General features: G+C 41.8%; 4 protein-coding genes across 8 annotated transcripts in view; 1 reads left to right on the top strand and 3 right to left on the bottom strand.

Annotated features, from left to right (window-relative positions):
• Nucleotides 1-26,195: 26,195 nt before the first annotated feature.
• LOC115150547 (actin-related protein 2/3 complex subunit 4) lies at nt 26,196-33,118 on the top strand. The gene is made up of 6 exons (XM_029693965.1): nt 26,196-26,294; nt 29,551-29,669; nt 29,741-29,852; nt 31,807-31,902; nt 32,085-32,255; nt 32,335-33,118. The coding sequence occupies exons 1-6, from the start codon at nt 26,292-26,294 to the stop codon at nt 32,338-32,340; spliced, it is 507 nt and encodes a 168-aa protein (XP_029549825.1). The 5' UTR covers nt 26,196-26,291; the 3' UTR covers nt 32,341-33,118.
• Nucleotides 33,119-41,302: 8,184 nt separating this feature from the next.
• pfkfb4b (6-phosphofructo-2-kinase/fructose-2,6-biphosphatase 4b) lies at nt 41,303-100,501 on the bottom strand. 3 transcript variants are annotated; one of them, XM_029693960.1, is made up of 14 exons: nt 100,378-100,501; nt 51,283-51,399; nt 51,006-51,102; nt 50,642-50,708; nt 48,145-48,219; nt 47,955-48,011; nt 47,400-47,521; nt 47,026-47,233; nt 46,789-46,935; nt 46,503-46,607; nt 46,296-46,425; nt 43,714-43,776; nt 41,880-41,944; nt 41,303-41,757 (listed from the first exon to the last, which is right to left on the bottom strand). In XM_029693960.1, exons 1-14 carry the CDS (start codon nt 100,418-100,420, stop codon nt 41,698-41,700), a joined length of 1,356 nt encoding a protein of 451 aa, XP_029549820.1. In that variant the 5' UTR covers nt 100,421-100,501; the 3' UTR covers nt 41,303-41,697. The 3 variants fall into 3 exon arrangements, with proteins under 3 accessions (XP_029549820.1, XP_029549821.1, XP_029549818.1); XM_029693961.1 differs by lacking the exon at nt 100,378-100,501 and adding an exon at nt 87,952-88,373; XM_029693958.1 differs by lacking the exon at nt 100,378-100,501 and adding an exon at nt 57,993-58,580.
• Nucleotides 100,502-100,812: 311 nt separating this feature from the next.
• On the bottom strand, nt 100,813-113,732 carry si:dkey-197j19.6 (neural Wiskott-Aldrich syndrome protein). Of its 3 annotated transcripts, XM_029693964.1 has the most exons (10): nt 113,453-113,732; nt 111,536-111,673; nt 103,587-103,673; nt 102,785-102,872; nt 102,456-102,570; nt 102,279-102,321; nt 101,797-101,950; nt 101,396-101,628; nt 101,199-101,289; nt 100,912-101,076 (listed from the first exon to the last, which is right to left on the bottom strand). In XM_029693964.1, the coding sequence occupies exons 1-10, from the start codon at nt 113,549-113,551 to the stop codon at nt 101,024-101,026; spliced, it is 1,101 nt and encodes a 366-aa protein (XP_029549824.1). In that variant the 5' UTR covers nt 113,552-113,732; the 3' UTR covers nt 100,912-101,023. The 3 variants fall into 3 exon arrangements, with proteins under 3 accessions (XP_029549822.1, XP_029549823.1, XP_029549824.1); XM_029693962.1 differs by having other exon boundaries at nt 100,813-101,289; XM_029693963.1 differs by having other exon boundaries at nt 100,820-101,289; nt 102,309-102,321.
• A 26,800-nt stretch (nt 113,733-140,532) lies between these two features.
• uroc1 (urocanate hydratase 1) overlaps nt 140,533-144,179 on the bottom strand; it is a 10,822-nt gene continuing 7,175 nt past the window's right edge. The window contains exons 8-19 of the mRNA XM_029693957.1: nt 144,041-144,179; nt 143,795-143,883; nt 143,610-143,672; nt 143,309-143,488; nt 142,958-143,055; nt 142,628-142,700; nt 142,359-142,548; nt 142,141-142,239; nt 141,707-141,806; nt 141,388-141,469; nt 141,000-141,099; nt 140,533-140,796 (exon numbers count right to left, since the gene is read on the bottom strand). The exon at nt 144,041-144,179 is cut by the window's right edge and continues 5 nt beyond it. Of these exons, the coding sequence (XP_029549817.1) occupies nt 140,656-140,796; nt 141,000-141,099; nt 141,388-141,469; nt 141,707-141,806; nt 142,141-142,239; nt 142,359-142,548; nt 142,628-142,700; nt 142,958-143,055; nt 143,309-143,488; nt 143,610-143,672; nt 143,795-143,883; nt 144,041-144,179 (1,354 nt within the window). The 3' untranslated portion in view covers nt 140,533-140,655. The remainder of the gene's footprint in view (nt 140,797-140,999; nt 141,100-141,387; nt 141,470-141,706; nt 141,807-142,140; nt 142,240-142,358; nt 142,549-142,627; nt 142,701-142,957; nt 143,056-143,308; nt 143,489-143,609; nt 143,673-143,794; nt 143,884-144,040) is intronic.

The following is a 144,179-nucleotide window of genomic DNA, read 5'->3' as shown; positions in this document are numbered from 1 at the left end:
GCAGACCAGAAATGAAAATAAAGATTTGCTTAGGATGTGATTTGATTGGTGTGAAGCCAAATCCAAACCTGCCTCCCTTGGGGGCATTTTGCTGCACCAGGACAACCGACAGTTGAGCTCAGCTCAACGCTCATTGGCTAATTATTTTTTTAAATGATACTTGCTGACAATCAAATGCTACAATGTCATACTTTTTTGGTCCAGACAGCATCAGATACATGGGCTACACATTCTGAGACAGAGGGACGCTGTTTCTCTCACTCTGATTATTTCTCCTGGGAGATTCAGCCACTTGCGAATTGACAGAAAATTATGAAAACGCAGAAAGACTAAATAAAAAATATTTTACATTTTTTATTGGTCAAATATTTGGGGAAGCCTGTCTTCCCCTGGCATCCATGAGTACATGCCACTGGAGTTAATGGGATAGATTTATTTAGAATATGTCATCAGCAGGTAGCCTAGTGGTTAGAGCATTGGGCCGGTTGCTGGATTGAATCCTCGAGCTGACAAGGGAAAAATCTGTTGTTCTGCCCCTGAACAAGACAGTTAACCCACTGTTCCCCGGTAGGCCATCATTTTAAATAAGAATTTGTTCTTAACTGGCTTGCCTAGTTAAATAAAGGTTCAATTAAAAAAAAAAAATGGTGTTGTTTTATTTACCTTTATTTAACTAGGCAAGTCAGAACAAATTCTTATTTTCAATGACAGCCTAGGAACAGTGGGTTAACTGCCTTGTTCAGGGACAGAATGAAAGATGTTTACCTTGTCAGCTCAGGGATTCGATCTTGCAACCTTTCAGTTACTAGTCCAACACTAACCACTAGGCTACCTTCCGCCCAATGAAGACTGAATTTATGAAGACTGAATTTAGCCATTTCCATTTTGCTACTCAAATAAAGTTGAATAGGCGAAAGCATGTTTACCTGATAGCATGTTTTAGACACTCTTAAAAGTACTTTTTTAAACCCCTAGTCAACATATAGGCCTACAATCATTTTTTAATGACTACTTTCTTGCCAACTCCCTAATGCTACAAGTTGTATGATTGGAAGTTGGAATCACATATTTTTCTTAAACTATTTTGCTTAATTGTGTGCATTAACTAAGTTTGTAAGGAATGTCTGAGAATTCTTATCTAATAGTATCAGGGCCTCACGTGATGAGGCACAATATGGTCTGACTTGTTAATAGGCTGCCATGCAGGGCATTTGCTGTGTTAGTTTACATGAATTAAACATTTTGTATTGCAGTGGTAGTTCACTTAAAAGGAAAAGCATTGGTCAATTTCGATTGGCCATACTCTACACTGTTGGTTTGCAAGAAGGTATTTTGTCAAATAATTAGCAGTTTTCAAGTATGTTGCTCCTGAAGTGAGCGCCCCCACTTCTATTTGGTGCTACGGTTTTTACATATTGAATACCCCAGTATGAGCTACAATACCCATAAAACCTGGCGGTAAAACCCAGAAATAGTTCCAATTGTTTTTCCATCCTTCATTTTCCCGTACTTCATATAAGGTCTGCGTTTCGTGTAGTCTTACCCTTAACCTTAACCTTTTTCCGTGACGTTTTGATTACCGCGTAAATATCTCCCGGACAAAGTCATTTTTTTTAGCTTGTAATTACCCCCCAAAAAGGAAATGCTAATTACCACTAATGTGGCCATCACACAGAACTATACATCCTGTCGCAAGCTTTGACATCATCACTCAAGGCAGTGTTGCAGGTTGGGAAAAACCTCAACATTTATCCATGCAAACTCTCAGGAACAAGTATTTACATTTTTACATTTAAGTCATTTAGCAGACGCTCTTATCCAGAGCGACTTACAAATTGGTGCATTCACCTTATGATATCCAGTGGAACAACCACTTTACAATAGTGCATCTAAATCTTTTAGGGGGGGGGTTAGAAGGATTACTTTATCCTATCCCAGGTATTCCTTAAAGAGGTGGGGTTTCAGGTGTCTCCGGAAGGTGGTGATTGACTCCGCTGTCCTGGCGTCGTGAGGGAGCTTGTTTCACCATTGGGGTGCCAGAGCAGCGAACAGTTTTGACTGGGCTGAGCGGGAACTGTGCTTCCTCAGAGGTAGGGAGGCCAGCAGGCCAGAGGTGGATGAACGCAGTGCCCTTGTTTGGGTGTAGGGCCTGATCAGAGCCTGAAGGTACGGAGGTGCCGTTCCCCTCACAGCTCCGTAGGCAAGCACCATGGACTTGTAGCGGATGCGAGCTTCAACTGGAAGCCAGTGGAGAGAGCGGAGGAGCGGGGTGACATGAGAGAACTTGGGAAGGTTGAACACCAGACGGGCTGCGGCGTTCTGGATGAGTTGTAGGGGTTTAATGGCACAGGCAGGGAGCCCAGCCAACAGCGAGTTGCAGTAATCCAGACGGGAGATGACAAGTGCCTGGACTAGGACCTGCGTCGCTTCCTGTGTGAGGCAGGGTCGTACTCTGCGAATGTTGTAGAGCATGAACCTACAGGATCGGGTCACCGCCTTGATGTTAGTGGAGAACGACAGGGTGTTGTCCAGGGTCACGCCAAGGTTCTTAGCACTCTGGGAGGAGGACACAAGGGAATTGTCAACCGTAATGGTGAGATCATGGAACGGGCAGTCCTTCCCCGGGAGGAAGAGCAGCTCCGTCTTGCCGAGGTTCAGCTTGAGGTGGTGATCCGTCATCCACACTGATATGTCTGCCAGACATGCAGAGATGCGATTCCCCACATGGTTATCAGAAGGGGGAAAGGAGAAGATTAATTGTGTGTCGTCTGCGTAGCTGTGACCATCGTTATATTTGGAGGAAAAAGGGGGAGGCCTGCAAGCCAAAGAACACCATCCCAACCGTGAAGCACGAGGGTGGCAGCGTCATGTTGTGGGGGTGCTTTGCTGCAGGAGGGACTGGTGCACTTCACAAAATAGATGGCATCATGAGGTAGGAAAAGTATGTGGATATATTGAAGCAACATCTCAAGACATCAGTCAGGAAGTTAAAACTTGGTCACAAATGGGTCTTCCAAATGGACAATGACCCCAAGCATACTTCCAAAGTTGTGGCAAAATGGCTTAAGGATAACAAAGTCAAGGTATTGGAGTGGCCATCACAAAGCCCTGACCCCAACTCATAGAAAATTTGTGGGCAGAACTGAAAAAGTGTGTGCGAGCGAGGAGGCCTACAAACCTGACTCAATTACACCAGGTCTGTCAGGAGGAATGGGCCAAAATTCACCCAACTTATTGTGGGATGCTTGTGGAAGGCTACCCGAAATGTTTGACCCAAGTTTAACAATTTAAAAGCAATGCTACCAAATACTAATTGAGTGTATGTAAACTTCTGACCCACTGGGAATGTGATGAAAGAAATAAAAGCTGAAATAAATCATTCTCTCTTCTATTATTCTGACATTTCACATTCTTAAAATAAAGTGGTGATCCTAACTGACCTAAGACAGGGAATTTTTATTAGGATTAAATGTCAGGAATTGTGAAATACTGAGTTTAAATGTATTTAGCTAAGGTGTATGTAAACTTCCGACTTCAACTGTATATTGGTAGTAGAAAGGAAAAACAGAATCTTTGTTTAAGTATTAAAATTCTCCTTTAGTAATTCAGTTGTAGGCAGAAGTTGGTACAGAGTACAGTATATGATAGCTCTCCCCAGTTTCTGCAAAGTGTCTAAGACATCCTGTAACTCACATAGCCTCCCCAGTCCCACTGGTGTGACTTTCCCTGGCAACACCATTTTAATAAATCTAACCTCCCCTAGACAGCAGCAACCATCTTGACAGCAATTAAAAGCTCAGAAGTGGGTTTGACCGAAACTTGACCTTTCATCACAAGTATAGGGTCATAACAAGGTGAACGAGTCTAAGCATCTTCTGACAGGTGGCTGTTTTCATCAGGCCTGCGGCAGCCTTGTGTTCTCAGAGAACCAGTCGTATTCTCAGAACCTCAGACAGCCACGGTGGGACCCAGACAGGAAGAGTATGAGCGTAGGTGGATTCCGCCTTCTGATAGTGTCTGAAGGGCACAACACTCAAAACAGGTTTTAACACACACACACACACACACAGAGGTCTCCTGGGAGGAGACCTGACAGTTTATCGTAACACAATTTATTAACCCTTTAAAAGGTATGAGGCCTTGGTTTAACCCCTTCAGTTACAGCAAGGTTGGTGTACTTAGAAAGCAGGTTATTTTTCTCGCAGCAGAGCTACCAGCCGGAGGATCTCTTCCCTAAGCTGCTTGGTGCATTTAGGGCAGACAAATCCCTGTCCATATTCCAGTTCCACCTTATCTTTGTCTTCTGATTGTGTTGAAATCATCTCACACCTGAACTGAAGCATTTGTGCCCAGCCCCTGATAAAAACACCGGTGGGCTAGCACTGCCAGCGTTAGCCTACTCCGTTTTCATGATGTCTAGCTGCTAACTCAAATCAAATCAAACTTTATTTGTCACATGCACCGAATACAACAAATGTGGACCTTACTGTGAAGTGCTTACTTACAAGCCCTTAACCAATAATGCAGTTCAAGAAAAGTTAAGAAAATTGTTACCAAATAAACTAAAGTAAAAAATAATAAAAATAAATACAATAAAATAACAATAAAGAGGCTATATACAGGTGTACCGGTACTGAGTCAGTGTCCGGTGGTACAGGTTAGTTGAGGTAGTTTGTACATGTATGTAGGGGTGAAGTGACTATGCATAGATAATAAAAGACAAGTAGCAGCAGTGTACAATACAAATTAAGAGGGGGGTTCACTGTAAATAGTCCGGTGGCCAATTCATTAATTGTTCAGCAGTTGGCTTGGGGGTAGAAGCTGTTAAGGAGCCTTTTGGTCCTAGACTTGGCACTCTGGTACCGCTTGCCGTACGGTAGCAGAGAAAGCAGTCTATGACTTTGGTGACTGGAGTCTCTGACAACTTTATGGGCTTTCCTCTGACACCGCTTATTATATAGGTCAGCCCGACCTGCGCCCCCTTTTCCTCCGCATTTTCTTCACGCAAATGATGGGGATTTGGGCCTGTTCCTGGGAAAGCAGTATATCCTTCTCGTCGGACTCTTTAAAAGGAAAAAGCTTTCTCCAGTTCGCGTTGAGTTGTCGCTGTTCTGATGCCCAGAAGTTATTTTCGGTCATAAGAGACAGTAGCAGCAACATTATGTACAAAATGTGTTACAAAATAAGTTACAAACAACTCAAAAAAACTAACAAAATAGCACAGCCATCCTCTTCGGGGCCATCTTACAGCTACATAACAGCAATCCGGGACACAAACTTGCGGTCCTAACCATAAAGGCTGACCGTGTTGCGGTATCCGTAGCAATTCCAACTTTAGCTATGATTAAAAACGACTTCATGAAAACTATTTCATGAAAAATAACAAGCCGAGTGTAAACAGTACACTGTTCTGTTGCACGCTTTGATGACATCTGTTGCGTGAATCGAGAGAGACGCCAGATGGCATTATAGGGTGAGAGAGACTCCAGACAGCATTATAGGGTGAGAGAGACTCCAGACAGCATTATAGGGTGAGAGAGACTCCAGACAGCATTATAGGGTGAGAGAGACTCCAGACAGCATTATAGGGTGAGAGAGACTCCAGACGATATTATAGGGTGAGAGAGACTCCAGACAGCATTATAGGGTGAGAGAGACTCCAGACAGCATTATAGGGTGAGAGAGACTCCAGACAACATTATAGGGTGAGACTCCAGACAGCATTATAGGGTGAGAGAGACTCCAGACGATATTATAGGGTGAGAGAGACTCCAGACAGCATTATAGGGTGAGAGAGACTCCAGACAACATTATAGGGTGAGACTCCAGACGGCATTATAGGGTGTGTTCGTAAATTCAATCTGGAGTGCCAGAGTGCGTTCTGAGTGTTCATAAATTCCAGTGGTGGAAAAATTCCCAACTATCATACTTTAGTAAAAGTAAATAGAAAATGACTCAAGTAAAAGTAAAAGTCACCCAGTAAAATGATACTTGAGTAAAAGTATAAATGTATTTGGTTTAAAATATACACTGCTCAAAAAAATAAAGGGAACACTTAAACAACACAATGTAACTCCAAGTCAATCACACTTCTGTGAAATCAAACTGTCCACTTAGCAAGCAACACTGATTGACAATAAATTTCACATGCTGTTGTGCAAATGGAATAGACAACAGGTGGAAATTATAGGCAATTAGCAAGACATCCCCAATAAAGGAGTGGTTCTACAGGTGGTGACCACAGACCACTTCTCAGTTCCTATGCTTCCTGGCTGATGTTTTGGTCACTTTTGAATGCTGGCGGTGCTTTTACTCTAGTGGTAGCATGAGACGGAGTCTACAACCCACACAAGTGGCTCAGGTAGTGCAGCTCATCCAGGATGGCACATCAATGCGAGCTGTGGCATGAAGGTTTGCTGTGTCTGTCAGCGTAGCGTCCAGAGCATGGAGGCGCTACCAGGAGACAGAACAGTACATCAGGAGACGTGGAGGAGGCCGTAGGAGGGCAACAAACCAGCAGCAGGACCGCTACCTCCGCCTTTGTGCAAGGAGGAGCACTGCCAGAGCCCTGCAAAATGACCTCCAGCAGGCCAGAAATGTGCATGTGTCTGCTCAAACGGTCAGAAACAGACTCCATGAGGGTGGTATGAGGGCCCGACGTCCACAGGTGGGGGTTGTGCTTACAGCCCAACACCGTGCAGGACGTTTGGCATTTGCCAGAGAACACCAAGATTGGCAAATTCGCCATTGGCGCCCTGTGCTCTTCACAGATGAAAGCAGGTTCACACTGAGCACATGTGACAGACGTGACAGAGTCGGGAGACTCCGTGGAGAACGCTCTGCTGCCTGCAACATCCTCCAGCATGACCGGTTTCGCGGTGGGTCAGTCATGGTGTGGGGTGGCATTTCTTTGGGGGGCCGCACAGCACTCCATGTGCTCGCCAGAGGTAGCCTGACTGCCATTAGGTACTGAGATGAGATCCTCAGACCCCTTGTGAGACCATATGCTGGTGCGGTTGGCCCTGGGTTCCTCCTAATGCAAGACAATGCTAGACCTTGTGTGGCTGGAGTGTGTCAGCAGTTCCTGCAAGAGGAAGGCATTGATGCTATGGACTGGCCCGCCCGTTCCCCAGACCTGAATCCAATTGAGCACATCTGGGACATCATGTCTCGCTCCATCCACCAACGCCACGTTGCACCACAGACTGTCCAGGAGTTGGCGGATGCTTTAGTCCAGGTCTGGGAGGAGATCCCTCAGGAGACCATCCGCCACCTCAACAGGAGCATGCCCAGGCGTTGTAGGGAGGTCATACAGGCACGTGGAGGCCACACACACTACTGAGCCTCATTTTGACTTGTTTTAAGGACATTACATCAAAGTTGGATCAGCCTGTATTGTGGTTTTCCACTTTAATTTTGAGTGTGACTCCAAATCCAGACCTCCATGGGTTGATAAATTGGATTATCATTGATTATTTTTGTGTGATTTTGTTGTCAGCACATTCAACTATGTAAAGAAAAAAGTATTTAATAAGATTATTTCATTCATTCAGATCTAGGATGTGTTATTTTAGTGTTCCCTTTATTTTTTTGAGCAGTATACTTAAGTATCAAAAGTAAAAGTATAAATCATTTCAAATTCCTTATATTAAGCAAACCAAATTGCACCATTTTCTTGTTTTTTTTCATTTACAAAAAGCCATGGGCACACTAATTTACAAACGAACCATGTGTGTTTAGTGAGTCCGCAAGATCAGAGGCAGTAGGGATGACCAGGGATGTTTGGTTGATAAGTGCGTGAATTTGACTATTTTCCTGTCCTGCTAAGCTATCAAAATGTAACGAGTATTTTAAAGGTGTCAAGGAAAATATATGAAGTAAAAAGTACAATATTTTCTTAAGGAATGTAGTGAAGTAAAAGTAAAAGTAGTCAAAAATATAAATAGTAAAGTACAGATACCCCAAAAAACTACTTAAGTAGTAGTTTAAATTATTTTTACTTAAGTATTTTACACCACTGGTAAATTCAGAGCCTTGTCAGATTATCCATTCGTAAATTCAGACCAGTTCGCTCTAAGAGCATTCAGAGCGCATACTGGACGCTCTGGCCGAGGAGTGGTGTAGGGTTGATATGAGCGTTCTGACCTCATAACGGCAGTCATGCATCAAAGCTAACTGGCTAACGTCGCCTAGCTTGCTAGCTTCTTCCAGACACAAATGAGAGAACACCTCACTCTGACCATTTTACTCGCCCTAGCAGAGCTGATTACACAGTTTTCATGTTATACAGGGTGTTGGTGACTATAGCTGTGCTGCTAGCAACAATTTGCTGATGTTTACTGACACCGGCCATAATCGTGTTGAGCAGCACACTCAGCCGAGAGTACTCTGAAGTCGGAGTAGATAGCCAGAGTGAATTTACGAACGCACTCTATATAGACGACAGCGCTGCTGGAAATAAAGTGTCTAGTGATCAACTCACTTTTCCAATCCCTACAGGAGAGAAGAGGAGATGTCACTGTGAGAGAGAGAATTTGTGATGCAGCCCAGTGGGCCAAGGGGGTACTACTTACAAATTCAGTTGGGGATGTACTGCACCAAAACCACCTCCTCCAAGTTTGTCATGTGGGTCCCCATCAGAAGAGATAATACTGGACATACCATTTGACAACAAATTCCCACAGCAGCAAGTAGAACAACTCTGAAAGTGCTACTTTGGACATATGCTACTTTCTTTGGCAGGTGGGTTTCCACAGGGCACACTGCAGCAATGCCAGAAATATCTGGACATTCTCATGAGCTAGACGCCATAGATGTGGGATGGGGTAAAATGACACAATCTGCTTTAAAAGTTGTTAATTCACGGAAATCTCCTTCCATTGTTTGATTTAATTCCAGTCTTCAATCCACCCTGATAATACACCACAGTATTTTATAATGTGTATGTCTGTCACGCCCTGGCCATAGAGAGGCTTTTATTCTCTATTTTGGTTAGGCCAGGGTGTGACTAGGGTGGGCATTCTATGTTCCTTTTTCTATGTTTTGGTATTTCTTTGTTTTGGCCGGGTATGGTTCTCAATCAGGGACAGCTGTCTATCGTTGGCTCTGATTGGGAACCATACTTAGGTAGCCTTTTCCTACAGGGTTGGTGTGGGTAGTTGTTTTCTGTTTGGTTTGTGCACCTGACAGAGCTGTTGCGTTTTGTTCCACTTAGTTTTTTTGTTTCAGTGTTCAAGTTATAATAAACATCATGAACACGTACCACGCTGCACTTTGGTCTACTCCTTCTTCCACAGACGACCGTTACAGAACTACCCACCACCAACGGACCAACCAGCGTGGTAAAAGGGAGTCATGGACCTGGGAGGAGATTCTGGATGGTGCAGGACCGTGGACAAGGCCGGGAGAGTACCGCCGCCCGCTGGAGGAGATAGAGGCAGCGAAGGCGGAACGGCGTTTCTGGGAGGATCGGCTGAGACGGCAGGAGGCTGAGAGGCAGCCCCAAAAAATGTTTGGGGGGGGGGGCACACGGGGATATTGGCAGAGTCAGGCGATAGTCCTGAGCCAACTCCCCGTGCTTACCGGAAGCAGCGTGGTACTGGTCAGGCACCGTGTTATGCGGTGAAGCACACGGTGTCTCCAGTACGCGCTCATAGCCCGATGCGCTATAGGCCAGCCCCCCGCAAGTGCCATGCGAGAGTGGGCATCCAGCCAGGTCGGATTGTGCCAGCTCAACGCGTCTGGTCTCCAGTGCGCCGTTTCGGCTCAGGGTATCCTACGCCGGCTCTGCGTACTGTGTCTCCGTGGCGCTGGGAGGGCTCAGTTCGTCCTATGCCTGCGCTCCGCCCGTGCCGGGCGAAAGTGGGCATTCAGCCTGAAAGAGTGATGTCAAGCCTACGCACCAGATCTCCAGTGCTCCCCCACAGCCCGGTCTATCCCGTGCCTCCTCCACGGACCAGGCCTCCAGTAGGTCTCCCCAGCCTGGGGAGTCATGTGCCTGCTCCCAGAGCCAGGCCTCCTGCATGTCTCCCCAGCCTGGTGAGTCCTGTGCCTGCTCCCAGAGCCAGGCCTCCTGCATGTCTCCTCAGCTTGGTGAATCCTGTGCCTGCGCCCAGAGCCAGGCCTCCCGCAAGTCTCCACAGCCTGGTGAGTCCTGTGCCTGACTCCTGTCCGGAGCTGCCAGTCGCCCTCCAGTCCGGAGCTGCCAGAGTCGGTGCCCAGTCCGGGGTCGGCGGCAAGGGTCCCTGCTCCAGAGGCGCCACCGAAGTGGGCCGTGCCAGAGGTGGAGCGGGGTCTGCGTCACTCACCGGAGCCACCACCATGGAGAAAAGCCCACCCACACCCTCCCCTATAGGTTCAGGTTATGCGACCGGAGTCCGCACCTTTGGGGGGGTACTGTCACGCCCTGGCCATAGAGAGGCTTTTATTCTCTATTTTGGTTAGGCCAGGGTGTGACTAGGGTGGGCATTCTATGTTCCTTTTTCTATGTTTTGGTATTTCTTTGTTTTGGCCGGGTATGGTTCTCAATCAGGGACAGCTGTCTATCGTTGTCTCTGATTGGGAACCATACTTAGGTAGCCTTTTCCCACAGGGTTGGTATGGGTAGTTGTTTTCTGTTTGGTTTGTGCACCTGACAGAGCTGTTGCGTTTTGTTCCACTTAGTTTTTTTGTTTCAGTGTTCAAGTTATAATAAACATCATGAACACGTACCACGCTGCGCTTTGGTCTACTCCTTCTTCCACAGACGACCGTTACAATGTCATAATATAATATGCATGTTCACATTAAACTTATTGAAGAACAATTAAGAAACTGTTTAATCATTTTCACATCGTAGTGCTTATTACTATGTTACATTGTCTAAGTGGATGTAGAAAGTAACATTTTCACATTTCTCACATTCAATAAATAACATTTAAATACTTGTAAAAAAAAAAGTACATTTTCAATTGAGGAAATATTAAGACCCACAGGATCAGAAAAAGATGTACATTTTCAATTGAGGAAACAAACGTATTTACAGTAGTAGTACCCAGACTCTCACCACCTTTTTGTATCACCATCTTTTGTAGCTTCAGAGCACAGCCAGTGGGGTACAGTATACTACTAGGCCTTAAGGGATTAGTTGCTTACCAGTTTCCCTCTCAGGTTCACCATCCCAGCAAAGATTTTCAGGATTTTGTTGAATTTTGGTGTCAGACTGATGGGGATAATTTGTGACAGGATCTTGAACACCTTCAAGTACCTGATTGTGCGCTTGACATGTATCCTGACATTCGCCACTCGTCTCGGGCCAGTCACTCTTTTGCCTGTGAGTTGATCTCCCTTGTTTGTGAATGCAGGAATGTTCAGTTTCACTCCGCACTCATGCAGTAAGGTGCTGTTCTCAAGACCATTCTTTCCATAAGAGTGGTCTCCCAAGGTTGGATCCTTCCACTGGTTCTGAGCATAGGTATGTTGGTTGCCACCAGTGCTATCTTCATCTGGTAATTCTAGTCATTATCATCATTATGAGCTGGAATACAGACACATCACATACGTTAATGTTCAAAGAACTTAAATGATGCAATGTCTCTTTTAGTCTCTCTCTCTCACTCACACACTTTACAATTTCATATTGATTTACATTTTGTTTATTTGTTTTTTTTGTGACACAAGGGGTCTCTTCACAGTCCGCAAGTCCACAACAGAGTCTGGGAAACGAACAGTACTATATAAAGCCATGACTACATGGAACTCTTCCACCTTAGGTAACTCAAGTTAGCAATAAAATCTGATCACAGATAAAACAACTCCTTACGGCAGAACACAGACTGTGAAGAGACACACTCTATATTGTGTTATTGGAATATTGTAAAATGTGCAAATATGGAGAAATGTACATTATGATGTATTATTTTATTTATGATGTATTGTTTTATTCCTGTTTCGACCCCAGGCACCAGCTAATTGGGGATCCTTATAAATACTAATACTAAAGGGCATGCAGACACACATGCATTCAGGAATCTGTAACAACACATCTTGTTTATGCATGAACTATAAAATGTAGCTATAACATTACTACAATTAACTGTTGATCCAGATTCCGCTGGACAGACTATCAAGTTTCTTCCTCTTCTTCATAACGGGTCGGTCGTTCCAGATAGAGGTGTTCCATGGTGGGTTGCTTGTTGAGGAAGTGGAATGAGCTAACAAACAAATTGTTTGGTGGCTTATTCTGATTTAAAGCCTCCAGCCATTGCATCTTGTCGACTTCAGTCACGGGCATCTTGTGAAAAGAAAACCAAAGAGGGCATGAACATTTTGCCTTGGTCTGTGGCTTGTGGTCGAAACATTCCTGTTTTGACCACTCCTGTAGTTTCTTCCAGGAATTGTGGCACCCACGAACAGCACAGGTAGTAAAAAACAAACAGTGTTTCTAGTTAGTAGCGGCTAACTCTGACTCTAGTGAATCAAATCAAATTTTATTGGTCACATACCAGGGGCGTAGCCAGATTCTTTTGGGGAGACAGGCCTAGAAAATTTGCTGGCACACCCCGTCCTGGCTGGATGGTCACTGTAGCCCAGCAAGGGCGGGGCGCTGGTACAGGACGAACTGTGCTGCGCTGGTGAAAGGGGGGGTACCGTGCGTAGAGCGGGCGCAGGATAACCTGGGCCATAGAGACGCACTGGAGACCAGATACGCTGAGCCGGCGCACTTCTTCCTGGCCGACGGCCAACTCTAGCACGGCAATGGTGAGGAGCTTGTACCGAGCGCACCGGGCTGTGCTGTGAGTGCGCATGGGCGACACTGCGCATCACCGCATACCACGGTGCTTGTTCAGTCACTCGCTCCCCACGGTAAGCACTGGGGAGTTGGCTCAGGTCTTAAAACCGCCTTAGCCAATCTACCTGTGTTTTGCCGCTGCCTCTCGGGCCTCCGTTGTTGCCTTGCCTGTCGATCTCGTCGCTGTACCTCCCTCGCTGCTTCCACCTGTTCCCATGGGAGGCGATCCCTTCCGGCCTGGATCTCCTCCCACGTCCAGGATCCTTTGCCATCCAGGATGTCCTCCCATGTCCAGTCCATCGGCCCACACTGCTTGGTCCTTTGGTGGTGGGATCTTCTGTCATGATCGTAAAGAGGAGTAGACCAAGGTGCAGCGTGATAAGTGTTCATCGTTGTATTTATTTTAAATCAGAACACTAAAAACAAAATAATAAACAATGATACCGACCGTAACATCTTGCAGGCTTAACAAGCAGTACAAAAATAAGATCCCACAACTACAGGTGGGGAAAGGCTGCCTAAGTATGATTCCTAATCAGAGACAACGATAGACAGCTTCCTCTGATTAGGAACCATACTCGACTCAAAACAAAGAAATAGACATCATAGAATGCCCACCCCACACCCTGACCTAACCACATAGAGAAACAAACCCTCTCTCTCAGGTCAGGGAGTGACAGAATGTGCCTACAAAACTTACAATAAATCGCATCTTTTGCTTTACTATACTCAATCCAAATGAACTGGTCACACCACCTTGAAGAGAAGCACCGGGATTTGCCATTTATCATACTTGAAGGGAACTTTGCTAGCTTTGGTTGACAGGCTGGTTCATCAACGGCAGAGAAATCTGTCGGTGGACCTACTGCAGGTTCACCCCACCCGCAGCATCAAGAACAAGAGGAGACAGTAGGGTACAGTAGGCAAGCATGCCTGGCTCAACGTGGCATTGGCGGTTGTGATGGCGATTGCGGTTGTTTCTATCCTGGTGCCACCTGTTAATGTCTCATTCTGGAAACTATCGGTAGATTAATCCAAATTATTTTCTGCCACATCCTCCTTTTCCTCCAGATGTCGTTTTTTGAAAAACCTAGCGATTGACATTTGGTTTGCCATTGCTAGAACTACTAAATTACCTTAGCTGGTGAGTCAATTTGAGTAAGCTAGCGTGGTAGAGCTTGCTAGCTTATGCGCTACAAAACTTAGCCACGAGCCAGGTTGTTGAGGTAAACCACGGTATGACATTTTTTTAAATGTAAACAATAGTAGGAAGCCAACTTGATTGTCGCGGACTATTTCTTTGTTACATTATAATCAAATTACCCATAGAAAATAAATATCATATGCATTTATTTGAAAAAATGTAATAAAATAAAGCAATTTATATTGAATCATTTCTGGGACATTTTTGGGGTATGCCGCTGTCACAAACAAACACATGGTTAGCAGATGTTATTGCGAGTGTAGTAAAATGCTTGTGCTTCTAGTTCCGTCAGTGCAGCAATATCTAACATGTAATCTACAATTCCACAACAACTACCTAATACACACAAATCTAAGTAAAGGAATGGAATAAGAATATATACATATAAATATATGGATGAGCAATGACAGAGCAGCTTAGGCAAGATGCAATAGGTGGCATAAAATACAGTATATGCATATGAGATGAGTAATGCAAGATATGTAAGCATTATTCAAGTGACTAGTGATCCATTTATTGAAGTGGCCAATGATTTCAAGTCTGTATGTTGGCAGCAGCCTCTCTGTGTTAGTGATGGCTGTTTAACAGTCTGATGACCTTGAGATAGAAGCTGTTTTTCAGTCTCTCGATCCCAGCTTTGATGCACTTGTACTGACCTCGCCTTCTGGATGGTAGTGGGGTGAACAGGCAGTGGCTCGGGTGGTTGTTGTCCTTGATGATCTTTTTGGCCTTTCTGTGACATCGGGTACTGTAGGTGTCTTAGAGGGCAGGTAGTTTGCCCCAGGTGATGATTTGTGCAGGTGGCACCACCCTCTGGAGAGCCTTGCAGTTGAGGGCGCTGCAGTTGCCGTACCAGGCGGTGATGCAGCCTGACAGCATGCTCTCAATTGTGCATCTGTAAAAGTTAGTGAGCGTTTTTGGTGATAAGCGCCTTCTCACCACACTGTCTGTATGGGTGGACCATTTCAGTTTGTCCATGATGTGTACACCGAGGAACTTAAAACGTTCCTCCTTCACTGCTGTCCCGTCGATGTGGATAGGGGGTGTTCCCTCTGCTGTTTCCTGAAGTCCACAATCATCTACTTTTTTTGTTGACGTTGAGTGATAGGTTGTTTTCCTGACACCACACTCCGAGTGCCCTCAGCTCCTCCCTGTAGGCTGTGTCGTCATTGTTGGTAATTAAGCCTACTACTGTTGTGTCGTCTGCAAACTTGATGATTGAGTTGGAGGCGTATATGGCCACGCAGTCATGGGTGAACAGGGAGTACAGGAGGGGGCTGAGCACGCACCCTTGTGGGGCCCCAGTGTTGAGGATCAGCGAAGTGGAGATGTTGTTTCCTACCTTCACCACCTGGGGGCGGCTCGTTAGGAAGTCCAGGACCCAATTGCACAGGGTGGGGTTGAGCCCCAGGTCCTCTAGCTTAATGATGAGCTTGGAGGGTACTATGGAGTTGAAAGCTGAGGTATAGTCAATGAACAGCATTCAAGTAGCTTAATAGCTAACGTTAGCGAACTTGAAATAAATAAATATACAAGCACACTTATTCACTAACACTTACACTTTAATAGTGTATAAATTGACTCCGTCGAATAATGTACAAAATGTTTAGCAAACACTGGGAAAGTAGATGAAATAAAGATAAGTTTGCAGCTGGCGCTCTGCACTGGGGGAAGTAAAGCGGAAGTCTAATCCAATACTTCTGCTGTTTGGATGTGCCATAGCAATGGATCGTTACATCCCTGAGAGAACAATTAAAAAATCTTTGCTGACTAGACCGGGCACGTGTGTGCGTCCACGTGCATGTTGATTTTGTCCATCCACACCAGACACGATCAGGTCACGCAGGTTGAAAAATCTGTGAACCAAACTGTGAACTAAATATATTAAAATTGGGGACAGGTCGAAACACATGAAACATTGAAGGCCATTTACATGGATAGCTTACTGTTGCTAGCTAATTTGTCCTGGGATATGAACATTGGGTTGTTATTTTGGGTATATACTCCTAAAAACAATAGGAGAGGCGGGACTTGCGCTTCAAGCGTCACAAATAGAACCATGTTCTATTTTAGAGCATGGCTACGTCGATGCGCGCAAGCAGTTTGGATGCAATGATCGAATAACATGTACATTTATTTTGCAATGCTCGTGCACATAACGCGAGTGGTCAGGTCAGCATGTAACGCACCATGGCCGTTAGAAGTGTGTATACCTATATTCTGAAATTGCTAGGGGGAAACTTGATGTGTGTGTGTGTGCGCGTGAGTTATTAGATCATTAGATTGATAAGCAAGACTGCGCCGTAACGCCTGTTTGAACGAATGTATTACATAATTAGATTGATTTACATATTTAAATAAGTATTTAGACCCTTAGCTAGGAGACTCGAAATTGAGCTCAGGTGCATCCTGTTTCCATTGATCATCCTTGGAGTCGATCTGTGGTAAATTCAATTAATTGGACATGATTTGGAAAGGCACACACGTCTATATAAGGTCCCACAGTTGACAGTGCATGTCAGAGAAAAAACCAAGCCATGAGGTCAAAAGAATTGTCTGTAGAACACCAAGACAGGATTGTGTCAAGGCACACATCTGGGGAAGGGTACCAAAACATTTCCGCAGCATTGAAGGTCCCTATGAACACAGTGGCCTCCATCATTCTTAAATGGAAGAAGTTGGCTGCCCTGCCTAGAGCTGGCTGCCTGGCCAAACTGAGCAATCAGGTGAGAAGGGCCTGAGTCAGGGAGGTGACCAAGAACCCGATGGTCACTGACAGAGCTCCAGAGTTCCTCTGTGGAGATTTGAAAACCTTCCAGAAGGACAATCATCTCTGCAGCACTTCACCAATCAGACCTTTATGGTAGAGTGGCCAGAGGGAAGCCACTCCTCAGTAAAAGGCACATGACAGCCCGCTTGGAGTTTGCCAAAAGGCACCTAAGATTCACTGGTCTGTTGAAACCAAGATTGAACTCTTTGGCCTGAACGCCAAGCATCACATCTGGAGGAAACCTGTCACCATCCTACGGTGAAGCATGGGGGTGGCAGCATCATGCTGTGGGGAAGTTTTCAGCAGCAGGGACTGGGAGACTAGTCAGCATCAAGGGAAAGATGAACGGAGCAAAGTACAGAAAGATCCTTGATGAAAACCTGCTCCAGAGGGCTCCGGACCTCAGACTGGGATGAAGGGTCACTTTCCAATAGGACAACGACCTTAAGCACACAGCCAAGACAACACAGAAGTGGCTTCGGGACAAGTCTCTGAATGAATACTTTCCCAATGCACTGTACCGCTAACCCCAACATACCTCACCACCCCTTCCCACTACTTTGGCCTCAACAAATCCTACACCAGCCGTCGGCCTGGGAGGCTGGACCACTTCTCTTAAACACCCCTGTAGTTCTTCTGCACTAAAATCTCTGATACCCAAAATCTTCTCTGTTGCTGTTCCTTTCCATCGTTGCAATACAATTAATTACCATAGGCTCCCTCACCCTTCGTTCACCATCCTCTACTTTCCTCACTGTCTCAGCATATGACATTTTCTGCACTGCTTTCACCCAGGAAATTTCTATCTGTCTCACTCGCACAGGACATTTCTGATCCCCAGCAACATGGCCACCCCTACAATTGAAATGCTCCACTTTTTCCACCGAAACACATTATTTTGTCCCATGCCCTTCTGCACACTTGTCACACCTTGGAATCTCCCTCCTACATACTGCTTCAACATGACCGTGAACTTGGCACCTGAAACACTGTAGTGGGTTTGGAACAAATGCTCTCACAAGATTACTTATATATCCTAGCATGACTTTATCCAGCAAACACTCTACATGAAAACTCAGTAGGACAGACAGGGTCTCCTCAGTATCATGCTCGCCACCGGGTCCGTGTTGCACCAAACGGCGTGCATCACAGACGCCGAGGATCTCCAACTTCAGTTGATCCACCTTAACACTCAACCCCACCCAAGTTATCACTCCTATCAGCGGCGCTCTGCTCCTTAGAGCGAAGAAGGACACCGCTTTCATCCCAAGTCTCAAAACGCGCTGTGCCTTCTCCCTCTGAGTGGCAGACACACACAAAAAATCAACAGAAGTCCACCTCAGGATACTTTGACCGAATTGACAGAACCCAACTCCTTCTTAACCCAGCCTGATACCACAAACGGATCGGGCAAAAGGCATGGATCCACAATCATGCTCCCACTGTGCTAGAGTCATCTCTGGCATTTTCCTGATTATTGGGGTAAGGCTTGGAAGCGTTCACCACACCTGACAACACGAGTTCTTTCTCCTCACTTTTGTCAGGATCAATTTCACGTTCACTATCCGTCGATTGCTCAGGGTCTTCAGGCGCGTAACATGCATTTTTCTCTCCTGTACTTGACCCAAAGGAGAAAGTACTTGGCTTGTATTTCGCAGTCGGTTCGGGCTTGCACCTCGCACACATCTTTGTGCCACGCTTCTGTTAGCCATCCGCCGTCTTTCTCACCCAGTCCTCCGACATGATGATCTCCATCTCATGTGGGACATCAGGAAACTCAGTATCAAGCCGCCCGGTGCTGCCATGTTCCCTTCTCCTCTCAGCACCTCTTCCTCAACACGTCATCCGTTCCTCTTCATCAGACAGCAGCTCGTGTTTTCACAGGCCATTGGCTGCCTTCATCATGAGTGGTATGTATGGAAGTTCTGATTGGTTACAAGTTCAGCAGTTCTGCAAATGTACCTGAGCAGACAATGTTGAAATACTTTTTATGAGAAAATGTGCAAGAATTGAAAGTGCCAACAAATGTTATAGTCATCATAAGAATGCTTTACTCTCAAAAACCACATTTCCATCCACAGTTTCTAAGCGAGTAAAGTCATACCGTATAAAAAAATGGAAACCATAGCCACGGGAAGTAGGGGTGTTGAGGGTGCTGCTGCACCCCTGAAAAATCTGAATAAAAAATAAATAAATATATTTTTGAAAATATATATTTTTTCCACAAAAGAGGTGCACTGGGCCTTTAATAGTCCTGTATTACAGTTTCCCCCAATTGTTTACACACTAAAACTGGTCCATGAGGCACAATGACCCAAACCTGTAACTAATTTAGCAGAACCATGCACCAAATCTGCAATACTACTGGCACATGTTTTGCTTTACACTCAGATTGCAATTCTATAACAAACATTTGGGAAAACACAACACACAATTCTCTACCTTTGGCACAACCTACACAACTAAAATCTATTGTGCAATGAAAAGGAACCCAGTTCAACAAGCTAAGCTCAATTATCGATAGATCATTTTCACTCTTCACATGTGCAAACACTAACTGCGTAAATGTTCACTTTGCAATCAGACCTTTGATATGGATAAAAAGGCTACATGTGAGTACTCCTGTGTTTTGAGAACAATGGAAGCAAACTTGGCTGAGAGAGGTGGAGGTAGAGGTGGAGGTGGAGGTAGAGGTGGATGTGGGGATACAGGTGGAGGTGGTGATATACCAAGAACAAGAAGATTGATCTCTGAAGAAATTTGGGCGACTGTGGTGGACCATGTGGTCAACCAGGGTTTGACCTTGAGAGAGGCTGGGCAGAGAGCGCAGCCCAATCTGAGCCGCTTCACCGTAGCGTCCATCAGCCCGACGTTCCAAAATGAGAATAGGTATTTGGGATCCCGAGTGTCGTAGGGGTGTAAGGCACTGCATCTCAGTGGAAGAGGCGTAACTGCAGTCCCTGGTTTGAATCCAGGCTGCATCACATCCGGACGTTATTGGGAGGCCCATAGGGCGGCGCACAATTGGCCCAGCGTCATTCGGGTTTGGCTGGTGTAGGCCGTCATTGTAAATAACAATTTGTTCTTAACTGACTTGCCTAGTTAAATAAAAAAATGTACTGCAGACATTGGACCTATCTACTACTTTTACTACTTGACAGTAGAACAACGTAAAGCACAGTAAAGACTGTAGATTCCAATACATACTGTAAGGGGAAACAATGTTTCATGTCTTATAGCCTTGGTTTCTCTAATGACTGCCTCCCCTGTTGTCCGGACAACAGATGGCCTGTTGTCCGGACCTCTGGCAGTCTCTATGGGGGTGCCACAGGGTTCAATTCTCGGGCTGACTCTTTTCTCTGTATATATCAATGATGTCGCTCTTGCTGCTGGTGATTCTCTGATCCACCTCTACGCAGACGACACCATTCTGTATACTTCTGGCCCTTCTTTGGACACTGTGTTAACAAACCTCCAGACGAGCTTCAATGCCATACAACACTCCTTCCGTGGCCTCCAACTGCTCTTAAATGCTAGTAAAACTAAATGCATGCTTTTCAACCGATCGCTGCCCACACCCGCCCACCCGACTAGCATCACTACTCTGGACGATTCTGAGTTAGAATATGTGGACAACTACAAATACCTAGGTGTCTGGTTAGACTGTAAACTCTCCTTCCAGACTCATATTAAACATCTCATATCCAAAATTAAATCTAGAATCGGCTTCCTATTTCGCAACAAAGCCTCCTTCACTCATGCTGCCAAACATACCCTCATAAAACTGACTATCCTACCGATCCTTGACTTCGGTGATGTCATTTACAAAATAGCCTCCAACACTCTACTCAGCAAATGATGTAGTCTATCACAGTGCTATCCATTTTGTCACCAAAGCCCCATATAGTACCCACCACTGCGACCTGTATGCTCTCGTTGGCTGGCCCTCGCTTCATAATCGTCGACAAACCCATTGGCTCCAGGTCATCTATAAGTCTTTGTTAGGTAAAGCCCCGCCTTATCTCAGCTCACTGGTCACCATAGCAACACCCACCCGTAGCACACGCTCCAGCAGGTATATTTCACTGGTCATCCCCATAGCCAACTCCTCCTTTGTTCTCAACTGGCCTACCTGGTTAAATAAAGGTGAAATAAAAATGTTAAAATCAAAATATATATTGTATGTATGAAATTGGGAGCTATACTACTTAGTAACATGTTTATCGTGTATACTGTATTACTGTAGTGTTTACTGTACTGTTTGCTATTTTGTTTTTGTCGAACTGAAAGACGACGACCACGTGGTGGTAGAACGCGTCTTTTTCCAGACCAAAAGGAGGCTGCCATTATGCAAATAGCAGTTGAAAATAATGCCATTAGACTGCGGTAAATCCAACAACAAATTATTGAAAAGCCTGCCATCTTCCATAATATCAGAGTGAGCTTATCAACCATAGCCTGCATCCTTAAAACCTCGTATGGATAGGGGGCAGTATTTTCACGTCCGGATGAAAAGCGTGCCCAGAGTAAACTGCCTGCTATTCGGGCCCAGAAGCTAGGATATGCATATTATTAGTAGATGTGGATAGAAAACACTCTGAAGTTTCTAAAACTGTTTGAATGATGTCTGTGAGTATAACAGAACTCATATGGCAGGCGAAAACCTGAGAAAAATCCAACCAGGAAGTGGGAAATCTGAGGCTTGTAGTTTTTCAAGTGATTCCCTATCCAATATAGAGTGTCTGTGGGGTCATATTGCACTTCCTAAGGCTTCCACTAGATGTCAAGTCTTTAGAACGTTTCAGGCTTCTCCTGTGAATGAGGAGAAAATAAGAGCTGATGGAACTAGGTATCAGAAAAAAAGGCACGAGCTCAGTAACGCGCGTGGCCTTGGGAGCGAGCTGAGTTCATCTTCATTCTCAAAGAGAAAGGAATTGTCCATTTGGAATTTTATTGAAGATTTATGATAAAAACATCCTGAAGATTGATTCTATACATCATTTGACATGTTTCTACAAACTGTAGTATAACTTTTTTTACTTTTCGTCTGGACTTAGTAAGCGTGCGCCTTGCGCATTTGGAATAGTGAACCTAATGCGCAAAATGGAGGTATTTGGACATAAAGATGAACTTTATCGAACAAAACGAACATTTACTGTGGAACTGGGATTCCTGGGAGTGCATTCCGATGAAGATCATCAAAGGTAAGTGTATATTTATGACGTTTTTTCTGGCTTCTGTTGACTGCACAACATGGTGGGTATCTGTATAGCTTCTTTTGGTGTCTGAGCGCTGTACTCAGATTATTGCAAAGTGTGCTTTCGCCGTGAAGCTTTTTTGAAATCTGACACAGCGGTTGCATTAAGGAGAAGTGTATCTTTAATTCTGTGCATAACACTTGTATATTTTATCAAAGTTTATGATAAGTATTTCTGTAAATTGATGTGGCTCTCTGCAAAGTCAACAGAGGTTTTGGAGGCAAAACATTACTGAACATAACACGCCAATGTAAACTGAGATTTTTGGATATAAATATGAACTTTATCGAACAAAACATACATGTATTGTGTAACATGAAGTCCCATGAGTCCTATCTGATGAAGATCATCAAAGGTTAGTGATTCATTTTAGCTGTATTTCTGGTTTTTGTGACGCCTCTCCTTGCTTGGAAAATGGCTGTGTGGTTTTTCTTGTCTAGGTGCTGTCCTAACATAATCTAATGCTATGCTTTCGCCGTAAAGCCTTTTTGAAATCGGACACTGTGGTTGGATTAATGTGAATCTTATCTTTAAAATGGTGTATAATACTTGTATGTTTGAGGAATTTCAATTATGAGATTTTTGCTGTTTTGAATTTGGTGCCCTGCACTTTCACTGGCTGTAGTCAAATCGATCCCGTTAATGGGATTTGATCCAACACCATCTCCGGATGAAGCAAATCTACAGAGTCCCATTTGAAAGGAATTCCCAAGGATAAATATGAATATGTGCAAGTAAGTAATGTACTAGTATTACACTCTTGAAACATTAGAGACTCATTGATGTTGCCAGTGAACTTTACTACACAGCAATTACAGTATTTACCCTCATTTCAGAGAATCATGGATTTGGATGCAAGTCCCATGCCCCAGGAAATCATATTCATAGATGAGGCTGGATTCAATTTAGCAAAGACGAGGAGGAGACGAAGGAACATCATTGGTCAACGTGTCATCATTGAGGTACCTGGCCAGTGCAGGGAAATGTCACCATATGTGCAGCTATGAGCCACAATAGGGTCCTCCACCGACATGCCACCCTTGGACCATACAACACTGCCCATCTCTTTAACTTCCTGAACACTTTACAATACAATCTTTTTCAGCCAGAGCAGAGAGGGCCAGGTGATCCTGAGCAGCAAATGTATGTTCTAATTTGGGACAATGTGAGTTTCAATCGGGCTGCTCAGGTCCGTAACTGATTCCATGACCATCCCAGGTTTACAATTCTCTATCTCCCACCATAGTCCCCATTTCTCAACCCCATTGAGGAGTTGATTTCAGGATGGCGGTGGAAGGTGTATGATCGCAAACCCCATAAAAGTATGGCCCTTCTCCGGGTAATGGTGGAAGCCTGTGGTGACATTCCAGCAGAGTCCTGTCAGGGGTGGATGCGTCATTCCAGAAGATATTTCCCTAGCTGTCTGTGATGTTAATGACAATCTGTGACCGGGCTAAAACAACAGACATGACTGATTTTGTTTTCTCAATGGAGTATTTGTTTCTTGAATTATGATTTAGATTTGACAGTCTCTTTATCCATTCCATACAATTGATCTAACATACAGTACAGTAGTACAAATATAACTATTTTCTTCCTTTGCATATGCAAAATATATTTACTGCATGTTTGCATTTTTACTGTATGTGTGCTTACAGTATGCTGTTTGACATGTATTGGGTCATGTTGAAATATTAAACATACACTTTTGCATTTGTGTTCCTTTCTTGTTTGAGTACACACAAACAATATACATTATAACAACAAAATCTTAGTCTTTACACTGAAATAAGTTTTGATAGTAGTGTTTTGAATAAGTCACATTAGTGTGATCTTGGTTGTCACTGATTTATTTGATGTGTTTGTGTCTCATTTGTGTGCAGTTTCATTTTGAGTGGTGTGATCTTTTTGGGAGGATAAAATTAATTATGTGAGAAAGGCAGTGGAAACGCCTTTATGTGCAAATATTGATATAACAACCATCATATCCAAGTAAACTTGGAGTCACGGTAAACTTGGAGTCACACCATGATATGGTGTGTGGTACTCCCGCTAGGACTTGGAAAACCATGTAGTTCATTAGGCTAAATATTAAATAATTTATTTTGAACTTCACAGGTTGGTGAAAGCGCACTGGGATCTTGATGAGCCTTTCCAATAAATATCGAGGGTCTTATTATGGTGACATGAACTGCTTTACTCCGTCTAAGCCAGCCAATACCTCCATGAAAACCGCAAAAGCATTGACTACAAGAAGGCAACCGTAGCCCAGACAAAGGCCAAGAGCTGCCCAAAGAAGGGGCCAGCTGCAAAGAAGCCCTAAGAAGCTGGGTGCCAAGAAGGTGAACGCTGCACCGATGAACAAATAGCCAAAGAAGGCCAGCAAAGCCCCCAGCCAAGTCACGAGGATGAAGAAGCCTAGTCGCTATCGCATACATAACTTTATTTGATATTTTTAAACATCTTGTAAACATTTCATTGAAATACATGCATCATCAATGGCTTATTATAGTCTACATGTTTGTTTTCTGTGTGTATACTCTGCAAGGCAGTGATTGGCTCAGTGGCGTACTGTCAGAGGGACCATAACATCAGATTCAGATTGAGAGTGTTTAATAGTCACATGAATAGGGTTGCAGTTGTGATTGCAGGGTACAGTGAACATCTTAGGCTCCGAGCTTCAACATACAGAACTAAGTGAAATAAAATAATGAAATGGTAATAAAAAAACAACAATGTAAATAGAATATCACTATATACATCAGAGCAACTGTAGCTGTGATGAATAAATACATCTCTATTGGGGTGGAGGCAGGTAAAAGACTGTTGAGGGGGTGGGGGGAAATGACCACAGGGGGAGCTGCATGACCATTGACGTTGTTGGGGGCCAAGTGAAATAAAAACAATAAAAATGATTATAAAAAATCTACAGTATATACACTACCGGTCAAAAGTTGTAGAACACCTACTCATTCAAGGTTTTTTATTTTATTTTTTACTATTTTCTATATTGTAGAATAAAGTGAAGACATAAACTATGAAATAACACATATGGAATCATTTAGAAACCAAAAAAAGTGTAAACAAATAGACCTACTCCAATTCGCATTCCGCCCCAACAGATCCACAGATGACGCAATCTCAATAGCACTCCACACTGCCCTTTCCCACCTGCACAAAATGAACACCTATGTGAGAATACTGTTCATTGACTACAGCTCAGCGTTCAAGACCATAGTGCCCACAAAGCTCATCACTAAGGTAAGGACCCTGGGACGAAATAACTCACTCTGCAACTGGATCCTGGACTTCCTGACGGGCCGCCCCCAGGTGGTAAGGGCAGGCAACAACACATCTGCGGCGCTGATCCTCAACATGGGGCCCCTCAGTCGTGAGTGCTTAGTCCCCTCCTGTACTCCCTGTTCACCCATGACTGCGTGACCAAGCACACCTCCAACACCATCATTGTGTTTGTTTGCTTACACAACAGTGGTTGGCCTGATCAATGATGAGAAAGCCGATAGAGAGGAGGTCAGAGACCTGACAGTGTGAAGAGGGTAAGACAATGCATTTTCCCCCTCAGGAAAATGAAAAAATATATATATAAATATGTTTTTTTTTTATTGCAACAATAATAACGATATTACACATCAGAATAATTGAGGACATCATTAATATGTGACAAGGCATTGAGATATTAATAGACATTCAGAGACATCACTTCTAATAATTTTTCAACTTTTTAAGTTTCACATGTTTGAGGGATTTATAAGACCTATGTACCTCGACCCCCCCCCCCCTTACCTTATAAGGAAGAGCTCCCTTTACCTTATAAGGAAGAAATCACCAGCCACACACATTTTGCATTAATACGAATAATGAGACAAAATCACTATCAATCAGTTTAACATTTTCTAGATTCGTGACGTTTCTCATATGAAGAATGAAAAAGCCGCAAAAATTGTCAGAATGTACTTTTACATAAACATTTTGAAACTGTAAAGGATATCATCAACATGTTCTCATCCTTGTAAATTGGGAAATTATGTAACCAAATAATGAAAACCCCCTATTTACCAATATGACACTTTTAAATAAATAAAAATAATGTATTCAATGTTCGTGTCTGCTAGATACAATCTATTACTTGTATAGAAACATCTTTGTCCAAATGATATAGGCTCCCCTATAAAGTCTTAACATGGTGTGTTCCGGGTAGTGCATAGGGTCATGGAAAAGCCATGACAAGTGTACTACTTCCGTCTTCTCCCCCTCAGCGGCTATAGAGAAATGGTAAGATAATTTATGTGGTTTACTATGAAAATAAAGACATTTCGACATCAGTCATGCGATGAGCAGTATATTGAATATGACATTATTCGTGGTTTACGCGAGGTCTGCGTTAATGCGTATGTTTATCGCTAGATTTGGTTTGGTAGCTAGTAAGCTAGTTAATTAGCATCCCCACCCAAAATGTGAAATCATCTGTTTTTAGCTAGTGATGTAGCTCTAAGGTAAGTTTGGAAGCTAGTGCCAAATACTGTAATCTAAAGTATCCTTTCAAATGTATTCATAAATATAAACATACATTTTCGGGTAACTAGCTAAGTTATCTGTAGTACTGCATCAGGGAGGTCACATCTGTTATTAGATGTCACTATCAAGCGTGTACATTTAAAAATGAATACCATGATTAAATATCCCTATGCCCCATTGAAATATATACCGAACACTAGCTGGTAGAAGAGGGTAGCAAGCAAGATAGTTTGCCATCTTGCTTGCCATCTCGCAAGTAAGGCAGCCAGCCTAGGTATTTAAGACAGCAAATGTTGTCTTACATTTGCTGTCATTTGTTCTCACCAGCTAGCTGGATCATTCCCACAATGCGGTGCATTTTCTGGCCCCAGGAAATATCCGTTCTAATTTAGTGTCAAATGTGGATTCCAAAAGGCTTTAAATATCCTTTTCCTTTAACACCAAAAAATGGATTCTGAAGGGAACTTTATGCATTTTAAAACGTTGTCAGTGTATGTAGGCGTTTCTGCGATGTCCCCAGGTGTTATTATCAAGTTCCACGACATATAAACCATAATGTTTCATCTGTCTTTTATAGTCCTAGTTAGTCTTTTTATATTAACGTTTTTTTTTCATGGTTATTTTATTGAAGATTTCCTGTGTCCCTGATCACTTTCCACCCTGTTAGTTTGTAAGTCTCCATCTTAAGAAAACAACCCCTTCCTACAATGACACCACATTCAGGAAGTGCCATTTATTTATATAAACACAGTTGTATCTATTTGTTCATGTTAGTCTGTCACATACATTTCCACCCTGTTAGGCTAAATGTATTTTTATTTTTTTTAATGCTAAAATATGTTTTATAGAGAAGTTAAAATCCTGTTCAAGTTTTCACAATTATGCTAGCTCAATCTTGCTCACTCAGAACTATGGCTAATTTAGGCTCAACACTTCCACCCTGTTAGGATTATGCACCTAACAAACTGGAAAATGCACCCAAAAATGTTGTAAGTACCTGAGCTTGACTAATTTAGTTTTTCTGAAAGTCAAACATGTCCCTTTTCTGATAGAAAAAAAAGTGTGTGTATATATATTTTCTCCAAGTTGAGGTGCAAATGGCACCGCATAGTAGGAATGACCCAGCTAACTATGCACTAGCCACTGATCATGACTCTAGGTTCCATTACAGTCCACATAAGTCATCTTCTGTATGGGGGTGTTTTGGTTAGAGCCCGAACGCTTTGTCTGAACTAGCCCAAAGGTTGGCAGATGGCAATATTGATCTGGTATTGAGGGTTTCATCTTACCATCCAAACGCATTGTATGCAGCTGGCAATGCATTCGTATCCCCGTGGACTGGTTCGTACCAAAAACATTCTCCATCCAGGCTGTAAAGGCATCAATTTCATCCTTAACTAGATGTATTAATGGGGGGGGGGGAGATAATATGCGTACTTTATGAAACACCACTTTTCCACCACCATGCTAATGCTACTTCTTGATGTTGCACCCTTCATTCAGTTAGGGGTAAAGAGACTGCTGCAACCTGATTGGCTGAACGCGATACACATCTGGAACTATCCTACCTAGGCATTAGCCACTTCAGCATGGTGGTTGAAAATTATGTTTTGTAAAGGAAGTATGCATATTTTCCTTTGTTATTTTTGCCTTTTTAAATTTAATTAAGGAAAAATTGACGCCTTTGCACCTTGAATGGAGAATGTTTAGGTACGAACCGGTCCATGGGGGCTGCCTACAATACGTTTTGGATGGAAACTCCTCAATATCGCCGTCTGTCGGCCTTTGGGCTAGGTCTGAACATTAACCCCCATCACTTTGGAAGCATAAGGACCTTAACTTTCATATCAGCAGGAATAAAATCAGTTATATTGTTACACAGCTGTTGAAGTGCGTGTTAATGAAAAAGACGAAGACAGCTTGTGCTAATTAGCTATCTGCGTCTCCTAACACGTGTGTAAATGGAAGATAGACGCCATAAACGTGATGTCACTGAAAAATACTGTCGACTGCAAATGTTAAAACAGTTTACAGTAAGTGTGTGTTTTGCATTTGAAGTTATTTTGATAGAAGAATTGATTCATGTTCCAGAGCTAATTTCCCTGTAAACAGAACATATAAGGTCCTTGGACTATATGAAATAACATTAGGCTCCTTTAGTCCATTGTAGGACTAGCTATGCACCTGCATCTTGCCTGAATTATTTTTGCTTTGCAGTAAGTAGGTCCAGAGTCTAGATTTCCCTTCCTTAAACTCCACACCTATAGGGTTGCTATAACATACTTGTCCACTGAAATATTTTCTCGGCCCAAATCGGATGCAGGCTGGATTGAAGTAGCTAGATATTTTCATCCTGAAAATGCATGTAGTGGCAGTGCATTCTACAGCTGTAAGGCCTTAGGCCTGAGCCAATGTGTGCCCACTGGCCTTATCTATTATAGTCATTAGTCAATGTGAAACGGTGGTGTACTTTTAAAGTCACAGTTCACCATACGACTGTAATGGTGCAATTGTTCAGACCATGAAAGGCTTCAGCGTGACTAGGCTGTATTCTAGGGGTTTCAGTATGTACTCATGCGGTCAATATACTTCCTCTTTACATTTGAGGGACGCAGGGTGTATCATCTTAATGGTGATTTCACTAATGTTCAGCAGTCAACGATTTTGTGTATATATTTTTTTGAATGGGGTTGATAGGCCTTTTTGAACTTTTACTGACTAATGTGTTGGTGAGTTTCTGTGATGGTGAAATCAGTGTAAAATCTGCACTGCAGCCCAAGCCCAGCCATGAGCCATTGATATGGAATAAACATTATGCCAGGAATTGTAGCTACAAGCCTAGGTCTGCATGCTTGACAGTACTTTTGCCTTCAGTTTGTAAGGAGGTGTCTGGATAAGGGCCATTTAGATAGTAGTTTGAGGATAGTAGGGAGGCGGTATTTGGTCGGCAGGGGTAGAGGCTTCCCTCATCTTCTAACGTTTCTTTCTCCACTCCCTTTCCTCTCTCCCTCAGACAGCGACTCTGCGCCCGTACCTCAACGCTGTGCGTGCCACGCTGCAGGCCGCCCTCTGTCTGGAAAACTTCTCCTCTCAGGTGGTGGAGCGCCACAACAAGCCAGAGGTGGAGGTCCGGTGAGTGTCTTTGTTCGTGTGTATGTGTGTGTGAGAGTGTGTTTGACCTTGGTGTATGCTATCCCCCTCAGGAGCAGCAAAGAGTTGCTGCTGCAGCCAGTCATCATCAGTCGTAATGACAAGGAGAAGGTTCTTATCGAGGGCTCCATCAACTCAGTCCGAGTCAGCATCGCTGTCAAGCAGGTCAGGGATATTATTTATTCCAATGTGTATAGTCTATAACCTGTCCTTTACAGGTGCAGTTGACGGGCTTGATTTTGGTGACTTTCATACTTTATTTAAACAATAAGGCCCGGTGGGGTGTATATGGCCAATATACCACGGCTAAGGGCTGTTCTTACGCAAAACGCACCGCGGAGTGCCTGGATACAGCCCTTAGCTGTGGTATGTAGGCCATATACCACAAACCCCTGAGGTACTTTATTGCTATTATAAAAGGGTTACTAATGTAATTACAACAGTAAACAATACGTTTTGTGTCATACCTGTGGTATATTGTCTGATATACCACAGCTTTAAACCAAACTACCTGCTTTATAATTAAGGCAATAAGGCACGAGGAGGTGTGGTACATGGCCAATATACCACGGCTAAGGACTGTCCTTAATCTAAAATCGATTTAAATACAATTCCACAGCAATCTACACACCATACCCCATAATGAAAAGGCAAAAACAGGTTTTTAGAATGTTTAGAAATGTATTATAAACAGAAATGCCTTGTTTACATAAGTATTCGGACCCTTTGTGATAAGACTTGAAACTGAGCTCTGGTGCATCCTGTTTCCATTGATCATCCCTGAGATGTTTCTACAACTTGATTGGAGGCCAGCTGTGGTAAATTCAATTGATTGGACATGATTTGGAAAGGCACACACCTGTCTACATAAGGTCAACTGTGGGACAGTGCATGTCAAAGCAAAAACCAAGCCATGAGGTCGAAGGAATTGTCTGAGGCCCGCTTGGAATTTGCCATAATGCACCTAAAGACTCAGACCATGAGAAACAAGACTCTGGACTGATGAAACCAAGATTGAACTCTTTAGCCTGAATTCCAAGTGTTACGTCTATAGGAAACCTGCCACCATCCATATGGTGGTGGCAGGATTATGCTGTGGGGATGTTTTTCAGAGGCAGGGACTTGGAGACTAGTCAGGATTGCGGCAAAGATGAACGGAGCAAAGTACAGAGAGAACCTTAATGAAAACCTGCTCCAGAGCACTCGGGGATTCAGCCTGGGGCAAAGGTTCACCTTCCAACCCTAAGCACACAGCCAAGACAACGCAGGAGTGGCTTTGGGACAAGTCTCTGAAAGTCCTTGAGTGGCCCGGACTTGAACCCAATCAAACATCTCAGGAGAGACCTGAAAAATAGCTGTGCAGCAACGCTCCCCATCCAACCTGACAGAGCTTGAGAGGATCTGCAGAGAAGAATGGAAGAAACTCCAAGTACAGGTGTGCCAAGCTTGTAGCGTCACACCCTTGTAGACTCAAGGCTGTAATCACTACTCAGTACTTTGTTGAAGCACCATTGGCAAAGGGTCTGAATACTTATATAAATGTGATATTTCAGTTTTTGTATTTTATTAGAAAAAATGCCTAAACCTGTTTTTGCTTTGTCATTATGGGGTGTTGTGTAGATTGAGGGGGGGATTTAATCAATTGTAGAATGAGGCTGTAACCTAACAAAATGTGGAATAAGTCAAGGGGTCTGAATACTTTCTGAAGGTACGTTGGCCATATACTGCAAACCCCTGAGGTGCCTTATTGCTATTATAAATGGGTTACCAATGTGATTAGGAGTAAAATAAATGTAATGTCATACCCATGGTATACGGTCTGATATACCACGGCTGTCAGCCAATCAGCATTCAGGGCTCGACCCACCCAGTTCACAATAATATTTGGAAACGCCTATCTTTTTGTATTGTCGTTACCCAAACAGAAGTGCAGCTGTACTTTTTAAAATTTTCTTTTTTCTTTCTCTCGGTTCTGTGAGGCTGTGTTGGTTTATCAAAGACATGAAATGTACTACTGTGATTCGTTTGTTTTTTTTACAACCTGGTGGCTATTAGAGCCGCTGTCATGTGATTGGTGGGTGTGGAGTCTGACTGCTCTGTGATTGGTGTGTCACTGCAGGCGGATGAGATTGAGAAGATCCTTTGCCATAAATTCATGCGCTTCATGATGATGAGAGCTGAGAACTTCTTCATCCTGAGGAGGAAACCGGTGGAGGTGAGAGGCGATGACTGGTGGTACAACCAACATCTCAAACTTATCACATTATCGTATGACTTGGAAGTCTTTCTTAGAACACAAATTGTCGCTTTTAATTTTATTTTTTCACTCAGACAACATTCTGTAAGAATTGGGATTTATTACCCCCCCCCCCTCTTTTCTCCTTCATTCGTCTGCAGGGTTATGACATCAGTTTCCTCATCACCAACTTCCACACGGAGCAGATGTACAAGCACAAGCTGGTGGACTTCGTCATCCACTTCATGGAGGAGATCGACAAGGAGATCAGCGAGATGAAGTTGTCTGTCAATGCCAGGGCCCGTATCGTTGCAGAGGAGTTCCTAAAAAATGTGAGTCTGTCTTCATGTCTGTCAGTCTTCTCACCTAGAAGTTGAAATTATCTGACATCCATGTTTTTGACTTGCGCAGTTCTAAGAAAATTCCTCAAGCTGATCACGACCATCATCATGGTTTCTGAGGGGTCCGCATCACAGGACGGAGAGGGGAAGGCGCAGACATTGTGACCAGTCATTCGCAATGGAAAAAAGTAAAGATGCATCAGACCAATGGGGTGTTGCCCTACATCATTGAGGTATCCCTGTGCTCAGAAATATTGATGTTTGTACAGAATTAATATTCACAGCCTCATTTAATTTCTGCCTTTTAGAACAAAGCATTAAATCAGGGCGGGTCCTTAAAATAAAATCCTAATCAATATTAATGAGCACAGGGAAATGCATGGAGATTTCTGATAATTGAAACTTATTTTTTTTTTTATATATAAATATTATATTCACAGAATGTTTTGCTAAGTTTTTGTTACGACACCTGTTTCTTGTCTTAATACACACAGAGCAGACCCTATCATTGATGGAAATGATTGTGATAATAGTGCTGGCAGTGATGAATAAATCCCTTTATTGTTTGTTTGTATTTTGCTGTGTTATTATACCATAATAGTATATTGCACTGTGTATTGCTTGGACCTGTTTATCTTTATGAAGAGAAATTTGACATTGATTAATGAATGCAAACTATTTACATGCTATAGAAATTTTGGTAAATGTGTGGACAAAATGCCAGCTAGCTTGTTGGGACCTGTCAGATGTAATGTTTGTTTCTATGTAACATGCCATAGTAGATATAGTACAACTGTATGATGCATGAGAATGGCACCTTGTTAGCTACTACATCATAAATATCCTCAACTATCTAGTAGGCTTTGGTTTGAATTCATATCGTTATTTTATATGGCTGTTGGAAGACCATGGCATTTGCAAGGCCAGGATAGGGTGACCCAGGGTATCAAACCCACTATGTAAAATGTATGCACGCATAACTTTAGGTCGCTACTCACTAGCAGTAAATCATTGGACAGTAAGGTAACACTATTTGGATAGTCAATCTGTAGATGCTCTACAGAGTAACATTTTCAACTATCTCTAACCATAATTCTAAACCTAGCCCTGAAGGTAACCTTGGCAAGCAGTTTATCAACAGTTTTGATAGTCCAGATTTTCCATCTGTCATACTATCCAAATAAAGTGTGACTGAAATTAATAATTAGGCTACCAACATTCTCAAAAACTGCGTGGCCATGCACGCCGCCAACTCAATCAAGTTTGCAGATGAGAGGACAGTAGTGGGCTTGATCACCACCAACGACGACGAGACAGCCTACAGGGAGGTGGTGAGAGCACTCGGAGTGTGGTGTCAGGAAAACGACGTCAACAAAGGAGATGATCGTGGACTTCAGGAAACCGCAGAGGGAGCACCAGTGGAGAAAGTGGAAAGCTTCAGGTTCCTTGGCGTACACATCACAGACAAACTGAAATGGTACACTCACACAGACAGTGGCAACAGCGCCTCTTCAACCTTAGGAGGCTGAAGAAATTTGGCTTGTCACCCAAAACCCTGACAAACTTTTACAGATGCGCAATCGAGAGCATCCTGTCGGGCTGCATCGCAGCCTGGTACAGCAACTGTACAGCCCTCAACCGCAAGTCTCTCCAGAGGGTGGTGCGGTCTGCACAACGCATCACTGGTCTCAAACTACCTGCCCTCCATGACACATACCGCACCTGATGTCACAAAGATCAAGGACATCAACCACCCGAGCCACTGCCTGTTCACCCCGCTAGCATCCAGAAGGCGAGGTCAGCACAGGTGCAACAAAGCTGGAACCGAGAGACTGAAAAACAGCTTCTATCTCAATGCCATTAGACTGTTAAATCACTAGCACATTAGAGGCTGCTGCCCTATATACAGACTTGGAATCACTGGCCACTTTAATGTTTACATATGTTTCATTACTCAGCTCACGTGTGTGTGTGTGTATATAGTGTATTCTACTGTATCTTAGTCTATGCCGCTCTGACATTGCTCGTCCATATATTTATATATTCTTAATTCCATTCCTTTACTTTATATTTATGTCTATTGCTGTGAAATTGTTAGATATTACTGCACTGTTAGAGCTAAAAACAAGCATCTGCTAAACGTGTATGTGACAGAGAAAATGTGATTGTATTTGAAGTAAGACAGATCCTGCTGCTGTTGCCTGTTTTGAGTGTTTGTCTAATAGCTTACTGATTCCGGGAGCAACAAGCTTCATGCAATGGCATAATGTCGGATAAAGCAATTTCACAGATTCAGCTGTTTTTAATCTTTGCTATGCTTGTAATTAAGGCTTTACTTTTTTCTCTCGTTAGAACAGACTGTTATTACTCATTTATTTACTGTTTACACTGTTCCAAACAGGCGAAAAATAATATTAATCTAACAGCACCTGTTTGTGACAGACAATATACACGCAGCTCTCACTCCTATACCCTCCTTTTTTTGATCTCCTTCTTGTAATTATTACAATTATTATGATCATTATAATAAGTAATTTCATTATCATTAGTAGACTTTGTATAGTAAGTAGCCTTGTATAACTACCATTGAGCTGTAGGCCTAAAAGCGCGTCCTGTTTAGTCTTACCATAACTTACTTAGGCCTATATTTCAATATATACGCTACTGTATAAATCATTCATCCATTTGTTCATGCTATCACACAGAATAAAATACATTCATGCTTTGAAATGCAATTAAGCATTTTAGTTTTGAAATTAAATAACAAGGGGAACTTTGAATAATTAGCCTAAACAATAAATAAACCGCAATTCACGAATGCATGCAACTGTTTTTAGTCTGCTTTAATAAAGGCTTTATATATTCCACGTATTTATTTACTGTTTACACTGATCTAAATGGTCTGAAAAAATTAGATTGCAATCTATCAGCAACTGTTAAGCACACATAATCACACAACGCTTGATCCTATACCCTCCTTTTTATTGATCTCCAGTAGCTTCCACAACTAAGTCAAATGTCTTTCCCTTTCGCCCGTTTCAAGTTTATTTTTCACGTCCTCCGCATCCATTTGCTGTTGACATTACTGTGTCGAGTTTGTTATAACCAATTTATTGATGTGGTTATGATAGGCTATAGATCAGGCCCAATTAGTCACATCCATGCAATGCTAACATCCTTTTAACACATTGTGACCATTGAGCTCTTTCTTGAGTCACTTGTGTGTCTTATTTATTTAAAAAATGAGCTTAAAGCATCAGACGAGGTCAGTGCATATGTAGTTGATTTTATTCAAACACATAGGGTGTCTGTCTATATATGGAAAAATACATTTAAACATTTCGACCAACCAATTGGTCGAATGAACAGGACGACCAACAGATTTTTCAGCTTGGTCATTAAGAAATGCTGCGCCATGACTGAAGCAAGTGTTTGTACATTCACTCTGCCAAAACAGTACACAGTTAGTCACTCACCCTTCTACATAACTTGAGGGCCCGGTTTCAAAAGCATCTTAACTCTAAATTCATCATTAGAACTTAGCCTTAAGATGCTTTTGGAAAACCGGCCCAGGTCTTGAAGTTGCCTAGGCTAGGTAGTGCTAGCCAACTTCTTTCACCAATTAGCTTCAGCTGACTGGTGTGTGACCATGACAAAACTGGTTTTACATTGGATAGTCTATCTCTGCGGCTAGTTAGAGACCATCAATAAATTACACAATGTAAATGGGACAATACTTTAATGTTGAACATCGTTTAGTTGTCTCATTAAATGCTTTCAATATTTGTAAACTCCCCTTTTTCAGGACCCTGTCTTTCAAAGATAATTCTTAAAAATCTAAATAATTTCACAGATCGTCATTGTAAAGGGTTTAAACACTGTTTCCCATGCTTGTTCAATTAACCATAAACAATTAATGAACATGCACCTGTGGAACGGTCGTTAAGACACTAACAGCTTACAGACGGCAGGAAATTAAGGTCACAGTTATGAAAACTTAGGACACTAAAGAGGCCTTTCTACTGACTCTGAAAAACACCAAAAGAAAGATGCCCAGCTCATCTGCGTGAACGTGCATTAGGCATGCTGCAATGAGGCATGAGGACTGCAGATGTGGCCAGGGCAATAAATTGCAATGTCCGTACTGTGAGACACCTAAGACAGTGCTACAGGGAGACAGGATGGACAGCTGATCATCCTTGCAGTGGCAGAGCACGTGTAACAACACCTGCACAGGATTGGTACATCCAAACATCACACCTGTGGGCACAAACCCACCGTCGCTGGACCAGACAGGACTGGCAAAAAGTGCTCTTCACTGACGAGTCACGGTTTTGTCTCACCAGGGGTGATGGTCGGATTCGCGTTTATCGTTGAAGGAATGAGCATTACACTGAGGCCTGTACTCCGGAGCAGGATCTATTTGGAGGTGGAGGGTCTGTCATGGTCTGGGGCGGTGTGTCACAGCATCATCGGACTGAGCTTGTTGTCATTGCAGGCAATCTCAACGCTGTGCGTTACAGGCATGGGTGAAAATCTGATATCCACTTTGGAGGGGACAATTACATGAAATTTTCTCAAGAGCAATTCCTGAGGGGGACACCAAAAGTAGTGCTATAACACATAGCCTACATTGTAATATGGTAAATGTATATTGCGGAATCAAAGAAATAAGGTGTTTGCCGTACTCCTAACTACCGGTACCCAAAACTACACAACTAATCACAACAGCAATACCATTGCCTTTAACAAATCTTAGTTCAGTCACCAGTTTAAGTTGAGAGTGGGGGTATCCATGGCATTTTCCAATTATGTTCCTATTTTACAAGTCAAAAAAATTGAGAACCTTTCATAATGTTGCCAAACAAAGACTCAACAAACTTACCTGAGACTCCCTGTCTCTGCCAGTCTGTCCCTGCATATCTGTCCCCAACTCTGCTGTCTGTGTGCCATCTGTTGCCTGCTCTGCCTAATGACATCATTGTGAAACATTTCCATTAGAATTTCATTTCTTTCTTATGAACATTTTATCAGCTAGTCTTTGAGATATTAGGCTACTAGGGTTCTTACTATGCGTTTTGGTGTATTGAAAAATACTCTGATGTCCGTCTTTTATTTTTCTGCCATTTTTCTACCTGGCTGGCTGGCTGGCTACACACACAGTGTGTAGGTTATTTACAATAGGAGATGGGCTTCTATCATCTTCAATCATTCTATATGGGCTTCGATCTAAAAGGTAGCTAGCAAATGTGAAACGGATTAAAATGACAAGAGTTGACAGCTGTATGAGTTCACCATTTACACAACATATGCTGCAACCTTTTGTAATTTTAATAGTTTGTTTCATATTGGCTGGCTTCCAACAATAGCTGAATTTGCAAAGCTAGCGAGCACCAATTCAGTTTCAGTGGTGTTTGCTATAATCTTTGCTACCCAGGTTAAATAAAGGTGAAATAAAATAAATAAATAAAAGTTCCCTTGCGACAATTTAGCTTTTGCAACGAGACCATTAAATATATTTAAGACAATGGTAGAAGAGAGTGTAGTTCTGTTCAGTTTGGACTTCAGTTTATCGCTAACCTTATCACAGGGACTTTGAAGCACTAACTTACATCATCTGCATGCTGATTCCATCTTTGACAACGCCACATAAATGGAATAGGTACTAGCTAGCTCTGCATATTCAGCTAGTGTGTGTGTGCGCGATTGACTGGATGAACCTCACAGCAGTTACGTAGCAAGCTAAGGAACTGGCAGTGGATCAAACCATTGTGAGGCAAAGGGCGGGGGGGTCGCAATCTTTTGAAACTTAAAAACGCACTATTAAGTGTCTATAATCAGCACAATTGCTTTCATTGCGTATTATTAATATTATTTAAATTACATAGTTATGTTTCAGTGATATATTGGGGGGGACAAATCATATTTTTCCCAGGATGGGGGGGTCGTGTCCCCCCCGTCCCCCCCGGGATTTCCGCCCCTGGTTACAGGGAAGACATCCTGCTCCCTCATGTGGTACCCTTCCTGCAGGCTCATTCTGACATGACCCTCCAGCATGACAATGCCACCAGCCATACTGCTCGTTCTGTGCTTGATTTCCTGCAAGACAGGAATGTCAGTGTTCTGCCATGGCCAGCGAAGAGCCCGCATCTCAATCCCATTGAGCACGTCTGGGACCTGTTGGATCGGAGGGTGAGGGCTAAGGCCATTCCCCCCAGAAATGTCCGGGAACTTGCAGGTGCCTTGATGGAAGAGTGGGGTAACATCTCACAGCAAGAACTGGCAAATCTGGTGCAGTCCATGAGGAGGAGATGCACTGCAGTACTTAATGCAGCTGGTGGCCACACCAGATACTGACTGTTACTTTTGATTTTGACCCCACCTTTGTTCAGGGACATTATTCCATTTCTGTTAGTCACATGTCTGTGGAACTTGTTCAGTTTATGTCTCAGTTGTTGCATCTTATGTTCATACAAATATTTACACGTTAAGTTTGCTGAAAATAAACGCAGTAGACATTGACAGGACAATTATTTTTTTGCTGAGTTTATATTAATTTCTAAAATGTATAGCTGGTTTGAGGTTAAGTCATTGAAGTTCAGAGCTATTGACCATTTAAATATTGTCCTTGCACAGACCAACCAAGTGTCTTCACTGACATTTTCAACCCTGACTGAGTGTAATACAGTCGAAGTAGGAAGTTTACATACACTTAGGTTGGAGTCATTAAAACTCATTTTTCAACCACTCCATACATTTCTTGTTAACAAACTATAGTTTTTGCAAGTCGGTTAGGACACCTACTTTGTGCATGACACAAGTAATTTTTCCAACAATTGTTTACAGACAGATTATTTCACTTATAATTCATTATATCACAAATCCAGTGGGTCAGAAGTTTACATACACTAAGTTGACTGTGCCTTTAAACAGCTTGGAAAATTCCAGAAAATGATGTCATGGCTTTAGAAGCTTCTGATAGGCTAATTGACATCATTTGAGTCAATTGGAGGTGTACCTGTGGATGTATTTCAAGGCCTACCTTCAAACTCAGTGCATCTTTGCTGACTTCTATTGATTTCCCCATGATGTCAAGCAAAGATCCCAGAAAAAAATGGTATACCTCCACAAGTCTGGTTCATCCTTGGGAGTAATTTCCAAATGCCTGAAGGTACCACGTTCATCTGTACAAGCAATAGTACTTAAGTATAAACACCATGGGACGACGCAGCCCTCATACTGCTCAGGAAGGAGACGCGTCCTGTCTCCTAGAGAAGATCAATCCCAGAATAACAAAGGACCTTGTGAAGATGCTGGAGGAAACAGGTAGAATGTATCTATATCCACAGTAAAATGAGTCCTATATCAACATAACCTGAAAGGCCGCTCAGCAAGGAAGAAGCCACTGCTCCAAAATCGGCATAAAAAAGCCAGACTACGGTTTGCAACTGCACATGGGGACAAAGATTGTACTGATGAAACAAAAATAGAACTGTTTGGCCATAATGGCCATTATTATGTTCAGAGGAAAAAGGGGGATGCTTTCAAGCTGAAGAACACCATCCCATTCGTGAAGCATGGGGGTGGCAGCATCATGTTGTGGGGGTGCTTTGCTGCAGGAGGGACTGGTGCACTTCACAAAATAGATGGCATCATGAGGAAAGAAAATTATGTGGATATATTGAAGCAACATCAGTCAGGAAGTTAAAGCTAGGTCGCAATTGGGTCTTCCAAATGGACAATGACCCCAAGCATACTTCCAAAGTTTTGGCAAAATGGCTTAAGGACAACAAACCCAAGGTATTGGAGTGGCCATCACAAAGCGCTGACCTCAATCCTATAGACAATTTGTGGGCAGAACTGAAAAAGCGTGTGAGCAAGGAGGCCTACAAACCTGACTCAGTTACACCAGCTCTGTCAGGAAGAATGGGCCAAATTAAATGGCAATGCTACCAAATTCAAATTGAGTACATGTAAACTTCTGACCCACTGAGAATGTGATGAAAGAAATAAAAGCTGAAATAAATCATTCTCTCTACTATTATTATGACATTTCACATTCTTAAAATAAAGTGGTGATCCTAACTGACCTAAGACAGGGAATTTTTACTAGGATTAAATGTCAGGAATTGTGAAAAACTGAGTTTAAATGTACATTGTGTAATTTACTAATGGTCCTTAACTAAGGCAGCAAAATGTGAAGACTACACAAAACAGTTCAATACTTTGAGCAGAAGACTACAGCAAGAGACTTAACTCAAAATATTTATTACATTTGGATGATGTAGATATTTACATTGAAAGAATCATATTCTTGACATGTTGACAAACAAGTCAAAATGAACAAACAAGACATGGTGAACATGCTGAAAACGATATAAAATCAGTGAGCGATTTAATGACATTACGGACAACTGATTATGGTGGTCATTACATACACAGGCATAATTTCAATTGATTTGTTATGATACCACAGATGCCAACAACTATTCCTGTGCTACTGAACTACAGCAGCATTTTAGATAAAGAATCCTTCACTAGTAGACATTGAACAATAGATCCAAACACATTTCTAGATATAGCAGATCACTGATGCAACATGGAAACAAACTTGTCAATCTTTTTAGATTTTAACTAGATGAAGATTAATTTAATTGAAAATGATAGATACGCAAAACTGCCTTTATAGGAACAGCCTGATTTTATACCAGACATAAAAATGACTAGCTACAATTCGTGTCCCCGCTTTAGAGTCTCCATATCACAGCCTCTAAACTTGTAATGCAAAAGTTAGTTGAATAGGAAATTCAACAAATACATTTTTTAATTATTATTATTTTTTTTTTTAAATGGGGTGGACAAACACTAAAATACTAAGAACAAGAAATATACAATGTCACCATATATGGTTCTTAGACTGTTTGCACAGGCAGCCCAATTCTGATCTTTTGACAAATTATTGTAAAAAAAGAGTTGATCTGATTGGTCAAAAGACCAATTAGTAGAAAAAGATCAGAATTGGGCTGCCTGTGACAGACACGATTTCAGAAAAGCTCAGCTCTACAATTTGATGAAAAGCCATATGTCCTGTATTTAAAATAGGTTTCAAATCAGATTGTCCTTATCTTGATCATATACACACACACACATACAAAACACACTCACATGCACACACTCTCACACATACCCCGATAGTGGGGCGAATCACCATTGAACTGGATTCCAGTTGTCTAGACTTTCATTGCTCAGAAGGAAAGAGAAAGATCAGGTGAACCTGAACGAGGAATATGTCCAATGAAAGATCCGGATGCGTTTTTTTCCAATCCCACTGCAAGGAAAAAATGTAAAGAGGAATTTGGATTGATTGCTGATTGAGTAGAGGAAGTGGCCATGGTGAGTGATGTCACTCTGTAGTCTTGGGCACTGTCACGAATCACTGGTGGGCGGGGACTGTGAACAGGGCTTCCTCCGGCATCCGTGAAGTGTCTACATTCTGTACAATGGAAAGAGATTAGTCAGCACTAGGACACAGATAAGGTTAGTCCAATTGAACCTGAACCTCTCACTCTGTTTTAGAGTGCAAGCCCAGTGAGGGCACTTGTCTGGGGTACCTACCTCTGGCCTGTCCCTGTGGGTGTTCACAGCTTCCACGTTCAAAAAGACAGACTCTACTTTACAGCCTACAAGGACAGGAAGAGAAGAAAACAAAACAATAGTTAGAGACAGAAATAGAAAGGGAAGAGATTGAGGACAACTGTGTTTTTATGTTACTTTGTCCGAAAACTAGAGGGCAGCAGCAGTATACTGTTTAATACATAGACTAAGGCCAGGGATCAATTAGATCAGTGTTACCCCACAGTAACCAACAATTGCAGGTTTAACAGCGCTGGAGATGTCAAATTAGTGAGCAACTGTTCTTGTGTTCTTTACATTTACGTCATTTAGCAGACGCTCTTATCCAGAGCGACTTACAAATTGGTGCATTCACCTTATGATATCCAGTGGAACAACCACTTTACAATAGTACATCTATATCTTTTTGGGGGGGAGGGGAAGACACACCCATCCCACCCACGTTAGAAGTTAATGAGAAAATGTAGGCTATATACAGTGCCTTCGAAAAGTATTCAGACCCCTTGAGTTTTTCCACATTTTGTTACAGACTTATTTTAAAACTGATTAAATTGGTTAAGTATTCAGACCTTTTACTCAGTACTTTCTTGAAGCCCCTTTGGCAGCGATTACAGCATCAAGTCTTTTTGGGTATGACGCTACAAGCTTGGCACACCTGTATTTGAGGAGTTTCTCCCAATATTCTCTGCAGATCCTCTCAAGTTTTGTCAGGGTGGATGGGGAGCGTTGCTGCACAGCTATTTTCAGGTCTCTCCAGAGATGTTCGATCGGGATCAAGTCGGGGCTCTCGCTGGACCACTCAAGGACATTCAGAGACTTGTCTCGAAGCCACTCCTGTGTTGTCTTGGCTGTGTGCTTAGGGTTGTTGTCCTAATGGAAGGTGAACCTTCACCCCAGTCTGAGGTCCTGAGCGCTCTGAGCAGGTTTTCATCAAGGATCTCTCTGCACTTTGCTCCATTCATCTTTTTTGTGGGACCTTTTATAGACAGGTGTGTTTCTTTCCAAATCATGTCCAATAAACTGAATCTACCACAGCTGGACTCCAATCAAGTTGTAGAAACATCTCAAGGATGATCAATAGAAACAGGATGCACCTGAGCTCAATTTAGAGTCTCATAGCAAAGGGTCTGAATACTTATGTAAATAAGGTATCCGTTTTTTATTTTCTGTACATTTGCTAAAATGGCTAAAAAACAGTTTCACTTTGTCATTATGGGGTATTGAGTGTAGATTGATGAGGATTGTTATTTATTTAATCCATTTTAGAATAAGGCTGTAACGTAACAAAATGTGGAAAAAGTCAAGGGGTCTGAACACTTTCTGAAGGCTCTGTAGAAGTAATTACACTCAAATTAAATATCATTAAATAATAAGGATTTACATCAGCCTAATGGAGGAGTAGATAACATCACACATTCCAGTGTTTCAACTTGTAACACGGCTACTTGGGATTTCTACTAATGTGACTACTAATGTGACTACTGATGTGACTACTAATGTGCAGCCAATGGAAATGTTCGCAATAGGTATAATGCCAGGAGCCTTTTGTGGATTTGACAGATCCTACATTGCCTAAACAAAAACAATGACATGCTATGTGATTGCCAGTTACTGCGGGTTAAAGCTGATCTGAATCCTGGCCTAACACTACTACGGTACATTTAAACAGTGGTACTGGACTTTACTGAACTGGATTAAAAGTATCCAGGTGATCCGAATCCAAGGGATGAATACATGGAATAAAGCATGTCATTGAAACCCTTATGCTGTGTTACTAATACACTTTTAATGCAGTTATTGATAATAGCGTACTCACCATAAGCCACAGGTGTCAGCTTCAGTACAGTGTGCAAAGGGCACTTCAGGTAAGGCAGCTCCTCTGAAGAACAAAAACAGAACGTAGACGATGCCTAAATAGATTCCATTGAGTTGTATTAGAGCTAATGCAATCCTATATCAATGCTTATCTGATCATGACAGGTGAACAGGACATGCAGAACACTCACTCTGAAAAATGCTCAGTTTGTTTTATAGTATAAATGAAGCTGTAATACTGTGGCGTATTACCTGGCCTGATGACCCCTGGCTGTCCCCAGTCCACCTGGTCACTGGGGCATATTACCTGGCCTGATGACCCCTGGCTGTCCCCAGTCCACCTGGTCACTGGGGCATATTACCTGGCCTGATGACCCCTGGCTGTCCCCAGTCCACCTGGTCACTGGGGCATATTACCTGGCCTGATGACCCCTGGCTGTCCCCAGTTCACCTGGTCACTGGGGCATATTACCTGGCCTGGTGACCCCTGGCTGTCCCCAGTCCACCTGGTCACTGGGGCATATTACCTGGCCTGATGACCCCTGGCTGTCCCCAGTCCACCTGGTCACTGGGGCATATTACCTGGCCTGGTGACCCCTGGCTGTCCCCAGTCCACCTGGTCACTGGGGCATATTACCTGGCCTGGTGACCCCTGGCTGTCCCCAGTCCACCTGGTCATGCTGCTGCAGCTTCAACTGTTCTGCCTGCGGCTACGCAACCCTGACCTGTTCACCAGACGTGCTACTCGCCGTCTCTCACTCTGGGTGTGTCTCTCTCTTGCTGTGTGTGTGTCTCTCTCTCGCTGTGTGTGTCTCTCTCGCTGTGTGTGTGTGTGTGTGTGTGTGTCTATATATATATATATCTCTCTGTGTGTGTGAATCTGTGTGTGTCTCTCTCTCTGTGCATGTGTGTGTGTGTGTGTCTCTCTCTGTGTGTGTGTGTGTGTCTCTCTCTGTGTGTGTGTGTGTGTGTCTCTCTCTGTGTGTGTGTGTGTGTGTGTCTCTCTCTGTGTGTGTGTGTGTGTGTCTCTCTCTGTGTGTGTGTGTGTGTGTGTCTCTCTCTGTGTGTGTGTGTGTGTGTGTCTCTCTCTGTGTGTGTGTGTGTGTGTGTGTCTCTCTCTGTGTGTGTGTGTGTGTCTCCCTCTGTGCGTGTGTGTGTGTCTCCCTCTGTGCGTGTGTGTGTGTCTCCCTCTGTGCGTGTGTGTGTGTGTCTCTCTCTGTGTGTGTGTGTGTGTGTGTCTCTCTCTGTGTGTGTGTGTGTGTGTGTCTCTCTCTGTGTGTGTGTGTGTGTGTGTCTCTCTCTTGTGTGTGTGTGTGTCTCCCTCTGTGCGTGTGTGTGTGTCTCTCTCCTCTCTCTCTCTCTCTCTCTCTCTCTCTCTCTCTCTCTCTCTCTCTCTCTCTCTCTCTCTCTCTCTCTCCTCTCTCTCTCTCTCTCTCTCTCTCTCTCTCTCTCTCTCTCTCTCTCTCTCTCTCTCTCTCTCTCTCTCTCTCTCTCTCTCTCTCTCTCTCTCTCTCTCTCTCTCTCTCTCTCTCTCTCTCTCTCTCTCTCTCTCTCTCTCTCTCTCTCTCTCTCTCTCATCTCTCTCTCTCTCTCTCTCTCTCTCTCTCTCTCTCTCTCTCTCTCTCTCTCTCTCTCTCTCTCTCTCTCTCTCTCTCTCTCTCTCTCTCTCTCTCTCTCTCTCTCTCTCTCTCTCTCATAAGAAATCCCGCTACGCCCTCAGACGAACCATCAAATAGGCAAAGCGTCAATACAGGAAAAAGATTGAACCTCTCTCGCGCGCTACCTCTCGATCGAACCTCTACCTCTCGAACGAACCTCTACCTCTCGAACGAACCTCTACCTCTCGAACGAACCTCTACCTCTCGAACGAACCGCTACCTCTCGATCGAACCGCTACCTCTCGATCGAACCGCTACCTCTCGCTACCTCTCGATCGAACCGCTCTCTCTCGCTACCTCTCGATCGAACCCCTCTCGCTACCTCTCGATCGAACCCCTCTCTCGCGCTACCTCTCGATCGAACCTCACTCGACGTCTCTCGTACTTTTCTCGCTCGAAGCGCTCCTCCCCTCGATCAAAGCGCTCCCCCTCTCGCTCCCCCTCGATCGAAGCGCTCCCCCACTCGCTCCCCCTCGATCGAAGCGCTCCCCCTCTCGCTCCCCCTCGATCGAAGCGTTCCCCCTCTCGCTCCTCTCTCTCGACTATGAAAAGCCAACTGACATTTACTCCTGAGGTACTGACCTGTTGTATGCACTACAACCACTGATTATTATTTGACCATGCTGGTCATCTATGAACATTTGAACATCTTGAAGAACAATCTGGCCTTAATGGCCATGTACTCTTATAATCTCCACCCAGCACAGCCAGAAGAGGTCTGCCCCCCCCCCCGATCCTGGTTCCTCTCTAGGTTTCTTCCTAGGTTCCTGCCTTTCTAGGGAGTTTTTCCTAGCCACTGTTCTTCTACATGTGCATTGCTTGCTGTTTGGGGTTTTAGGCTTAGTTTCTCTGTAAGCACTCTGTGACATCTGCAAATGTAAAAAGGACTTTATCAATAAAATTGATTTGAAGAGATATACACTACCTGCGCTTTTATCCAGAAAGTAAGCGAGCAGGCAGCGCATGACAGCCTGGTGACAGATGACCAGGACGTTCTCCTGCCTTTCCAGCTCCATGATGACTGGCTCCAGACGCTGCACCAGGTCCTCATAGGACTGAGGGAACAAGCAGAGGCCTGTTAACACACACAAAAAGCACGAGAGAGAGAGAATTTGTGCTGTGATGGACTCACCTCTCCTTTAGGATAGCGATAGCGGTATTTGTCCTGGTCTCTCAGTGCAAACTCCTGAGGGAAATGTCCCTGGATCTCCTCATACATCATCTCCTCACACACACCCTGAAAGAGGGAGGGAAAACAAAGCAAGCCTGTTTAACAGCAAGTTTAGGAGACATGGTAACCGTCAATCACATTGACTGATGCAGAGCATAATCTTAGATCTATAATCTATTAAAGAATAAATACAAACAAAATATAATACCAATAGCCAAAATAAAAACAAACGTTTGCACACACATACAGCATCTATCTCGTTGAGAGCCTTCCACTGCTCGTAGGGCACAGCCACAGCCTCAGCTGTCTGGACGGTCCTCTTCATCTGGCTGGTCCACACCTTCAGATCCTTAATGTTCTGCTCTTGGATGAACTTCTCCAGACACTTTGCAAACTGACCAACAGGCAGGGAGAGAAATAATGACGTTACATGCAGTATATATTTCTATTACGAATAGATGGACAGACACATACAAACAAACACCTCCTTGCCCCTGCCAGACAGGCCAGAGTCTCCTCCGATGCGTCCCTTGACGTTGTGGTCACTCTCTCCATGGCGACACAGGTAGATGGAGCGTGGTGTGATGTGGATGTTCATCAGGTAGTAGACGATGCGACTCTGGATGTGGTCCTGGACCTGGTTCACCAGGTACCTCCGGCCCACATCCATTATCTTGATGTAGGACAGATCCCTGGGGGGGGGGGGGGGGGGGGTTATGAGTGACTATCAGATTTATTAGCAGTGTGAGGCTGTTAAATGACTGCGGACCTTGTCCGCGTGTATTCTATGTGTGTGTATTCTCACCTGTCCAGTATATTGTCAGAGCGTATTCTGAAACCACTAGTGTGTGTACTCACCTGTCTAGAACCTCATCCAGTGGCTGGTAAGAGTTCTCATAGCACTTGATCCTCTTCATGAAATCCTCAACGACCTCTTCTGTATTACAGTCTATGTAGTCAGGACTACCCAGCTTCACTTGCTGCACAGACAGACAGGAAATAAAAACAGGAAGAGGAAATGAGTCAAGAGAAATAGAGAAGGCGCATGCTAGGAGAGCATTTTAGCTAACCCTAACCCTTTTCCTAACGTTAACCCAAGTCTTCTTACCTGCCACGTTAATTATTCTAACCTGCTGCGTAAATTCTTCTAACATGCTATGGAAAAGTAGCTTCTGATCGTAGCTGTACACCCTCTAGTCAGAACTGAAAAACAGCTATCTCGCTTCATTTCTGAAAGTTAGCCAGGGCATATCAACACAAAGATGGTAGAAATTATTAAAATCAGGAGGCCTGTCTTACAGGAATATAAAATATCAAAGCAGAAGTCTTGAATTTCCTGCGCAATCATGTCTGATCTTTTACATAACTAGTGGCCTACGTACAATGCTGAAAGATAGCAGAGATATCACACACCACTATGTTCTCCGCAATGACATCAGGGTCTTCACACACAGACTCCACAAAGAACACCTGGGAGGTTGAAAATGAAGATTCAGTATAAAAAACAATACAGTGAAATATTCTGTACACTATAAGAAAAGTAGTGAATCCCACGAATAGACAATAACTACAGATACTTACGTCTGACTCTGGGGTTCCATACCTTAAAGCCGTTCTGCTCTGCAAACCTGGTGATGGTCCCTCTCCTCTGCCGTGTGGTGTTAGTGGCATCAAACACCTGAGGCAATGAAGGCCAAACTCCAGTCAGTCACAACATCCTCATTACATTCAGGTTAAGAGTCCTGGCAGCACCAAGCAAAACATGAACATCTATATGAGTTGCGGTGCAAACTCAAACAAGTACTGTAGACTGAAGATCAATAGTGGGAAAAGGGTACACATGGTTATTTCTTGCAAAGTAGCCTACATGAACTAAGGAAGGAAGTACCAGTGACTCGCTCAATACGGAAGTGGTCAGATGACGCGGATGCTGCACTACAGAACTGTTTTGCTAGCACAGACTGGAATATGTTCCGGGATTCATCCAATGGCATTGAGGAGTATACCACCTCAGTCGCCGGCTTCATCAATAAGTGCATCGATGAATTCTTCCCCACAGTGACCATAAGTACATATCCAAACCAGAAGCCATTGATTACAGGGAACATCCGCACCGAGCTAAAGGCTAGAACTGCCGCTTTCAAGGAGCGGGACTCTAATCCGGACGCATATAACAAATCCCGCTACGCCCTCAGACGAACCATCAAATAGGCAAAGCGTCAATACAGGAAAAAGATTGATGTCATGGCTTTATAAGCTTCTGATAGGCTAATTGACATCATTTGAGTCAATTGGAGGTGTACCTGTGGATGTATTTCAAGGCCTACCTTCAAACTCAGTGCCTCTTTGTGTGACATCATGGGAAAATCAAAAGTAAATCAGCCAAGACCTCAGAAAAAAAATTGCAGACCTCTACAAGTCTGGTTCATCATTGGGAGCAATTTCCAAATGCCTGAAGGTACCATGTTCATTTGTACAAACAACAGTACGCAAGTATAGACACCATGGGGCCACGCAGCCGTCATACCGCTCAGGAAGGAGACGCGTTCTGTCTCCTAGAGATAAACGTACTTTGGTGCGAAAAGTGCAAATCAATCCCAGAACAACAGCAAAAGGACCTTGTGAAGATGCTGGAGGAAACAGGTACAAAAGTATCTATATCCACAGTAAAACAAGTCCTATATCGACATAACCTGAAAGGCCGATCAGCAAGAAAAGAAGCCACTGCTCCAAAACAGCCATAAAAAAGACAGACTACGGTTTGCAACTGCACATGGGGACAAATATCGTAGTTTTTGGAGAAATGTCCTCTGGTCTGATGAAACAAAAATAGAACTGTTTGGCCATAATGACCATCGTTATGTTTGGAGGAAAAAGGGGGAGGCTTGCAAGCCAAAGAACACCATCCCAACCGTGACGCACGGGGGTGGCAGCATCATGTTGTGGAGGTGCTTTGCTGCAGGAGGGACTGGTGCACTTCACAAAATAGATGGCATCATGAGGGAGGAAAATTATGTGGATATATTGAAGCAACATCTCAAGATATCAGTCAGGAAGTTAAAGCTTGGTCGCAAATGGGTCTTCCAAGCATACTTCCAAAGTTGTGGCAAAATGGCTTAAGGATATCAAAGTCAAGATATTGGAGTGGCCATCACAAAGCCCTGACCTCAATCCCATATAATATTTGTGGGCAGAACTGAAAAAGCGTGTGCGAGCAAGGAGGCTTACAAACCTGACTCAGTTACACCAGCTCTGTCAGGAGGAATGGGCCAAAATTCACCCAACTTATCGTGGGAAGCTTGTGGAAGGCTACCCAAAACGTTTGACCCAAGTTAAACAATTTAAAGGCAATTCAACCAAATACTAATTGAGTGTATGTAAACGTCTGACCCACTGGGAATGTGATGAAAGAAATAAAAACTGAAATAAATCACTCTACTATTATTCTAATATTTCACATTCTTAAAATAAAGTGGTGATCCTAACTGACCTAAGACAGGGAATTTTTACTTCGATTAAATGTCAGGAATTGTAAAAAACTGAGTTTAAATGTATTTGGTTAAGGTGTATGTAAACTTCCTACCTGTTTCAAGCAGACCACCATAATCCCTGTGCCAGAGGAAGCGAAAGTAACCTGCCTAAATGATTACTAACCCGTAGCACTCACGTCGGTAGCCATGAAGTGCTTTGAAAGGCTGGTCATGGCTCACAACACCATCATCCCGGAAACCTTAGACCCACTCCAATTTGCATACCACCTCAACAGATCCACAATCTCAATCTTTCTTGAACTGCATTGTTGGTTAACGGCTTGTAAGTAAGCATTTCACGGTATTCGGAGCATGTGACAAATAAAATGTGATTTGATTTACATTTACTGTGCACCCTTTCCCCCCATTCATCAACATCCTCATTCACAAACTGATCATGAGCCACACTTAAGTCACTGTGGATCTAACCTGGGTCTAGTCTAGTCTGTTTATCTAACATTCCACTCCAAGTACTCTGTGTCTTATGTTTATCAGGACAAGGTGTGCCAAGAAGTGAAATGATAGCTAAACAGACCTGTAGCCATACTAGGTGAGATCTACTCTACTCACCGCCACCTGGCCCCCCTCCACACTCAGGTACTGGCGCACATCATTCAGCGCCGTCAGTGCACACTGCCTATGGGTGGACACATACACAACAGAATCAAAAAGATGACCAGAAAGTGACACTGTAGGTAAAGATCTACAAAAATTAACTGAATTCAAACTTCGCTAATATAAAGCAACTGGTCAAAACGTAGATATTAATGTAAATACAACTCTTTGTTCTTTCAACGGTCTCTGCCTATTAAAAAGCCCAATAAAGAGTGCATTCCTTGCAACTTTGGTTTGTAATGAGATAAGTGAATAGAGTGGTGGGTTAGGCCTAACTTGACCCGTTCGGCTCATTCCAAAACCCCTCCTCCAGCCTCACCTCCTGATCTTCAGCCCCTCTTCATTGTCTGGACGGAAAAACTCAAAGGACTTGTAGATCTTCACACACTCTCTCCTGTACTGACCCACGTTGAACTCTAAACAACACAGACATACTATCAGTCAACCCTATTTCCTGTGTGTGTGTGTGTGTGTGTGTGTGTGTGTGTGTGTGTGTGTGTGTGTGTGTGTGTGTGTGTGTGTGTGTGTGTGTGTGTGTGTGTGTGTGTGAGAGAGACCTCAAAAGAGACAGCTAATGAGAGAGCTTGAGCTGGTACCTTTGGTTGGCACACCAATCCAGTTGAGATAGCGGGTCAGCTTCTTGGAGATGTAGGTCTTACCTCTGGCTGGGAGGCCAACCGTCACAATAAGGGTGGGACAGTTGGTCATACATACTGAGAGAAAGAGAGAGAGAGAGGAGATACAGAAAAATAGGGGGAAAGAAATAGGACGAGAGAAAGTTTATTGACTATTGTACACAGACACAGTGAATGTCCAGTGGATGGTACAGTCTGTCATTGAATCAAATGGGACCGTGACCCATTAATGCAAAATGTAATCAACAACTCAGACCTTAATTAAAAGGTGTAGACTGGATGGAGAAGTTTTGTTGGATGATTTGAGAAAAGGTGAAGCAGATGCAAACAGATACTTGTATACACTAGGGTGATTTGTTGATGAAACAAAAACTCAGCAAAAACAGAAACGTCCTCTCACTGTAAACTGCGTTTATTTTCAGCAAAATTGACATGTGTAAATATTTGTATGAACATAACAATACTCAACAACTGTAACAAACTGAACAAGTTCCACAGACATGTGACAATGTGTTTCTGAACAAAAGGGAGGTCAAAATCAAAAATAACATTCAATGCAGCTGGTGGCCACACCAGATACTAAGTACTGCAGTGCATCTCCTCCTCATGGACTGCACCAGATTAGCCAGTTCTTGCTATGAGATGTTACCTCACTCTTCCACCAAGGCACCTGCAAGTTCCCGGACATTTCTGGGGGGGAATGGCCCTAGCCCTCACCCTCAAATCCAACAGGTCCCAGACGTGCTCAATGGGATTGAGATCCGGGCTCTTCGCTGGCCATGGCAGAACACGGACATTCCAGTTTCGCAGGAAATCACGCACAGAACGAGCAGTATGGCTGGAGACATTGTCATGCTGGAGGGTCATGTCAGGATGAGCCTGCAGGAAGGGTACCACATGAGGGAGGAGGATGTCTTCCCTGTAACGCACAGCATTGAGATTGCCTGCAATGACAACAAGCTCAGTCCGATGATGCTGTGACACACCGCCCCAGACCATGACAGACCCTCCACCTCCAAATCGATCCCGCTCCAGAGTACAGGCCTCGGTGTAACGCTTACTCCTTCGACGATAAACACGGATCCGACCATCACCCCTGGTGAGACAAAACCGCGACTCGTCAGTGAAGAGCACTTTTTGCCAGTCCTGTCTGGTCCAGCGACGGTGGGTTTGTCCCCATAGGCGATGTTGTTGCCGATGATGTCTGGTGAGGACCTGCCTTACAACAGGCCTACAAGCCATCAGTCCAGCCTCCCTCAGCCTATTGCGGACAGTTTGAGCACTGATGGAGGGATTGTGCGTTCCTGGTGTAACTCGGGCAGTTGTTGTTGCCATCCTGTACCTGTCCCGCAGGTGTGATGTTGAGATGTACCGATCCTGTGCATGTGTTGTTACACGTGGTCTGCCAATGCGAGGATGATCAGCTGTCCGTCCTGTCTCCCTGTAGCACTGTCTTAGGCGTCTCACAGTACGAACATTGCAATTCTCATTGCAATTCTCATACCTCCTTGCAGCATGCCTAAGGCAGGTTCACGCAGATGAGCAGGGACCCTGGGCATCTTTCTTTGTGTTTTTCAGAGTCAGTAGAAAGGCCTCTTTAGTGTCCTAAGTTTTCATAACTGTGACCTTAATTGCCTACCGTCTGTAAGCTGTTAGTGTCTTAACGACCATTCCACAGATGCATGTTCATTAATGTTTATGGTTAATTGAACAAGCATGGGAAACACTGTTTAACCTGTTTGGGATAGGGGGCAGAATTTTCACGGCCGGATAAAAAACGTACCCGATTTAATCTGGTTATTACTCCTGCCCAGAAACTAGAATATGCATATAATTAGTAGATTTGGATAGAAAACACCCTAAAGTTTCTAAAACGGTTTGAATGGTGTCTGTGAGTATAACAGAACTCATATGGCAGGCAAAAACCTGAGAAGATTCTATACGGGAAGTGCCCTGTCTGACTATTTCTTGTCCTTCTTTAGCCTCTTTATCAAAAATACAGGATCTCTGCTGTAACGTGACATTTTCTAAGGCTTTCATTGGCTCTAGGAAGGCGCCAGAACGTGGAATGATAGCTCTGCAGTCTCTGGGCGAAAAACAGCAGGGGTTTTGGAGAGTGGTCCTTCTGAGAACAATGACACTGGCGTGCACGTGCATGTGACGACTTTTCTTTCTCTCTTTGAACGAATATGTCGTCGCCCGGTTGGAATATTATCGCTATTTTACAAGAAAAAAATCGCATAAAAATTGATTTTAAACAGCGTTTGACATGCTTCGAAATACGGTAACGGAATATTTTGACATTATTTGTCATGAAACGCACCGGCGCGTCACCCTTCGGATAGTTACCTGAACGCATGAACAAAACGGAGCTATTTGGATATAACTATGGATTATTTCGAACCAAAACAACATTTGTTGTTGAAGTAGAAGTCCTGGGAGTGCATTCTGACGAAGAACAGCAAAGGTAATCCAATTTTTCTTATAGTAAATCTGAGTTTGGTGAGTGCCAAACTTGGTGGGTGTCAAAATAGCTAGCCATGATGGCCGGGCTATCTACTCAGAATATTGCAAAATGTGCTTTCACCGAAAAGCTATTTTAAAATCGGACACCGCGATTGCATAAAGGAGTTCTGTATCTATAATTCTTAAAATAATTGTTATGTTTTTTGTCAACGTTTATCGTGAGTAATTTAGTAAGTTCACCGGACGTTTTCGGTGGATATGCTAGTTCTGAACAAAACATGCTAATGTAAAAAGCTGGTTTTTGATATAAATATGAACTTGATTGAACAAAACATGCATGTATTGTATAACAATGTCCTAGGAGTGTCATCTGATGAAGATCATCAAAGGTTAGTGCTTCATTTAGCTTTTGGTTTTTGTGACATATATGCTTGCTTGAAAAATGGGTGTGTGATTATTTCTGGCTGGGTACTCTCCTGACATAATCTAATGTTTTGCTTTCTCTGTAAAGCCTTTTTGAAATCGGACAATGTGGTTAGATAAAGGAGAGTCTTATCTTTCAAATGGTGTAAAATAGTCATATGTTTGAGAAATTGAAATTATAGCATTTTTAAGGTTTTTCGTATTTCAAGCCAGGCGCTACCATTGGATATTGGTGAGGCGTTCCGCATAAGAGGTTAAACCCTTTACAATGAAGATCTGTGAAATTATTTCGATTTTTATGAATTATCTTTGAAAGACAGGGTCCTGAAAAGGGGAGGTTGTTTTTGCTGAGTTTAGCATGATTTTTGGGGATGATTTCCACAAAATTGTATCCATAGAAGGGTCCTTTGGAGGAAATATTCTTGACATATATTTGACATTTGTATCTTAAAGCATAATTGAGAAATAATGAATTGAAGTTGGAACATTTGTGACATTTTTGCCTCCTTTAAAAACGCCATGTTTCATCTGTATGTGTTAAAAAGCTCAAGTTTATGTCAAATGAAGCTTTACCGCTTGCTCTGTAATATGAGTAGCATTTTCTTACATTAATTCATGAATATTGAAAATATAAAGATTAATGCAAAAAATCTTTAATGATTTGGCAATTTTTTTTAAAATATATTTGTTGAACATATACTCTACAGCATTTCAAAGTTCCAGAGTGGGATTTCAGCTACTTTTAGAGTTAAGAGCCAATTTGTAAGCGTTACCAACAGAGTGAATGTGAAAATGGATTCAAAATGGTCACCCTCCACTGGTGATTTGCAGGATATGCAATGATGCAAGTTAAAAGGAGAGCAATTGGTTACATTGCCTACTATGCCAATTTATCTGTATGAAGTGGTCCATAACTTTAAAAAGAAGTTTCCTTTAAAAAGCAACTAATCACTTTGAAAACAGTCTGTGGCATAGATATGAGTCAAAATTGACTACAAAGTGTAAAAGGATAATTTTGGTTAGAAGGTCAGACGAGTCTAAAACGGAGTTTGGAACATCCGTGCGTCACAATGGGTTAATAAAGGTTGGGTTTTGATTTGACAATGTACATTTGCCCACTAACTTGGGGGCGAACAGCTGAGGTAATTGCTCTCTATCCAATAGCATATACAGTGAGACAGACCTGCCCAGCAGCCCGACTTTGTTCACATAAGACAACACATTGAGCATTCTTTTACTTGCGAAATACTGCACCAAACACCTTAATTAGATGTAAAATTGCACAACTAAAACATCCTCTGCAAAAACGTCAAAATTAATTACAGATTTCTTGAGTTATCTTGGATTCATTCTGGGGATTTTGAGGAAGTGAAATAGGCTTCCACATCTACAGTGTCTCATGGGAGACAAACATCGGGATTTGGGCATTTAGCAGCTACCCATAGACTTCCAGTCATTGCGCTAATGCTAGTTAGCATTGACTTGCGAAACTACCTTTAACTTCTTTCATACTGGACACAGAGACATATAAATGGTATCCACAAGTTCATCTGACTATGGGGAAGTAGATAAAGTCTTGGAAGTATCCAAAATCTCGAAGTATCCTTTTAAGATACAAATGTCCCCCCCACCACCACAAATGTCCCCCCCACAATCACAACAAAAGGACCCTTCTATGGATTACATTTTGTGAAAATCCCAAAAAATCATTAGAGATGCTATGTCATGAACATTGCCAAAACCTTAAGGATTGACTTGAGATCAGCCACTTCATAACAGCCATGACCTGGTAGATACCAGAGTCTGGAGAAGCAGGTGGAAAGAAGAACGAATTGGCCAAATGAGGAACGAGGAGAAAGTAGAGCAGAGAGAGGAGCAGTAGGCATGATTAAGCCTTTTGTGTTGTTGACAGAGGGATTCTTGGAAAATCGCTCACATATCTAAGAGCAAGTCAAGCAGACAAAGTCTTTGGAAGAGCTTGTGAAGCTGTGACACACACACACACACGTTTCCAGATTTAATTAAAGCTGTAATATGTAACTTTTTGGGCAACCTGACCAAATTCACATAGAAATGTGAGTTTTCGAGCTGTCATTCTCATTGAAAGAAACTCTAAGAAGAGGTAGATATGTTCAGTGTGTGCTATTTCCCATTCCTAAGTTTAGTTTTTGTGTCTTTTACTTTAATTTTTTTACACCAGCTTCAAAAAGCTGAAAATACAATATTTGGGGTTATTGAAAATATATTTCACAGCGGTTCAGATGTTACAATGATTATCTTGCTTGTTTTGTCACATAAATTGAAATGAGGTGAACTATTAGAATTTTAGCAACCAGGAAATTGCAGTGACTTCTGCAAAAAGACTTGATGCTCCTCAGTGTGATCCAGACTGCACACAGGCATACTATCTGGTGATCTCAGAATAACCAAATTTCAGTGGTCAACTGGTTAGGCTTAAGTGAAACAGTCAACCAAAGTGCAAATAGAGTGACACAGCATAAAACACTGACCAACTGCTCCACTACTAACCTAGTTTGATAAAAGTAATTATGTGGCCCCCTTCAAAACAGAGGGAGAAGTACTCTACTGTACTATAAAATCTGGCTGCTAACTGGCTATCCCTCCTCCTTAACCATTGTAAGCCCCTCCAGTGGCCATATTGGCTAGGATTGGAGGGCTGGATTAGTGAAATCACACAAAGACTGGCATGGTTCTTTGTTCTCCTTTCTCATTACTGTGCCAAATATACAAGCCAAAGGGGGAGAAAACCACCTCTGAAATCTGCAGTGTCTGCACCTGAAAGAGGAAGAGTCACGAGCTCAGCACAAGGAAGCATCTGGAATAGTTCAGTGGGAGACAGCGTAGTTTTTTAGGGTGAGGACCACTAATCTATAATAAGAACAGGGAACAAATCAACCCTAAAAAACTACAGATCCCAAGCATGGTTGACTGAGCACTTAGTTGACTCAGCGAAAAGTAATCAGAATTGGGGAGCAAGGGAGACGAACCAAGTCTGCAGAGTAATCATCCCCCCCAACACTCAATTTCTATCTCTTCTGCAAAACTTAAGTTATTTTCTTCATAAAATCCGCTGGGCCAATCACGGTTGGCACAGGAGTGAATCTGAATGTTTTCCCCCAGTATGTGTGTTAGACTTTAGTAGTTGGCTGCCTGTTATTTTGCGGCGCAACAAAACAGCAGTGTATATTGATAGTTTACCAGTCCCTTCTAAATGCTGCTGGGCCATGGACAGGTGGGGGTCCAAACAAACAAATAATTATACACAATCAGGCGCTCCTGTGCTATGTCAGTTCCATCAGTTCAATGCCACCTTCACTGTGAACATTAGCTCAAATGATGTTAAACAATACAATAACCTTGTATTGTACATGGTTGGGTAGTGTGGTCACCGGCAAATGGGCACATTGTCATCTTCCTAGTCAAATTCAACACCGAGTTTCCTTACCAGTTTGATACCGTAGTAGGCCATGCGTAATTGCATAATGGCATTAATAAGCAACGTTGGACAATTGTAACACCAAGAGAAACATCTTAAAAAGTATCACCATTAGAGACGAAATCGAAATGCTGCAACGTTGCACCCTTGGAGAAAATGTTGAGCGCACAGAACCTGGTCAGGTTGCGCAACGCCGCAGTGTGTATAAAAATATGAATATCTAAGTTCCATGAGGTAACGTTAGGTCAACAAAATATTAACATTTCTTAAAATAATCTGTATCTGCAATACGCCCATTGCGCGCTGTTGGCACAAGGCAACTTACCCCTTCTCTGTGAAATGTGCTTTTCAGGCAGCCCGTTTTTACATGGCATCCATATTTTCTTCAGCGGGTTCTGAGTAAGCTCGCGGGGTGATGTTGCCATCATAACATCTTCGTTGGAAGTCATTTTGGTTGCTGCACCATGCCCCGTTTCTAAGCGACAGAAGTGGTACGTGATGCGGGCTGGTCTGCGCTACAGAGCTGAGGGGATGGATGTCATATCGGCTGACGAACATCAAACCTATATTATTACCGTAATGTCACTACGCCGAGCGCATCAAATGGTGTGAAATATTCATAAATTCCGGACGTGCAAGCAGCACTGACTACACCTTTAGATGATCAGATTTCAAGAGTTATCTACATTTATAGCCCGAGTGCCAGTCTGTTTGTGCGATCATGCCAATTCACTGTGACTCATTGTCATGCCAAACATGTTTTTCTTAACAAGGTCAGCAATGGAATAGGCAAGAGCACAAATAGATCTGGGACCAGGCTAGTAGGCTACATTTATGACCATTCAATAAAGGTAAACAAAACGCTGTAATTTATTTTCTGTTTATTAACATTCCTATGAAAATTATCTGCAATTAACAGAGCATCTAAGTGGGTACATGTGTGTGTATTATTTTCTTGTCCAATGCTCACTTGAAAAGGGAATGCCAATGTCAAGGTGACTTCCCCGGTTTAGCCTACAAGGCTTAAATTATATACATTAAATATCAAAAACTAATCTTATTTAGGAAGACTATAAACGCTCCAAATACTGCCAGAGTTTTGCGCAAATATATACAGCACGTTTGTTTTTACATGCTTCTTAATGATTTGTTCCCTATATAACAATGTAGCTACTGCACGCTACAAAGTAACACTGTACCTGTACCGTAATAGAGTAGAACAGAGCACCCACAAAAGTACAAAAGTACAAAAGTACGGAAGGGAAAGATAACTCACAAGAGTTTTTTTGAAAGACAAGTCTTCTGCTGTTCACATGCAACGCACATGGGACAACACAACACATCATGCATAGCATACTGTAGATTCATTGGTAATTTACAGCATTCGGTCAGCTTTTAATCAACTATGTTTCAATGACAATCAGTGAGTTGGGAAACTCATAATCACCCCGGTTGGCCACAAAGATGGAGGATAAAGTTAATTAAAACACGTTTATTATGCAACTATATAACAGTCGGTCTGTGTTTTGAATTGTAGCAATAGGATAAAAACAGCTTTTAAACAGTGTTGTTGTTTTATTGGCCAAATCGACATAAAGTTCTACAGAAGGAAGGTTGATGGAATATGGCATCATATTGTATGTAGCTACAGTTTCCAAAATTGGGTACTCACTTTCAGAGCAGAGGAATCACAGCGCCCCCTTGTGTCATTTTCTTGCGACAAACTGTACTTTCTAAAAACACTAGGTGGGGCTGTCTACCCACTTATTCCCCCAGAGCCACCCAGAAACATTTACTATATGGAAGCGCTTAGCTGCCGAAACCCAATTGGAGATGCAAATGATCAATCAATATCATGTTTGAATTTTCTTTTCCTAAATAGGTATGCATTTTTATGTGACAAAATTCAAACTGAAAGGCAAAAAAAGATATTGCATTATAATTTTCATGATTTAGTATGCTTGTCTGCCAATTAGACAAATACATAGCAAGTGCGTTTGAGATTATTTCCATGGTACTATCCAGTACAACACTGACACGTAAATAAATGTAAAAGCTTAAATGACAAATCATTTCTCATGTTTGTCATTTCATTTCCTTGTTGTGGTAGCATGAATTGTGACTACCCAAACATAAAATGAATTCTCAATTGGCAATGTTTTTCTATACTCTGTGTGGTTTAAGACTGTCAAAATTCAAATGCTTCATTTCGCTATTTAGTTTCCTCATTTGCATGATCGTTTTCGACTTGTATTGATTGTCAATCAAACACTGTGGTCGGGGTTTCGATAACGTGAGGCGTAAGAGGTTGCCTTTGCTTGCTGGCAATAGTCACACTCGCTTTGTGTACCCCTCATTATCTTTATTTGTAAATCATTCTACCTGTGAAGGGATCAACAAGACCTTTCTTGACTTCATCTGGAAAAGTAAGTCTCACAAACCAAAAAAAGTCAGTTCTCTCTAATAAAGGAGGTCTAGACCCAGCTAGCACAGTGGATCTGGGCCGATTCCGGCTGAGTCGTGGCACTCGGCCGACGTCATGTGGCCTGGCCCGAGTCTTAGGTACATATGTGAAAGCTATAAACCAAATCCATCTATAGAAGTAAGAAAATATTCTTGCAGGTTATAAAAAAGATTGACGAAGTATGGTTGGGAATAGCATTGTGTGAATGTGATATGAGAGATGTGTGAATGTGGAAATGAATCTGAAGTTTGGATAGTAACATAGAAATATGTATAATAAAATGATTGAGATTTGAATAATAAGCTTTGATATAAGGTTATCTTGGGGTTTCGTTCCTTCACTGGCAATCATAGAATATCAAGAGCGGGGTCATTGTCCATGAATTTTTATATCTATCTTTTTTTAGCTGGGAGTATGTTTGGAGAGCTGCTTCGTAGCTGTGGATAGTCTTTGAAAACGCACATGGAATGGTTGATGTGAGTACATAATAATTTCTAACGTTATATATGGATTCTGTGATTATATGGAAATGTGACAAATTGTAAGTGTGTATAATCGATTACTAGAGATTTGATTAAGTAATGACGGAAATAAACAAATACTATACTAACTTGCGCACCCAGACGTAGTACGTCAGGTGAGAAAATAATAAATACACATTTTCAGAGTTGGTCCCCTTTATGGATCATTTGATAAGAGATAAAGTTTAAAGCATTATATGACAGTCTAAATGCTTATGGGATTATTTTCTGTCCAAGTAATACATTTAGAGAAACTGCCTTTAAGGCCTGAAAAATGTATTTTTTGCTGTAAGAGGTGAGTTGCTATATTTATTGAATAGATCATTTTACAGTTACAGTGAATTAAGATGGAATCTCGATGTAATTTATACCGTCGTACAAAACCAAATTAGGGTTTCCATCAAACGAATTATCTTTGCGGAGCTAATGTGATGTAGTAAAGTAATTTAAATATGTTCCATGATAAAAGATAATCTGCTTTTATTACAAGGCGCAATATCTATTCCTTTTGTGCAGAATCTCTGCGGAGAAACGCTTGGACCTTTAATTAAGGCTATTTTCTGGGAATTGTGTCGTTATTATGTGCCTGATGTTACGACTAGACTAAATTGGGTTATTTGCGGGATTTCTTCGTCATTTTTCAACAGCATTGGGTCTATGGTACTGACTAAAATCTGGGTTTCTGATTGTAATTCAACTATTGGTATGTTTTGCCTGGACAGATACGGCCGCCAGTGTTTGATTAAGACCGAGGTAAAGACAGTTTCAAGATGGATATTCGCGCTTTCAAACCACTTGAGCCACAGACTCCAAATAAGTGTCATTATGTTGGAAGAATTGCATACAACATTGCACAGGTCTTATTTTCACGATATGGACATTAATTCGCTTTCCAAAGCTAATAAACATGTGGAAATGTGAGCAATATTTTGTATTCCTTGTTGAATTAGTTAGGGAGCTTAAACAAAGTACAAACTGTTTTTACATTTGATTTTCAACAGCTCATTGGTCATGTGACCTACTTGACTCAAACAAGGTTCAGAATGTCCACTGACTACCCTTCTATATTGCACACCCTTTAGTTAGTCCATTTATCTCACAAGATTTTACATGAATTTTTCCAAATTTAGAATTTGAATAGCTCCTTGGTCATGTGACCTAGTGACTTCAAACAAGGTTCAGAGTGTCCACTGACTATACCTTCATATCGCACACTCTGTCTACTTTCATATCATGCTATTAGACTTAAATCTGTAAGCTTTGCAGGCCTTCATTTCACATGGGTATTAAAAAATGTTTTTGAAGTTAACAAATGTTCCAGCCTCGGAATAACTATCTTTCACATGGACACTGAAAAGATCCACAAATGGCTGTATGTGGTATGGATCAAGGACAGGAGAGATGTTTGAACAGAGGTGCTTAAACGAAGGCACACAGGTACGCCTCATAAAAAATACTGTTTCATACGCTCTTTTAAAATCACAGTAACAGGCAGTGATTTGTCAGTCAGAGTGAGCTTGATAAGATGAAAGAATCCTTTTCATAGCATCACTTTCATACACTGTACATTAAGACAAATCCTTCTATGTTTAGTATTAGAACACAGTTTCCATAACCTGATAATGACTTGATATTTGAGTGCATTCACAACAAGCCACCTGCAGGCAACTTACAAAATGCAATAGTGCATTTGAGAGTTTGTTTTTCTGATGAAAATAGTTATTTGATGCATGGCCTACTATTTCTAACTGGAAAAATAAATTCCTACGTCTTTTGTGAGTAAAATCCTTTTTCCAAAATTGATTTAGGTACATTTTTGTGAAGAGGTATGAGGGTTGTGATATGGTTGATTTAATAGTAAAATCATTTAAGGGATCAATACATTTCTATATTGTTTCCCCAGTATCTGCATGAACCATCAGGCCAAGTGTTTTTGGTTGACCCTGCTGGACAGAAAGAGAAGGAGGAATCGGAACACGCTGCATTCAAATTCAGGTCTTAGTTATTCCATTGTACTGGATCTAATACATATTAGCATTTTACATACACTTATGAATGTAAGAATTTTTTATGGCATACTGTGAAAAACTCTCTTGGCTGCTGGCTCTGTCACTTTCAGACATGCGCAGAGCAGACTGAAAGGGGAAGGGAAGCTCTTGACTTAAAGGACGGGAGTTCTCTGTAAAGAGAGAGTAATCCAAAAGGCACAGACACACCCCTTGACTTTTAATTGGCACCATTGACCTGTATGTATTCTCTCCTGATTGGCTCTGTGGTGCACAGTCTGACTAAAGTGCCAGGGGTATGAGGAGAGACATCCTCCTTTGTATTTATGGGAACAAATATTTCCTAACACTTTGGATCCTATTCTTTCACAGTTAGAAGACACAATGCGTCCATGCAAAAATGTAAAAAAAAAAATGAATTACTGTCCATGAGTAACCTCAACCATGAGGGTCTGTGGGTGTTTGGGCCAATAAAGTGCCAACTCAATTCTACCAGTGACGAGTCTCTCATGCCTCTATGAACGGGGACAAAGGGCAATAGTTTTTAATCTAAACCAGCCCTTTTTTACTGGAGTACACTAACCCCTAATTGGGCCTCTTTTCTTGGCACAAAGTAGCAGTTTACCAGCTAAGAAGTCAAGAAGATCAAAAAGTAGATTGTTGTAAGGGTGTATTACGTCCTGTGCTGGCCCTATTGTCATATCCATTCTGGATTCTGAGTGGTAAAATCACAGCTGAAAAATGCCTCTATGTATGTGTATACATTTTCCCCCAAGACAGAACTGCCAAAGGGGGTGGAGTTGCAATCTACTGCAGAGACAGCCTGCAGAGTTCTGTCATGCTATCCAGGTCTGTGCTCAAACAGTTTGAGCATCTAGTTTTAAAAATCCACCTTTCCAGAAATAAGTCTCTCATTGTTGCCCCTTGTTATACAGGCCCCCCTCAGCCCCCAGCTGCACCCTGGACACCATATGTGAATTAATTGCCCCCCATTTATCTTCAGAGTTTGTACTGTTAGGTGACATAAACTGGGATATGCTTAACACCCCGGCCGTCCTACAATCTAAGCTAGATGCCCTCAATCTCACCCAAATTATCATGGAACCTACCAGGTACAACCCCAAATCCGTAAACTCGAGCACCCTCATAGATATCATCCTGACCAACCTGTCCTCTAAATACACCTCTGCTGTCTTCAACCAGGATCTCAGTGATCACTGCCTCATTGCCTACGTCCGTAATGGGTCCGCAGTCAAACGACCACCCCTCATCACAGTCAAACACTCCCTAAAAACACTTCAGCGAGCAGGCCTTCCTAATCGACCTGGCCCGGGTATCCTGGAAAGATATTGACCTCATTCCGTCAGTAGAGGATGCCTGGTTATTCTTTAAAAGTGCTTTCCTCACCATCTTAAATAAGCATGCCCCATTCAAAAAATGTAGAACCAGGAACAGACATAGCCCTTGGTTCACTCCAGACCTGACTGCCCTTGACCAGCACAAAAAACATCCTGTGGCGTACTGCATTAGCATCGAATAGCCCCTGCGATATGCAACTTTTCAAGGAAGTTAGGAACTTATCGGCAGACTCAATAGCCTTGGTTTCTCAAATGACTGCCTCGCCTGGTTCACCAACTACTCAGTTCAGTGTGTCAAATCGGAGGGCCTGTTGTCCGGACCTCTGGCAATCTCTATGGGGGTGCCACAGAGTTCAATTCTCGGGTCGACTCTTTTCTCTGTATACATTAATGATGACGCTCTTGCGGCTGGTGATTCCCTGATCCACTTCGCAGACGACACCATTCTGTATACTACTAGGCCCTTCTTTGGACACGGTGTAAACTAACCATACAACTCTCCTTCCGTGGCCTCTAACTGCTCTTAAATGCAAGTAAAACTAAACGCATGCTCTTCCACCGATCGCTGCCTGCACCTGCCCGCCAACCTAGGATCACTACTCTGGACAGTTCTGACTTAGAATATGTGGACAACTATAAATACCTAGGTGTCTGGTTAGACTGTAAACTCTCCTTCCAGACTCATATTTAAGCATCTCCAATCCAAAATTAAATCTAGAATCTGCTTCCTATTTAGCAACAAAGCATCCTTCACTCATGCTGCCAAACATACCCTCGTAAAACTGACTATCCTACCGACCCTTGACTTCAACGATGTAATTTACAAAATAGCCTCCAACACTCTACTCAGCAAATTGGATGCAGTCTATCACAGTGCCATCCATTTCGTCACCAAAGCCCCATATACTAGCCACCACTGTGACTTGTTGGCTGACCCTCACTTCATATTCATCGCCAAACCCACTGGCTCCAGGTCATCTACAAGTCCCTGCTAGGTAAAGCCCCGCCTTATCTCAGCTCACTGGTCACCATAGCAGCACCCACCCGTAGCACGTGCTCCATCAGGTATATTTCACTAGTCACCTCCAAAGCCAATTCCTCCTTTGGTCGCCTTTCCTTCCAGTTCTCTGCTGCCAATGACTGGAGCGAATTGCAAAAATCACTGAAGCTGGAGACTCATATCTCCCTCACTATTTTAAGCATCAGCTATCATAGCAGCTTACAGATCATTGCACCTGTACATAGCCCATCTGTAAATAGCCCATCCAACTACCTCATCCCCATATTGTTATTTATTTTATTTATATATATTTTTTGCTCCTTTGCACCCCAGTATCTCTACTTGCACATTCATCTTCTGCACATCTATCACTCCAGTGTTTATTTGCGAAATTGTAATTATTTCGCCACTACAGCCTATTTATTGCCTTTACCTCCCTAATCTTACTTCATTTGCACACACTGTATATAGACTTTTCTATTGTGTTATTGACTTTACTTTTGTTTATTCCATGTGTAACTCTGTGTTGTTTGTGTCACACTGCTTTGCCAGGTCGCAGTTGTAAATGAGAACTTGTTCTTTGTGATATGACTTTATTTAAGCATGCACTAATGAAACTGTCACTTAATATTTTTTTCTTAGTCTACAAACGCTCTACATTTATTCACTCTGTGATAGGGTTGGATCCTATATGCTACTTTTATTGTTGTCCTGTAAATGTTTCAGTGCCTATAATTTAGGCTGTGTGTAGAATGGGGCATAAAGGAAATTACCCCACTACTAAATTACTACTAGATTATAGTGATAAGAACACAGCATACAAATTTGGCTTGTGTATTCATTTGCCTATAACTAATCAGTATTCCAGTATGTTTACATAAAAAAGAGAGTACTTCAAAATGAGAAGATCCTGCCATGGAAAAGACGATGGTGGACATAAAGTGGAAAGGAAGGGAAATAACTCACACCATGCAGCAGGACACCTTCAGCTGTGGGGTCTTTGTAATGCAGGTTTGATAGTTATATTTTCAATAATGAATGGTTAGCTGCTATGTGAAAATTAGGTCAAAAACTCTTATTTTTTGGTGTAGATGGTCAAGGAAGTTGCACAGAACTTTCCCAACATCCCCTCCCAAATTGATATGGAACCTTCAAAAACACATGGAGCAACTGCAAAAAGAAATGGCTGAGGATATACTAAAAATGTCTGGTATGTAATGACATTTAATTCAAAGTAAATGTAAATTCTTTATTTTTATGTAGTTGTGTGGGACAGCCATATGTTCAGTTCAAGCCTATGATTTCAGAGTTCAACAAAGTCAACAACTGCTTCATGTGTGCCACTTATAAGTGACAGCATGTAAGACAATTTATGATATAACACAATGGATGGCTAATTCGTCATTTGTCATACTGCATTGATATTATTTATAACGTGTTACGCTTTGTTTTGTTTTAGATTGAATGTTTTGCATGCCAACGGTGGTTCCATGTGCTGTAACTAGGAATGAAGACAAAATAGTTAAACAGAGTAAAGAACACAAACTGGAAGTGCAGTCTTTGTTGTTGAAAATGTATGCTATACCCCATCCACACTGAAGAGGCTATGAAATGTACATCAACCAAGGATAAATAGAAAGTTAACTGTGAAATATTTCATACTTATTTGAAGTTAAGTGTCTGTTGACATGTTGGAAAAGATTAAAGGTCTACAATTTCTGTTTAATTTGTCAATATTACATTTTTATTCATTGATTTACTGTGGTTACATGTTCAGTATATGTATTGACCAGCAAACCCATTGCAGCCTACCTCACTAGCTGACTCTCCATCCCTGCTTTGGACAATTAATAGCATGACTCTCGTAATTTTCCCTTTTCCTTTATGGTTGATATTAACGACGAAAGGAGATATTATCTCCTATTGTGTACCGCTGTTAAATACTGTGGGGGGAAAATAAGTACTTAGAACAACCATTTATTATAGATAAATATTAAAGAAAAGGGTAAGTCCCAACACTGGACTAAACCCCCTAATTGTCAAACTAATATTAATGTACAACAATATAGAAGATACATGACTAGAGGTTATGCAATATGGGTGTATATCCACTGCACACTTCTTAGGTGTGGAATTGACATGACCAAGGAGCTATTGAAATCTAAAACTATGAAAAATGTACGTTACACCGTGTGATTTTACAGTACACAAACAAGAGTGTGCAATATAGAAGGGTACATGCTGCACCATGTTTGAAGTCAGTAGGTCACATGACCAAGGAGCTATTGACATTTTTTATTTTTTTAAATTCATGTAAAATCTTGTGAGATAAATGGACTAACTAAAGGGTGTGCAATATAGAAGGGTAGTCAGTGGACATTCTGAACCTTGTTTGAAGTCATTAAGTCACATGACCAAGGAGCTATTGAAATTTTAAATGTAGAAAAATTCATGTAAAATCTTGATGAAAATGTGCAAACTAAAGGGTGTGCAATGTGTAGGCCCACTGAGTGGACATTCTGAACCTTGAAGTCACATGACCAAGGAGCTATTGACATTTAAAATTTAGAAAAATTTATGTAAAAACGTGAGATGAAAATGGACAAACTAAAGGGTGTGCAATATAGAAGGGTAGTCAGTGGACATTCTGGACCTTGTTTGAGTCCAGTAGGTCATATGACCAATGAGCTATTGAAATTAAAAAATGTAAATTCATCATTTAAAATCGTGCGAGATGTAAATCGACAAAAAATAAATGTGTGCAATGTGTGTCTATGCCATCAGGTTAGCTAGAACCAGTTTTGAAAGTTTTAGAGTAATGTTTAAATAGCTATTGAAATTTGAAAAATTTGATTTGTCATTATGTTGACGGTCCTAAAACTGCTGTTGGTGGACGTAAGGAAAACTACAGGCGAATATCCAACCTGAAACTGTCTTTACCTCTGTTTGATTAAGATATAAATTGAACTTTTAACAGCTTGCTTAGTTCAAATTGAAAGACTAATTTATTCAACATAAATAGCGAGGCGATTTCGATGTAATACGTCGTCTGTTGTCTAAATGGTCTGCTGGAATAACATATTGAGAATGGAGTTGTATTTATATAACTGAATCAAAGAAGAGACAGTTACCTAAATCTAATGAATTCTAATAATAGCAAATTGCGAATGCAATAGAGTTGTGCCCACCGGAGTAGTTTTTATTTTATTTTTATGGATTGACTGATGTATTTTATAAATTTGGCGCATTACATGTTATTTTTAAAGTCTTGGACATTTCATAAGTGTGAAGCAGTGGTTAGTAATACAAATATAGTCATATTGATAAGGAAGATTGATGTAAACTTAATGAGTGTTGACAGTATGTGAATGGTAATATGATAGTGGGGTTTTTTTGTATTGCGCTCTAATGATGCGATATTTTAGTCATTTTAAAAGCTGAGGTTTCAATACAAGGTTAAATGATGAGTAGAGGGATTGAGCCTTGAGATTTGTAAAAAAAGATGAGCTGCGGTTGAAAGCGAGCAGCGAGGGGGACATTTGAAGTAGAGGTATGAGAAACATACTTTGACGGTTGCTGATTACTATTGCTTGGTTTTATAGTTTATGTAACACCAGTGAATTTGAGCAGGAAGTTAATGTATTCTAACATTATAATCAGATTCCATTACGTGAAACAGTGTCCGGTCATTAAAGTGGATTGCAGGTTGAGTTTGAGTGTATTTTTATTTTTACAGGGACAGTGCTCATTAGTCACAGTTGTGTGTGTCTGATTGCAGGGTATTCCAGACATGGGAAGTTCTCACAGAGAAAGCAGATTGACTGAAGGTGCTTTTCCTTAAGGGAACTACACAGTCACCTCTCGTGGCAGACCTTGTGGATCTGCTCCCATAGGTTTGGGTTTTCTGTTTAACAAAAGTACTGAGTGGAGGGGGAGCCAGGCCATTTAGGATCTTGAATACAAGACATGCGTCAGTGTATTGCACAAGATTTTTCCAACTCAGGAGCTCATGCTTTCTGAGAATGTAACAGTGATGATGGCTATTGGGCTTCCTATCAAGCACTTTGAGAGCCTGTTTGCAGACAGACTGAATGGGTTTTAACTTCTTTGGGATAGGGGGCAGTATTTTCACGGCCGGATAAAAAACCTACCCAATTTAATCTGGTTACTACTCCTTACTACTCCTGCCCAGAAACTAGAATATGCATATAATTAGTATATTTGGATAGAAAACACTCTACAGTTTCTAAAATTGTTTGCATGGTGTCTGTGAGTATAACAGAACTCATATGGCAGGCCAAAACCTGAGAAGATTCCATACAGGAAGTGCCCTGTCTGACAATTTGTTGTCCTTCTGTTGCATCTCTATCGACATTACAGCATCTGTGCTGTAACGTGACACTTTCTAAGGCTTCCATTGGCTCTCTAAAGCCGCCAGAAAGTGGAATGGGGTGTCTGCTGTCTCTGGGCAAAGTACAGCAGTAGAGTTTGTAAGTGGTCAGCCTGGGGACAGTGAGACTGAGATGCACATTCACGAGACTTCTCCATTTTTTTCTTTCAGCCTTTGAATGAATACAATGTTGCCCGGTTGGAATATTATCGCTATTTTACAAGAAAAATAGCATAAAAATTGATTTTAAACAGCGTTTGACATGCTTCTAAGTACGGTAATGGAATATTTTGACATTTTTTGTCACGACATGCGTCCATGCGTCACCCTTCGGATAGTGACCTGAACGCACAAACAAAACGGAGGTATTTGGATATAACTATAGATTATTTGGAACCAAAACAACATTTGTTGTTGAAGTAGAAGTCCTGGGAGTGCATTCTGACGAAGAACAGCAAAGGTAATCCAATTTTTCTAATAGTAATTCTGAGTTTAGGTGACCCCGAAGTTGGCGGATGTCAAAATAGCTAGCCGTGATGGCCGAGCTATGTACTCAGAATATTGCAAAATGTGCTTTCACCGAAAAGCTATTTTAAAATCGGACATAGCGATTGCATAAAGGAGTTCTGTATCTATAATTCTTAAAATAATTTATGTATTTTGTCAACGTTTATCATGAGTAATTTAGTAAATTCACCGGAAGTTTTCAGTGGGTATGCTAGTTCTGAACATCACATGCTAATGTAAAAAGCTGGTTTTTGATATAAATATGAACTTGATTGAACAAAACATGCATGTATTGTATAACATAATGTCCTAGGAGTGTCATCTGATGAAGATCATCAAAGGTTAGTGCTGCATTTAGCTGTGTATTGGGTTTAAGTGACATATATGCTTGCTTGGAAAATGGCTGTGTGATTATTATACTCTCCTAACATAATCTGTTTTGCTTTCGCTGTAAAGCCTTTTTGAAATCGGACAATGTGGTTAGATTAACGAGAGTCTTATCTTTTAAAATGGTGTAAAATAGTTGATTGTTTGAGAAAATTGAATTGTGGTATTTTAGTTGGTTTTGTATTTCGCGCCGTGCGATGCCATTGGCTGTTGGCTAGGGGTTCCGCTAGCAGAACGTCTGTCCTCAACAGGTTCATTAGAGGTCGACCGATTAATCGGAATGGGCGATTAATTAGGGCTGATTTGAAGTGTTCATAACAATCGGAAATCGGTATTTTTGGACCTTTATTTAACTAGGCAAGTCAGTTAAGAACACTTTCTTATTTTCAATGACGGCCTAGGAACGGTGGGTTAACTGCCTTGTTCAGGGGTAGAACGACAGATTTTTCCCTTGTCAGCTCGGGGATTCAATCTTGCAACCTTACGGTTAACTAGTCCAACGCTCTAACCACCTGCTTTACATTGCACTCCACGAGGAACCTGCCTGTTACGCGAATGCAGTAAGAAGCCAAGGAAACAATCAATCAATCAATCAATCAATCAATCAATCAATCATAATCACTAGTTAACTACACATGGTTGATGATATTACTAGTTAACCTAGCCTGTCCTGCGTTGCATATAATCGCTTAGGTACACGTTGCTCCAACCATAAACATCAATGCCTTTCTTAAAATCAATACACAAGTATATATTTTTAAACCTGCATATTTAGTTAATATTGCCTGCTAACATTAATTTCTTTTAACTAGGGAAAATGTGTCACTTCTCTTGCAAACAGAGTCAGGGTATATGCAGCAGTTTGGGCCGCCTGGCTCGTTGTGAACTGTGAAGACTATTTCTTCCTAACAAAGACAGCCGACTTCGCCAAACGGGGGATGATTTAACAAAAGTGCATTTGCAAAAAAAAGCACAATCGTTGCACGACTGTACCTAACCATAAACATCAATGCCTTTCTTAAAATCAATACACAGAAGTATATATTTTTAAACCTGCATATTTAGCTAAAAGAAATCCAGGTTAGCAGGCAATATTAACCAGCTGAAATTGTGTCACTTCTCTTGCGTTCAGTGCACGCAGAGTCAGGGTATATGCAACAGTTTAGGCCACCTGGCTCATTGCGAACTAATTTGCCATAATTTTACGTAATTATGACATAACATTGAAGGTTGTGCAATGTAACAGCAATATTTAGACTTAGGGATGTCACCGTTAGATAAAATACAGAACGGTTCCGTATTTCACTGAAAGGAAAAATGTTTTGTTTTCGAGATGATAATAAGGTCGAATACGGAAACTAATGACCAAAGGCTCGTATTTCTGTGTGTTATTATGTTATAATTAAGTCTATGATTTGATAGAGCAGTCTGACTGAGAGGTGGTAGGCAGCAGCAGGCTCATAAGCATTCATTCAAACAGCACTTTCGTGCGTTTTGCCAGCAGCTCTTCGCAATTCTTCAAGCATTGCGCTGTTTATGACTTCAAGCCTATCAACTCCCAAGATTAGGCTGATGTAACCGATGTGAAATGGCTAGCTAGTTAGCGAGTGCGCGCTAATAGCATTTCAAACGTCACTCGCTCTGAGACTTGGAGTAGTTGTTCCCCTTGCTCTGCATGGGTAACGCTGCTTCGAGGGTGGCTGTTGTCGATGTGTTCCTGGTTCGAGCCCAGGTAGGAGCGAGGAGAAGGACGGAAGCTTTACTGTTACACTGGCAATACTAAAGTTCCTATAAGAACATCCAATAGTCAAAGGTATATGAAATACAAATCGTATAGAGAGAAATAGTCCTATAATTCCTATAATAACTACAACCTAAAACTTCTTACCTGGGAATATTGAAGACTCATGTTAAAAGGAACCACCAGCTTTCATATGTTCTCATGTTCTGAGCAAGGAACTTAAACGTTAGCTTTCTTACATGGCACATATTGCACTTTTACTTTCTTCTCCAACACTTTGTTTTTGGATTATTTAAACCAAATTTAACATGTTTCATTATTTATTTGAGGCTAAATTGATTTTATTGATGTATTATATTAAGTTAAAATAAGTGTTCATTCAGTATTGTTGTAATTGTCATTATTACAAGTAAATAAAATAAGAAAAAAAAATCGGGCGATTAATTGGTATCGCCTTTTTTTGGTCCTCCAATAATCGGTATCGGCGTTGAAAAATCATAACCGGTCAACCTCTAGTTTTAATGTTGTACCGCAAGCTTGGGCACAACTAGTCAAGCAGTATGTTAAGTGGGGGAGTATCATAGATTTGAAGTACAGTTGTTCTACCTCTGTTGTCAAACAATTTTGTGTGTATTGGAAATTAGCTAGTTGAATTTGGTTATGAGTTACCTTTTTCACTTGCTTTTTAAAAGAGAGGTTGGAATCAAGTATGATGCCAAGGTACTTAAAATCGGATACCACCTGGAGCTTCTCCCCTGACACATAGACATCTGGCTCAGTGGCATCAGTTGTCCTCCTTGTGAGGAACATGCAGCCAATCTTTTTACATTGAGATGCAAACATAAGTCCCTGAGCCACTTTGTAACCTGGACCATTACAGTAGTGAGTTCTTGTGTAGCTTATTGTTTGCTCTTTGCATGCACATATCACTGTATCATCTGCATACATTTGAACGTCAGACCCAGTACAGACTGAAGACAGATCATTAATATACAGGCTGAACAGTATTGACCCTTGGGGCACGCCCACATCATCGCTAAGAGTGGGCGACAGTTTTGACTATTATGCTGATGAGACAGCACCAACTTTTTGAAGGCTCTAGATTTGTTAAACAAAAGGTTAATATCTTCACTTAATTAATGCAACAGGTTGAAATGATTAGATTACTGGAAAGGGGTTACGGGTTTGTTTATTGTTTATTTTAGGTGTCGATTTCACTTAATGAATCACTGTAGTATCTGAGTGTTTTGAGTATGATTCTTCCTTCCTGGACTGATGGAAGTCCCCTACAGTATGTATGTTCAGGGAGACGTAGGAGATCGCGTCTCAAACAACTTTCTATTAAATGCCTGGGATCAAATATCACTGATTCCTTACGCTGAGAAATGTACTACATTTGCGACAGAAAAAAAATATTACATTTAGAGGGGTAGCAGGAACAATCTAAGGGGAAACAGCTATCACATATGTTGTTGGACATTGGTCTAGTAATGATACCAGGATAATTTGACATGGTTATGAAAAAGAGAGACCAGTCATATAATATGGGAGTGAATTGTTGACTTGGTGGCGAGATACATGTTGCAGTGTCCAAGGGTAGCACATGCTAAATTAAGCGCACATAAACCATTGAGGTAGATTAAAACAAATGATTAATGATTTGAGGGAGTACAGTGGACTTATTATTATCAGGTTTTGTTTTTCTTTGAAACTTTTGGGTTGCTGAAACGGTGTAGTATAGTGAAGGCTAACAAAATGTTGTTGGGGTTTTTTTCCGGGAAAATGGGGGTTTCAGGTAGAAGTCAACCGATTAATCGGAATGGCTGATTAATTAGGGCCGATTTTCAAATTTTCATAACAATCGGTAATCTGCATTTTTGGACACCGATTATGGCCGATTACATTGCACTCAATGAGGAGACTACGTGGCAGGCTGACTACCTGTTATGCAAGTGCAGCAAGGAGCCAAGGTAAGTTGCTAGCTAGCATTAAACTTATCTTAGCATTAAACTTATCTTATAAAAAACAATCTTAACATAATCACAAGTTAACTACACATGGTTGATATATTGCTAGTTTATCCTGCGTTGCATATAACCGATGCGGTGCCTGTTCATTTATCATCGAATCACAGCCTACTTCACCAAACGGGTGATGACTTAACAAGCGCATTCGCGAAAAAAGCATTGCAACAATGTGTACCAAATCATAAACATCAATGCCTTTCTTTAAAATCAATACAAGTATATATTTTTAAACCTACATATTTAGTTAATATTGCCTGCTAACATGAATTTCTTTTAACTTGGGAAATTGTCACTTCTCTTGCGTTCTGTGCAAGCAGAGTCAGGGTATAGGCAGCAGTTTGGGCCACCTGGCTCGTTGCGAACTGTGTGAAGACCATTCTTCCTAACAAAGACCGTAATTAATTTTCCAGAATTGTACATAATGACGACATAACATTGAAGGTTGTGCAATGTAACAGCAATATTTAGACTTAGGGATGCCACCCGTTAGATAAAATACGGAACGGTTCAGTATTTCACTGAAAGAATAAACGTTTAGTTTTTTTTCGAAATGATAGTTTCCGGATTTGGCCATATGAATGACCTAAGGCTCGTATATCTGTGTGTTATTATATACTGCTCAAAAAAATAAAGGGAACACTTAAACAACACATCCTAGATCTGAATGAAATAAATAATCTTATTAAATACTTTTTTCTTTACATAGTTGAATGTGCTGACAACAAAATCACACAAAAATAATCAATGGAAATCCAATTTATCAACCCATGGAGGTCTGGATTTGGAGTCACACTCAAAATTAAAGTGGAAAACCACACTACAGGCTGATCCAACTTTGATGTAATGTCCTTAAAACAAGTCAAAATGAGGCTCAGTAGTGTGTGTGGCCTCCACGTGCCTGTATGACCTCCCTACAACGCCTGGGCATGCTCCTGTTGAGGTGGCGGATGGTCTCCTGAGGGATCTCCTCCCAGACCTGGACTAAAGCATCCGCCAACTCCTGGACAGTCTGTGGTGCAACGTGGCGTTGGTGGATGGAGCGAGACATGATGTCCCAGATGTGCTCAATTGGATTCAGGTCTGGGGAACGGGCGGGCCAGTCCATAGCATCAATGCCTTCCTCTTGCAGGAACTGCTGACACACTCCAGCCACATGAGGTCTAGCATTGTCTTGCATTAGGAGGAACCCAGGGCAAACTGCACCAGCATATAGTCTCACAAGGGTTCTGAGGATCTCATCTCGGTACCTAATGGCAGTCAAGCTACCTCTGCCAAGCACATGGAGGGCTGTGCGGCCCCCCAAAGAAATGCCACCCCACAACATGACTGACCCACCGCCAAACCGGTCATGCTGGAGGATGTTGCAGGCAGCAGAACGTTCTCCACGGCGTCTCAAGACTCTGTCACGTCTGTCACGTGCTCAGTGTGAACCTGCTTTCATCTGTGAAGAGCACAGGGCGCCAGTGGCGAATTTGCCAATCTTGGTGTTCTCTGGCAAATGCCAAACGTCCTGCACGGTGTTGGGCTGTAAGCACAACCCCCACCTGTGGACATCGGGCCCTCATACCACCCTCATGGAGTCTGTTTCTGACCGTTTGAGCAGACACATGCACATTTGTGGCCTGCTGGAGGTCATTTTGCAGGGCTCTGGCAGTGCTTCTCCTGCTCCTCCTTGCACAAAGGCGGAGGTAGCGGTCCTGCTGCTGGGTTGTTGCCCTCCTCCACGTCTCCTGATGTACTGGCCTGTCTCCTGGTAGCGCCTCCATGCTCTGGACACTACGCTGACAGACACAGCAAACCTTTTTGCCATAGCTCGCATTGATGTGCCATCCTGGATGAGCTGCGCTACCTGAGCCACTTGTGTGGGTTGTAGACTCCATCTCATGCTACCACTAGAGTGAAAGCACCGCCAGCATTCAAAAGTGACCAAAACATCAGCCAGGAAGCATAGGAACTGAGAAGTGGTCTGTGGTACCCACCTGCAGAACCACTCCTTTATTGGGGGTGTCTTGCTAATTGCCTATAATTTCCACCTGTTGTCTATTCCATTTGCACAACAGCATGTGAAATGTTTTGTCAATCAGTGTTGCTTCCTAAGTGGACAGTTTGATTTCACAGAAGTGTGATTGACTTGGAGTTACATTGTGTTGTTTAAGTGTTCCCTTTATTTTTTTGAGCAGTGTATTATAATTAAGTCTATGATTTGATATTTGATAGAGTAGTCTGAGCGGTGGTAGGCAGGTAGGCATTCATTCAAATAGCACTTTCCTGCATTTGCCAGCAGCTCTTCGCTGTGCTTCAAGCATTGCGCTGTTTATGACTTCAAGCCTATCAACTCCCGAGATTAGACTGGCAATACTAAAGTGCCTATAAGAACATCCAATAGTCAAAGGTATATAAAATACAAATGGTATAGAGAGAAATAGTCCTATAATTCCTGTAATAACTACAATCTAAAAATTCTTACCTGGGAATATTGAAGACTCATGTTAAAAGGAACCACCAGCTTTCATATGTTCTCATGTTCTGAGCAAGAAACTTAAACGTTAGCTTTTTTACATGGCACATATTGCACTTTTACTTTTTTCTCCAACACTTTGTTTTTGCATTATTTAAACCAAATTGACATGTTTCATTATTTATTTGAGACTAAATTGATTTTATTGATGTATTATATTAAGTGTTCATTCAGTATTGTTGAAATTGTCATTATAAATAAATAAATAGGACTATTTAAGCGGTATCTGCTTTTTTTGGTCCTCCAATAATCGGTATTGGCTTTGAAAAATCATAAATCGGTTGACCTCTAGTTTCACGGTCTCTCTTTGAAATGTTTCCCTCGGCTATGGTCTTGAGGAGAGCAGTGAGGGAGATTGAGGCCATAAATTACCAAATTAAGTAAGACCTGGTCATTTTTGTTTGTTTTTACCTTAAGGTTTGCAAATACACCCACACACACACACACACACTTGTTATGACTGTTTGTTGGTGTTTTAAAAATACTATGTTTGATTTGTGTGTTCTATTTCCTTTGGGTTTAGTGAGTTTTCCATCTGTCTTAGAGCCAAGGTATCTTAAAGGGGCACACACACACAGAAGTTTTTATTTTCTGAGTTTTAATTAAACACGTGAATTCTTTTGATAAAGAAATGTACTGGAAACCTGGGATACGACATGTATGAAATGTTTGACTGTTTTTCATTAAATTTGTCTAATATAGTAAGAAACACTTATTTGAAGGGTTTGTATGACCTTTGACCTCTGTCCTGACTATCCAGTGTGGTTTGATCACCCTCATTGGAAAGCTATTTGGATAATGAATTTAATGTCATTTGTAAAACTGATTTGAAGGTCATTTGTCATATTGATAATTATGAAGTTTATAGTTCTTAGCCATATTTGTGATTTTGGACCAATGTGAAGGAGAGGGCGTTGCCTTTGACTAAGGGTAGGCTGCCTTAAGTCTATTTTCCTATGACCGTATGGGTACAATTATTTTTTATTTATGGAGTTCTTAAGGGTAGTGATTTTAATTTTGTTATTTGCAATTATTAAATTTTTTGACCAGTAGTGTTTTTTTTTATTTTTACACATTACTCACATGGAGTTGTGTGTCAAAATGGGGGAGGTAACAGTCCTCTGAGGTTTTGGATTGAAGTTTACATGCCTTGAGTGATATATAGGAGTGTATTGAGTGATATGTGAAGAAGTGTATTTTTGCGTTGTCTGTTCTGTTTTGATACAAATCTCACCCAGATTAGGTCTGCTAGATTGTTGGGATTTCTCCAGATGGGTCTAACTTCCTGATCCTGTGGCTCTGCGCTGAAGTTGACAGTGTGATGGGGAGTATAAGCCAAATTGAATTATTATATATTTTTTAAAATAGAATGTGTTATTCTCTTTGACAAGTTTAGACATTGGTATTAAGTATAATTAGTAAAAGTAATGGATTTCCTGAATCAAAATTGAACTGAACTGTTGTTCTGATCGGTCCTCGAGGTTATCATGAAAGATAACTCAGTCGGTGTCTTAATGCATGGAAGAGATAATTGGGCTGAACAGTGTGTATACCTCAAAACCCCCTCTAACTGGTTGAAGAAGAGCGACAAAGGCGTTCAATACGGCCTTGTCCGCACCTTCTACTGAGAGTCCTGAGCCAGCAACCGGTGTACAGCAGCCGATCGGAGCGATCAACTGCTTTTTTCTAAGGAGTGTAACAGGAGTCCACATGGAGTGAGCATGGGGAGAAATCTGTTCCAAACTTCTCTTATGTTGCTGGTATACTGGTTGACGAACGGACAAGACATAATGGGTGGTAAAGGTGATGGCGGCTCAGGTGAGACTTTGAAATTGGGACATTATCATGGGCCATCCACTTTGAACTGTAAAGCTATCTGAAGAAGACAGAAGATTGAGTGCCTGAAGGGGGGGGTTGGGCAACTGTGCACAAAATTGATTTAGACTTTTGGGGTATCAGGTTGATTGTAGAGGTCTATACACTACATAAAGTCATAGTAATTTAGATTAAGAATGCATTAAGATACTGATCTGTATTATAATCGTGATAAGAAAGTTAATAGAATTATGGGATAATTATACTGGATGTTAATATAAAATGTACATTCTGCCAATGTTGATATGTGTTAAATTGAGGGTTATTGACTGAGTGATAGAACCAATTTTAAATCATTGAGCAATGTCATTCTAAATTTTGGTTGGATAATTGTGTTTTTGATGATGATTTGGAAACAGATTTTTTTTTAAATGAACAATTGATTTGAGTTTATTATGTTAATAACTATGAGTGAAGCAATTAAAAAGTATTATGGATTGACTGTTTTGATTGCTGTTACTAACGAAAGATGTTGACGCTATTCTCAGCATGCCCTGGTGAATGGAGAGGGTGAACTCTGATCCGGAGAGTAAAAATGATCCTAATCTATTTGATCTATAGGCATTACCTTATAAATAGTGGAATCATGATGCTTGTCTTGGGTCATGTTCATTAGGCACCAACAGAATACATTTTACTGAAACCAGGAGTCACTACCTGTATTTGCCCAACAAGATATGTTAATTTTAGTTTCTGGGATGGAAATAGGTGACTGTGTATCATGACCTCCACAGACAAATTGCTAGAATGCTTAGAAAATGTGTTGGTGGTTGAAATGAGAGACATCGCTAAGTTTCTTGGAAGCAGGCTGAGACAGTGCTATAGCAGTTGGTCACGTGCAAGAACCCATGCAATGAGTTATTGCTTTTATGCTTCTTGTTTTATGAAGAATGTATGCATTTTCTACATGAGTTAATGTTCTTAAATCTTGTAATTTTCTTTTACTTTGAGAGAATTCTCAAATGGGGGATTATGGTGGAAATTACAAGCCTATGCTATAATACTTTTATTGCATCAAATGGTTGTTTAATGCAACAGAATAGAGGGTTCTTATAATTCTCTATTGTGTCTGTGTGAACTGAAAGTGGGCCTTTGAGAGATAACACTGACAGGAGATTTATGTCTTTGGGGATACTGCATTCCAGAGCATGAGTTAATGTTTCTGTTCTATACAGTACCAGGGAGACATGGCTCCAGTATGGAGTTGGGGGGCCAGACACTGGTCTCTACGATGAAAACACAATGAAGCAGATACTGTCCGCTGTGAATTATAATTATCTTTCATACAAAACTTGCCCTTGTGACCCATTCCATACATCTGTGGTGTGTTATGTAGACTGAAGGAGGATGGACTTTGCTATAAAATGCTGTGGCTCAAACCAGCGATCACCTCCAGGGGTGGTTACGGACCAGCTCCATTACTGCAGTAATTCAATAATAAAATTTGATTTAGAAGAAATCTTAAAGTCTCTCCTTTTGATTACAATAATTCCACCACAGGTAGCAGAAAGAACAGTTTGACTTGGTTGGCTGGAGTCTTTGACAATTTTTAGGGCCTTCCTCTGACACCGCCTGGTATAGAGGTCAGATGGCAGGGAGCTCAGCCCCAGTGATGTACTGGGCCGTACGCATTACCCTCTGTAGCACCTTGTGGTCAGATCCCAAGCAGTTGCCTTACCAAGCAGTGATGCAGACAGTCAAGATGCTCTCAATTGTGCAGCTGTGGAACCTTTTGAGGATCTGAGGGCATGTCATACCAAATAAATAGTGTCCACCTGCCAAAAAGCGCCCCCCCCCCCCCCGCATCACAATGTGATTCGAATAGCTATTAGCATCCGTTGCTATATCAACAGTTTGAGCTAATGCGTCAAATTTTGGACCTCATTACAGCCAAATTTACATTATTTTCATCCCTGCTATGTAAACAAAGCATATTTCCATGACAATTTCATCGATTAAGATAAACATTACTTTGAACTACTTTTGGGTACCGTAACATTTCAACAACATTAAAAGTCATGTCTTAAACGGTTCTTAGTTTTAGAAATATCAAAGAAAACGTGTAAACTGCATATTCATTTACCTTTCAGATCCCAAAGTGAGCTCCCATGAAGCTATTAACACTTCATTAATGTGAAAATCAGTTCAAGTCATACACTGGCTCCTCTGACTGGCATATTTTGATTTTGAGCTTCCCTCGTCTTACTAAAAAGTATGCTATTAGTCCTATTAGGATTATTTTTCCCTACCTCCATCACATGGCATAGCTCAGTAATACAGCAGTACACTTGTGGTTGAATATAATGCAGGACAGACAGTTGAATAATGTTGAACTCATGAATACCAAAAAGGGATTTACATAAAATAATTAAATGAACAGTCTGTTTTTTCCCCCCCCCCCCACAAACAGGCAATATTGAAATATTTTTCGAAAAAAAAAATAAAAAAAATTGTGGAACAGCTATGTAAGGAACTTGTTGATTTTATTTAATATACCCACATGGCAGTTATAGGCTAACATCAACACAAACAATAAAATACAATTTAGTTGAGAAAACAGAAGTATGAATGACAAGTAAAGTACATATAAGTAAAGTGATTTTTTTTATTCTTTATCTCAATTCTGGTGTGTGGGATAGAGAAGCTGTGGATGCTACAAGTGGTTCTGCTGGTCACTTTCCCTGTAGTGTATCTGTGTATCTCACTGTGCCCAGGATGATATGTCAAGTACTGGTCCCTAAGCATATTATATCAAACCACATAACATTAACAGTAGCTGTAGATAATGTAATGAAAAGTGGGATCTTGGAGGGTGGTTGATCATGGAGGACATCAGGTGGATCAAGGTCTGGGGAAGGGATACGGTATGCGTCCCAGAACCCCTAGATCCTGAAGAACAGGAGCAGATTAAAAGGGAAAGAGAGAGAGAGAGAGGCATAGAAGGATGCAGAAAGAAAAACACACAGGTTAAATGTAGATCCAGCCCTGGTTGAATTGTCCCCATATTGCTTACATCTACACAAGTGTATAGGGTGTAAGGGCTAGGTTTTGATTTGGGATTCCTCATGTCCTCTTTCTTCACCTCATTTTTAAAACGGATTGGAGGAAAATGTCTGATGTTCCTCACCTGTAAGGACTAAAGGACTGTATTATTCTTAGGTTGCTGGTTTGGTTTGGGCGTGTTTGCCTCCAGGCATCAGTCAGAAAGCAATGACGGCAAGGCACAGTGAACGGTTAACTTGTAAATTACTTGGAGGAATAACAGTATACAACAGGCAGAGTATGTAGAGCTATGGGTTGATCACTAGGAAGGCTACCGTGTGTACCATTGACACATAACTATGGGTGTGGAAGAGCGAATGTGTGGATTCTCAAGGAGAGAGCAGAATACAAAGTGCCATTAATATCAGGATAACGTAGAGTACCAGTCAAAAGTTTGGACACACCTACTCATTTCAGGGTTTTTCCTTTATTTTCTACATTGTAGAATAATAGTGAGGAAATCAAAACTATGAAATAACACATATAGAATCATGTAGTAACCAAAAAAAGTGTTCATCAAATCAAAATATATTTTATATTTGAGATTCTTCAAAGTAGCCACTCTTTGCCTTGACAGCTTTGCACACTCTTGGCATTCTCTCAACCAGCTTCATGAGGCAGTCACCTGGAATGCATTTCAATTAAAAGGTGTGCCTTGTTAACCTCTCTAGGGTCGGCGGGACGAAATCGTCCCACCTACGTAACAGCCAGTGGAATCCTGTGGCGCGTTATTCAAATACCTTAGAAATGCTTTACTTCAATTTCTCAAACATATGACTATTTTACACCATTTTAAAGACAAGACTCTCGTTAATCTAACCACACTGTCCGATTTCAAAAAGGCTTTACAACGAAAGCAAAACATTAGATTATGTCAGCAGAGTACCCAGCCAGAAATAATCAGACACCCATTTTTCAAGCTAACATATAATGTCACAAAAACCCAGAAGACAGCTAAATGCAGCACTAACCTTTGATGATCTTCATCAGATGACAACCCTAGGACATTATGTTATACAATACATGCATGTTTTGTTCAATCAAGTTCATATTTATATCAAAAACCAGCTTTTTACATTAGCATGTGACGTTCAGAACTAGCATACCCCCCGCAAACTTCCGGTGAATTTACTAAATTACTCACGATAAACGTTCACAAAAAGCATAACAATTATTTTAAGAATTATACAGAACTCCTCTATGCACTCGATATGTTCGATTTTAATATAGCTTTTCGGTGAAAGCACATTTTGCAATATTCTAAGTAGATAGCCCGGCATCACAGGGCTAGCTATTTTGACACCCAGCAAGTTTAGCCTTCACCAAACTCCGATTTACTATTAGAAAAGTTTGATTACCTTTGGTGTTCTTCGTCAGAATGCACTCCCAGGACTTTTACTTCAATAACAAATGTTGGTTTGGTCCCAAATAATCCATAGTTATATCCAAACAGCGGCGTTTTGTTCGTGCGTTCAAGACACTATCCGAAAGGGTAAAGAAGGGTGACGAGCACGACGCATTCCGTGACAAGAAATGTCTAAATATTCCATTACCGTACTTCGAAGCATGTCAACCGCTGTTTAAAATCTATTTTTATGCCATTTTTCTCGTAAAAAAGCGATAATATTCCGACCGGGAATCTGCGTTTAGGTAAAAAGACGAAAGAAAATAAATCACGGGGTCGACTCCTGCACGCACCTAAGCCCATTGTCCTCTGATCGGCCACTTGCCAAAGGCGATAATGTGTTTCAGCCAGGGGCTGCCTCGATATCATTCAGCTTTTTCCCGGGTTCTGAGAGCCTATGGGAGCCGTAGGAAGTGTCACGTTACAGCAAAGATCCTCAGTCTTCAATAAAAAGAGCCAAGATGAACAAGAACTTGTCAGACAGGCCACTTCCTGTTCAGAATCTTCTCAGGTTTTTGCCTGCCATATGAGTTCTGTTATACTCACAGACACCATTCAAACAGTTTTAGAAACTTTAGGGTGTTTTCTATCCAAAGCCAATAATTATATGCATATTCTAGTTTCTGGGCAGTAGTAATAACCAGATTAAATCGGGTACGTTTTTTATCCGGCCGTGTAAATACTGCCCCCTACCCCCAACAGGTTAAATTATTTGGTGTAATTTCTTTCATTCTTAATGCGTTTGAGCCAATAAGTTGTGTTGGTAGGAGTGGTATACAGAAGATAGCTCTATTTGGTAAAAGACCAAGTCCATATTATGGCAAGAACAGCTCAAATAGGCAAAGAGAAATGACAGTCCATCATTACTTTAAGACATGAAGGTCAGTCAATCCGGAAAATTTCAAGCACTTTTAAAGTGTCCTCAGGTGCAGTCGCAAAAACCATCAAGCACTATGATGAAACTGGTTCTCATGAGGACCGCTACAGGAAAGGAAGACCCAGCGTTGCCTCTGCAGCAGAGGATAAGTTCATTAGAGTTACCAGCCCAAATAAATGCTTCACAGAGTTCAAGTAACAGACACGTCTCAACATAGCTGTTCAGAGGAGACTGTGTGAATCAGGCATTCATGGTCGAGACTTGCTTTGGCCAAGAAACACAAGCAATGGACATTAGACCGGTGGAAATCTGCCCTTTGGTCTAATGAGTCCAAATTGTCTGAGACGCAGAGTAGGTTAACAGATGACCTCAGCATATTTGTTTCCCACCGTGAAGCATGGAGGAGGTGTGATGGTGTGGGGGTGCTTTGCTGGTGACACCGTCTTTGATTTATTTGGAATTCAAGGCTAACCTCTTGGAGTTCCCCTAGGATAGGGGGCGCCACAGCGCATTTTGATATGCATATAATTAATACTTGTGGATAGAAAACACCCTAAAGTTTCTAAAACTGTTTGAATGGTGTCTGTGAGTATAACAGAACTCATATGGCAGTCAGAACCCCAAGACAGATCAAAACAGGAAGTGGAATTCTGAATTGCGGACTCAACTTCATCACGTTGCCTATTAATCACACCGTGAGCTATGGTTCATTGAGCACTTCCTATTGCTTCCACTAGATGTCCCCAGTCTTTACAAAGTGGTTTGAGCCTTCTACTGTGGAAACTGACAGAATGACACGCTGTTGAAATTGGTCACAGGAGGAGGGCCATCACCATTATGACGCCGGCGGCCCTGTCTACCCCATCCTTTCGAAACGTTTTGAAACACAATACAATCGTCCCCCTCGAATCTTATTGGCTCTCTTGTTGAAACAGGCCCTGAAACTTTGTTATACAACGTTTGACATGTTTGAACAAACCTAAATGGGGGAAAAATGTTTTTTTATCGAAATTGCTGTCCCGCGCCCGACAGAGCATTTGGATTAGCCTTCAGACGCGCTAACAACAACAAGCTAATGGAACATAAAGGATGGACTTTTTCGAACGAAAATACATTTGTTGTGGACCTGGGATCCCTGGAAGTGCTTTCTGATGAAGACAACCAAAGGTAAGGGATTATTGACAATAGTATACAAGATTAGATGTGATATGCGATTGTTCCAAGATGGCGCAGAGCTGTATTTACTAGGTAATTTTCGCATCCCCTTTTATGGCAAAGTGCGATTACCCAGTAAAGTTATTTTTAAATCTGGTATTACAGGTGCTTTCAAGAGATATTCATCTATAAATCTTAGAATGACAATATTACATTTTAAAAATGTTTTCGAATAGTAATTGAGTAAATTGTAGCACTGTTTCCCGGGATGCATGAGGGAAAATAGTTAGTCAACGTTACGTGCCGATGTAAAATGCTGTTTTTATATATAAATATGAACTTTATCGAACAAAAGAATGCATGCATTGTGTAACATGATGTCCTAGGTGTGTCATCTGATGAAGTTTGTAAAAGGTTAGTGCTGCATTTAGCTGTTTTTTGGTTATTTGTGATGCATGTGGTTGGTCGGAAAATGGCTATGTGGCTACTTTTACGATGTACTCCTCTAACATAATCTAATGTTTTGCTTTTCCTGTAAAGCCTTTTTGAAATCGGACAACGTGGTTCGATTCAGGAGAGGTGTATCTATAAAACGATATAATTTGAAAAAAAATGAAAAAATATATATATTAAATTTTGTTATGCTAATGGCGATAGGATTTTTCGCTGGATGTCGAGGCCGCACAGGGGTTAACCAGCATGGCTACCACAGCATTCTGCAGCGATACGCCATCCCATCTGATTTGCGCTTATGAGTAGGTGTGTCCAAACATTTGACTGGTACTGTACATATAAATACAATGACATTATATGACACCACTTATAATATAAACTATAAAAAAGGCATCACTATAACCATGTTACTACATATAAAGGTCTTACACTAAAGCACCACTAGGTGGCAGTGGTAACACATTAAGAACTAGGACATTAAAAATGACTGAATGGATGGAATATGACTAATTCATTTTTACATTTTAGTCATTTAGCAGACGCTCTTATCCAGAGCGACTTACAGTAGTGAATGCATACATTTAATTTATTAATTATTATTATTATTATTATTATTATTATTATTATTATTATTATTATTATTATTATTATTATTATTATTATTATTATTATTATTATTAGTACTGGCCCCCCGTGGGAATCGAACCCACAACCCTGGCGTTGCACACACCATGCTGGCGTTGCAAACACCATACTCTACCAACTGAGCCACAGGGATGGCTAATTCCTTTAAGGACCCCGGAAAGGGTGGGACCTAATTCAATTTCCAACGTAACATGCTCCGGCGCCATCTTCAGGTTGACCAACTAATAATTACTAACCATCTTATCATGCCAAATACACTGAAAAGGCACAGTTACATGCTATAATACTCAAAATGGTATGCATATAATACACAGTGTAAAAGCTCCCTTCTAACCGAAATGCACGTTTCAAACACACTGCAGTAATAACCAAACAAAACCACGTGCACTTGTTTACTAAAGGAATGATGCGTCACACCTAGAATGAGAACAGCTCGAGAGGCAACCTTTCGTACAAATCCACCATGTGACTTATTTACCGACCTATGTCTGTCCCTGTTTTGCTTCTCTTATACCATGTCGGAGGGTATATCCATGGTCTGTGGACGGTTCTGGTCAGTGGACGGTTCTGAAAATAAATGCATTGTTTGCATCACCGAGCGGTGGCCTGGAAAGAATTTAATCCAATTGTTAGATACTAACACTCCCCTTAAAAACCTCTTAGGGTGCATGAACCACTAGCGGGACACCTACGACAACATCCGGTGAAATTGCATAGCGTGAAATTCAAAATACAAACATTTTAATATTAAAACACTCATGAAAATACAAGTGTCTTACATCATTTAAAAGCTTAACTTCCTGTTAATCCAACTGCGTTGTCAGATTTCAAAAAGGCTTTACGGCGAAAGAATACCATGCGATTTATCTGAGGACAGCGCCCCACATCAAAATACTTTTTCAACCAGCACAGGCGTCACAAAAATCACAATAGCGATTAAATAAATCACTTACCCTTGAAGATCTTCCTCTGTTTGAAATCCCAAGGGGCCCAGCTACACAATGAATGGTCGTTTTGTTTGATAATGTCTTTCTTTACATCCAAAAATGTCAGTTTAGTTGGCACCAATGATCTCAGTAATCCACTCATTCAACATGCATACAAACAAATCCAAAAATGTACCGGTAAAGTACGTCCAAACAAGTCAAACGATGTTTCTAATTAATCCTCAGATACTCTAATATCTAAATAAACTATAATATTTAAGACGGAGAATAGTATGTTCAATAGGGAAGATAAATAACGAAGAGCGCGCACCTCATTCAAGACTACTTTTCTAATGAGAGACACTTTGGAAAAACTACAACTATTTGTTCATTTAAAAAAAAAAACAGCCTGAAACCCTGTCTAAAGACTTGACATCTAGTTGAAGCCATAGGAACTGCAATCTGGGTCCTATCCATTTGTATATCCCATAGGCTAGCATTGAAATGGCCTGTGACCTCAAAGAAAAATTCTGGATGGGTTTTCGCCTGCCATATCAGTTCTGTTATACTCAGACATTATTTTAACAGTTTTAGAAACTTTAGAGTGTTTTCTATCCAATTCTACCAATTATATGCATATTCTAGCTTCTGGGCCTGAGTAACAGGCAGTTTACTTTGGGCACGTCAGTCATTCGAACACTGCCCTGTATGCCGAAGAAGTTAAAATCAAAACGAAACATGGATGTCAATGTTTGCGCCCCACGCTCCATTCTACTTCCTGTCTGCGGCAGCTTGTAAATAAGTTGCACGACAGGTTATACTGCTAGACCGAGATACAACATCTCGGTCTAGAAGCTGGGCTAAATAATATTCAAGATATAGCACAATGAATTGTACGTTTAGTTAAGGACTTAGTACTGAACAAATCAGATTATCTGACTGACAGTTTTTATATCAAGTTTTAGATAGAAAATAAAGAAAGGATACCTGTCGGAGAAGTGTTCGTTTTTTGAGGAGTGGTACGACTGGCAGTCGAAGTTGGAGAGAAAGCAGCCAGTGGTCAGACATAGGAGGGAGGAGGGGTTGGGTTCGAGTCGAGTGGGCAGGTTGTTGGACAATCGGACGTCACTAGACGCAGGATTTCGTCTGGAGGAAGAGGAGAGAACCAGTAACAGGATGAGGAAAAGGTAGAGGCAGAATCAGGAGGTAGAAAGATTCAAAAACAGAAGGGAGAGATGATAGGTTTTACATCGTCCAGATATTATTCATTAGTGCAGATTAAGAAGACAGGGAGAGTGTCATTTGGACTATTGCGATGTTCCCCGTTTGTTTGTCACTCACCGTTTACTGATTGACATGGTTGAAGTTTCACTCGCTGCAGTGATAGTAGGGATTCCAGAGGAATGGCGCTTTAAAAAAACAAGGGCAACATACTGCTTGTAATTGAGACATAATATTATGCTATTTAAAAAAATATATAAATTGTGCAATGTAAACACGTAAAATATCTGGTTCTCTTGCCTTCTGATGTTATTTTTGAAAGCTCGGCACACATTTATGTTGTTGCTGGGAGGAAGTTGTTTGACAGAGGCCCATGGCCTCCTGGTATGGAACAACAAAAACAAAGGATAAACTACCTATCATGAATGTAGTAATTCAGCAAGAAATCAATTCATTTACACACATACATTGATATACAATGGGTACAGTTATTGCTAAAATAACCTCACCGCAACAGGGTTTCCTATGATCTACTTATAGATCAGTCTGAAACCAGCCTCTCAAATGGTAGACCCAGGTACAATCTGATCACTCATGATGACCAGAAGATGAATTAATGCAGTTCACCTTTTTCCCACATTTTACAGATGATATAGCACTTTTCATATGCTACTCTGTATAAGAGATAGCTATTTAAATCAACTGAATTACAAAGACAAATAATAAAATACAAAGCTTAGCTAGCTAGCTAAATAAAGAGATTTGGAAAAGCGGTCTTACCTCACAGTAGTGTTTGCATCCATCATTTGCAGTATCCATGCTTGCTTGCAGCATGCTCATGCTAGCTAAATCAAGTTTTGCATGCAAGTAAACATCAATGACCATGCATGGATCATGTTTTGTACTTTATCCAATAATAATCTGAGATTTAAAGCTAAAAAATATCGTAAATAGTATAAATAACCTATAACAATGATCACATTTTACCCTGAATTTTGACTGCATGCGCCTCAGAACATAACAACCAGCATAGCAACGAATGCTATCAATTTTTTTTTTCTTTCATTACGTAGACTGGGCAGATTTTGGCATGTTCTAGCAATATCCGTAGCAACAGACACTAATAGGACAGATAGAACAATGAGACTGATATTTCACTGGATGTATAAATGTAAAGCATCCGCTTGGCGTTTCCACTCACTACCAAATATGGCAGTGAGAGGAAGCCAAGTGGCCAGCAGTGGGAGAAGATGGAACAATATGGATTTTGGACAACATTCTGCTCATTTTCTCATCGATTAAACATTTGATCTCAATACTGTCCCAAAACTACAATCTGTTACGAACAGAGTGGACTACATTTTGTAGACCTTACCCTTTGCCCAACATTTTTAATAATGGCATTGTTTAGGAGTGCAAAAGCAAATTTAGTTATTACACACATGCACTTCAGAGTAGGCGTTCCGTAACAGAAATATGCAAATGTTTGCTAGAACGCGCCAATAGGATCTCGCTAGCTTGTGCTTGGCTCTGCCCACCTTCTTGCTTGTTCTGCCCACTATGACTAATTTGTTCACATTTGAAAACGACGGGCTATAGTCCATATTGATTTCTTTATAAAAAAATAAACTGCTAATAGCTTCTCGAATCCCATTGTGTGTGTGTGGGGGGGGGGCTTTTTGGCTGTGGGACACTATTTAGCATGACAGCCTCCTGAAGGGGGGGGAGGCGTTGTGCCTGCATGACTGTGTTGCTGTGTGTGGACCATGTTATTCCTTAGTGATGTAGACACCGAGGAACTTGAAGCTCTTGACCCTCTCCGCTACAGCCCTGTCAATGTGGATGGGGGCGTGCTCGGCCCTCCGTTTCCTGTAGTCCACAATCAGCTCTGTTGTCTGCCCCTTAATAAAATTAATGTCTATATGGTGGAGACCTGGTCAACCTATGACGACCACACACACACACACACACACACACACACACACAAGGAAAATCTTAGGCTATGCTAAACTGAGGAGTGCTCAACTGACCCTCTCCACCCCTTGCCTACATTAGGGTGACAGTGACAGCATGGTCAAGGATGTCCCAATCCCAGACTAGTCAATCGGTCAGCAGGACTAATCTCAATAGCCAATAGGTAGACACCTGCTGTACACACTTACTGGTAGGCCTAATCCTCTTACTGACACACACAAGTCCCTGGACTTGAGGTAGTTACTTACAGACAATTCCTGGCCCTGTTGCATGTTAATGATGCTTCCAAATGAAAAACATAGATAATTCTAACTTCCTTTTTTCTCTGGGGTGAGAGAGCATCCATGGTTTCTGGAGGATGAGAAAATATGATAGAGTTAATGCTTGTCTGACGACATTGTCTGAAACTGCCATCCTAGAAGTCGTTGTGCTGACGTAAAAACGAGGGTCATTGTACGCAACAAATTCATCAGCGATTGGATTTTCTCAAACCAAGCAGAGTATCAAAGTAGATAACGTCATCATATTGGCCGGGTCTGGTCCAACCCATCAGTTTCTGGGACCAATTAGAATGTTCAGAATGTGTTTGCATTCTAGAAGACATCAGGATGGGAAGTAAATCCACTCACCGTGGAGAAGAAATGCTAGTGCGGGGCGGCAGGTAGACTAGTGGTTTGAGCATTGGACTAGTTAACCAAAAGGTTGCAAGATTGAATCCCCGAGCTGACAAGGTAAAAATCTGTCGTTCTGCCCCTGAACAAGGCAGTTAAACCCACTGTTCCTAGGCCATCATTGAAAATAAGAATTTGTTCTTAACTGACTTGCCTTGTTAAATAAATAAAATAGTGGGCGTGGCGTTTGGCCGGAGCAATGTGGATGGGTAGTCAGGCTAGATTAATGCTGTCTTCGGGTAGACAAAAAAAAGGAATCATAAATCCAGCGCTGGATTGAACTCATCCAAAGACAGACAGACCTGCTTTTGGCAAACGTGTCATCATCATCACCTCCCGAGAGAGAGAGAGGATTCTCCATTAGCGCTATAAATAGATCTAATAGAACTGAGTAATATGTTGCATCCCATGTAATTCAGAGTAGGGGATAGAACAGAAGCTATTTAAATGGCTCTTCATTTTACTTTAACAAGTCCCAGGCATCTTAGAGGAGGACGCCTGGTTTAATAATCCACTGTGTGTGTTCGTTTGTGTGTGTGTGGTTTTGTGCGAATGCGTGCTTGTACATGTCTCTGTGAATGTGTGCATTATATGGCGGAAGAGTCTAATTCATGCAACTCTTTTGTGTGTGTGGATGAGTCTAATTCATGCAGCTGTAATGTGTGTGTGTGTGTGTGTGTGTGTGTCAGAGAGCAAGAGAGATGTACACAAACAACATGTGTGTGGTTAAAATTGGCAAAAAACACATTTCTTTCCACAGGGCCGTGGGGTGAGACAGGGATGCTGCTTAACCTGTCTGGGCTAGGGGGCAGTATTTTCACGGCCGGATGAAAAACGTACCCAATTTAAACAGGTTACTACTCTGGCCCAGAAACTAGAATATGCATATAATTATTTGGATAGAAAACACCCTAAAGTTTCTAAAACTGTTTGAATGGTGTCTGTGAGTATAACAGAACTCATATGGCAGGCAAAAACCTGAGAAGATTCTGAACAGGAAGTGGCCTGTCTGACAAGTTCTTGTTCATCTTGGCTCTTTTTATTGAAGACTGAGGATCTTTGCTGTAACGTGACACTTCCTACGGCTCCCATAGGCTCTCAGAACCCGGGAAAAAGCTGAATGATATCGAGGCAGCCCCTGGCTGAAACACATTATCGCCTTTGGCAAGTGGCCGATCAGAGGACAATGGGCTTAGGTGCGTGCAGGAGTCGACCCCGTGATTTATTTTCTTTCGTCTTTTTACCTAAACGCAGATTCCCGGTCGGAATATTATCGCTTTTTTACGAGAAAAATGGCATAAAAATAGATTTTAAACAGCGGTTGACATGCTTCGAAGTACGGTAATGGAATATTTAGACATTTCTTGTCACGGAATGCGTCGTGCTCGTCACCCTTCTTTACCCTTTCGGATAGTGTCTTGAACGCACGAACAAAACGCCGCTGTTTGGATATAACTATGGATTATTTGGGACCAAACCAACATTTGTTAGTAGATTTGGATAGAAAACACTCTGAAGTTTCTCAAACTGTTTGAATGGTGTCTGTGAGTATAACAGAACTCATATGGCAGGCAAAAACCTGAGAAAAATCCAAGCAGGAAGTGAAATGTCTGAGAATTGTAGTTCTTTTGATTCTCTATCGAAGCGCCAGTGTCTGTGGGGTGACGTTGCACTTCCTAAGGCTTCCATTGGCTGTCTAAAGCCTTCAGAAAGTGGTTTGAGCATTTTCCTGTCACTGGGCAGCTAATAGGAGCTCAGTTACTGAGTGGTCTGCCTGGCAAAAAAGGGATTGGATATGCTCGGTCCAGCGAGCGCGCCCCTCCTTTTTCTTCTTGAATGAATATGCTATTGTCCGGTTGGAATATTATCGCAATTTTACATTAAAAATACCATAAAGATTGATTTTAAACAGCGTTTGACATGCTTCTAAGTAGGTAATGGAACATTTTGACTTTGTCTCTCGTTCCGCACTCGCGCGTTACCCTTTGGATAGTGCTCTGAACACACAAACAAAACGGAGGTATTTGAACATAAATATGGATTATTTGGAACAAAAACAACATTTCTTGTAGAAGTAGCAGTCCTGGGAGTGCATTCTGACAAAGATCAGCAAAGGTAATACAATATTTCTAATACTAATTCTGAGTTTAGGTTGCCCCGAACTTGGCGGGTGTCTGAATAGCTCACTGTGATGGCTGAGCTATGTACTCAGAATATTGAAAAATGTGCTTTCTTCGTAAAGCTATTTTAAAATCTGACACAGCGGTTGCATAAAGGAGTAGTCCATCTATAATTCTTAAAATAATTGTTATGTATTTTGTCAACGTTTATGATGAGTATTTTTGTAAATTGATGTGCACATTCACCGGACGTTTTGGTGGGAATACATTTTCTGAATATCACGCGCCAATGTAAAATGCTGTTTCTGTATATAAATATGAACTTTGTTACACAATACATGTATGTTTTGTTCGATAATGTCCTAGGAGTGTCATCTGATGAAGATCGTCAAAGGTTAGTGCTTCATTTCGCTGTGTTTTGGGTTTTATTGGCACATGTCCTTGCTTGGAAAATGGCTGTGTGATTATTTTTGTCTATGTACTCTCCTAACATAATCTAATGTTTTGCTTTCGCTGTAAAGTCTTTTTGAAATCGGACAATGTGGTTAGATTAATGAGAAGTGTATCTTTAAAATGGTGTAAAATAGTTGTATGTTTGAGAAAGCTGAATTATGACATTTTGTTGTTTTTTAATTTTCCGCCCTGATATTTCACTGGCTGTGTCCCACCTAGCCCATAGAAGTTAAGCCCCAACCCAACACACACACACATATACATATCAACAAATTGGCGAGGGCACTAGAACCGTCTACAGCACCCGTCCTCACCCTACTAGAATCTGAAGTCAAATGTCTACTGTTTTCTGGTGCTTCTGTTCCCAACCAAGGAGGGCCTACAGCAGAACCTAGATCTTCTGCACAGATTCTGTCAGACCTGGGCCCTGACAGTAAATTATCAAAATCCAGAAAAGAGACGTTAAATTCTACAACCACCTAAAAGGAAGCGATTCCCAAACCTTCCATAACAAAGTCATCACCTACAGGGAGATGAACCTGGAGAAGAGTGCCTTAAGAAAGCTGGTCATGGGGCTCTGTTCACAAACAGAAACATGCCCCAGGACAGCAACACAATTAGCCACAACCAAATCATGAGAAAACAAAAAGATAATTACTTGACACATTGGAAGGAATTAACAAAACAGAGCAAACTAGAATGCTATTTGGCCCTAAACAGAGAGCACAGTGGCAGAATACCTGACCACTGTGAGTGACCCAAACTTAAGGAAGGTTTTGAGTATGTACAGACTCAGTGAACATAGCCTTTCTTCTCTTGAGAGCCAGGTCTGCCTATGGCAGAGGCTATGTGCACACTGCCCACAAAATGAGGTGGAAACTGAGCTGCATTTCCTAACTTCCTGCCAAATGTATGACCATTTTAGAGACACATATTTCCCTCAGATTACACAGACCCACAAATAATTCAAAAATAAATTCAATTTTGATAAACTCCTATTTCTATTGGGTGAAATACCACAGTGTGCCATCACAGCAGCAAGATTTGTGACCTGTTGCCACAAGAAAAGTGCAACCAGTGAAGAACAAAACATTGTAAATACAACCCATATTTGTTTATTTTCCCTTTTTTACATTAACTACTTGCACATCGTTACAACACTGTATATAGACATATGACATTTGAAAAACTTGTGTGAGTGTAATATTTACTTTTTATTGTTTATTTCACTTTTGTTTATCAATTTCACTTGCTTTGGCAATGTAAACATATGTTTCCCATGGACAATAAAGCCCCTGGAATTGAGAGAGAGATTGAGAGAAAGAGATGCATGCTTATAGATGGGTTGGTTGTTTAGCAAGAAAACCGACATGTGCTCAACAATGGGGAAAAACAGACAGGGTTGGCGTAGGATTGTTGACAACATGTAAACTACGCTATATTTAGTCTCCAATGTTTATTGAAAACAAAAATAAATCTGCACAATGAGCACTGCTTGTCTCTCAAATACATAATTACAGTTGTTGGTTAGCTACCTAGTGAATTTTGGCCATATTAGCATAAACTTGACATCAGTGAAAAAACCTCAAAACAGCCACCTATGATTCCCCACATGGCAGCTTCTTGTCATTGTTGCTAGCTATCTGGCCACCCAGAATCACAACACATGGAATTCTGACCCATTGAAGCGCATGCGTTGTTTTTGTGACATTGTCAGCTAACCCGTCTATAGGCAGGTACGGCATGAGTTATTAACACAACACATCAGAGTTGCCAAACCAGCCGGATCAAGGGTAGTTCTGGAATAACCATTAGACCTTCTTAAAGGTGTAATGTAGGAGAGCCATGTCACATGCAGGAACCAGGAAGCAATACTCATCATTTTAGAAACAAGTTAAAAAAAAGAATGTGTGATGATCAAGGAAACTAGCTGTGTATTTATTATGCACAGTGGTCTGCATCAACACAGACACCATGTCCCAATGTAAAGTACTGGCTACAGTCCAAGCTTTTAGAGATGATCCAGCCACCCCACAAACAGAACAGACTCTGCTTTTAAAGTCAAGCTCTTTCTGGTCCTTGTGAAATAGCAATGACTTATTACTCTGTCACAACAACCACCACTCACCTCATCAACTCTCCTCCAGCTAAAATGGGATGAGGTGATGGGCTGGCAGTGCAATGACAATTTATGGAGGGTCATACTAGCATTAATCAGTCTTCATTTCATTGCAATGGTTGGTTCTACTCTGTAGTAGGACCACGAGTTTTTCCTTGGCCCTAACAATAGAACACAGACAGTGGCGTAGGAAGCACACCGCAAACCGGGGGGACCCCCAAGCTTTATGGGCCCCCCTAGATAGCATATGAACACATCATAAGCCATAGCAAAATGTTTAGAATTATAGAAAATTTGCTTTAAAACTGCAACATTTTCTTTCAACCTCATGGCAAAATGTGTATAGCATGAGAATAGCTATTAAAAAAGCACATTTTTAATCTGCCCCATGGCAAAATCTGTTTAATTGCAGGAAATTAGCTTTAAAAACAGCAACATTTTCTCTCAACCCCATGGCAAAAAAAACTTTTTTTTACAATTCCTAAAACAAACAAATATCTTTTTTGGGGGGCTTGCTCGGATCTTGCCTGCTGGCATTGCAAAACTGTGCTACGCCAATGAACACAGCTCTGCATTGCAAGCCTGAACACAAACCAAAAACACACCCATACAACCAATTTCATCAGCCTCTCTCTGACCTAACTAATATTGATTAATGGAATAGTCAAAATAATTACCTCATGGTCCCGCTTTCATTAGACTAGTATCAATGAGAAAATGAAATAGGCCCATTTCATCAACGATAAAGGCTTAAGGACATTATATTTTTGCATGTTAGTAATAAAATACATTCAATGCATGCTACGCTTCCTCTTTGTTCATTATGCAATGTACACTATGCTATTTAGGAAGCCAAGGCATTCTTATCTGAATGGGGATAAAAAGGCTGAGCCCTATGACACACACACACACACACACACACACACACACACACACACACACACACACACACACACACAAACACGGATTCATGAACATGAATGAACACACACGTAGACAAATCTCTCCCTGGAGCCTTTAATGGGATTCTGAGTGTGGGTTGAACTTTCACACAGATAGAGAGGCAGAGAATGAGGATAAGGGAGAAAAAAGTAAGGAAGAAAGTGAAAGGGAGAGAAAAAAAGGATAGAAAGGGAGATTACAAGCATTTATAGACCTAGAGGCTCTGTTGTTGGCAGAGCAGCAGCCCAGAGAGATGAATATGCCCTGTGGCATATGTCACAGTGAACACATTACTGGCCTGATCCTACCAATTCAGTCCTCTCCTTACCACAGCACAGACCTCCAAAACACCGCCTTCTGTATATAACTAACATAGAAACAGGTGGACCCCTAAATCTTTTAACATACACACTGATATTACCCCCTCATCCCAGAGTGTTCTTGAGGTTAACAGCCTCTCTGTCACTCTGACCTCAGTAGCTAGCCTATTGAGTGTCTAGCCTCGGGCTAGCGCACTAGCCCGAGGCTAGTTAGCACTTTTCAGAGAGGGCTAGTAGAAAATGTGCCAAACTAGCCCGATGCAGGTGAAACTTTGTCTTTTCGATTATTGCATAGCAGATTTTGGACCAGGGCAAGTAATGTTGGTATACTAGCCCGGCTGGCCAGAGCCCAAAATCCTTAAATTCCATCACTGGTCTGAAACATTATTCAGATGACTCTGAGACGGTGCAAATATTTTGGTGGCCCACAATGTCTAAAAACGATGTCAATGTTTAAATGACTAATAGGGAATTGGCAAATGTTGCAACTAGGCTACCTCCCTCTGTGTGGTCCGATTGATGCTTGCAGTCACTAATCAGCTTTTTATTGCGTCTGGTCTTCTCTGTAGCGTTTTGTGATCCCATGCACCACTGTCAAATAAGAATAAAATTAGACTCAGTGGATCGACATGGGCCATAAGTAGAGCCAAGAGTTTTTTCTGCCCATATGACCTGGGCCCTGGAGTTTTCCCTGGGGGGCGCAGGATGTTTTGGAACATTCAGATATGTAATGTAGAACAAACATGCCTCTCCAACATATTCATGGCATTTCTATCTGCAACGCTCGACAACGTTTGGCAACTGAACGTGGACCATGTCAGGTGACATGATCAGGTCACGTGGTCCAGCCTGACTTGGATCAATTCTGAAGAAAAGTAGCAACTGTCATCTAAATTGTAAAAGCTTTTAAAACAATTCTAATAAATGCAACAGTTGGACAATAGGAAAAAAAAGAAAAAGATACGCCCCCAAAAAATAACTTCATTTTTTTTTCTTAGAATGCACTCATACATACATTTTCTTATTGTATCAAGTATTGAAAAAATATTTTGTGCAAAAAAAGGATAATATGAGCCTCATTTGCATAAATACTGCATGTGTGTTTGCATAGAATAAATGAATGTAAAGGGGTGGAATAGGGCTGCAACCACCAAGCACATGCTCTGTCTAATGTACCTTCGCTGTCTAGACTGCCTCATTAATTACTGTTGGTGTTACATTCTCTTGCAGAATTCAACAAGTGTCAATAGCAGGATAGCATCAGATTAAAAATCAACACGCTTTGCTCTAGATTTGAGCTCCCGAGTGGCGCAACGGTCTTAGGCACTGCATCTCAGTGCTAGAGGCGTCACGACAGACCCTGGTTCGATTCCAGGCTGTATCACAACCGAGCACGATTGGGAGTCCCATAGGGTGGCGCACAATTGGCCCAGCGTCGTCCAAGTTTGGCTGGGGTAGGCTGTCATTGTAAATAAGAATTTGTTCTTAACTGACTTCCCTAGTTAAATAAAGGTGAAAAAAATAATAATAATTACACCTATCTAAACATACTTTACAATGTTTGTGAGATAACATAATATCACTATAATCCAAGTGTTCATATTCAAAGTTGCCTGCATTTCAACTGTATTAAATTATTACTTTTTTTCAATTCCACAAAAAATCTTATCTTTCTATTGATGTAATTATCAAGATTGTGCTTTAAATCCCAGAAGAAGCTTTAGAGTTCTTATAGATTCAATAAAAATACTATTCCATTGAGCTCATTTCATCCATTGCGGAGTGTGTTTGACAGGTCATTACAAACATTTCCGCGGTCGTAACATTAACAGGGAAAAACGACAGGCACAAACAAGAGTATGAAAAAGTCGCCTGAGTAAAATGGAAGCAATCAATCCAGCGAGATTTAAGTGCCAAGTGAATTTTGCACCCCTCAAACACAGGAAATAGATGGCTGAGAAAGAGGGTGGTGATGATGTTACTGCTGCTGATGTCATCATTGGAAGCCTTCAGTCTCCATATCCCAGAACAGGTGTCTTGCATAATAGTACAATGTCGTAATGACTGAGTCATGGGATAACACATCAGATGTTAAAATATGGATATAGTACTACATGTTATACTGTGTAGCCTGACAACAGCAAAAGAAAATATACCTATTCAACTGCAAACATTGTAATGTTTGTTTTTCCATTGGCGGACACTCAGTGAAAAAGCACTGTTTGTGCACTAGTACCCCAGCCTATGTGGCCAGTCTGAATTTGTAATAGAGGCTATATTCAGTGTAAAGTTCATGATGCACCCTTTTATGGGACAAGGCATTGATTGTTCATAAAGAAATCAGCCAAATCTTCTGCTGGCATAGTTTGACACTCCCACATATGCAAGAAACAGACCTAGCACTCTCGTAACAGGAAACAGTGTCAGTAAATTTAACTGAAGGTGTAGCTGTATATGCTGGTAGCCTAGCGGTTAGAGAGTTGGGCCAGTAACTGAAAGGTCGCTGGTTTGAATACCTGAGCCGCCAAGGTAAATTATCTGTTGATGTGCCCTTGAGCAAGACACTTAACCCTAATTTGCTCCAGGGGCACCATACTACTATGTCTGACCCTGCAAAACAAAACATTTCACGGCGCCTATTCATATGTATGTGACAAAACATTTTTTCCACTTATTTTTTTGTATTAACAGAGAAAGAGCAGTTTGTCATGCCAGACAGACTTGAGTTCACCAAGTCTTTTAGAATCCCATAGAACAGCAGATATGTGCAGCACTGAAATGCTTGCATCTGACATACAGGAGAACCATGGTTTACAGTGACGCATGCTTCAATCAATATAATAACAATCACAGCATTCTATGAAAAGGATTGGGATTTAAAATACAAGCAACCACATGTAAATCCAATTTTAAACAATTTAACAAGACGTTTCCAAGGGCAACCCCCCTACATAAATATTACATTGTCAACAGGCAGCTTGTTTATAGCTGACCACTACTATGGTAAACATGCCCCACTTCTCCAGTCCTGCAAAAGAGATGCCCAAACGAAGCGACAGTCCCGTTCAGGGCAATGACTGAGCGACAACAATCCGTGATAGGCTATTTATGGCTCAAATAAGAAATGTACTACATTTACTAACAAATAACACCTAACATACCATTATCATTGAACAACATAAATGCATTTTTATCAAATAGCCTATCAGTTGGCATCGTCACTATTCTGCTGATAAAAATGCAACATGTAGGCTACCCTAAAGATGTATAATGGACAATTAACGTTCCACTAGCTAAACCACATTGCGATGCTAGCAGAGGCAACAACAGGCTTTGTGAACGCTAAATTAGTATATTAATGACAAATATTCTCCCCTTGCTTTCTAAAAATAATTGTCTACATCGCTTTATAATGATTTAAGCAGGCAATAAGGCTCTGTTGTTGGAAAACTAGTCTACAGACGAGCTTGTTTACTTCCTCCGCTAGTTAGCAAACGCAACGTAATAGGGCTGCTGCACACATCGCTGAAACTCCCTCATCGCATCCAGCATGAAATGACAAGTGCTAAGACTCCACCGGCATTGTGCCCTACCTGCCATGTCTCGCGTGGCTCGTGGACGGCATGAAACTCTCATTGTCCAGGTTTGAAGGGGAGCAGTTGCTTGTTGCCAGCGTGGTTTCGTTTAATGTGAGTCTCTCCGCGGCGTTCAATGACACTGAACGTAGAGGGTGGAGAGGATTTCAGAGCGCGCAAACGCAGCAGCAGATGCGCTACAACCGTTGCGTTTTAAGCACAGGCACGGAGATAGGGTTTGTGAGCCACTAGGTTGTTTTACTCTACTATAAATGAATTATCTTTTAAAATACAAATGTCCCTGTTTGTTTAACTAAGCCTATGTGGCAATGAGATCAGGGGTCCCAATAGGAGTTGAGTGGCGATGAGATCAGCAAGATTGAGATAATTCATATCTCTCTCTCTCTTTCACTCACTCACACACACACAATTCAAGGGAAGTTTTTGTCAGAGTTCAATGGAGGATTTTACAGTTTTTATTTTAGAAAGGGCTTGATTGAGCATTGTATTCTTCACTAAAGCAATTTTTTCAATTATGCATCATTATTTAACAGTGAATTAATTCAAAGTGAAAGACAAAAGTGAAGACTTCAAAAAACAACATGCTTGTGAAACCACATGCTTGTGAAAGCAGGGGGGTATTTCTCCTCTCAACCTGTTATCTCTACAGCCACTGCCCGCTGTAAGAATCCATCTCTGACTGGCTTGTGGTGTCATCTGCGGAGGAGAAGACAGACATGATGAGCTGCAGAACAGGCCTGACTTGAGATGACCCCAGAGTAAGCTGACATCACAGACTGTGATGAGATGAGATGGAGAGAGAGATACAGTAGGTCCACCTTTATGATGCTGGAGGTATTGGCGTTTCTGGAATATCTCCCTCAGTGCACTCAGGACCAGGTCAGACTCTACCGCAGAGGGTGAGCCCACCTATCATACGTGCACACACACACACACCATTGTATCAACCTCATATCGCCATACATTGGACATAGTCTACGACTTTGATTGGCATGCCCCAGTCATGTTCTCTCACCGGTCTGAAGCTCATGGTCTTTCTGATCCTCTCAGCGTGTGCCCCTGCAGGAGGAGGGGGGGCGGGCATAGAAGGAGGTTGGGGGACCCAGGGGGGGAGAGGGCTCTTGGAGACATCTCGAGAGCTGACACTCCGTGTGAGGGGGGATGGGAGAGGAGGCAGAGGCCCCTTCCTCAGGGCCAGGGAGGTGGAGGTCCCTGTAGATCTGTTGGGTAAGGTCTTAGAGGCTGGACCTGTGAGAGACACCAAAACAATTCTGTCCTGTGTTCTTCAGTCCTGGCCCTGGAGACACACAGGGTGGGTGAACAGGCTTTTGTTCTAGCTTAGCAATAACACACCTGATTCAACTAATAATCAAGGCAATGCAAAAGAAGATCCCTCTTAGCCAGCAGGGGGCCTACCTCTGTTGTTCATGTCCCTGCTGTCAGCCACCACGCCCCCCAGACTGTAGATGAGGCTGAAGATGACTTTAGACGTGTGTCTGTCCGTCATATCCTTCTCGTTTTGCCTCTCCATCCTGACCAGCTTCCTCAGAGCAGGGTCCAGCTCTCTAGTCTGCACACAGGTGAGGATGATGATGCATGTGACATTACAATAGCATTGATGACTGTGATATAACAGATATAAATGTGCAATTAGAATTTTATGAATTATTCTATGATGATCATAATACGCTGTCGGATCAAAACCTTGTATTAAAAGCAATTACTCTCATCAATGTACTCTGTACATATCATGACTCTAGGACCAATAAAATGTATTCAAAATACCTTCTGAATTTCATTATTGTTATTGGAGATAAGAGGTTTTCATCCGACAGCTACATAATAATGGTTATGTTGTGGATGTGTTAAAACAACAGTGGTGTCAGTGTTGTGCTCACACTGAGGCCTTGCTCTGGGTCCACTCTCACCTGGGACTCCTGTCTGTGGAGAACAGAGAAGATTAAATCAGCCATTTGTCTTTTACTCCATTCTAATGCAGCATCATAAAATATCTCTAATAGTGAATTGTCTGAGTCTGTCTGAGCTCCAGTGTGCATATGTACTATATTTCTCACTCTGACACATATGGAGATGGAGTGCTGATCTCAGATCGGCTCTGTTCCTGTTCACAGATACAGCCTGAGGAGGAATCCACACTGTCAGTATGGTTCATCTGCCCACTAGCTCTGTCTGAGAGAGGGGGAGAGAGAGAAAGATGGGGGTTCAGCAAAAGAGAGCAAAATATAAAATGTTATGGGAGAAATAGAGTGAAAGAAGGAGACAGAGAGATGGGGGAAGAGGAGACAAGGAAGAGGAAGAAAGAGAAGAGGACTGGCTTGCCTGAAGCTGAGAGAGCTTATTATAATGTAAATGTAATCTGACGTGTGTGTGTTTCTCTCCAAACCTGGGGCTTGTTGGATCTGTCTCTCCACGGCTGCACAGAACCTCTCTGCCTCTGCCTCATCTGCAAAGTTCAGGCCCGCCTGGCAGTCCTAAACAAACACACACAGTCAGTGTGGGAGGTCATCAAGGACCAGAACAATAACCTTTTCAGAGCTATGCTATTAGCCAAAGCCTTTTTAGAGCCAGTGCTATTATGAGCATGTTACAGAACCAACCAACCAATGAACTCACATAACCCTGTAGGCCTAACCCTAACCCTAGCTCCACACCCTGGCTCAACCCTAACCCTAGCATTAACCTAACCCCAACCCTAGCATAACCCTAACCCTAGTCTCAACCCTAACCCTATCACTAACTTAATATCCACTCACCGGCTCAACCCTAGTCTCAGCCCTAACCCTAGCTTCATGTTCACACCACGCTCAATCCTAACCCTAAACATTAACCTAACCCCAAACCTAGCATAACCCTAACCCTAGCATAACCCTAACCCTCAACCCTAACCCTATCACTAGCTTAATATCCACATACCGACTCAACCCTAGCTTCATGTCGACCCCAGGCTCAACCCTAACCCTAAACATTACCCTAACCCTAGCTTCATGTCCACATCCTGTTTCAACTCTAATCTTCAGCCACCACAACCCTAACCCATTTAATAGCAGAATGGTTAATATGCCCTTAAAAGCTGTTCCATGAGCAGTTTTGTTGCTTTGGTCATCAGGGTTGAAACAGAATTATAGAGTTATCTTTGATAAGAGGATAACAACTCTTTAGATGTGATTTCTGGGCATGTCACTTACATTTGCAGGGAAGGTGTGGAAGTAGGGGTGGGGTGCAGAGTATCTAAAAGGAACATACAGCTCCTGTTCCCACAGCAACTTAGATCTCTGGTTTAAAGGAGAAATGGAGTAGATTAGATAATTAAGTGTACATAATGTTGATTGGAGGTACACAAGACACACTCCCCACCTCTCATCATGAGATGCCGGGCTGTTACCAAGAACCACATACCGGATTTTTAACAGGGTCGTTAGCAAATTAGTTTTCATAGTATTTTCTGCGGCTACCTAGCTCAAATTCTAGATGTCAGATTAAAACGAGACTATAGCATCTATAAAGTGACCATTAGACTTTCATTTTTATGTATTGACTAAATTTGTAGGTGCAAAAGTTTTTATTAAATTGATAATTTATCTCACAAATACATTTCCATCCATTAAGAAACAACAATGTGCTAACTTTTTGTAGCATTACTGACATTGCTAACACATTTTTTAGCCAAAGCTCAAAGTTTTAACACCGTGTTGGTTGCTTGGCAACAACACAGCTGCTTGCATCAGGCTGCCAGTCATAATAATTATATATGCAAACACATCTAGGCTATTGTAGATAGCTAGCTATATGGTGGTATTCAAGCTGAGGTTAATCAATAAATATAAGCAGATATTTTAGCTAGCTACGTAGCTATCTTGCTAACGTTACCTAGCTAGCTTGTACAAAGTCCAGCAGCTAGCCTCTGTAGCTAGCTAACACCAGTTAGCTGAAAGCTAGCTAAACGAACAGGCAAATAAAGGAAGCTTGCCAATGAATGTTGTTTTATTTTGATTAGCTAGGTAGCTATACCAGTCAGATCAGAACATTGGCATGGTCACTAACCAACAAGTGAGGAAAGCTACTTAGCTATATTTTTTTTCAAGTAAGGTTTTCATATAAGGGTGAAGTTATATCATGTGCAAACTGCTTAGCTAGACACTTGTGTGTAATTGGAGAACAACAAATATGCACAAATAAGCTAGCAAACATCCTTGGCTGCTATGATAACGTATGACTGTAACGTTAGCTAACATGTATAGCCAGTTCATGCGCCACAATATCATACTTTCTTACACAAAACATAGCTAGGTAAGGTTAGTTACGTTCAGTTTAAAACCACCAAACTTTGAGAAACTGCCTCGCTAATCACATTAATTTGCATTGCACAGACCAAGCTACAGTAAGAATCTTAAGGAGCGTACCCTTTTTTTCAATTTTCGCTTAAAATGACATACCCAAATCTAACTGCCTGTAGCTCAGGACCTGAAGCAAGGATATGCATATTCTTGATACAATTTGAAAGGGAACACTTTGAAGTTTGTGGAAATGTGAATTAATGTAGGAGAATATAACACATTAGATCTGGTAAAAGATAATACAAAGAAAAATCAGTCATTTTCTGTTATAATTTTTTTTCATAATCTTTGAAATGCAAGAGAAAGGCAATACTTTCAGAATGGAGTCTAGGTGTATTTAGATTTTTGCCACGAGATGGCAGCAGTGTGTGTGCAACGTTTCAGACTGATCCAGTGAAGAATTACATTACTGCACAATATTTTGTATCTAGTCTGCCAGGAGATTGCCCAAATGTGCCGAATTGGTCAATTGATACATTTTGAAGTGCATAACTATAGAGAACATACAAAAATGCTACGGTAATAAAAAATGTAAGTTTACACACTCCCAGGAATGTCATACATGATGGATAATTAGCTTATACACTAACTTTCACACATCTAGATGGCCGGGCAGGGTGCAGAAATACCGCATGGCCATCTAGATGTGTGTCTTAGTCTAGTCTTCTTCTTCTCTGTTGAGTTTCAGAGGGTCTTACCATTTCGTAACATTCAGCTCATGCTGTCGGTCACGCTGGTCTGTATTTAAATTGCAACCATTTCAACGTGTAGCCACCGCTTTCTGTTCTGTTAGTTTTAAACCATTTTACATGCCAGTAGCAACCCGGCAATGTACTGGTCTCAATGGTTGATTATTCAGGGTACAGCTACAATCACGTTACACACCGGCAGCAACCCAGCATGTTTTGGTCTAATAGTTTTAAACCATTTTACACGCCAGTAGCAACCTGGCAATGTACTGGTCTAATGTACATTTTGTTAGCAGTCCTTTTATGCACTCTGTAAAAAAGAGGCGATCCATCCTGTTGGCATAATGTCTGTGCTCATGTCGGCATGGTTACTGACTGGGTAAAACTTTCTATGACAACAATTATCTCATTTAGAAGGCTAAAAACATCTTGCTGTCTTTCCACAACTAGTTTCATATTTAATCATATACGTTTTACAACATTTAAATGTAAACCTAATCCCTTGAATGCGTACACCTCCAGAGATGCAGTTATTTAGTTATACCATCCTTAATGATATCATTAAACAACAACTGATTTGACATGATTATTGTTTGGAGCCCCAATTTCCCAAATGATTTATGTTAGAAATATTGTTTCAACGTCCAATCTTTTGATGTTCAATTATTGCAAAGTCTCTCTCTGTTGTAACACTCAGACATTCCAGTCTCAATCCTGTAAAGGCAAGAGAGAGAGAACGTTTACGACCGGTCATTAAGTCACACAACCGGCCCAACTTCCCTCCCTGGTGGGAGAGAGAGGGGGGGCTCTCTTTGATCCTCACCCATGAGGGAAAGTCATAACAGGGGATACCTAGTCAGTTGTACAACTGAACACATTCAACCTAATGTGTCTCCTGCATTTAACCCAAACCCTCTGAATCAGAGAAGTGCGGGGGGCTGCCTTAATCGACATTAGCATCATTGGCACCCGGTTGTCGTTGGGGATTAACTACCTTGCTCAAGGGCAGAACGACAGATTTTTTCACCTTGCCGACTCGGGGATTCAAACCAGCAACCTTTTGGTTACTGGCCCAACGCTCTTAACTGCTAGGCTACCTGGGTGACATGTCTGGTGGGTATGCAGTGGCATGTCTGGTGGGTATGCAGCTTCCAGGAATTGTGGACAAATCCTTGCGACATGGGGCTGTGCATTATCATGCTGGAACATGAGGTGATGGCGGCGGATGAATGGCACGACAATGGGCCTCAGGATCTCATCGGGGTATCTCTGTGCATTCAAATTACCATTGATAAAATGCAATTGTGTTCGTTGTCCATAGCTTATGCCTGCCCATACCATAACCCCACCGCCACCATGGGGCACTCTGTTCACTACGTTGATATCAGCAAATCGCTTGCCCATATGACACCGTACACTCTGTCTGCCATCTGCCCGGTAAAGTTGAAACCGGGATTCACCTGTGAAGAGCACACTTCTCCAGCGTGCCAGTGGCCATCGAAGGTAAGCATTTCCTCACTGAAGTAGGTTACGATGCCGAACTGCAGTCAGGTCAAGACCCTGGTGAGGACGATGAGCACGCAGATAAGATTCCCTAAGACAGTTTCTGACAGTTTGTGCAGAAATTCTTTGGTTGTGCAAACCCACAGTTTCATCAGCAGTCCGGGTGGCTGGTCTCAGACGATCCCTCAGGTGAAGAAGCCGGATGTGGTGGTCCTGGGCTGGCGTGGTTACACGTGGTCTGCAGTTGTGAGGCCGGTTGGACGTACTATCAAATTCTCTAAAACATTGTTGGAGGCAGCTTATGCTAGGGAAATTAACATAAAATTCTCTGGCAACAGCACTGGTGGACATTCCTGCAGTCAGCATGCCAATTGCACACTCCCTCAAAACTTGAGACATCTGTGGCATTGTGTTGTGTGACAAAACTGCACATTTTAGAGTGGCCTTTTATTGTCCCTAGCACAAGGTGCACCGGTGTAAAAAAACATGGAAATGAAAAACATAAATATTTTAAGTGAGAAGTAGGCATTGTTCTGAAACCCAAAACTAAAGGACATTCACATGAGCACAACAATGTCTATTCCACCCATGCTCTACCAAGGTTTTCCAGCACACAGCTTTGACCTACTACAGTAACTACAGTACCAGTCAAAAGTTTGGACACACCTACTCATTCAAGGGTTTTCTTTATTTGTAAATGTTTTTACATTGTTAAATAATAGTGAAGACATCACAACTATGAAATAACACATATGGAATCATGTACTAACCAAAAAAGTGTTAAACAAATCAAAATATATTTTATATTTGAGATTCTTCAAAGTAGCCACCCTTTGCCTTGATGACAGCTTTGCACACTCTTGGCATTTTCTCAACCACCTTCACCTGGAATGCTTTTTCAACAGTCTTGAAGGAGTTCCCACATATGCTGAGCACTTGTTAGCTGTTTTTCCTTCACTCTGTGGTCCAACTCATCCCACACCATCTCAATTGGGTTGAGGTCAGGTGATTGTGGAGGCCAGGTCATCTGACGCAGCACTCCATGACTCTCCTTCTTGGTCAAATAGCCCTTACACAGCCTGGAGGTGTGTTGGGTCATTGTCCTGTTGAAAAACAAAAGATAGCCCCTCTAAGCGCAAACCAGATGGGATGGTGTATCGCTGTAGAATGCTGTGGTAGCCATGCTGGTTAAGTGTGCCTTAAATTCTAAATAAATCACAGACAGTGTCACCAGCAAAGCAACCTCACACCATTACACCTCCTCCTCCATGCTTCATGGTGAGAACCACACATGCAGAGATCATCCGTTCACCTAATCTGGGTCTCACAAAGACACGGCGTTTGGAACCAAAAATCTTACATTTGGACTCATCAGACCAAAGGACATTTTCACCAGTCTATTGTCCATTGTTTGTGCTTCTTGGCCCAAGCAAGTCTCTTCTTCTTATTGGTGTCCTTTAGTAATGGTTTCTTTGCAGCAATTCGACCATGAAGGCCTGATTCACACAGTCTCTTCTGAACAGTTGATGTTGAGATGTGTCTGTTACTTGAACTGTGTGAAGCATTTATTTGGGCTGAAATGTCTGAGGCTGGTAACTCTAATGAACTTATCCTCTGCAGCAGAGGTAACTCTAGGTCTTCTATTCTTGTTGCGGTCCTCATGAGAGCCAGTTTCATCATAGCACTTGATGGTTTTTGCGACTGCACTTGAAACTTTAAAAGTTATTGACATTTTCTGTATTGACTGACCTTCATGTCTTAAAGTAATGATGGACTGTCGTTTCTTTGTTTATTTGAGCTGTTCTAGCCATAATATAGATTTGGTCTTTTACCAAATAGGGCTATCTTCTCAGGAATCAGCTAACCTGGAGTCGAATCAATGAGACGAGATTGGAGATTTTGGTTAGAGCTGCCCTGCCCCATAAAAACCACTTGCAAAATGTGAGTTTGCTATTCACAAGAAGGATTGCCTGATGTGAACCAAGCCTCGAAAAAATGAGATCTCAGAAGACCTAAGATTAAGAATTGTTGCCTTGGATAATGCTGGAAAGGGTTACAAATGTATCTCTAAAAGAAAGTCCATATTAAGACACATTGTCTATAAATGGAGAAACTTCAGCACTGTTGCTACTCTCCCTAGGAGTGGCCGTCCTGCAAAGAGGACTGCAAAAGCACAGCGCAGAATGCTCAATGAGGTTAAGAAGAATCCTAGAGTGTCAGCTAAAGACTTACAGAAATCTCTGGAAGATGCTAACATCTCTGTTGGCGAGTCTACATTACGTAAAACACTAAACAAGAATGGCGTTCATGGGATGACACCATGGATGAAGCCACTGCTGTTAAAAAAAAACCATTGCTGCACGTCTGAAGTTCGCAAAAGAGCAACTGGATGTTCCACAGCGCTTCTGGCAAAATATTCTGTGGACAGATTAAACTAAAGTTGAGTTGTTTGGAAGGAACACACAACACTATGTGTGGAAAAAAAGGCACAGCACACCAACATCAAAACATCATCACAGGTGGAGGGAGCATCATGGTTTGGGGCTGCTTTGCTGCCTCAGGGTCTGGACATCTTGCTATCATCGACGGATAAATTAATTCCCAAGTTTATCAAGACATTTTGCAGGAGAATGTAAGGCTATCTGTCGCCAATTGAAGCTCAACAGAAGTTAGATGATGCAACAGGACAACAACCCAGAAGACAAGTAAATCAACAACAGAATGGCTTGAACAGAAGAAAATATTCCTTCTGGAGTGGCCCAGTCAGTCCTGACCTCAACCCGATTGAGATGCTGTGGCATGACCTCAAGAGAGCGGTTCACACCAGACATCCCAAGAATATTGTGGAACTGAAACAGTTTTGTAAAGAGGAATGGTTCAAAATTCCTCCTGACTGTTATGCAGGTCTGATCCACAACTACAGAAAACGTTTGGTTGAGGTTAATGCTGTCAAAGAAGGGTCAACTTGTTATTAAATCCAAGGGTTCACATACTTTCCCCACCCTTCACTGTGAATGTTTACACAGTGTCTTCAATAAAGACATGAACAATTATAATTGTCTGTGTGTTATCAGTTCAAGCAGACTGTGTTTGTCTATTGTTGTGACTTAGATGAAGATCAGATCAAATGTTATGGCCAATTTATGCAGAAATCCAGGTAATTCTAAAGGGTTCACATACTTTTTCTTCACACTGTATATATCATGTTGCTGTAATTATTTTTTAGATATAGGCCTATTGTAAATGTGTATTATTGTTGCGTCCCCATCATTATTGCAAAAAGAAATACAAGTACAAACATAACTTTAAGCTACATATTATTTTGACAGAGGTAATGAACTGTCCATTCATCAACACAGCAATTTAGAAAACAGGACCATGTTTGAAACACCAGTGGTTCTGAGCTTAAGTCAATATTACACAGTCAAGCTAACAGTTACAGAAATCAGGAATGCAAAAGGGCTCTATCTACATGAGCTACTATGTCCAACACACCACCACCTGTTATGTTGGGTGCCTACTGACCAAAAAAAGCATGTTATTATGATTATGTATTGCTAAAATAAAGGTTTAAGGAAATACAGGCATGCACCACATTACTACAAGCCAAAACAGCCCAAGCCTAATGCCTTGTAAGTATAAAAGCAAAGCTCGCTTTCATTTCATAAAAATTATCTTTAAAAGGTAGCGCAATGGGATAATGTCATACTGGTGTGTGAAGAATCCAATACTTTACCTTGTACGCGGTACAAATCCCATTATTGTGGAAGCACGTCCTCTAAGAGTATGAATTCGACTTTTTAAGAAGGTTTGAATTCTAAGCAACCTGCATACACATAGTTTGAAGTACATTTCCAACATAGCTACTGTAGTAGGTCAAAGCTGTGTACTGGAAAACCTTGGTAGAGCATGGGTGGAGTAGGAATTGTGGTGCTCATGTGAGTTTCCTTTATTTTTCGGCTTCAGACCAATTCCTACTTCTCATTTAAAACTTTGTTTTTGTTTTTAAATAAAATGCAGTTAATTGTCATCAGTAATATACAAAACAAACACACATGGACACACCCTTTAACACAAAGCCTATTGTTTTTTAATGAACCTGTGCGCTCACGGTGACTGGTAAAGACATGAAAAAACTGTCATAGCCAAAAAACACACACACACACACACACACACACACACACACACACACACACACACACACACACACACACACACACACACACACACACACACACACACACGGAGAGAGATAAAGAGATTCCAATGAGGCCTGCTCTATGGAAACTGAATAAACAGGTCAACCTGGTATCTTGCCAGAGGTCAGAAGCACTTCCTGCTTTTAGTTTTAAACCAGAGACACAATGAAAACAGCCATGACAACTTAACTGCCATAAAAATAATAACAAATCAAATCAAATATGATATTTATGCACACTATATGGTCTCATACTATTCTGATTGCTGATTTAAAAAATATGTAAATAGTATAAGTATTGAGAGAGAGAGAGAGAGAGAGAGAGAGAGAGAGAGAGAGGTAACTCCTCTGAAGGTCTGAGTGTCTGGTGAAGCAGGTGTTATGACTCGTTTGGTGGTGGTTCCTCTGACCTTGACGCAGTACACACGCAGGAAGTAGGAGTTTTGTGAGCGGTCTTCGACCAGACACACTACCCCACAGCCCTCATGCCTCCACACCGGACGCCCAGGGAAGGACACATACACCTGGGCTACTGCTGAGACCACTGCCTGAAACGGACACACACACACATATACACACTCACAATTTGTAACAGGTTTCAGATTAGGTTCACTATTTAACACACTAGCTCTCACAGTCTCACGACACAATTCGACGGTTAAGTTCAGGCATTAACTCTGAAATCTTAAGGTTAGGCATTAACTTCAAATGGTTGAGGTAAGGGTTAAGGTTTGGGATAGGCTTAAATGAAAAATCGCAAACAAATTGTCTATCGCTGGATTAGAATTTACAACCTTTGGAATCAGATGCTTAACCAAAAAATACTTGAAGGTAACAGTGCTCACTGTTGCCCCTAGTGGCCAGTTTCTATGTCATCTAATACTGACTTGTATCAAGGGTGACCTTGATAGTCCAATACTGACTTGTATCAAGGGTGACCTGGATGTACAATCTATATGATTGTACATTTTACACTTGTTACTTACTACTAGGTTGTGGTATTCAAAATAGACGGCATTTGTATCAACCACAACCAAATGATCCCCTCTGCCCTCACACACAGCCCTTTCACCTGCAGGGCTTCACATGTGATTCACTATGACTGATAACACTGGAAAGTACCTCAGCACTTTCAAAGATCATCCCCATCACTGACTGGATACTATATTTTATTGTTTGTTACTTATTTCATCCTAATATTCTGTCTGCAAAGTTTTTAAAACCAAGGATACAATCGCCTACGTATTTATTTGGACAATGAAGCTAAAACTTTTAATTTGTCTCTATACTACATCATTTTCGATTTGAGATTAAATGTTTTCTGAAGTGACAGTTCAGAATGCCATCTTTTTATTTGAGGGTATTTGAATAAATATCTGTTTTAACATTGAGAAATGAATGCACTTTATGTACAGTTCCTTCAGAAAGTATTCCACCACTTTGTTATGTTACAAAGTGGGATTAAATTGGTCAGAATTCTACACAAAATACACTAATGCCAAAGTGGATGATGAGTGAGAAAGTTACAGATGCACAAAGATCATGCCCCAAATGCATGCTAACCTCTCACCAGTACCAATAACGGGGGTTAGCATTTTTGGGGGGGTATCATATTTATGACTAACTTCTTCACTCATCATTATTCATGATGCATGATTATATGTAATCATGCTAGCATCCACAATAATGTACAAGTGTTCAAAAACATCTTCTATTCTTATTTACAATAAAAGTGATTCCAAAATCACACAATACATTATTAACCATTCATTTCTATTGGGCACAACATAATACGAAACACAACCAAAACAAACTGCAAATGCATCCAACAAGTTTGTAGCGTCACAAGCCTTATGTAGTCATTGCGTGCTAGGAATATGGGACCAAACAATAAATGTTTGACTGACTTTAATACACTATATGTGAATTTGTCCAATTATGACACGTTCAAATCGGGGGACTAGATACAAGTGCTTTCATTTCTAAACGATAAAACATATGTAAGAAAATATCCTCAAATAAAAGGTGACATTCGGTACTGTTGCTTCATATAAATCATTTCATCTCAAATCCAAAATTCTGGAGTCTAGTGCCAAATTAAACATTTTAGCTTCACTGTCCAAATAAATACTTAGTGGAGTATACATGTGGCAACAGTGGGGTTGGGTGGAGAACAACAGGGAAATTAGTGAGTCCTCACTGGCCATCAAGAGCTCAGATACATGAGAGAATGAGGATAAATACGGAGGGATAACCAGCAACAGAAAGTATGAACAAAGAGAGAAAGAAGGAAGAATGTTACAGATGCCTCTAGGGGTTAAACTGACCTTACACTCGGCTCCCAGGAGAGTGAAGAGCAAAGCGTTCTCACGGACCGTCAAGAGGTTGCTGAAAACTGGACATCCACATCCTCCATTGCACGCCATCCCTCACTCCTTCTCTCTTTATTCTATCGCTCTCTCTTTTTATCAGCAATTCACTGAGAATTTCTGTCTATGTACCACACACTGCAGTCTCAGTCAGAGATCCAAGCTGTCCAAGTACATTTACAGTGCACAAAATGTGATTACGCTTACCGTCCAGTACATTCACTTAGTACATCTTCATGCAAATGTCTGTATGGGTATGCATGGTGTTTGAGGGACTGATGCGTATGTCAGATAAAAATATACAGGCATAGTACTGTTTTTCTCTGACACACACATCAGTCACTTAAACAGCCACGCATACAGATACACACATTTGCATGAGGAAGTACTGAGTGAAGGTGCTGTACTCCATGTGAGACCACATCTTCATACATGATGCATGCTGACCCAAACTTTCTTAAAAACAAACATTTATTTCATTAAAATAGTACCACTAAATTGTTTTTTTTTATTTAACCAGGCAAGTCAGTTAAGAACAAATTCTTATTTACAATGACGGCCTACACCGGCCAAACCCGGACAAATTGTGCGCCACCCTATGGAACTCCCAATCACAGCCGGTTGTGATACAGCCTGGATTCGAACCAGGGTGTCTGTAGTGACACCTCTAGCACTGAGATGCAGGGCCTTAGACCGCTGCGCCACCTGGGAGCCCACAAAACAAAAGCAATGATATTATTGATCAGCCTGGTCGGTCTGACTGAGCTGGAATCTCTGGAATCTCATATGTGCTGGTGACAGAACAAGTAAAGGAAAAAGAGAGAGATAAAAGCTTCCAATCTCACATCATTCTGATTACTGCCAACAGAGAACAAACTGCTGCCATCTCAATCTTGAAGGGGTCCAATTAAAAACACATGTTGACCAACAACAAATGAAAGAGGCTAGAATTTTCCTGACCACAAGATCTGACCAGGTCCAGAAAAAACTTGTGATCAGGAAAAACTCCTGGCCCTGGTGATGATTGGTCCAAATCATGGCCTTAACTCTTGAGCTCACAGTAATGAGCCTTAACTCTTGAGCTCACAGTACTTTTGCACTGTTTTGCTATGGCTGTATTCATCAATCTGGCAAATTTGCAATATTTATTTTACAATAACGCTATGGCCTTTGGCTTGCAACTGGAATTGTTTATTTACAGTGCCTTCAGAAAGTATTCATACCCCTTGACTGTGTTACAGTCTGAATTCAAAATGTATTATTTTTGTCACCCATCTACACACAATACTCCATAATGACAAAGTGAAAATGAGCTTTTACAAATTTTTGCTAATTTATAGAAAATGAAATGAATAAATGTCTAATTTACATAGGTATTCACACCCCTGAGTCAATAGTTTGTAGAAGCACCTTAGGTAGCAATTACAGCTGTGAGTCTTTCTGGGTAAGTCTTTAAGAACTTTCCACACCGGGATTGTGCAACATTTCCATATGATTATTTTCTCATTTCTTCAAGCTCTTTCAAATTGGTTATTGATCATTGCTAGACAACAATTTTCAGGTCTTCCAGTAGATTTTCAAGTAAATTTAAGTCAAAACTGTAACTCGGCCACTAAGGAACATTCAATGTCTTCTTGGTAAGCAACTCCAGTGCATATTTGGCCTTGTGTTTTACGTTATTGTCCTGCTGAAAGGTGAATTAATCTCCCAGTGTCTGGTGGAAATCAGACTGAACCAGGATTTCCTCTAGGATATTGCAAGTGCATCGCTAAATTACGTTTTCTTTTTATCCTGAAAAACTCCCCAGTCCTAAATGATTACAAGCATACCTATAACATGATGCAGACAGCACTATACTATACTAATATGGAGAGTGGTACTCAGTAATTATACTGGACTTGCCCCAAACACAACACTTTGTATACAGGACAAAAAGTGAATTGCTTTGCCAAATGTTTTGCAGTATTACTTTAGTACCTTGTTGCAAACTTAATGCATGTTTTGGAATATTTTTTTTGTACAGGATTCCTTATTTTTACTCTGTCAATTAGGTTAGTATTGTGCAGTAACTACAATGTTGTTGATCCATCCTCAGTTTTCTCCAATCACAGCCATTCAACTCTGTAATTGTTTTAAAGTCACCATTGGCCTCATGGTGAAATTCCTCTCCGTCAACTGAGTTAGGAAGGATGCTTGTATCTTTGTAGTGACTGGCTGTATTGATACATCACCCAAAGTGTAATTAATAATTTCACCATGCTCAAAGGGATATTCAATGTCTGCTCTTAACAAACAAAAAAAATCACATCTACCAATAGGTGCCTCCTTCTTTGCGCGTTATTGGAAAACAAGATTCATTTTTTTGTGGTTGAATCTGTGTTTGAAATTCAGTGCTCGACTGAGAGACCTTACAGATAATTGTGTGTGTGGGGTACTGAGATTAGGTAGTCATTAAAAAATAATGTTAAACACTATTATTGCACACAGAGGGAGTCCATGCAACTTATTATATGACTTGTTAAGCACATTTTTACTCGTGAATTATTTTAGGCTTGCCATAACAAAGGGGTTGAATACATATCAAATCAAATCAAATGCATTTATATAGCCCTTCCTACATCAGCCGATATCCCAAAGTGCTGTACAGAAACCCAGCCTAAAACCCCAAACAGCAAGCAATGCAGGTGTAGAAGCACGGTGGCTAGGAAAAACTCCCTAGAAAGGCCAAAACCTAGGAAGAAACCTAGAGAGGAACCAGGCTATGAGGGGTGGCCAGTCCTCTTCTAGCTGTGCCGGGTGGAGACTATAACAGAACATGGCCAAGACGTTCAAATGTTCATAAATGACCGGCATGGTCAAATAATAATAATCACAGTCGTTGTCGAGGGTGCAACAAGTCAGCACCTCAAGAGTAAATGTCAGTTGGCTTTTCATAGTCGATCATTGAGAGTATCTCTACCGCTCCTGCTGTCTCTAGAGAGTTGAAAACAGCAGGTCTGGGACAGGTAGCATGTCCGGTGAACAGGTCAGGGTTCCATAGCCGCAGGCAGAACAGTTGAAACTGGAGCAGCACCACGGCCAGGTGGACTGGGGACAGCAAGGAGTCATCATGCCAGGTAGTCCTGAGGCATGGTCCTAGGGCTCAGGTCCTCCGAGAGAGAGAAAGAAAGAAAGAAAGAAAGAAAGAAAGAAAGAGAGAAAGGGAGAATTAGAGAGAGCATACTTAAATTCACACCGGATAAGACAGGAGAAATACTCCAGATACAACAGACTGACCTTAGCCCCCCGACACATAAACTACTGCAGCATAAATACTGGAGGCTGAGACAGGAGGGGTCAGGAGACACTGTGGCCCCATCCGATGATACCCCCGGACAGGGCCAAACAGGAAGGATATAACCCCACACACTTTGCCAAAGCACAGCCCCCACACCACTAGAGGGATATCTTCAACCACCAACTTACCATCCTGAGACAAGGCCGAGTATAGCCCACAAAGATCTCCGCCACGGCACAACCCAAGGGGGGGCGCCAACCCAGACAGGAAGACCACGTTAGTGACTCAACCCACTCAAGTGATGCACCCCTCCTAGGGACGGCATGGAAGAACACCAATAAGCCAGTGACTCAGCCCCTGTAATAGGGTTAGAGGCAGAGAATCCCAGTGGAGAGGGGAACCGGCCAGGCAGAGACAGCTAGGGCGGTTTATTGCTCCAGTGCCTTTCCGTTCACCTTCACACTCCTGGGCCAGATTACACTCGATCATAGGACCTACTGAAGATGAGTCTTCAATAAAGAATTAAAGGTTGAGACCGAGTCTGTGTCTCTCACATGGGTAGGCAGACCATTCCATAAAAATGGAGCTCTATAGGAGAAAGCCCTGCCTCCAGCTGTTTGCTTAGAAATTCTAGGGACAATTAGGAGGCCTGCGTCTTGTGACCATAGCGTACGAGTAGGTATGTACGGCAGGACCAAATCAGAAAGATAGGTAGGAGCAAGCCCATGTAATGCTTTGTAGGTTAGCAGTAAAACCTTGAAATCAGCCCTTACCTTAACAGGAAGCCAGTGTAAGGAGGCTAGCACTGGGGTAATATGATCACATTTTTTGGTTCTAGTCAGGATTCTAGCAGCCGTATTTAGCACTAACTGAAGTTTATTTAGTGCTTTATCCGGGTAGCCGGAAAGTAGAGCATTGCAGTAGTCCAACCTCGAAGTAACAAAAGCATGGATTAATTTTTCTGCATCATTTTTGGACAGAAAGTTTAAGATTTTTGCAATGTTACGTAGATGGAAAAAAGCTGTCGTTGAAACAGTCTTGATATGTTCTTCAAAAGAGAGATCAGGGTCCAGAGTAACGCCGAGGTCCTTCACAGTTTTATTTGAGACGACTGTACAACCATCAAGATTAATTGTCAGATTCAACAGAAGATCTCTGTTTCTTGGGACCTAGAACAAGCATCTCTGTTTTGTCCGAGTTTAAGAGTAGAAAGTTTGCAGCCATCCACTTCCTTATGTCTGAAACACAGGCTTCTAGCGAGGGCAATTTTGGGGCTTCACCATGTTTCATTGAAATGTACAGCTGTGTGTCATCCGCATAGCAGTGAAATGTAACATTATGTTTTCGAATGACATCCCCAAGAGGTAAAATATATAGTGAAAACAATAGTGGTCCTAAAACGGAACCTTGAGGAACACCGAAATTTACAGTTGATTTGTCAGAGGACAAACCATTCACAGAGACAAACTGATATCTTTCCGACAGATAAGATCTAAACCAGGCCAGAACCTGTCCGTTTAGACCAATTTGGGTTTCCAATCTCCAAAAGAATGTGGTGATCGATGGAATCAAAAGCAGCACTAAGATCTAGGAGCACGAGGACAGATGCAGAGCCTCGGTCTGACGCCAATTAAAGGTCATTTACCACCTTCACAAGTGCAGTCTCAGTGCTATGATGGGGTCTAAAACCAGACTGCGCAACAGCTTTTTCTAAAATGTTTGACTCAAGACATTTCAAGACATTTCATATTTATTTTCTAAAAACATGATTCCACTTTGACGTTATGGGGTATTGTGTATAGGCCAGTGAGAAATAAATTGAAATGTAATACATTTTAAGTTCACGCTGTAACACAAGAAGGGGTGTGAATACGTTCTGAAGGCACTGTATGTCTGAGAAAAAAAACTTTTCAATCCATATGTTCTAGTACACAGTAAAAGTATAATAAAACATAGAAATATGATGATATGATAGTGAATCCATGACATGTGAATGAATAAGCCTTATTATACTTTATAATATGTCCATACGGGCCGGCTCTACTGGATGGCAAAGCCAGGCATGAACCTGTCCCCCCCCCCAGTCTTGTTTCTCCATAAACATAACAAATGGTATATGAATTACCATGCCCGGTTTCACCAATGTAGCGCCGCTGAGCCTGCCAGTAGCGCAGACCGGGACATAGGCTATATGCCGGTGTGCGCTCATCATCTGAGGAGGGTAGAGGGAGAGAGGGAGGATGTAATAATATAATATTTAGTAGTTAAAATAAAAAATGCATTCTGATTGGGGACCTCTAGCCATGCAATGTCATGAGGTACTGCCTTCATTACCTTGTTTAGGAAGCTCATTGAATCCCAGGGCGGTGTCAAATGTACCGGGTTTTTTTCTCACAGAGAGGGAAAAGGGTTGTCACATTTGCAGACAGCTACAGCTTGCTTTGTTAAGTTTTGGAAGTGGCGTACTGAATAATTATAGCTAGTTGGCTTTGATTACCATGGAAATCCAAAAATGGCGGGGCACTGCCAAGAGCAAAAAAACTGCGGACCAGCATGTTGCAACCAATGCCGAACTCACCGAGCAGCTTGCTAGCCCGACCAACTAGGTTGAGGAGCCTAGCAGCAAATGCAATACCCGCTCATCCCCCACGCCACCTGCTTACCAACAAGACTGAGAAAAGCCATGGCCTAGCACCAGCAGCATGAGTGTAACATCACAACAAGCACCTGCACCTCCGTTACCCCAGCAACTAGCACCTGATGACCTACAGTAGGTGATGAGGAGCCAGGGCAGTTTTGTCTTATTCGGGCTGCATTTTCAGTGTGAGAAAGTGGTTTTTTTGTAGTGCCTGGTTCAAGGTCTGCATTTGGTTGTGGTACACACTGTCGTCTGAGGAGGCAATAGAGGACATTTTCATTTTCCCTGTACAATTTCTTTAGGAAACCCATGGTGGCTACACAGTACAATGGGGGAAAACAGAAAATAATTATTGATCAGAGATGGACTGGCAACCTCACCATGGTGTCAGTCATTTTGAAATCAAGTGACAACATCACAGAGATGTTCAGTCAAATTGAATCTACTCACGCATATGGCATTGATGTGACACTTGAGGCCACAGACTTATTGAAAGCAGTGACAGAGCCGAGCTTTAAGTTCATTGCTAATATGACTCACAAAATCCTGGGGTCCTCGACCCACCTAACAAGTTACTGCAGTCTGAAGCAACTGATCTGCACACCGGTGTAAAACTTGTTTGCAGTACGTACGGGTGCATTGAAAAACTGTGATGTGATGCTGGATTCAAAAAGCTTTGGGAGGCATGCCAGGAGGGCATGAGCACACCAGCTCCAAGCAAACGACGGAGACTCATGAGTAAAACCCTGCAAGAGTATGTAGTTGAAAGCACAGTGGGTCAGCATGATGATGGAGTCAAGAGGGAGTGTAAACGACAGTTTTTTAGCACTGGATGCTGTGCTGGGGCAAATGTCATCACGATTTAGGGAAGGATATAGTCAACTGGTGGAAGCTCTGTGTGCCATGGATCCAAAGAGCCCAGACTTTTTGGATGTGAACAAGGTCAAGCCATTGTTGTATCTAACCAAAACTGAACCAGTGGAAGCTGAGTTTATTGTGGCTCGCACATTCTTGAAAAGTGAAATTGCAACCATAGCCAACAACAACAAATGGACCCCACTCAGTGTTCTTCAAAGATACGGTGGGCCTTTGTCAGCAATGCTGTTGGCACTGAAACATGGATTACCATTAGGGGCATCTACAGCAATGTGTGAAAATTCCTTCTCCACCCTGAAGAATGTATTCAGTGAACACAATCTGACCATGTTACATCAGCTTTGCATTATTTTATGGGTATAGGGACAATAACCAATGTAGCCTAATGATTGTGCTCTGAGGTGAGGCCTAGTGCGTTGCTCCTTTTGTCCTGGATGTCCACTTCGGTGGTACTGAAATTGGCAGCACATCCTTTCATCGCACTGATTGGCAGTAGCCTTCTGTCCATGGTCCTGAATCATGGTTATGGTGTGTGCTGTTTTAATGAGTGCATCATGGGCTACCAGTCTCCATGGAGCTTCTCTTCAACATCACGTGCTTTCTTGTGTGCAAAATGACAGTTGTGTATATGGCTGCATTTCAGATAGGCCTACATTTTGTGTGTCACAGTAGTTAGTATAGGACCATTTAGTTTGCTTTTCTGAAACTCTCCCACAGAAAATATTGCGCGCCTGGAGAAGTGGGGGCTTGGCTTACTGTAGGTTACGCTCATTGCGTAGTGTCACAAATTAGATAGAAATGTAGCCTATACAGTGCCGATTTTAGCATGTAAATCTTGGTGGGGCAAACAAAAAAAATGATGTTTTATGCATGCCAGGAAAGCCACAACACAACACTAAACAATACATTAATTGCACTGTAATGGTGACAAACGGTGCCCACAAACTGTTAGGGCCTGCATAAAGCTGTCCCAACAGCAGAGCTTTCTTTTCAGCAACATGGAGTGAATCCTTACCACCGCTACACCTGGCTTTCAGCGGAGCCTTGTCTGGCAGCGAAACAGTTCATTCAGCCTCATTTACTGCCTTTTTAAAAACCATAGCTGATATGGCTGACTTTCTTAAACAAATGTGGTTACTACTGACTCCTTGTGGATTTGTGTATGTGGATAAGAACCACATTCTCCTTCAATTATAACGAACGCCAAAATGAGTTTTGACCCATACACAAACATTATTACATTCATGTTCCGAAATTCATGTTTATTCTTATATCATTAACACTTAGCTCTAAGTATAAGCAAGTGCAAACAAATGAGCCGCGACGAGTTAGGCCTATTCGTTCAACACTTTCAAAATGGACACAAACAGAAATTCAGATAAATTCAGCAAGATGTTGAGGCCTTAACTTTACTCTTCTTTAAGTCACCACACAGAGAGAGAGAGAGAGAGAGTGAGAGAGATTGGATTAGCCTACCATTTGAAGTATTTTATTAGGCCTATGTGGTCTAAAAAGGAAGGAAAATACAATCATGAGGATCCACTTTTATATACAACATACCGACGCACAGAAAACAACCCTTGCAATATTAACTTGCCCAACAACATTAGAGTATCTCCTCCTCGTCAAGAAAAGCCTATGAGCTAATTATAATACACAAAAAAAGCAAAACAATGAAATCATTCCAACATTGCCTAAAATGATGAATAAGATACTCATGAGATAGACCTATATAAGCAATAGGTCTATAACAATTGAGATGTACAAACTATGGCATAAGGGAACGATGAGTGGATAAGAGGCAATCAGTAACTTCCATTAAGACATTAATGAGCGAGCAAAGATGGACATAGTCAATATAACTATTTGTTCAGCACTTCTGAAAAGTATAGCGACAGAATTCAGAATATGGGCCGTTCTTACAGTATTCTCCCTATACACCAAGCTAGAACCATAGGATAAATAAAGGGGGCATATAAGCAGACAATGAATGCTCTTACAATATTCGATGATGACATTTTCTTTAAACAAGCTATAGGCTATCTGTGCACTACCAAGTCAGAAGAGTAGGCTAAGTTCTGAGGGGGAAAGGGACAAAATTATTAGGGTGAGGCACATGGGCTACTAACAGATTACTACACAACATGCACACAGTATTACTTTCTTAGCTACAGTATACATATCTCCCTGGCATATTACGGTGCATTCAGAAAGTATTCAGACCTCTAGACTTTTCCACATTTTGTTTCGTTATAGCATTATTCTAAAATTGATTAAATTGTTGTATCCCTCATCAATCTACACACAATACCCCATAATTGTCACGGCTGTTCGAAGGAGCGGACCAAGATGCAGCGTTTTCGTAGTTCCACATATTTATTTAAACGTGAAACTTAATGCAATACATAAATAACTTGAAAATACAAAACAACAAACCGTGCCGCAGAGAGGACAACACACTACTCAAAAGATAATAACCCACAAAACAACAATGAGAAAAACCCCTACTTAAATATGATCTCTAATCAGAGGCAATGAGGATCAGCTGCCTCCAATTAGAGATCAACCCCAAACAATCCCAACATAGAAATAGAAAACTAGAATTTAAACATAGAACTAGAAAACATAGATCAGATCAAAAACACCCCCTGCCCTACACTACTATAGAAAATGACATCTTACTAGGGTCAGGACGTGACAATAATGACAAAGCAAAAAGAGGTTTTTAGAAATGTTTGCAAATGTATAAAAACTTAAAAGCGGAAATATCACAAGTATTCAGACCCTTTACTCAGTACTTTATTGAAGCGCCTTTGGCAGTGGTTACAGCCTCGAGTCTTCTTGGGTATGACGCCACAATCGTGGCACACCTGCATTTGGGGAGTTTCTTCCATTCTTCTCTGCAGATCCTCTCAAGCTCTGTCAGGTTGGATGGGAAGCGTCGCTGCACAGCTATTTTCAGGTTTCTCCAGAGATGTTCAATGGGGTTCAAGCCCGGGCCCCGGATGGGCGACTCAAGGACATTCAGAGACTTGTCCCGGAGCCACTCCTGCGTTGTCTTGGCTGTGTGCTTAGGATCATTGTCCTGTTGGAAGGTGAACCTTTGCCCCAGTCTGAGGTCCTGAGGTCCTGAGAGCTCTGGAACAGGTTTTCATCAAGGATCTCTCTGTACTTTGATCCATTCATCTTTCCCTTGATCCTGACTAGTCTCCTAGTCCCTGCCGCTGAAAAACATCCCCACAGCAGGACGCTCCCACCACCATGCTTCAATATAGGGATGGTGCCAGATTTCCTCCAGACGTGACGGTTGGCATTCAAATCAAATCAAACTTTATTTGTCACATGCGCTGAATACAACAAGTGTAGACCTTACTGTGTAATGCTTACTTACAAGCCCTTAACCAACAGTGAAGTTCAAGAAAGGCCAAAATAATTCAATCTTGGTTTCATCAGACCAGAGAATCTTGTTTCTCATGGTCTGTGAGTCTTTAGGTGCCTTTTGGCAAACTCCAAGCAGGCTGTCACGTGCCTTTTACTATGGAGTGGCTTCCATCTGGCCACTCTGCCATAAAGGCCTGATTGGTGGAGTGCTGCAGAGATGGTTGTCCTTCTGGAAGGTTCTCCCATCTCCACAGAGGAACTCTGGAGCTATGTCAGAGTGACCATTGGGTTCTTGGTCACCTCCCTGACCAAGGCCCTTCTCCCCCGATTGCTCAGTTTGGCCAGGCAGACAGCTCTAGGAAGAGTCTTGGTGGTTCCAAACTTCTTCCATTTAAGAATGATGGAGGCCACTGTGTTCTTGGGGACCTTCAATGCTGCAGAAATGTTTTGGTAACCATCCCCAGGTCTTTGCCCTGACACAATCCTGTCTCGGAGCTCTAAAGACAATTCCTTTGACCTCATGGCTTGGTTTTTGCGTTGAAACTGTCAAATGTGGGACCTTATATAGACAGGTGTGTGCCTTTCCAAATCATGTCCAATCATTTGAATTTACCACAGGTGGACTCCAATCAAGTTGTGATCTCAAGGATGATCAATGGCATTAGGATGCACCTGAGCTAATTTTCGAGTTTCATAGCAAAGGGTCTGAATACTTATGTAAATAAGGTATATATATTTTTTTTAAGTTTTAGGGGGTGCGGTCCTTTGTGTGGCCAAATTTTGTCATCAAACTTTGTCATCAAAGTCTGGCATTCTGTGGCTTTATGGTCCTTTCAAGACAACTGGGAACTCTGAAAAAACATGGTCAAATCATGACATCAGCGATCTTCAGGTCAGAGCTCTAGAAAGAGGCCCGAGTTCCCGAATTCTGAGTTGGATGACTGTTCAAAAGTTATTTTCCTAGTCGGAGCTCATATTTTTCAGAGTTCCAAGTTGTCTTGAACTCACGGAAGTCTGAGATTTCCCAGTTCCGAATGCGACAGATGTCACGCTGGATTGACAGCATGGCAAATGTATTCAACCTTTTCTGGCCCGTGTTGTTGCGTGTGTTTATCCTTTTAAGCTGGGAAAAGAGACCCTTTCAGACAGGTGTTTTAAATCCTTAAACCCAGACTCGGACTACACACCCTCTCCACTGAGTTGCAGGCAGGGGAAGCAAAATAGTGATTGCTTTGCAACGCTTGCAGTTAGCCACTAATTCCTTCCAAACAACTCATTGTTAAATTTGCGATTTCCAACTTGTTGTGTAATGTTTATGTCTAATGGCCGATGAGCACTGATACTTTATATTTATAATTCCTCTTTATGTGACTAGGATTGAAAAGGATTTGCCAGTAAATTGTCGATGTGATTCATGATGATGACTGCTTGTCTAGCTTGCTAGCTAAGATTTTAAAGTATGATGTTGACATGTTCAGTCCAATCAAAGCTCCAAAAATGTGATTTGACGTAATTTTATCTGTGGCCAATGACCTTGAGCCTTCTTGGATGGGCACTCCTAATGTAAATCTATGGCAGAACCCAAGGGGGCTTGAACTGCCTAGCTCTCCCTGTAGATTCTGCGGTGACGTAGTGTCCCCATAAGTGGCAGAACACTGAGCCAATCATGGCACAACTAGAGAAGATTACCAACACCTATGCTCTGTATTTTCCGCTGGCTGCCCCTTTCTTACACAAGAAAGCAAGAAAGAGACCATGTTTGTATGAGGCTTTATTCACTCAATACATTTGTTTTTACAGTATTTGCAAACTGATATGTGACAGAATGAATGCCAAAATAACATGCAAAACAGGTTCTGCCCCACCTGCCCTGAATGATGGGTCGCCACTGAGCCTATAGTTCTAATTATTGAAGTTTAAGCTGATCACCCTGTAAGAATCTTTAATAGCCTAGTAGTGCTCATCCTCTCGATCTGATCTGTGCATCTTGGTAGGAGCAAATTATGTGTAGCACACTTATGTAGCAGTGGGGCGCATATCTTATATAAAACAACGATTGTTGATGTGTACTGCTACATTTCAGATACATTTTGTATATTTGAACAGAAGTAGGACCAATCTATCTTGTTTTATTAGGGCTCTAATGTAATACTAGTTGTGACCCTCATGGATTTAAAATGCCCCCTCAGGCATTTCATCCTAGAGCCGTGCCTGTGTCCATATATAGTTACAATTCGTTTTAGAAACATCTACCCAAAATATTGAATCTTCTTTATTACTATAACAAACATATCATGACATTAGTGATAGTCAAAATGTGTTACATTTGGGAACGTCTAAATAAAATGTTGGCTATTTAAACAGCGTGCATCCTCCGTATCGACAAGAGAAGGGCTGCGAAGAGAGCTATTTTTCTTCTGCATCTGACGTAAAAAAATTGGGGGGCATCCACACAAAATTACTTCTTTACTTATTTTACGTTTAAGGAAGTCTGGGTCTCATTGTTTTATCGCAGTTATATTTAGATCTGTGTGCTCGAGACGATTGAAGCCCATGAGCAGGTATTTTCGAAGCACCGCTCATTTGAGAATTCTGTTCGGTGACGTCATTTCAGAGGGCGTTATTTAAGTGATAATGCCCTCAAAGCAACACTACCTATGTTTTTTACATGAAGGATATATGTTACTATTGCAATGATAACAAGACCATTGAAATGTGATTATTTTTTATTTTTGTTGCCAAATACTTTATACACAAACAAAAATTCCAAAATTCTATACCAAAATTACACATATTTTTGATTGAATTTAACTATCTTATTAAAACATTAACCCTAGTGAATAACAACAAGAATATCATTTTCCCGAATCATAAGATTTTTTCAGAGTGATTACAATTGCACTAGAATTGTTTATTTTTTTTATTATTTCATTGATATTTTTTTGTATGTTTTAGTATTTTCTTGTTAATAGCTGCGTTCTGTTTTGTATGATGTAACAATGTAAATTGTCGATCTGTATTATGATAAAAAAAAAAAGACAAATAATGCCCTCGAAGCCGGTGTTTGGAGGATGCAGCACGAGTGCTGTTAGGCGCGAAGCGAAGTCAAGGGCTGGCATACCGTGTCAATATGTCCTCCAAACACTGGCTTCGAGGTTATTAACACTTTTATAGAACGAGTTACCAACATATTCAAACAATGATTGACATATTTTCATAAAAAAACGTTATTTTTATGAATGTCTTCATACTATTTCATCCTTCCACAATATATAGTCCCGAAACAAATCTTGGGTTGCTACCCAAGCAGGCTGTTCGTTCTATTGGTTCGGTTGACAGAGACTCGACCCAGTCGTTAAGTCTTTTTTTTCTGTATCTATGGATGTGACCCAGTCGTTTGTTCTAAATGTTCCATAGCCATTACCTTTCTCTCAGTCCCTGCCGCTGAAAAGCATCCCCACAGCATGATGCTGCCACCACCATGCCCTAGGAGTGCTGTCATGTTCTTTTTTCTCAGGAGTTGCTTCCGTCTGGCTACTCTCCCATAAATCACAGACTGGTGAAGTGCTCTAGAGACTGATGTCCTTCAGGCAGGTTCTCCCATCTCAGTCAAGGGCTTCTGTAGTTCTGTCAGAGTGGTCATTGGGTTCTTGATCACCTCCTTTACCAAGGTCCTTCTTGCCTGGTTACTCAGTTTGGTCAGACAGCTGGCTCTAGGCAGAGTCTGGGTAGTTCCATACTTTTTCAATTTGCCAGTGATGGAGACCAGAAACATTCAACACTCTAGAAATGTTTTATACCCTTCCGCAGATATATGCCTCATCACAATCTCGGAGATCTACGGACAGTTCCACGGACTTCATAATATCGTTTCCACTCTGACATGCAGTGTCAACTGCGGAACCTTAATAGACAGGTGTGTTTCTTTCTAAATCATGTCCAAACAATTGAATTAGCCACAGGTGGACTCCAATCAAGTTGTAGTGACATCTCAAGGGTGATCAAAGGAAATTGGATGCACCAGAGCTCAATTTGGAGTGTCATAGAAAAGATGTGTGAATACTTATGTCAATTAGATATTTCTGTATTTCATTTTCAAAATATTTGCCACATTTTCCTAAAAACATGTTTTCACTTTGTCATTATAGGGTATTGTGTGTAGATGGGTGAGAAAAAAATATATTTAATCCAGTTTGAATTCAGGCAGCAACACAACAACATTAATTACATTTGTAATAAGTCAAGGGGTATGATCATTTTCTACAGGCACTGTAGATAGTTGCAATATGGGTCTTACAAATCTACTGTTTAACCCCATCTAGTGGCTTCTTATTGTTAGTGTTAGATTAAACTGGGCCACTGATATGCAGTGTTTTTTCATACCACAGAGTGTCAGTGTTTGACAGCTCTCTAGACTCACCTTGATATCGTCCCACAGTTTTCTGTCCTCTGTCAGAACACGGGATGTGGGCAGAGGAGTCGGAGGAACCACCATCGACTGCTTTAATGTCAACAAACACACACACACACACACACACACACACACACACACACACACACACACACACACACACACACACACACACACACACACACACACACAGTGTGAATGAGTCTCATATTATCAACCGCACTCAGACAGTGTTCTCAGACATGCAGTAAGTAGCACCCTCACATTGATCCAGGGGTGGTTCATGAACTGCCTGATGGTCATCCTCTCGTTTGGGTCTGTCTTCAGCAGCTGGTTGATCAGCTGTTTGGCTACAGAGGGTATGGTCATAGGTCAACAAGCATATCAAATTAAACATAAAACATTTCATGTTCAGAACCTTTGATTTTGCATTGATTGGGGTTTCACACATCTTTCATCCCTGAGTCATTCATGCAAAATCGAAGTTTTCCATAAAATACATTTAGTTTAGTCACCAATACATCAGATAATGATAGACTCGCCATTTAGTCATTTTAACTACCATTTAATCCAATAGCAAAAAATATTATATATACATTTCAAAACTGTTGAAAAAGATCACCTTTTCTACGTGACTTGTTAACTGATACAGTATCGCCTCTCCTGTCTCTCTGCTTGAAATCTATTGGCTTACAGTGTATAACAGAAATTCAGATAATGAGTGGAATATATTGTTATATATTATTTTTTTATTTTTTATTTAACCTTTATTTAACTAGGTAAGTCAGTTAAGAACAAATTCTTATTTACAATGACGGCCTACCCCGGCCAAACCCTAACCCGGACTACGCTGGGCCAATTGTGCGCCGCCCAATGGGACTCCCAATCACGGCCGGTTGTGATACAGCCTGGAATCAAACCAGGGTCTGTAGTGATGCCTCTAGCACTGAGATGCATTGCCTTAGACCGCTGCACCACTCGGGAGCCTAGTACAGCCCAGGCATTTCAGCAGTGCATTGTACACTACACTATAATTCCAAATGGTGGCACATACCGAGCCGGATTAAGAAATCATAGGTCCCATAGGTATTTGTTGTACTCAGTCAATTGAAAATGTGCTTAGAATATTGAAACATGAGCCATTTGATGATCTGTTTAGATTTTTTTGTTTAGATACTGTTTAGATTTTTGTGCCAAAGGGATTGAAAAAAAATGTAATTTGCTTTGCAGGAGGATTCCCTGCAGAACTTTTAGAATGAATGCTGCATTTTATGAGTGCATTCAAAATGTACCGGTAATAACAACCTTGCAAAGGGATTGGATGTGAGGTTGGGAGGGATCCCATATCCCCAGACACCACAGTCAGAGAAACTAGCCTCTCCTCTGTCTATGACAGGAACTAGTGCACTGTGGGACAGGAAGGAGAGGGCAGGTTGAGATTAAACTGTTTATAGAGGAGGAACCTAATACTCAGCCTAAACATTGTTCATAACACAAACACCGACAGAACAGAACATAAGCATGTATTCACATGCGCCAGTATAACTGATCCTCCTCCTCATCACATTTCATCCACCTATCTTTGGTGTCCCTAGAAAAAAAGAATGTGCAACTATTTTGGAGATTGAGACTGTTCCAATGAAAACAGGCTCATGGGGTTTCAGTTCTTGTTTAAGAATATTCCTGGTCGCTGGTGGACATGCTAACTAACTGACTTTGCAGGTTTTGAATTTACACAACTTGACGACGTAGAACTGTTTCCAAATTGCTCACTATTTCAGTGGTTGACCTTCAAAGAACGGAAGTAAACACTCAACATTTAATCAGATCACAGAACCCCGTGTCCAGAAGAATAGATAGAGCGTAGAGTGCATGCCAAGGCAGAACTTGACAGGGATGGACAGTTTTGGTCGCATTATATGCAGGCTTTTGTTCCAGCCCAGTACAAACACACCAGGTTTAACTAATAGTAATGTGAACTAAATGCCTTCATGAGTTGAATCAGGTATGTCAGAGCATGGCTGAAACAAAAGTCTGCACACTGTGGTCCCTGTTGCCCATCCCTGATTTAGGACCTCACCAGAGTAAATCCTCCTAGATGGAACATAGAATCAGTCCAGACAGAGCATGGCATTGTCCATACAAAATGACATTGAACACAGGCATTAACAAAAAACCCTCTGCATAAGACCCGGTCCCAGACAGCACATCCCTGTCTCTCCCCAGATTAATCCACTATCTGTATGTGCAGGAGTAATCTAGTTAGTTTAAAGGGCAGCACTGTTGCCGCCTGTGGCTCCTCTCCAAACCGGTTCACAGAGAGACAGTTAAATCTGCCCTGATCTATTGGTGTTATCAGTGCTTAAGTGGACCTCTTTAAAAGAGAAACAGGCAACTTCGTCTTGTTTGTTGTTGGTCTTGTTTGTTGGAGGAAGTAGGGGAGACTCAGGTGACAGTAACTTCCCTGCACGAATGTCAACTTCTGCACATCAGACACTGTATACTGCAAGCATGTGCACTGATGCCCACGTATGTACTGTAAATTATTGGGATGTGACTGGCAATCATATGTTTTTAGCATTATATCCAAGGTGGGCGTATGTCCTTCATACAACTCCAACGCAAATCAGACAAAGGACATGATTCCATTGGTACTAGCAAACCAATAAGAAAGATGCAAGAGACTGAGGAGGAGAGGAGGAGGAGGAGACAGTCTGAGATGGAAGAATAGTGAATAATTGATTACTATTCTCCCCCACTGCAAATACATTATCATGTTTCCTGTCATTTACATCAGTGGGTAAGAAAAGAAAGCAAGACCTAAAATACATGGTTCCACTTGGGTGGGTGGGTCTCTCTCTCCAGTCGTCCCCTGGAGCTGAGGGTCGGATTGGTTCACCGACTGCTTCTCCTTCTCATTACCATTATGTTGCATGATGTGTCTCTTGCCGTTCAAGTCCCCCTCTGTGCTCTCCAGGGGAACAGAGAGAGAGTGCGAGAAGAGGCAGTGGTGTCCTGGGGATATGTCACTTTTCCCCTCCCTGTCCAATGTCCGGCCGCAGGGTCACTGAACCCCTCCCTCTCTCTGAGACTCAGTTATATATTTTAACTAATCCCCAATTGTTTTCTTTCGAGGATGTCATGCCGTGTGTGTAGGTGGCAGGGAAGTCAGGCGCAGGAGAATCAAACTTGGTATAAATGGAGTAGTTTAATAACGTAAAACAAAACCTCCAAAACCAAAGTACATAATAAAATAAACGTGGGTACAAGAACCCGTCGCGCACCAATCGAATATCACGAGCATAACAAACAACAATCTCTGACAAGGACATGAGGGGAAACAGAGGGTTAAATACACAATATGTAATGAATGGGATTGGAAACAGGTGTGTAGGAAGACAAGACAAAACCAATGGAAAATGAAAAATGGATCAATGATGGCTAGAAGACCGGTGACGTTGACCGCCGAGCACCGCCCGAACAAGAAGAGGCATCGACTTCGGCAGAAGTCGTGACAGAGGAATAGCTACTATATAATAATATCGGCACTGTCATGACTGTCCTGATCAGGTCAGGTTACAGGAGACCACAATCCTAGACCTCTCTCAACCCCCAACAGAGGAGGAGAGATCTAGGGGTCTGAAGATGTGGGGGGTTTTATGACCCCTCACGCCCATGATAGTCTTAGGCCACAGAGAAATCCCTTTGTCCTCACTATGGAGAACTGGCCTCAGAACATTAAACATGCAATAAAGGGACTTTGGAACAATGGTTTCCATCAACCACAATGGTGGTCATGACAAGAGATGGAATATGAAAATGTATGTCATTTTTGTTTTATTATTAAAGGTTAACAGATGACGTTATTATGAAAACATTGTACCTTTAAGAGTTTTCCCAGTATATGCCTGATGTTTATACATTGTACGTTGTGTGGAAAATATCCAAATCAAAGAGAATGTTTTGGTAAAGATGAGATGTGAAGTTAGTGTCTAAAATTGGATTTGAGTAAAATCTAGGCCTTGTCCCTTAACTTGGTACGCCCAGAGAACTGCCCTAAAGGCGGTTACGCCCACTTCTGACCCGAGGGTATAAAACATGTGACTGAAGAATAAACTGTAGACTAAAAGAGACCCCAAGCTGCAGCAAAGGTCTAAATGGTCAACAAACCCCAAAACGCAACACAAAGTTTGAAGACAAAGAAATATTTTTCTACCCAAGCTACGGATGAGTAGCTGTGTCTAAGCGAGTGAATTCAAGCCGAACCACCTAGCCTCCACTCTTCATCGAATCGTGGTATCTACGCTATTTCATTCATACGCTGTGAGCTCTGAGCTACAGAGCTGTCTGTCCTCAGACGACACCACAGAGAAAAGGGAAGAAATCAGACCACTAAGCCAAAAAGGACACTGACATCGTGAGGACAATCAGAGAGTTGCGTCGGAGCAGTGCGCCCTTGAGAAGCCTAAACAAGCCACGCGGGACGCCCCTCTGAGACCTCCAACACGTAATTACATCATTATATTCTGACCCATAAGAGCGGCAGTTTGGGTCAAGGCTAGGTTTAAATAAGCATAGCTGACAAATGAACCCAAATGTATATTTCTCTCGTGTACTTTCTTTGTTTCTCTCTCTTTGAAATCCCCATTTTGGGTAACACGCGCCATAGTGTGTTGGCCCGTTATACTAAGTCCTAATCAATAGCCTAGACTGTGTTTTGTATATGTGTATTTTTATCATCATTTTAGCTTGCTAGTAAATAAATAATCAACTAAGATTGGTGTGGTAAACTCATTGGTGTAGCCCGGGTTCGTGCAGATTCCCGGATTATGCGACGTTCAGACATGAGACTAGAGGTTGATTAATTTAGCGACTGTTGTAAAATCGATATTCTGATATTCTTTGAGTTAATTTGGGAATAGAAAATCAATAAAAAATGTCCCATGGTGGCCCAGGTTAATGAGTTAATAATTGCTTGATTCATTGCTTGATTCATTTAAGCACGCAATTATAAACAGTTAATCATTCGATGAGCAACAGTCGTCAGATTAACTAATACAACGTCACGACAGCACATTGACAGAATAATACATTTTTCAGATTGTATTGTATTAAGCATTTTGAACGTCACTATGAAGGACATTCTAATTTGTGGCATAGTTTACTTTTGATTATGTAAAATATGATGTTGTATCTCAATAAATGGAACACAGGTCATTGTACCCCGGCAAATATATTTGTACCGGATGTCCAGTTTGGTTGATCAAAATGCTGGTGCTTTAAAGTGTGATTACTGGTGCTTTAAAGTGCTGTTACTGGTGATTTATAGTGTGATTACTGGTGCTTTAAAGTGATATTACTGTTGCTTTAAAGTGATATTACTGGTGCTTTAAAGTGATATTACTGATGCTTTAAAGTGTTTTCACTGGTGCTTTAAAGTGTGATTACTGGTGCTGTTAAAGTGCTGTTAACGTGCAATCAAGGTGCTTTAAGGTGTGATTACTGTTGCTTTAAAGTGTGATTACTGTTGCTTTAAGGTGTGATTACTGTTGCTTTAAAGTGTGATTACTGTTGCTTTAAAGTGATATTACTGGTGCTTTAAAGTGTTTTCACTGGTGCTTTAAAGTTTGATTACTGGTGCTTTAAAGTGTGATTACTGGTGTTTTAAAGTGCTATTACTGGTGCTTTAAAGTGCTGTTACTGGTGATTTATAGTGTGATTACTGGTGCTTTAAAGGGATATTACTGTTGCTTTAAAGTGATATTACTGGTGCTTTAAAGGGTTTTCAATGGTGCTTTAAAGTGTGATTACTGGTGCTTTAAAGTGTGATTACTAGTGCTTTAAAGTGCTGTTACTGGTGATTTATAGTGTGATTACTGGTGCTTTAAAGTGTGATTACTGGTGCTTTAAAGTGTGATACAAAATAATAGCCCAGTAACCATATTCCATATTCCAACATCAAAAAAGTATTTGAACTACCCTTTGCAATTACAATATTATATCTGGTGCTTTAAAGTGATACTACTAGTGCTTTAAAGTGATATTACTGGTGCTTTAAAGTGATTTTTCTGTTGCTTTAAAGTGATATTACTGGTGCTTTAAAGTGATATTACTGTTGCTTTAAAGTGATATTACTGGTGCTTTAAAGTGATATTACTGTTGCTTTAAAGTGATATTACTGGTGCTTTAAAGTGATATTACTAGTGTTTTAAAGTGCTATTACTGGTGCTTTAAAGTGCTGTTACTGGTGATTTATAATGTGATTACTGGTGCTTTAAAGTGATATTACTGTTGCTTTAAAGTGATATTACTGGTGCTTTAAAGTGTTTTCACTGGTGCTTTAAAGTGTGATTACTGGTGCTTTAAAGTGTGATTACTAGTGCTTTAAGGTGTGACTACTGTTGCTTTAAAGTGATATTACTCAGTAATGAAGGGTACTTGTGTGACATGAGGTTATGTGATTAGAACAGAAAAGGTGTCAACATCATCTGGAATTGTTTGTGAGTATAGGCAAAGGAGTATGTGTGTGTGCTTTACCTAATGCCTGCCTCAAGGTGTTTTCTTGTGTGTTTGTGTACTGTGTTTGTGAACTGTGGGTGTGAGTATATTTTATGTATGTGTGTGTGTGTGTGTGTGTTTTCCTATGGCTCTCACCTCTCTCCAGTGTGGCCTGGTTGACTGGGACCCGCTTTGTGTGACACTGGTCCAGTGAGTCCAGGTACTCCCCCAGACACTGTTTCCTGAACCTGTCCACCACTCTGGCCATGTCTCCTCCCAGAGAGGACGGGTGGGAGTGCGCGTCCTGGGTGGGGTTCCCAAAACACACCGTCCGCATGATGGCCTGATGGCCTCCTTATCCTGCATGCCCTAGTGCCCAACAAGGTTAGAGGTCTGAGGTTAGGTCATGATAGGGCCAATGGAAAGAGAGTGGCCTTAAGAGCCTTGATGCTCTGTAGTGACAACTGTCTCAGGACAGGAGGTATCCTGCCTGTAGGATTTGACTGTAATGGTCCTGCCCTCACCTTGATTCTGTTGTGGCGCTGCTGCTGCTGCTCCTCCAGAGACAGGGGAGTCTTCAGACACATCTCAGGCCTGGGGAGGGACAGGAGCTTGGCACCTTGCCTCCCCAAGCCCTGCTTGAAACCATGGCTCCATATTGGCCTCGGCACTGAGAGGAGGGGAGGGAGGGGAGAGGAGAGTGGAGGATAGGACAGTAGAGGAGAGGAGGGGGGAGTAGACAATGGGAGGTCTTTCTAGCACTGCATTTATAGCCATTCAATCACATCATACAACCTAACACAATGCTACACAATGCTGTTTGGGTGATGAGCTGAGAAGATCATGTCTCCATCTTTACTAACCTGGGGGGCTCAGGGCCCACTGCTCCCTTCCCCTCACTCTCTCTATGTCCGTCACCCCCCTTCTCCAGCTCCAGGGGTAGTATTAGCTCCCCTCTCTCTGGCAGCTGGCCCTCTCCTCCCTCTCCCTCACCTGGCTCCAGGCCTTGATGCCCTCTGCCAAATCCTTCACTGTCACTTTGCCCCCCTCCATTCTGCTTGGACTGGACATCAGGTCATCCAGACGCTCTGACACTACAGGGATGCCCTGCTGATGGGGTTGCATCGATGTTAATAAACACACACACAGGCCTACAATCAGGCAGATAATGATTGCCATGTTATTTTTGATAAGATCACTACCTTCTCAAACACAGCTTGGGGGTCATTCTGACTGATGCATCCCTTGCCATGTTTGTCAAGCGTTTTGGCCACTTCAGAGGGTCGGAGATCGTGAGTGCAGGGGTACCTGTTTACCTTGCACTGTGTGGACCGGACTGCTCACACACAAGGCACATTAGTCCGTTGAGAAGGACCGGTCGGCCTGGCAAGTGTTCTGGCCTGAAGAGGAGACAAAGAAAGGTGACTAAGACAATTAATATAATGGGCTCTAAGAGCCATGGTAGCACTACTCATTGATGATTTACCTTATAAGCCTCAGAGGGTGTCAAAGTAAAACGCAGGACAAGTGAGGGAGTTCTCTGAATCTTTTTCTCTCTCTCCTCAACCAACACCTCCAGCTCGGTCACCGTCGGCTTGCTCACTCGGTCACCGTCAGCTTGCCCACTTAAACAAATCTTGTAGACTATCGAACTCTTGACAATGGACCTCCTTTGGTTAACCCAGTCTTGGTGTTTGACGTCATTAAAATCAAAAGGCATCTCTGTCGTTGTAGCACCACTGCCTCTGTCCCCTGCTCCTGATGCCATGGCCACCACTGACCCATGTCGACTTTTTGTCGGCACTTGGTTTGCAGGCTTAAGCATGCACACGGGTCGTTTGGGCACCCGTGGCGCGATGAAAACCCTGTCCCTTGTTTTAGTGGGACCGAACACTCTGCTTGCTATTTTGAAGAAATATGCCTGCACTAAATCTCTCTTTTTAATCCGCGCCAGTTGTTCATCTATCTCCAAATCATACATTTTTATTTTTTATGCTCTTGAGATTATACGTCTTGTAAAATGAAATGGTTTTAGATGTATATTTACTTTGTCGCCGATACCTAAAGCTTATTAAAGAGCAGTGATACTATCAAGAGCAGTGTGCAGGTTTCTTCTTTTTTTCTTATCTTATTCAAATGTAGAAATACAGACAGCAGTTTTGGTTTCAGCATTTTGGTGACTTCTCAAGGCTGTCAACTGTTAGGGAGCTGTTAGGGAGGGTTCCACTCGTGCATGTTTATGCATGGTAACAATGGAAACTTTTGTTGCATTGCTCAGTGGCCACTCCATGAGTGCAGGTTGTCACCAGTGAGCAGTGGTCAAGTAGAGTCAGCCTGGTTTCTGTACAGCACTTTGAGATATCAGCTGATGTAAGAAGGGCTATATAAATAAATTTGATTTGATTTGGTCTCACAGACTAGACATAACATAGTAAATGTAAATATGGGATACTCAAATTATTGGTATGATATGTAAGTTTGCTATGGTAACATAAGACAGATGGTTACTTAAGAAAAAACAAAAGCAGGATGGTTGGTCAGAGTGGTTGGGTGGGTGTATAGTGCGAACGTCTAGCAACCCACAGGTTGCAAGTTAGAATTTTATCACAGACAACTTTAGCATTTTAGCTAATTAGCAACTTTTCCAGTATTTAATACTTTTTAGCTGCTTTGCAACTACTACTAGACGATAGCTAAGCCTAACCTTAACCCTTTTAGCTAAACCTTCCCCGAACCTCAACCTTTTAACCTAACTCCAAAACTTAATCCTAACCTTAAACCTAACCCCTAGCCTAGCTTACGTTAGCCAGCTAGCTAAAGTTAGCCACCTAGCCACCTAGCAAGAATTTGTAACATATCATACGTTTTTGAAATTGTAACCTATAGTATGTTTAAAAAATGTGTGACATATTTTACGTTTTGCTAATTCGTAACATATAATACGAATTGTGATTCGTATAAACACAGAATGGGTGATGGAAATCCACATATTTATACATACCAATCAAAATGTAACATACCATAAGGTTTATATAATGTCCCACAGTTGACAGTGCATGTCAGAGCAAAAACCAAATCATGAGGTGAAAGGAATTGTCCGAAGAGCTCCGATACAGGATTGTGTCTAGGCACAGATCTGGGAAAGGGTACAAAAATGTCTGCATCATTGAAGGTCCCCAAGAACACATTGGCCTCCATCATTCTTAAATGGAAGAAGTTTGGAACCACCAAGACTCTTCCTAGAGCTGGCCGACTACCAAACTGAGTAAACGGGGGAGGAGGGCCTTGGTCAATGAGGTGACCAAGAACCCGATGGTCACTCTGACAGAGCTCCAGAGCTCCTCTGTGCAGATAGGAGAACCTTCCAGAAGGACAACAATCTCTGCAGCACTCCACCAATCAGGCATTTATGGTAGAGTGACCTGACAGAAGCCACTCCTCAGTAAAAGGCACATGACAGCCCGCTTGGAGCTTGCCAAAAGGCACCTAAAGGACTCTCAGACCATGAGAAACAAGATTCTCTGGTCTGATGAAACCAAGATTGAACTATTTGGCCTGAATGCCAAGCGTGACATCGGGAAGAAACCTGACACCATCCCTACTGTGAAGCATGGTGGTGGCAGCATCATGCTGTGGGGATGTTTTTCAGCAGCAGGGACTGGGAGACTAGTCAGGATCGAGGGAAAGATGAACGGAGCAAAGTACAGAGAGATCCTTGATGAAAACTTGCTACAGAGCGCTCAGGACCTCAGACTGGGGTGAAGGTTCACCTTCCAACAGGACAACAACCCTAAGTACACAGCCAAGACAATGCAGGTGTGGCTTTGGGACAAGTCTCTCAATGTCCTTTAGTGGCCCAGCCAGAGATTTGAACCCGATCGAACGTCTCTGGAGAGACCTGAAAATCGCTGTGCAGCGATGCTCCCCATGCATCCTGACAGAGCTTGAGAGGATATGCAGAGAACGCTGCCAAAGTTGTTTCAACAAAGTACTGAGTAAAGGGTCTGAATACTTATGTAAATGTGATATTTCAGTTTTTTATTTTTAATACATTTGCAAACAATTCAAAAAAATTGTTTGCTTTGCCATTATGGGGTATTGTGTGTAGATTGATGAGAAAAACAAAGCAATTTAGTCCATTTTAGAATAAAGCTGTAATGTAACAAAATGTGGAAAAAGTCAAGGGGTCTGAATTACTTTCCATATGCACTGTACATCAAATAACACCATGTTAACTCATTGTTTTCGATTGATGATTGGCAAAAGACTTGTATATATACAGTTGAAGTCGGAAGTTCATATACACCTTAGCCATATACATTTAAACTCAGTTTTTCATAATTCCTGACATTTAATCCATGTAAAAATTCCCTGTTTTATGTCAGTTAGAATCACCACTTTATTTTAAGAATGTGAAATGTCAGAATAATATTAGAGAGAATGATATATTTCAGCTTTCATTTCTTTTATCACATTCCCAGTGGGTCAGAAGTTTACATACACTAAATTAGTATTTGGTAGCATTGCCTTTAAATTGTTTAACTTGGGTCAAACGTTTCGGGTAGCCTTCCACAAGCTTCTCACAATAAGTTGGGTGAATTTTGGCCCACTCCTCCTGACAGAGCTGGTGTAACTGAGTCAGGTTTGTAGGCCTCCTTGCTCACACACGCTTTTTCAGGTCTGCCCACAAATTTTCTATAGGATTGAGGTCAGGGCTTTGTGATGGCCACTCCAATACCTTGACTTTGTTGTCCTTAAGCCATTTTGCCACAACTTTGGAAGTATGCTTGGGGTCATTGTCCATTTGGAAGACCCATTTGCGACCAAGCTTTAACTTCCTGACTGATGTCTTGAGATGCTGCTTCAATATATCCACATAATTGTCCTCCCTCATAATGCCATCTAATTTGTGAAGTTCACCAGTCCCTCCTGCAGCAAAGCACCCCCACAACATGATGCTGCCACCCCCGTGCTTCTTGGTTGGGATGCTCATCTACGGCTTGCAAGCCTCTCCCTTTTTCCTCCAAACATAACAATGGTCATTATGGCCAAACAGTTCTATTTTTGTTTCATCAGACCAGAGGACATTTCTCCAAAATGTACAATCTTTGTCCCCATGTGCAGTTGCAAACCGTTGTCTGGCTTTTTTTTATGGCGGTTTTGGAGCAGTGGCTTCTTCCTCGCTGAGTGGCCTTCAAGTTATGTCGATATAGGACTCGTTTTACTGTGGATATAGATACTTTTGTACCTGTTTCCTCCAGCATCTTCACAAGGTCCTTTGCTGTTGTTCTGGGATTGATTTGCACTTTTTGCACCAAAGTACGTTAATCTCTAGGAGACAGAACGTGTCTCCTTCCTGAGCGGTATGATGGCTGCGTGGTCCCATGGTGTTTATACTCGCGTACTATTGTTTGTACAGATTAACGTGGTACCTTCAGGCATTTGGAAAATGCTCCCAAGTATGAACCAGACTTGTGGAGGTTTACAATTTCTTTTCTGAGGTCTTGGCTGATTTCTTTTGATTTTCCCATGATGTCAAGCAAAGAGGCACTGAGTTTGAAGGTAGGCCTTGAAATACATCCACAGGTACACTGCCAATTGACTCAAATTATGTCAATTAGCCTATCAGAAGCTTCTAAAGCCATGACATCATTTTCTGGAATTTTCCAAGCTGTTTAAAGGAACAGTCAACTTAGTGTATGTAAACTTCTGACCCACTGGTATTGTGATACAGTGAATTATAAGTGAAATATTCTGTCTGTAAACAATTGTTGAAAAGTTACTTGTGTCATGCACAAAGTAGATGTCCTAACCGACTTGCCAAAACTATAGTTTGTTAAAAAGAAATTTGTGGAGTGGTTGAAAAACAAGTTTTAAGGACTCCAACCTAAGTGTATGTAAACTTCCGACTTCAACTGTATGACATACATGATCAAGTGATCATCTTGGTTCTGCTCTTAATTCAGGACAATCTGGTATTGTGAATGGTGGTGTGGATTGACACAATGAATATTCTGTGTGCGTCCTTGATCACGCTACTCCTTGTATCTAGCTAGCTGTGTTGTGAGCAGTGTGCTGATCTAGCCCTGCAGGGCCCTGTCTAACACATCTTCGTCCTGCACAGGGTAGGGCATAGTGACTCGAAGCTGCCTCTGCTCCTCCATGGTACGCTGGATGGTCTCATAGGCGTTGGAGTTCCCCGACCAGCACCGACGAGCCACCTGCAGGGATAAGGTGCCAGGGAGTTTTATGTCACTCGAGTATAAAACATGAATCCTTTATTAATAGGATCTGTGACACAATGGGATTTATATTACATGCAGCCTTTCAACCTATTCTGTCATAATAATTCTAAGAACAGTAATTATGAATAGATATCCAAGACAGCCTCCCCCTTCAGTCCCCATCATCACCCCTCTCTCACCCCGTTAGAGACGTCCCAGTTGAGCATCAGACTGGCTCTCTTCGCTGCCTCCTCCGTCCCGTCCAGGAGCAGACCAAACCCTCCGTTCATCACCTCACCCCTGGAGAGAGACAGGAGACAGACAACGCAGTCTGACTGAGGGGAGGAGGGGACATGACTGGGGCTCTAAACTGTGATTAGGTAACTGTATTTGACCTTCAGAGAGAAACAAAAACGTTGAAAGATTGTCCATCCATGAGAAAGACCCCAACATTTTGGTTGTCACAGGCACAATGTTTCCTAGTTAGTAATTGTCTTATAGGTTTTGGTCTCATAGATTTTTGTGTGCTATCCTATCCTTCTTTCTTCCTTCCTATCCCCAGTTTGAAAGGAGAAACTCAGATCTTACCAGCCGACCCCTCCACCGTTGTGCAGGGACACCCAGGTGGCTCCTCTGAATGCATCGCCTACAAAGTTCTGGACCGCCATGTCTGACAGGGGGCAAGACAGGCACACAGTCACACAGTCACAGAGTCACACAGTCACACAGGCACAGTCACACAGTCACACAGTCACACAGTCACACAAGCACACAGGCACACAGTCACACTTACCCGGGTTCAGTCAAAGTGGATGATTTCTAGCCATCTAGACTAACACACTGACTAATATATTGATGATCATGACAAAATGATATCTGTCTAAATGATGAGTGTACTCTAGTGTACCTGCACAGAAGGCAGAGCCGTCGTACACATTGGAGGTCTCTCTGAAGGGACTGTCTGTTCCACTGACGTCATGGTGGTCTCTACTGATGACCACAGGAGCCTGGACAGAAAACACACACAGTGTCACTGTGTCTGTTTGCCTACTGCTAGCTCACTGCTGGTCTCCGGACCTGGAGGAGAAGGTAGGCTAAGTGGTGAGCACACACTCTCCCACTGTCTCTTTCAGACACACACACACACACACACACACACACACACACACACACACACACACACACACACACACACACACACACACACACACACACACACACACACACGCACACTCTATCACCATAGATTTACCTACCCACTGACTGGACACCAACCAAAACATATAACTTTATATGAACATATAAACAACCATAACATAGAGATGGATAAGTAAGACTTACCGAAACTCTCCTATCAGCAATAGCTTGATTGATGGCCAAGGCAATACACACACGGCCTTTCTGGTCTGAGTAGAGGATTCTGGCTTGGGAGCCCACCACCTACACACAGAGAACATTCAGAAATGGCATTGGCGGTTGTATAATACATTTCTTATTTATCTAGTATCAGGATGTTAATGATTAACATCGTGTCTTATATGTGTCCTATTAATTAATACCAGGCTGTGTTTTCCGGCCTCACGGATCCAGCGGATGTTGTCGTTGTACTGCTGTCGCACACGCTCAGTCACATTGGCGCTGATCTCCTCCAGGACAGTGGCGGCGATGTCATCAGTCAGTGTCAGGTCACGGGGGTCACCGGAGGTGCAGACCCAGCGGAATGGTCCGAAGCCCAGGGAGAAGATGTCACTGCAGAGTGGTCAAGGGTTAGGGCCAAGAGTTTGACCTGATCATGTGACCTGACCAGAAAACTCACCCTGTCACTCACCCCATGATGTGTTGGACGTAGGATGGGTAGCGGAACTCTGTCGCTCCGCCTCCCTCCTTCTCTACCTCCGCTCCTGAATAAAGAGAGATGAACACAAACCTAGATGTTATCAAACTGAAGAGGACTGTGGACGTCACTAGACATGCTGTGTTCAGTCTATTCTTCAGCATGTGTATCGGGACCTTAAAGTTACCCCTTAGCATTAACCACAGATCTTGTATCACATTACCTTACTCCCAATGCTAATATTAACCATTAGGGGGGTGATATAATATCCGACCCTGTGTCAGTGAATCAGTATGGTGGTGGTGGTTTAACTGTAGGACTCACCTGCTCTCTGGGCCTCCAGGAGGAAGGCGTTGCCATAGTCCCAGAAGAACATCCCTGCCTCAGACAGCTTGTTGATGGCAGCTACCTGTCTACAAAGGCTGGGGGAGAGGACGGGAAGACCACCACATGTTAGAGAACAACCCCCTCAACCTTAACCACAAACAGATCAGGGGTCTCCAACTCAATCATGGTCATTCTTGATGAATAGTTGATTTGCTGAATCAGTTGTGTGAGTTGTGACTGGGATGGAACTATAGTTGGCACACCCAGTAGCTCTGCAGGACCAGAGTTGGAGGAGACCCCTGAATTAGACCAACTGCCTTCAAAAAAGGTACAGCATCAAAGTCTAACCTCTCATGGACCATGGTTTTGAAGCGTGCTGGGTCTGTGGCCATGAGCTGGTTGGCCTGGTGGAGGCTGAGCTGAGCTGGGTAGTACCCTCCACTGAAGGGGTTGTGGAGGGAGGTCTGGTCTGAGCCCAGGTCCACCAGCAGCTCTCCTGTCCTCTCATACTCCGTCAACAGACGCTCCCTGGCAGAGAAGGAAACAAGGGATCCCAAAGGTATTTACACTAATAGTGACTGAGGTGTAGATGCCCCATATAGACATGGTATTACTTAAGTCCAGCCCTTGGTTGACATCCCATACTTACCATAAGTCCACAATGTTGCCATGGTAACCCAAGCTGAGGGGAGTCTTGGATCTCTTGGCTTCTCTGTAGAATACAAAATCAGAGGGACGATCTGATAAATCACATAACGTAAACACACAGGTGCTAAAGTCATGACGTGTGCCCCGTATATGTGTGTGTGTGTGTGTGTCTTTATCTGCTATTACCTAATGCGTTGGATGCAGTGTTCTATGTCACTGGTGACCTCCATTAACCAGCCTTGCTCATGTCTCTTCCTCAGGGGCACCTCATCTACCTAAACAGGATCCATGCAAAACACAATCACATATCACTTTAAAACACACCCCAAAGCTCTCCATCACACAAAAACGAAACAGACATCGCTACCATCACATAGGTAGATTAACAGCAGGGAGGGTGTTATTGGCCAATAACAAAGTAAACACACTGACCTCGGCAATGACCCCCACACAGCCAGCGATGACAGCAGCCTTGGCCTGTGCCCCGCTCATGCCCCCCAGCCCCGATGTCACCAACACCCGGCCCCTCAGGTCATCAGACCCCAGATACCTCCGCCCTGCATTCAACACT

This window comes from Salmo trutta, chromosome 16 (genome assembly GCF_901001165.1).
Source record: "Salmo trutta chromosome 16, fSalTru1.1, whole genome shotgun sequence".
NCBI classification, from domain to species: Eukaryota; Metazoa; Chordata; class Actinopteri; order Salmoniformes; family Salmonidae; genus Salmo; species Salmo trutta.
The sequence above is the reverse complement of the archived record's forward strand: the minus strand, read 5'-3'. Positions and strand labels throughout refer to the sequence as shown.

What these genes read in the sequence shown, in the direction of transcription:
- LOC115150547 (XM_029693965.1), top strand. An exon ending in AAGCCAGAGGTGGAGGTCCG is followed by an intron (nt 29,670 to 29,740) that starts GTGAGTGTCTTT and finishes TATCCCCCTCAG; the next exon opens with GAGCAGCAAAGAGTTGCTGC. An exon ending in TGAGGAGGAAACCGGTGGAG is followed by an intron (nt 31,903 to 32,084) that starts GTGAGAGGCGAT and finishes ATTCGTCTGCAG; the next exon opens with GGTTATGACATCAGTTTCCT.
- pfkfb4b (XM_029693958.1), bottom strand. Translation starts at nt 58,116, where the DNA reads ATGACTTCCAACGAAGATGTTATGATGGCAACATCACCCCGCGAGCTT. An exon ending in GAGGGGCTGAAGATCAGGAG is followed by an intron (nt 50,709 to 51,005) that starts GTGAGGCTGGAG and finishes GTCCACCCATAG; the next exon opens with GCAGTGTGCACTGACGGCGC. An exon ending in GCTGACACCTGTGGCTTATG is followed by an intron (nt 41,945 to 43,713) that starts GTGAGTACGCTA and finishes CTGTCCTTGTAG; the next exon opens with GCTGTAAAGTAGAGTCTGTC.
- si:dkey-197j19.6 (XM_029693962.1), bottom strand. Translation starts at nt 113,551, where the DNA reads ATGGCGTGCAATGGAGGATGTGGATGTCCAGTTTTCAGCAACCTCTTG. An exon ending in TGCGTGTGTACTGCGTCAAG is followed by an intron (nt 103,674 to 111,535) that starts GTCAGAGGAACC and finishes CCTTTAAACCAG; the next exon opens with AGATCTAAGTTGCTGTGGGA. An exon ending in CCATCTCCATATGTGTCAGA is followed by an intron (nt 102,322 to 102,455) that starts GTGAGAAATATA and finishes TGTTCTCCACAG; the next exon opens with ACAGGAGTCCCAGGTGAGAG.